Source organism: Rosa chinensis, chromosome 3 (assembly GCF_002994745.2).
Source record: "Rosa chinensis cultivar Old Blush chromosome 3, RchiOBHm-V2, whole genome shotgun sequence".
Classification (NCBI taxonomy): Eukaryota; Viridiplantae; Streptophyta; class Magnoliopsida; order Rosales; family Rosaceae; genus Rosa; species Rosa chinensis.
The window spans coordinates 39,013,810-39,136,660 of NC_037090.1; the positions used below are offsets into that span (position 1 = coordinate 39,013,810).

A 122,851-nucleotide genomic window follows, 5' to 3' on the forward strand; every position below is an offset into this window, starting at 1 on the left:
TTTACTATTACTATATACTGCTAGATAGCTTGCCCTGGCGGCCTGGCGTTGCCACGGGTCTTACGATTAGCATGATAGTCTGATCGCTTTTGCTAGATAGTATCAACGCTTTGGGTGCTTAATTTAACTGTTGTAGTGTATATTACTTTGGTTGCATTGATGAAGAAATAAAATGAATTGTAAAATTGCAAAAGTTAACAATCATCACAAAAGGCGTTCCAGGAACAACACATCTTGGAAAGCAGTACATAGGAGGTCATACCTACGTCCTTTTAGTACTGTACTTTTTCTATTAGATAATTTGCATTATCGTAACATACAATTCATATATGTCGGAAGGAAAGATGATAAACATTAGTCAAGTCCAAAAGTATAGTTCTCTCGGTTACAGAACATAACAATATGGAAGTCCATCCGATATGAATGCATAGAATATAGTGGTTATCTTCTACCTTTTGGATCTATAAATTATGACCAAATGCACCTTATTCCCCAGGACCAAACAAAATTTCTTTACAAAAGTGATCTCCTTGAGAAATACAAAGGTGGGTGTTATATTACTTGCATTTTGAAACACTCCCCACATGAGCCTCAAATCCTCTGAAACCCTTGAAAATCCATAAATATGGCTTCCAAAACATATAAAAAAAGGCAGACCAACACAATACACAAAGAGCAAAATTCTACTTGCTCTTATTTTAAAGCACCATTTTCGCACTTTGTTTTCCCAGCTCTCTGCTTGCTTGAACCTCCAAAAAACCCAGCTAAATAACAAAGCCTATAGTGGAGCAAGAATCAGCTCTGTGTTCCTCACGGGATTCCCTGCAATAACAATAATGAAGCAAAGTAAACATTATTGTGGGTTAAAGCTTTGGAATCTCTGAACAAATGGGATATTTTATGGGGCCATAAAATGGAGCACAAAACACCCAAGTTTCTTGTTCAAGTGATATTATCCTTTGTCGTTTGACAATCAAAGAGGGTCCCATTGTTTGATTTTGTTGATTCTTTAACTATTGTCCTTCCCAGTTTTTCCTTCCAATATCTTGGTGAAGTGGCCTATGTCTGTCATAGGATTTTGCAAGATGACCATAAAAGAAGAGGAAAGCGGACAACATTCTAAAGACTTAAACCATAATTTATAAACTTAACCACTCAATTTCATATTATTTGGTATTCGAAATCAGCAAAGGGCAATGTAGATTGAGAATAATACAGTTAGGAAAATCTTAGCACACTAACATTGGCAACATGTAAACTCCACTCCGGGATAAAATACGGCTACGACAAAAAAATCAATGTTTTTGCTCCGCACTTGTCGAAAAGGAAGTTTTAGTATTTGAAGAAGAGTAAACCGCTCGGTTCCCATGTTCCATCCGGCGACACGTCTTTCGGAAGTCGTCGTCGGACGGGTAGGTAGTATTTCCCAATCCACCGGTCAAGGAAACCCAGAATGGTGGAGTTCAGGCTTGGACGAGGACGAATGTTGGTGGAGGTATATCACTCTGCAACCGACGAATCGTTTGCTACAGCCGCCGTCAAGGAAACCCGGGGGAGACTGGGATGGTCAATCAAGGAGGCGCTCTTGCAGCATCACTCAATCGGAGGCGATCCGGCAACAATTGCTGACTGAATACTCCCTTGACATCATTGGTGATCCGATTCATTGGCACGGTGATTTGCTAATTACGGTGCTGTGGTTCTTGAGCACGTCAGCGACAGTGAGGATCGAGCATGGCGTGGTCCCGCCAGTGGTTCCGGCCGAGCTTCATCGTCCATCGTTGGTGGCCGTACTTCCATCCCGTAGGGGACATGAGTTGTGGACCTACTTTGGGTCGTGGGCCTGTCCAAAGTTGTGGGCTTGTCCAGGGCCGTGGGCCTTTCTTCATTCCTTGGGCCTCTGCTTGTGGTGGGCTTATAGTATGTATTATTTTGTTTTGTTATTTTGTTTCAAGTTTAGGTGTATTTATGTACAATAAATTCCTGCCAACTCTTGGTAAGGTCATGTGGGCTTTGTATTAGGCTACATACTCAGTATGCCTTGTTTGGCCTAGCGAGCCGGCATATCTTGGATTGGGTGCAATCTCCTAGTGGCAGGATGAAATGTTGGGTCGGCAGATTCATGTCTAGTCGTCAGCATATTAGGAAAGCTATTTTATTGGCTCTATGGCACTGCTTTAACTTTCCGATATGCCACCATTATTGTAAAGCAAATGGAGTAGTCTATGTAACACTCTTTGCTATTGGGTGCATGTTCGAATTCATGGTATTTGTGGAGACTCCTGTTATTATTCAGGAGATCTTCTTGAGGTGTATTGTAATATGGGGTTTAGGCATTACATCCCCCCTTTGTATTCATCTGTTTCATTAATGAAGGCTTGATGGCAGCCGCACCAGCACTTATTTCAAAAAAAAAAAAAAAACATTGGCAACATGTGAACATAAGTTACATAACAAATTTATGCAAATAATAGTGTCATCGTTCTTTTCTCGGAAGAATTTAGTGTAAGACACTTCTTTGTTTCGGGAAGAATAACCATAAATTAGAGATAGCCCAAGCTAATCAAGAATGAAACCATAACAAACCATTGTAGGTGCTACATCTGTCTTGTAAGAAAATCATACCTTAACTTCCCCTGTGCATGCTTCCAGATATTAGTAGGCACTCTTGCACTTTGTATCTTTCTTTATTAGGCAGCTACATGATTTTCATCATCACCATTGTCAGCAAGCCTCTCCTTAATTCTCATCTTGAATGTGTTTAATATAGAAGAAAAATGACAGATTCAAACAAAATGACTTTAAACATAACAATCGTGCTACTTTAAAAAAAGAAAAAAAGAAAAAAAAGATAGAATCATTAACAGCACCTTCTTATTTTGAAATCAATACTATCCAAGATAGAATCATCATTAACTAAGGCAGCACCTTGTTTTGAAATTAATACTATCCAAATTGGTGTGATTGATCTAAAATTTGACATATGGAGACCTTGATATCCAAAGATTTGAAAGTTGACTGGCAGCTTTCATTTTGTTCCTGGATTCCATGAGCAAAGCATAAGATATGTAAAACTCAGATTGTCTTTCTAATTTCATTTTATTAACCAAACACAATAAGTTAAAAAGAAAAAAGGGAAAGCACCAATTGGGGATCCAAGAGTGATAACAAAACATGAAATCCTCTAGATGCAGCGACGTAAACACTAAATTCAAGCATTAACCCAGTTAAAATATCCAATTGGGGTTTGTATATATGATACATATAAATTGTGAGATCACACATTTGCATAACAAAATTTCAGTGATTAAATTTCTTTCTACAACTATCAAACACAAATATTATCCCTTAGAAAGAAGCCGATTCTTTGGAAGTAGCTTTGATGCTTTCGGAGGAAGAGCCACATGTCTGTATAGCAAACATTTTAGGTTAATTCAAGCATTAAAGAAATAAAAATTAAATGAGGAATAAGAAGGAATGGAAAGGAATAAACTAAGATGGTTCAAAACCAGGACAGTCACAATTTGTCTTCTTCTCCTACCTTGAGTCGGTTAGAGTTGCTTCTTCCTCCATCAAAATTGAGACTGGCAATACTTACCAATGAAATGGAAATCAATCCGGAAATTTCTGTTTGTGTGTTGGGAAAACACTAAAATCCCAGAAGAGATATGATGAAACAGAAGCTCAAGATTTACCGTCGTTTTATCAGTGTGTCGGTCTTGATGACAAACTGTGTAAACAGATGCCTCCTGAAGAAACAAAGACCTGGCTATTTTGGTTATATACGCAGGTGATGGCAAGCTGTAAATTGGTGCAAGAGAAGGATAAAGTTGTAATCCCATAAACGTAAACCGGCCGACAATAAATTGAGTGCAAAGAAGTATACATATGTATTGACATCAAATTGCTTAGGAAAAGCTGAATTTAAGTGATGTCATCACTGAAAGTATTTGCAGAATAATGAAATCTTTGAATACAGTTGGTGAATTTGTTAGACGACGAAGTTCTTTTGAGTCAAAGCAATTGAAACTACGGTGGAGAGTGAAATACCTATGAATTGCAATATTTTTTTTTACTTTACTTTAATCAAGTTGTGCTGACCGTTAACATATATTAGAAGCAATAGAAAAATCTATTTGCGCTAGCTAACACATAATATTTAGAGAAAATTTCAGCCCATGTCTCAAAATTATGCTGTCAAGACCAATTTGATATCAAAATTCTCAAAAGTATCAATATATACTTCCGTCAAAAATATCTAATGGCGCTGTTTGTTTGCTGACGTGGCAAACATGTGGGCCTCCCAAAAAAGTGAAATGAACAATTTACCCTTTTTTTTTTGTTAATTCATTTTTTTCTTTTCATTTCTTTTTCTTCTTCTTATTCTTCTGGGATTTTCTGGCTTCTGCTTCTTTTTCAACCTCAATCCTCTTCTTCTTCTCTCTCCTCCTGCGCCCAAACCATCACCAACGCTGCCATCATCCTCTCCAATTCCTACTACAAATCCATGTTCTTCACACTCAACTGTTAACGAACAGACCCAAAACGAAAGTTGGGTGGGTATCAAATTGGCCTTACCAGTATAGTTTGGGAACTGACTGAATTTTTCTCTACTATTTACTATGCACTAAACATGAGTGCACTTTGATCATAAAAAAGGGTGTTTCTAAATGTATCCAGCAAAAATCTAAGTACACCCAGCAACTTCTTTTAAATTAAAAATATATAAATAAATTTGACTAATTTCCGATTATGCCCCATCGCTAAACATTTACCCATAATTTTTTTTTCCAACATCTTATACCTAGGAAAACGTCATGTCATAAACTGTTCTAGGTTGTTTTGCGTGGGGAGAGAAGTATGTCAGTTTTGTCACTGCCACAGTGAGGCAGCCGAGCACAGTGAAATGGGGTCAATGGTGTTCTTCTTTTCCACTTGTCCACAGCCACCAAGACGATCCCAAGTCCCAACAACCTCATTTCCAAGCATTGTGCTTAAAGCTCAAATTTGATCAACAAAAATGAAACCCAGAATCAAATCAATCAATACAATTCTGGGTAGTTAGTTTCTTCTTCTCTCTATGGGCTACTAATATTCATTGAATATTAGTTCTTGATTTTGGATAGGGACAACAAATCTATTCCATGAGATGAGGCTTATTAAATAGGAGTAAAACAAGTGTAGTGCAGAGTAAGTAACTGATTTCCACATTTCTTAACTCTTGAAAAAGTTCTTTTGCTTTAATTATAAATTAATTGAAAATCAGTTTAACCAAAAACAATTAGCATGTAGAATTGCTCCAGTCACCCATTCCTACCAGAATCATGTATCTCGAAACCCATAATTGGTATGGGTTCTAACTGATCAGAAGAGAAAGATGTTGCTGGGTGTGTTTTTGAGGACATTATTTTGAAAGGTGAGGGTATTTTGGGAAATTTTACTGGGTTAAACTAAATAATATTCAATACGGTACACTTAGAAATTTTATTAGGTACATTTAGAAAGATTCTAAAAAAAAAAATAATAATAAAAAATGTGAACTGTTCCCGACTGTTCATAAGGGAGAGAAAGGACGATTTTGTCCTCACTTTATCTTCTTTTACGCCTGCATATGCCATTGGTGTCTGAAGCTACGTCGGTTTATTTCTTCTGTTTGGTACCAGAAGCAATGTCGGTTTTCTTTGGGCAGTAGAAGACGGCATAGGATGGGTTTAGAAAAAAAGGGAGAAGAAGAGCGATTGGTGTTGGTTTGAAGAAAAGGGAGAATAAGAGCGAGCGATTAGTCTGCGTTGCGTATTCAGAGATCGATCGAAGGTTTGGAACTTTTTCTTGCTGAGTTCCTTGGTTTGATTAAAGCATGTGGGGAAATTTTCTTTCGGTTTCTGGTTAGATTAACCTTTGCCTTGCCCGTCCATAAATGATAGGGATGTAGGATGATTTGAATTTTAGGCATAAGTATTTGTGACTTCAGGCAACTAGGTGAGGGGTTTTTTTTTTATTGAGTTTTGTTTAAAATTCAGCTGGCCTTATGCTTATTGGTTATGTATCAAAATGGTGCTAATTGCTTAGTTTCCAGTACTGGGTTTTGAATTTTGATCAAGAATTGATATTCTAACTTGTCCTCAATTGATCTTGGATTCATCATCACTTTCTTTAGATTCATTTACCTTATCAATGACTGCTTTGCTTGCACCCTTTGATTCAGAAGATTCAGGACTGACTGCTGCTGCTGTTGGTGCTTTTGAATTAGATGTATCAGCGATAGTTGGGGGGATATTCTTAGGAACTTCCTACAGACCAACAATGAAAATAGAACTCTGTGTGTTAGCAATAGAATATTCATCTTGCAGTTGGCACTTGCTAGAAAAAACAGAGCAGTAATTGCAATAAAGGTGTAATCAAGTATGAAGAAGAGCTAGTACTACTATTTCTGCTTTGAAATTATTGAAGGTTGGTAAAGGGTATGAAACGGTTGGGTATAAAAATAGAAGGATTCAGTGGGAACCCACGGCTGCAAGTTGATAAGTTAGTTCATGGGGGAGTTAAGCATAGAGACAAAAGTTTACTGTGAGGGAATGGATGTGGAGCAAGAAATTGCCCAACTTTCGCTCTGTGATTTTATCCAAATTTCCTTTGGTTTTTCGGTTTGTGAGAACTGAAAACTAACTTCTAGATATAAGAGGAAACCTGCAGGTTAGGGTTTGATGAGTTGGGAAAGCAAGAGGTGAAACTAGAATTAGAGAGAGGCTGTTTGGTCGTTAACATGAGTTCTTACCACATTACGTTGGGTATGGTCGCAATCTGAACTGTTCAAAGGTGCAATCATCCATCTTTGGGGCCTCTATCTCAACCTGGTCGTCTTCCTTACGGTTGAGTAATTGGCTCTCATTTGTTTTGTTTTTTTTTTTAATTTATTTAGTTTGTTTGGGGATTCAATTCCAGGCTATGTTCTCCTTCCTTAATTTTGTTATCTTGCATACTGACTCCTTTTGAACATCTAAAGCGTTGCTCTTGATTGAATTGAGTTTCCTATTTTCTGTCCTGAGCTTTGCTTTTGTGTGTCTGTCTATATAATTTAGGATGTTGATCGATATGGGCTTCACTGTCAACATCATTGTTCATTATTGGATTGCTCTGTTTCTAAACAATCTCTACCAATGTGTAATCATTGCCTTTTCCCATTACATACTTCCAATTCATTGATAATAGCAAATCCCGCAGCAAAGCGCGGGCAAACTTTCTAGTAGGATTGAGATTGTAGTAATTGTAAAATAGTTGTTAATTTTGTTCAACATTCTGAAATTTGAGCTTACCAAGAAGTGGATAAAGGATTAGAAGCTTTGTAGATGATTTCATAGCATAGGTGTTGGATATTGAGTTTCCTAAACAAGATTCAATTAGCTTGCGTTTGTATTGCAATTAACAAGAGAAGAGTAAACTGAGTCGAAATACTTGCGCTGTCGACACCATTCGATTCATGTAACTGTGGCCATGGTTCAGTTAGTTGTTCTATAACACGAAGATGGGGCCATAATCAATAGGATTTCTATTTTTCACCCAATCCACCGTTATGGAATTTCAACGGAGTGTTGAAGTAGCAGTATAGTTAGTTGGTTCCAAGGATTCATGGTTCTGTTCTCTATTGGTTTATAGATCTCACTGGAACAAAACACTACGTGGACCCTTCCTTTGAATTAATATTTTGCAGCGGTTTCTTTTTTACCCAAATATTGTGTAGGATTTGAGTACTGATAAGTGATTGACCACAGAAAACTATGAAACCTATGCGCATTATCCCCTTTTCTCTTTTGCTAAGAAGGTTATCGCTTAGTGTTGGTTTGAGTTCCAGTTGCTTCCACTTTATCTGTGTTGTGTTTTTGGCTCATTGATACAATCTGAAAATTAGGATGCAGAATTCAAATCCAAGTCTAGAAAGGAAAGAGGTTTGCGCGCAGCTTTTCTATAAGTTCTAGGAAAGTTAGTCTTTCAAGTTCTATTAGGATTTGTATTAAAAGCTTAGTCTATTAGGATTATGAATCCTAATCCCATGTTGTATCAGCAGCCTCTATGCCCTATAAATAGGAGCTGCAGTCAGTTTTCTGGAATTAAGACAGAAAGTGCAGAAAACTGAGAGTCAAGGTGATAGAGAGATAAGAACTAGTCAGAGGGGTTTGAGGGATCTGCAATAAGTACTTGTAAACACCTAAATTCTTCATAGTGCTAGTGAATCTCTCAAGAGAGATCACGAAGTGGACGTAGGCTAAAGTTTTGGCTGAACCACTCTAAAATCTGCTGTGTTGTTTCTGTTTTCAGTTCATCTATTTTCTGATTTTGCTTTAGTAAAACACAAAGATCCTAAAGGGGCTTACACAATAATCTGTTGAGGTTAATGTATAAATCTTGCATGGATCTGTGGTGCTTGCTATATTTGTTTGAGCTTCGTTGGTTAGATTAGTAACTGAGTTTTTGTTTGTCAGCAGCAGCGACAGATCGGCAAAGGAGAATATCTCTAGAAACTCGGCTCCAAAGTGCTAAGTAGAGTTGGACCACCTCCTTGGGAAACCTAATACAGTAATTTGTTGGACTTGCTTTGTTTCTTGCGTCTATATGGCAGATTCCGGTGGAAATGCAGAACCTGGAGAAGGTATGTTTAACTCTTGTTTTCAATTTTGTTTATCTATCTCCCTTGAACACACTATTCATTGCCCTTTTTATTTCCAGTTTGCAACTTCTTCAGGAAGCCAACAACAAAGAGAAATTTCAGAAAGCGTACTTCTGAAGCTGAGGACGATGAGGAATCAAATTCTGGGAGTGCGGTATTACCAAGTCAAAGAAAAGCTGCAAAGCCTGATGGCAAGTTGTTTTTTTCTAGTGGACCCTCTAAGAGCTCTGCATCTGATGATGGGAAAGTAATTTTTGAGTTTAAGTCTTCAAAAGAAATCCAAGTTGAACACGATAGCAGAGCAACAGCGACACTGGAGACTGAGACTGAGTTCTCTAGAGACGCCCGGGCAGTTCGAGAGAGAGTTCTTAAGCAGTCAGAGGAGGCCTTGAAGGGAACCGGGAAAAGCACAGGCAATGAAAAACTATATAAAGGGCTCCATGGATATACTGATCATAAGGCTGGGTTTCGTAGAGAGCTAACAGTGGCCAGTGAAAAAGCGGGAGGTTCCCATGGGCCTCTCAGAGCTTCTGCTCACATCAGGGCTTCCACACGATTTGATTATCAGCCAGATATCTGTAAGGATTACAAAGAGACTGGTTACTGTGGGTATGGAGATTCCTGCAAGTTTATGCATGATCGTGGGGACTACAAGTCTGGCTGGCAGATGGAAAGGGAGTGGGATGAAGCAGAGAAAGTCAGGAAGAGAAATTTAGCTTTGCGTGAGGCTGGTGAGGAAGTTGATGATGACGATGACAACGACGACGACGACGACGATGACTTGTTACCCTTTGCATGTTTCATCTGCAGACAAACTTTTGTTGATCCTGTTGTAACCAAGTGCAACCACTACTTCTGCGAGCACTGTGCACTAAAGGTGATCCCTTTTTCTTAATGTTATCATCCTCTGTGTTTTCCAATTTGTGTTCTTTACATGCTTTTTCTAAGTCTGCTTTCTTTCACAGCATCATTCAAAGAACAAGAAGTGCTTTGTGTGCAACAAGCCGACTCTTGGCATTTTCAATACAGCTCATGAAATACGCAAAAGGATAGCTGCAGAGGGCAAATAACTGCTATGCATACTAGTTAGTTTTGCTTTGAATTATGGAAGCACAAATATTTTTTTTTTCATCTTCTATTTTGGATGCACTGGATGTTATATAGGTTGGCAGGCTCATAGCCTTGCAATTGTCAGTGTTAGCAGATTCATTGCTTCTAAGACTTGATATCATTGCTTAAACTTTTTCTGTTACTAGTATTGTGAAGTGACATCGAACTTGGTTCCACAAAATGTATTAGTGACAGTAGTTATTCTCTATCCTCGCGACTTATAATTCCCCGAGTTTTTTTGTTGTGTGTGTTTGGAGAATACGAGAATGGGTTTGAGAAGTGAGAATGATGGGTTATGATCGGTTTTCTTTTCAATTAAGCTTCAGACCAATATAAAGTTCCCATCCAGCAACATTTCTTTCCACCTCAAGCTTCTGGCCAAGGCATTCAGTTTAGCAAAAGGAGCAATACTCATCGGCCAAATGAAAAAGGGGATGCACATTACTTTTGCCTAACGAGTTTGTCTGCCGAAGCCTGTGTAGAGCCAAGCGCTTCATGGGGAAAGGTCCCTTTTATTTTACCTTTCGCGGGAGACTTTTTTGGTTCGTCACCCTACGTGACATTTCAACAAACACTTCGTTGGAAAAAGCCTCGCATAAAAAAATTACAAAATCAACGTAGATGAACAAACTCGATATGAGACGGTAATCTGTAGTCATTAGAATATAACTGCAACAAATTGGTAGTACTCATTTCCTTGGAACTTTGTGATTCCCATATGTCGGGCATAGATTGTTGATTTTTTTATTCACAGATACGCTGAGGCGCATATTAAATGAAACCAAACCTCAGCTATAGCTTAAATACTGTCCCGAACTTGGAAGAAAGGTCAAGGGAGAACAGAAAAGACACCAGCTCAAACATCTTGAAGAATTAATTACAAGTTACCTGCTGCCTAATTCAAATGGGAAAGAAATTCACAAATTCTACTAATACAAGGTGACAAAGGCAGAATTCGTTGGAGATGATCGCCCACATCATCATCTATAAGCAACACTTGTTAAAAATAACCATATACATGCTCACAATATATGCACACAATCATAAAAGGGATTAAGGCTTACCTTCAGCAATCACTGGCATGGATTCCATCTTATGCTACAAACACGAACACTGAATATGGCCTTCTGTTACTTACCAACTTGCTTCTCAATGGACAGAACAATATGCAAAACGTCGGTAGTAATCAGGGACCAATTCATCTGTATATATAGGAGACTTAACCCTCAAGAAGCTTCCCATTAAAGCTATCCATATCGGTTTAGGTTTCCTAGTTAGATTCTTAATGTAACACTTCATTGTAATCTTTCTTGCAGACTAAGAATAGGATTACTTACCTTAATGAATAGATACACTGCTTCATTAAGTTACAAGTATTGATTTACTGTTTGTATCCATGTTAAACTAGGATTGATATTAAGCTAATCATCAATTACTTTATGATGATATGTGTTATGTCCATATTTGATCTTACAATCTCCCCCTTGGACTCACACATATCATGCTCGATGATTTGCACCAGAGAACATCAAAACCTACTTAACTTACTGAAGTGCGCGCCAGATAACAAACTTAAATCGAAAATCCATTCCAACATGGTCAGATCACAGTTACTTATGCAGAGCAAGAAACAGTATACATTTTAACAAAAATGCAGAGTTTCAAAACCACAAACACAAGCTCCTGCAATCCACATATGTCAAACCAGAAGTGATACAATATATGTTAATGTGTATCAACAAGTAAACATATATTAGGTCCTACTTTATGTTTCTAAAACCAAAAACTCAAGCAAATTTACTGAACACTGATGGCTTAAAGATATTGCTTGAACCTTAACATCATGCTTCACATGATTTAAGCCATCTGATAGCAAGTATAACTTTAAACACAAAATCGATAATTTTCAGAACATTCAACAAAAACTGCAGTAATAACCAAAATCTGAAAATACCTCAAAATTTATTAATAATAAAATCTGTCATTACAAACAAGTTGTGATAAACAAAATAAAAGATCACGACTAAAACACAAGAACTCAAAAAACCTTAGAATTTTAAATGCTCCAACTGGACTAACTCTCTACTGAACCTAAGCATCTAAATTAGCTAAAATTCCAATGCTTGCTGTATGTTTCTGGAATGCTGCTACTGACAATGCCTTGGTGAAAGGATCTGCTAGCTGTGAATTTGTGTCAATACTCAAAACAGCTATTTCACCATGCTTTACTCTTTCTCTAACACTGTAATACTTTAGATCAATGTGTTTAGAATTATTTGATCTTTTACTGTTCTTGCTAAAGAAAACTGCAGCCTCATTGTCACAATAAATCACAAGTGTTCCAGCCACAATGTGACTCAATACTTTGGTCTGCATGAGAAAATTCCTAATCCAAAGTCCTTCACACACAGTTTCATATACTGCAATAAATTCAGCTTGCATAGTAGAAGTTGAAACAAGTGTTTGTTTCATGGTTTTCCAAGCAATAGCACCTCCTGCAAGCATGAACACATATCCACAAGTCGACTTCTTGGAGTTTGGATAATTCCCTGCAAAATCCGAGTCTGAGAATCCAATGAGTTTCAGATCCTCCACTTGCCTATAAACTAGCATGTGACTTTTAGTTCTCTGCAGGTATCTCAACACTTTCTCCCCACCTACCCAATGTTCATGGCCTGGATTGGATTGGAATCTTGACAAAATCCCTACTGCAAAAGACAAGTCTGGCCTAGTGCAAACTTGTGCATACATGAGACTTCCTACAAGTCTGGCATAAGGCTTTGACTCCATATTTTCCTTTTCAACATCACTATTGGGACTTTGCTTCTTAGTTAGCTTATCTCCTTTGGACATGGGAACTTCTCCAGCTGCACACTTCTCCATACCAAATCTCTTTAAAACTTTGGTAATATAATTCTGTTGAGACAAACCAAGTAGTCTCTGTGCCCTATCTCTTTTAATCTCATTACCTAGTACATAGGATGCTTCTCCTAAGTCTTTCATGTCAAAATTCCTTGACAGAAAACTCTTGGTATCTTTAAGCAATTTAATGTTACTGCTAGCCAAAAGTATATCATCCACATAGAGTACCAGAAAAATAAAATTGTTCCCAACTGTCTTCAAATAAACACACTCATCAACAAGATTTTCTGTAAATCCAAAAGTAGAAATCACATAATCAAATTTCTTGTACCACTGTCTAGAAGCTTGTTTAAGGCCATAAATTGATTTTCTTAATTTGCACACTAAGTTTTCACTTCCAGCTCGCACAAAACCTTCCGGTTGCCTCATATAAATCACTTCATCTAGTTCACCATTCAAGAAAGCTGTTTTAACATCCATCTGGTGTAGCTCCATATCAAAATGAGCCACTAAAGCCATGATTATTCTAAACGAGTCTTTTGTAGAAACTGGAGAAAAAGTCTCAGTAAAGTCAATGCCCTCCTTCTGTGTAAAACCCTTGGCAACTAATCTTGCTTTATGTCTCTCTACATCGCCATTTGCATCTCTTTTGGTTTTGAAAACCCATTTACAACCTATAGGCTTCTGTTTGGGGTCAGGTTCAACTAATTCCCAAACTGCATTTTGGCTCATGGAATCAATTTCTGCTTCCATTGCTAGCTGCCACTGATGTGATTCACTACTCCCAATGGCCTGATTAAATGTAGTTGGATCATTGTCCTCTGCACAGTCCATTTCAATTTCTGCTTCTTGTAGATAAACAATGTAGTCACTCTCTTCCCCCCCCCCCCCCCCCCCCCCCCATAAGTTGGTTTTCTTGCTCTCTGTGATCTTCTAGGTTGAGCCACTGGATGATTTTGAGGTTCAGTTACTTGACCAGTTACGTGGTCAGTTACTTGGTCAGTGACATGGGCAGTGACATGGGCAGTGACATGGTCAGTGACATGGGCAGTGACTTGACCAGGCACAGTTACTTGGTTAGTGACATGGGCAGTGACTTGACCAGGCACAGTTATTTGGTCAGTTACATGGTCAGTGACTTGGTCAGTTACTTGGCCAGTTACTCGACCAGGTATAGTGACTTGGTCAGTGACACGGTCAGTTACTTGATCAGGGACAGGTACTTGGTCAGTTACATGACCAGTGACATGATCAGTTACATCTTGTTCTAAAGGCAATGGTACACTTATATTCTCATCTGACACAATTTCCTCAAAATCTGAGGTTAAATCCTCAAGGTTTGTATTGTGAACTTTTTCACTTAGAAACTTTACTTGATGTGTTTCAAAAATTCTAGGTGAATGATGAGCAGAATATAATTTATAGCCTTTAGATTTATCTGGATAACCTATAAAATAGCAACTAACAGTTTTGGGGTCAAGTTTATTCAAGCTTGGATTATAAATCCTAGCTTCTGCATGACATCCCCAAACATGACAGTGATGAAGACTAGGTTTCCTGCCACACCAAAGCTCAAAAGCAGTATTTTCTATGGCTTTGCTAGGTGTCCTGTTGCAAATATAATTTGCAGTTTTTAAAGCCTCACCCCACAGAAATTTAGGCAAACCAGTTGTACACATCATACATCTAACCATGTTCAAAAGAGTCCTATTCTTTCTCTCTGCAACACCATTCTGTTGTGGATTATAGGGTGTTGTGTATTGAGCTTTAATTCCATTGTCTTGCAAAAACAAGGCAAATGGACCCTTTTGTTGGCCGGATTCAGTGTACTTTCCATAGAACTCTCCCCCTCTATCTGACCTCACTGTTTTGATTTTCTTTTCCAGTTGATTTTCTACCTCAGACTTAAAGATTTGAAAGGCTTTCAATGCTTGTGCCTTTTCTGAAAGTAGATAAATATAACTGTATCTAGAAAAGTCATCAATGAATGTGATAAAATACATATTCCCACAGATAGTTTGATGCCTAAATGGTCCACATATATCAGTGTGTATGAGTTCTAATAAATTTTGGCTTCTATATGCAGTTTTCTTTCTAGTATTAGTTATTTTTCCCTTAAAGCATTCAACACAGTCTGTTAGATCAGAAAAATCAAGTTCATTTAGGATGTTGTTTTTCACCAAAATTTTCAGTCTCTCTTTTGAAACATGGTCGAGTCTTCTATGCCATAAAAATGCAGACTTTTCATTTAGTTTGGTTCTTTTAACACCTGTTAAAGTGTTAGTACTGTTTGTGTTATTTTCAACAAGTAAAATTTCTTGTTGAGCCATTGAACAATTTAACTGTAAATAATCATTCATAATAACACCAGAACCAATTTGAACAGAATTTTTAGAAATAAGAATTCCATTACTATCCATAACAAGTCTACAACCAGATTTTACTAAAAGAGAAACTGAAACCAAATTCCTTCTCATGGAAGGTACATAAAAAACATTGTCCAAAACTAATAATTTTCCTAATCCTAAATCGAGCTTTAAGGTTCCAATAGCCTTGACTGCCACTCTCATGCCATTGCCTACACACAGGTTCACTTCATCACTTTTTGGGATTCTCCTCCTTATGAATCCCTGCAAAGAATTAGTAATATGAATAGGTGAGCCTGAATCTATCCACCAAGACTGTGGTTCAACATTTATAAGATTAATTTCTAAAGAAAAAACTGTATTAGAAAAATCTTACCCTTTTTGGCTAACCAATTTTTATAGCCAGTGCAGTCCTTTTTCATGTGTCCTACTCTTTTGCAAAAGTAGCACTTGAACCTAAATGGCCTATTTTCCTTGGCCACTGCAGCTGTTGAACTCTTAGTTATGGCTTTGATAGGCTTGAGCTTATTTTGGGGCTTTTTCCTTTTAGGCTTCTCAATGAGGTTAATGGTTGTAGCAGGTTCCTTTTCTTCCTTGATCCTAGATTCTTCATCCACACAGATGGATATAAGTTCATCTAGAGTCCAGTTTCCCTTTTGAGAGTTGTAACTGGTCCTAAGATGACTAAAACTGTTAGGCAAGGAATGTAGTGCATAATGCACTACCTGCTCATCCCTAACCCCCATCAAGAGCTCCCTGAGTCTGCCATTTATATTGATCATCTTCATAATATGCTCTCTAACTCCCCCTGAACCCATGTACTTCAAATCATGAAACTCCTTGGTTAGCCTAGCAGCTTCTGCCTTTTCACTTTCTTTAAACTTAGCACCTATGAGTTCCAAAAAATCTGATGCTAGCTCAGGTTCTTCTATACTTCCTCTGACAGTCTTGGACATAGAGGTACGAATGAGGTTCTTAGCCATTCTATTGGATCTATGCCACTTCTTGTAAAGATCAGTTTCCTTCTTAGTGCTCTTTTCAGTTAACTCTTCAGGTTTGTCCTCAGTGAAGCAATAGTCTATGTTCTCATGCATTCCCATATAGTTCTCTACAGAATCTAGCCAAGCTCTATAGTTGGTTCCAGTTAGCATCAAGACACTGTTCAAGTTCATGTAAGAGTTACCTAAGGAGCAAAACAAAAATTCGTGTGAGTTCTCAATTTGTAAAGAAAATAACTTTAAGTTTTCTGTGTTTTATTTAGCTTTAAGCAACCAAAACAAGAACATACAGAAAACCTAAACAATCCATAATTGCATTCATATCAGTCCATAACCAAAAATAATGTTAAGCAACACTTTTGAGCAGAAGCATAACATCCTGGAGTTCTTTATCAATATACCATGTTCAATGAAAACAAGTTATCCAAAGAAATTTATCCACATCTTTAGACAGAAGAAAAATTTCTAAGTATCCGTATTTATTTTCATCAAGCACGCATATTGCTGTTTTGTATTCTAAAACCATACTTGACCACTTCTTTGGAAGATAAAACTGAAGCATAGTTTTAAAACACAAAACACAATTTCAGTTTTGTTACTCGATCAGTTACATGGTCAGTGACCTGACCAGTTACGTGGTCAGTGACCTGACCAGTTACGTGGTCAGTGACCTGACCAGTTACGTTGACCAGTTACATGGTCAGTGACCTGATCATTGTTTTCTGCCAACATCAATGAAGAATGCTTTGTGCATCATAATCACTTATGCCAACAGAAAACCACAAAACTCATGAGCTTTTAACTTTATATTCTACCCAGATTCATCCTTGTAAGAAAATTAAGCTCTCGTATCTGTCAATTTTAATTGTGTAAACAAATTCTGGGAGATTTTTGTTCTTCATGCAATTTTACACAATCACAGATACAATACCATATCATCAATCAATTCATCATGCATATTCAAGCACAATCAAAATTGTTTCGATTCCAAGAAACCACAGAACAATCAAGAAATTGTAAATTTCATCCGGTCACCATCTACTCTAACCTAACACACACCGGGAATGCAACTAGTGTTCTTGAGCACAATCAAAAACTCAATTATCATGCTATGAATCGAAATCAATTTCACAGAAAAACCTGTTTTTGCTTTTTCCCCAATATGCTGCTAAAAATCACAGCGGAAGCATGAATTTGATATTTAACCAATGCAGCAATCAACTTAAGTAACTTACCTTGATCAGTTACATGACCAGTTACATGGTCAATGACTTGGTCAGTTACTTGACCCGTAAAACAAAAACCTTTTTTATTTATTTATTTATTTATTTTTAATTATATTTGTTTTGCAAAACCCTAAAACGATTTTGATATATGTGAGCCTATGCTCTGATACCAATTGTTAAAAATAACCATATACATGCTCACAATATATGCACACAATCATAAAAGGGATTAAGGCTTACCTTCAGCAATCACTGGCATGGATTCCATCTTATGCTACAAACACGAACACTGAATATGGCCTTCTGTTACTTACCAACTTGCTTCTCAATGGACAGAACAATATGCAAAACGTCGGTAGTAATCAGGGACCAATTCATCTGTATATATAGGAGACTTAACCCTCAAGAAGCTTCCCATTAAAGCTATCCATATCGGTTTAGGTTTCCTAGTTAGATTCTTAATGTAACACTTCATTGTAATCTTTCTTGCAGACTAAGAATAGGATTACTTACCTTAATGAATAGATACACTGCTTCATTAAGTTACAAGTATTGATTTACTGTTTGTATCCATGTTAAACTAGGATTGATATTAAGCTAATCATCAATTACTTTATGATGATATGTGTTATGTCCATATTTGATCTTACAACACTAACATTATGATCATTAAAAGTGTTTTGCATTTACAAATTGGAGAAAAAAATTGAACACACGAAAATGAGGGAACTAAAACATTGAAAGGATATTAACACACATTTACCTATATAACAGATTATTTTCCAGAGCCCCCAATTTATAAGCAGGAATTGCTTCCCACAAATGTGACCTTCAACACGGGAGGCTAATGAATATTATAGCATACACTTGGTAGACAGCACCCAACCGATACTTCCAGATCCATCAACAGCAAAGAAGTATAGGACGTATCACACAATGGTCCAGATGCACCAAGTAATCTTCAATAGCACCGATGGTAATCTTCAACAGCAGAATTGTGAATGAAGTTCCATCCGCTTGCACTGCCTTCCAATACGAAAGGAAGGCTTATCAAACCAATCAGAAAATAATTCTCATTTTCATCTACCTTAGAGAGTTGTCATCGGCATAGATGGACGCGCAAGCATCTGCAGCACCAGTAGCAAGCAGTACATACGGATGGAAGGCTAGGCAACTAACAGGACCAATTTTTTGGGCCATAAAGGAAGGGTAGTATCTAATGGTGCCTAATTGTTCGCCCTCCAAACTAAAGACAGTCATGAGCTGCTTGGCTGAGCCACCACTGGCAATGAGTGGGGCGTGTCTATGAACAGCTAAAGCTGTGAGTGAACCCCTATGAGCTTCGATTGTGAGGTAGGGATCTTTACTACTTCTGATATCAAGGAACTGAATGTCACCAGCCTGACATGTACTTACTATCTGTATGAAGGCAACGTACATGTCAGGTAAGCTACACTAGTAGATATAAAATAGCTGCTAGAGTCGGTGCATGATGTGGAATAACTTTATCATAGCCAATGACAGACAATCATCACTTCTTACCTTAGAAGGATCATAGCCAATCCCCACAACTCTTTCTACCTTCTGAGTGTTCCCAACAGCTCTTTCTATCTTCTGTGCGTTTCCTACAACTCTATCCACCTTTGGAGTGTGCGGCCGCATTTCACGGACAAGCCTACGGAGGCACAAGAAGCAAATCAACTGAATGCACTTGCTTATGCAAAACCAATATCAAACTAGAACAAGAATAAAGAGCTATGATCAAATCCAGAAACATATGTTCTTCAAATATGAAGGATCAAAAGGAACAGTGGTGATAGCAAACGAGAATAAATCATTAGAAAGTCATATAAGAATCTTTTACTATCAAAGGCAGTCCACTGCAAATATTTGCAACATGCAACAAGAAGATTTTGAGTGCTTACATGTCAGGAGTTCGAACATCTTAGAGCCTAACAGAACCGTCAATAAAACCAGCTGTGAGTTGACTTCCATGAACTTGAGATGCAGACTATGTACAAAGATAATGCAGGACAAATAGTTATAAGTTCATTTTTTCCATCAAGCACATGACATATCCTAACAAACTATAAGTTTAAAAAAGGTTCCAAATTTATTTAACAGAGCCAATTATAAGCAAGCCAACATAATATAAAGTGATATGGTATAACTCACCAATGCTGAAATGCTACAGTCTGATTGAGAATGAATAAGCCTTCCTAACCAAGAAGTTTATATCTCTGAGTGTAGAAGTTTACTTGAGGCAGCAAGAAGCAAGCTTTCATCAAGTTCATTCACAAAGCAAAGCTTGGAGATTCCCTTGTCTGGAAAATCATGGTTATCAAAGCTGTTCAGAAGAATAACCTCCTTAGTCTCTTGGTAATTCCATACCCTACAAATTAAGCAATAGACACAAAATAAGTCGGTCATCGATGGTATGAGGGTAATCACAACAACAGCCCTTAATTATATCATACATAACAAAAAGAAAGAAAAATGCATTTAGTGAGCATTCAATTGCGTTAGCAAGAGGCCAAGGAACAACCAACTGATACCAGTTAAGACACTTTATCAGAAGTCATAATAAGTTGCAACTATTTTCAGCACAGGTCTATCTCCATGCAATCACAAGAAGAATGATAGAACAAGGCTTACTATTTCAGAAACATGTCTACATGATGCTACCTCACAAAATCAAGCTATAAATCTCATGAACATATCAAAGATGCTGAAGCAAAAGATTGAATATAAATAAACCTACGAACCTGATTCGTTCACTCTCATCAGCCGCAATCACAATACGAGAGAATGGTTCCAGCAAAATGCTTTTCGTACCCGTTTCAAATTTTGTGTCCCAGCTTGCAGTTTTATTATTAAGCTTGCTAACAGCTGACCAATAATAACACGGAATATACATTAATTCCATTACCAAATACGTACTCACATGCATGTTATCAAAATGGGAATAATAGATGACAAATAAAGATTAAAGAGGAAAACCAACATGAGTGCCGCGCTATGTGCTCCATGGCAAAGTTTTCTCTCTCCTCTCTCTAGTAGGATACACATAACATAGTATACACTTATTTATAGATTATTATTTGTTATATATTGTGTAATAATATTATGTAATACATATTATATAGCAAAATGAAAAAGAGATAAAATGGGATAAATCACAAACCTCTTGAAGTGCTCTTTTGACATTGTGCCATCTACCAATAACGTCTCATGAGTGTCGAGTACCGTCTCATGAGAGTGATGAAGAGAAAACTCGGCCTGGACTTTCTGCAGTCCGAAGAGGAGAAAACTTTTTATGTTCACCCTGAAGCAGATATGCTGCTCTTGGCAAGCATGCCCAAATCATTCTCAACTTTCTGAGTGGGGAAAAGGCTGGGCTGTTCCCGATATTCAACATCAGCGGTTATGTGTTTTCGAAACAACATAAGCCCACAAAGCTCGTTTGGTAAAAGGGGAAAACAAAATCAGGATATCAACGAAAGAGGAATGAAGTGAAGTGGTCAGATTGTTAGAACTGTTTGAGGTAGAATAGAGGCTAAATATTATTTCGATAATTTCATTTTAAGTTGATGAATGTATAGCTGAGAACGATATTAATGCTTAAATCTATAACCCAAAACGATATAATTTGTGCTGACCATTTTTGGACCTAACTCTAGCAACAAGTTTAGTTAGGCTAACCATTTTTTGAATTAACTACACCTGATCAAATATCATTCCCCCAAGGTTAAGCCAATCATCTTGAACTATACTGTAATCAAAGATGTAAGAAAAGCTCTCTTTTCCAAAAACAATGTTCTGTAAAGATACTCATATGGTACAAATTAGTTAACAAGTAATCAATCCCGCGACAAGGCGGGGACAACCTTTCAAGTTATTAATAGTAGAAGAGTACAACCATATTGCCTAAACCCCTAGAAACATTACATCTATCCTCACAGAGAACATCCCGAATAATAGCAGGTGTCTCCTCTATCCAAAATTCATCTACTTCATTCCAACTAGTAAGGTGTGATAACCTATTGGCCACACTATTTGCTTCACGATAGATATGCCGGAATTGAAAGAAAGCAAAAGAACGTATATACCTTTTACAGTCCTCAATAATCCGGTCTACCTTAGAAAAGTCCTCCTCATCCCTATCCAGGGCATGTACGAGCACAGAGCAGTCAGACTCAACTTTCAGTTCATCCCAGCCTTGGTAAATTGTCGCCAAAAGCCCTGCACGAAGCGCTTCCGCCTCAACATGCAGTACATTCTGGACATAAGGCATATGTCGAGCCAGCGCCGCCATGCACTCACCATTATCATCTTGGACAACAACACCGATCCCACTTCCACCCGGAAACCACCGTCCACGTTCACTTTGAGTCTACCTCGTGGGGGGAACAACCACTTAGCAACTGGCCTCCTCTCCTTGTTTCTGCTACACACATGGTGCTTCTTAAAATCCTCCAAATAATTAACCGCCCAGTCATGCATACGCATTGGATTAAAAATGTCACCTTTCCAGACCACCTTATTGTGTTCATTCCAGATTGCCTACAGCAGCATCAAAAAAAGTTCAACCTGCTCACCTTGTAGACTTCGAAACATTGCACATATCCACTCCACCACCGACTGCATTGAATGTTCAGTAGGTTTTTAACTTGAGTTCTCCACAACACAATCACCACATCACACTCCTTAAACACATGCCTCCCATACACTGAGCAGAATGGACACATAACATCTGGGAACTGTACCATCTTTACTAGGGCAACTCTAGTAGGTAGGATCACCTTAACCAAACGCCATGTGTGTTGCTTCACTTTTGGAGGAACATTGATCTCCCAAAGCTTCTTGAATATGAACTCCCCTTCAACATGTGACTCAGACGTTGACTTCCTTTGACCCAACTGCTCCGTTAGTCGTGCCACATGATATCCATTTTTGACATTATGTTGACTCTTCTTGTCAAAGTGCCATATGAGACGATCCTCACCACCATTCAAACTAAGAGGAATTCTCACAATATGCATGACCTCATTGTCCATCAACAACTCATGGAGTAGCCACACATTCCATTCCCCCGCTTCTGAGTCTATTAGGTCACAAACCCTAAGCTCCTTAGTATCTTGCATCGGAAGCGAATACGGTCTGAAATGGTAAGGCTGTGGGATCCAAGGATCATCCCAGACCGAGATATTCTCCCCATTGCCAACCTAAAAATGAATGCCTTTTCGAAGCAACTTCCGGCCTTTGAGTATGCTCCGCCACGTATAGGAGCACCCCATCTTCAACTCCACCTGCATGAAGTTCTAATGAGAGAAGTAACGAGCCTTAAGAACCTGTGCCAACAGAGAATCAGGTTCTCTAAGCAACCTCCATCCTTGTTTTGCTAAGAGTTTAGTGTTGAACAGACTCATATCTCAAATCCCCAGTCCCCCCTCACTCTTGGGAATGCACAGCTTCTCCCACGCCAGCCAATGTATTTTCATCTCTTCCCCCTTATCACGGACCTCACCAAAAACGAGCCATTAGCCTATGCATTTCATTGCACAGTGTTTAGGGAGCTCAATGCATCTCATAACGTACATCAACTTTTATTACCACTTCCTTCCCAGATGCACTATGTAACGTCCCAAACCAGAATTTACTGATTTACTAATCATTAGGACGGTAAACGACATTTACTTTCACTTTTATTGTCATTTCAGCACTTTTAGTGGCTCTAAAATTTGACTTTTTGTTCGGGTCAAAATTTGAGAAAATGTTCTTCATGAAAGTTGTAGAGGACGTTAAACCGAGCGCGTGAATATGTGGTACGTAAAAATCGGAATTCATATGCCAAAGTTATGCCTTAAAATGTGGAAGTTACTGTTCACGGTAACTTTCTATATATAGAGAAAGTTACTATGGTAGATTTCCAAATTGACAGGACCCGCCCCGAATTTCACCCTGAAATCTGAGGTGGCCCTGTGGGGCCCACCTTAGGGATAACTCTACCAAAAATTCGGCAGAGTCACCTCTAAAATGGACTACCCAAAAACCTGTAAAACACACAAAAACACTTCAAGCAAACAAACCTTATACTCCTGGAGCCACCCTGCTCCCAATTACCAACAACTCTACTTTCACAAAACACAAAACTCAACAATACTAATCCCAAAGGTTATCAGAGCAATACTACTATACACAGGGATATAAAAAGAAGAGTAAATGATCAAGGGATCCTACACTGCGGAAGTAGTGACAACTATGCCTCAAATGTCATGTACGCCCGACCTCCACTAATTAGCCTGCAAACTGGGCATTAGGAACCGAAAGGCCCAGGGGAAAGTAGACGAAAAACGTTAGCGTGAGTGGACAAAAATAAACAATTTAAAAGAAAAAGGATTTCATACTTTCCCACATTTATTCCTTTAAAAACTCAATGCATGCACAAATGGTAAAACATATTTAGCTTTAAATCCAAGGATTCCAAAATGATAAATCGACTAGCCTCGCTAGTCACCACATTCGAAAACTATATCGTAAAACCAAAATCTCGTTTCTCAAGAAGATAAGACCAGCCCCGCTGGCTACAGTGAAAATCGGACTAGCCCCGCTAGTCAAGCAACGATAAAATATGGGGAAGAAGTTTCACCATACGAAAGAAGGGAGCCTCCCAGGCTCGGGTCGGAGCATCCCACACTTTGGAGCATCCCATGCTCTGCTCTTACTCACCCACGAACACATAGTAAGCAGGGAGAAGTACTAACAGGCTAGCTAGCAATACATATGACGACCCAGGTATGGTGGGTTAAAATCATACGAAAATCGAAAATCAGTAAGGCTTCCCCATAAGTCCCGCGAATAAAGAAAACACGGGTACGATTCCCAACCGTACCCGGAAATTCTCGTAAAAAGTCTCATAAATCAACAGCGTGTCCCACACGCTAAAAAAATAATTAGATCATCATCCAGACATTCTCAATGCCAAAACCGAAAGTCGAATAAATAAATAAGAAATAACTTCATCGAAATCCCATTTTGAAAATCTTTCCAAAAATCTCAAATCAATGAATAGAAAGATACTTAATTCCGGAAATCACCTCGGAAAATTACTTCAACGAAATTTAACATAAATCACAAATTCAAAATCGAGCATAACAACTTCAATTCGAAAATCCAATTGACATAGTAATAAAAATATTTAAATCCGTTTAATATGCTCGATAAATTAAAACAATAATTTAAGTCACTAATTCATTTCCAAAACAAATCAAGACAAATCAACAATAATTTCCCGAAAGCAAAATATAATAACATGGATTAAATAATTAAATAATTAATTCGGGAAAAACATTTGCATGCATCCATATTTAAAAGCAAAGGTCCACTCACAGTACTATTGGGCGACCACGCAAACGAGTTCCTTCATTTAACCATAGCTCGCGGCATTGCCCTGTACACAATTATATTTCCGTAAACGGCAATCCGATAAAATAATTACGAACCTAAACGAAACCTGAAAATCCCTATCTCCATTACTTCTCAAATTCAACCCAAATCTCTCCCACAACACCAATTCCTCAATTAACATATTCCACAATGAAAACGAGGGAAATCCGACGGCCGGATTTCCAACAATTCAATCACAAAACTTCAAACTTTGGAAATTCACAAATAATTCCAAACTCCTCCATAATTCACCAAACTTCACATACAAGCTCTACAACATATATACAATTTAATGGGCTAAAAACCGGAATTAAAACACTGCCCTATACGCCTCCACGCGCCACCAACAGTGGCAGCGCGTGGGCCCCACGCGCCACTGGCAACCACCTTCGATGTCCACCAAAATTTGGCAGCACCATCTACTCAACAAACCCAACCTCTTTCTCAACTACAACAAGTTCCAATTTTACCTGGAAGAGCTCCAATTTGGCCAGTGAAAAATTTCCAGAAAATTCAAGAACCCTAGGATTTGAAATTTCTTCGATTCGACCTCCACACTGCAAATCGTGGCTCAAGGCTAGGGGGGAAATGATCCTTGGCAAAAACCGCACCTTCGACGCCGGTTTGGTGGCCGGAGACGGCCGGAATCGGAAGATATCGCCGGAAATAACAAACTGCTACAGTAATCTTCTTGGTTTGAATTCGAGCTTCTCCGGCCAAATCACGACGTCCTACGACCACAGGCGTATGGGAGAGGAAGAGAGGAGTCGACCGTCACCCTGGGCTCGCCGATTGGTGGCCGGACGGCGGCAAAACGAAGGGGAGAAGGAGAGAGGCCGACGCTGGGGAAAGAGGGAGAGGAAGAGAAAGTCGGGGTAGGTTTCCAGAAATGGAAATCTACCACAGTAACTTTCTATATATGTAGAAAGTTACCGTGAACAGTAACTTCCACATTTTAAGGCATAACTTTCGCATATGAATTCCGATTTTTAAGTACCACATATCCACACGCTCGGTTTAATGTCCTCTACAACTTTCATGAAGAACATTTTCTCAAATTTTGACCCGAACAAAAAGTCAACTTTTAGGTCCACTAAAAGTGCTGAAATGACAATAAAAGTGAAAGTAAATGTCGTTTACCGTCCTAACGATTAGTAAATCAGTAAATTCCGGTTCGGGACGTTACAATCTCCCCTCCTTATAAAAATTTCGTCCTCGAAATTTCATACTGTCAAAGTAGAGGTAGCACACATACACTAATCTGCAATACAACATCCTCAACGAAGGTAGTACGCGAATCATAACAAAGTGGGGATGATATCACACGATCGATATGCAAGTCTGCTCGTAATATGTAGAAATTAGATTCAAAATTGATCCAAGAATTGGCCATGTAAAACTGAGAGATCAACACTTAGAAGGAACAATCCTAAAGGTGATATTTGGCCGGTCGCTGAAATCTGATCAGTTCTCATAGCGTCCCTAATGAATTCACCATCATACTTCCAAACATTACCAAAAGTCCTTATCAACTAAAGAAGAAAATCATCAAAGCATTAAGTTTGAAGCATCCCGCAAATTATTTGAATATGTGAGAAGAAACACATGGTAGAATTACACCCTGAATTACACCCTGTGGTCGTAGGTCGTCGTGATTTGGCCGGAGAAGCTCGAATTCAAGAACCCTAGGATTTGAAATTTCTTCTATTCGACCTCCACACTGCAAATCATGGCTCAAGGCTAGGGGGGAAATGATCCTTGGCAAAAACCGCACCTTCGACGCCGGTTTGGTGGCCGGAGATGGCCGGAATCGGAAGATATCGCCGGAAACAACAAACTGCTACAGTAATCTTCTTGGCTTGAATTCGAGCTTCTCCGGCCAAATCACGACGACCTACGACCACAAGCGTATGGGAGAGGAAGAGAGGAGTCGACCGTCACCCTGGGCTCGCCGATTGGTGGCCGGACGGCGGCAAAACGAAGGGGAGAAGGAGAGAGGCCGACGCTGGGGAAAGAGGGAGAGGAAGAGAGAGAAAGTCGGGGTAGGTTTCCAGAAATGGAAATCTACCACAGTAACTTTCTATATATATAGAAAGTTACCGTGAACAGTAACTTCCACATTTTAAGGCATAACTTTCGCATATGAATTCCGATTTTTACGTACCACATATCCACGCGCTCGGTTTAACGTCCTCTACAACTTTCATGAAGAACATTTTCTCAAATTTTGACCCGAACAAAAAGTCAACTTTTAGGGCTACTAAAAGTGCTGAAATGACAATAAAAGTGAAAGTAAATGTCGTTTACCGTCCTAATGATTAGTAAATCAGTAAATTCTGGTTCGGGACGTTACACACTAAGTGTCTTTTCCCTCCAACCCTACGTACGTTTTCTGATTCTCTCATTGAAACATAAAGGCCTCCTCCTTCGAGTAACTCAATTCCTTTGGCAAACCGAGGTATTTTTCATGTTTTTCAACCCTTTTAACCCCTAACATCATCTCTAATTCTTCTTGTTTCTATCTCGACACATTCCTACTGAAAGCAATCTCACTCTTTAAATAGTTCACATGCTGTCCAGATAGAGCTTCATACTTTTGAAAAATATCACCAAGCTTTTGACAATCAGCCTCCTCCGCCTTAAAGAAGATGAACGAGTCATCAGCAAAGAAAAGATGGCTGATGGCTGGGGCCCCAAAACAAACTCGTAATCCTTGAATCTTGTTCGAAAGCTCTGCTTGCAGCAATTGCCTAGACAAGAACCCTAACCTCCTCAACATTGCCTCAACAAAACTCCACTCCATCCTATCATACACTTTGCTCATGTCAAGCTTCAAAGTACCATAACCCACATGACCTCTTCTCCTCTTCTTTAGATAATGAGAGATTTCAAAAGCAAGTAACGAGTTGTCCGAAGTTAGTCTCCTGGGAATGAAAGCACTCTGATAAGGGGAGATAATTCCATCAAGTAGGGGCTTCAACCTGTTAGCCAACAACTTAGACCCAATTTTATAGATCACATTACACAAACTTATGGATCTCAGTTGGTGACTTGAATCATAAACTCTCGCAACCATACTAATCTTGTTAAGTAAGGGCAGTATTTAGACATTAGTTTATCATACCTCGGGGATTAGGTGTTGGACCTAACCAAGATAATTGGCACTAGGACAACTCAAATGCATACAATGAAAAATAAAAATAAAATAAAGTAAAATAATATTCACAAGGCACCAAGCCTCGGCAATGCTCGGCTTAGCTCATACTAAGCCTAATCAAAGCCACTAACTTGTAGTTCAAATGAGTTATGCACAATGGAAGGTAGAATTTTGTTCGGGAGTTTTGAATTGAGAATTAACTAAATTAAATGCAAACTAAAATAAAAGCAAACAACTAATTATCAAGCAAGAAATTAAATTCGGATTTCAAATTAATGGAAACATGGGAGTGTCGGGTGATTCACACTAACTATCTTGTAAACATCGATGCCAATTTCAAAAATGCCTGCATTTCCTATATGTGTCGAGTCCTGTATCTAATACCGGTTAAGGCTACTAAACCAATTATCTTTTTGGTGTATTAACTATGCCTATTAGGGCCACAATCAACTCTTTAACTTAGGCATTACGTCGGTCAAGGCCACAATATCTAAAATTAGAGGCCTAGAGAGCAAGATAATAGAGACCCAAGCAAGCTTAGCTACAATTAAGCTAGCTAATAGTTACCACACTTAAATCCTAGATGCAACAAGACTAATAAGTTATCAATTTATCAATCTATTCATCACAATTGCCCACAACATAATTTCATAGGTTGACAAAGCCTAGAAACATGCTTCTAAGGACCAATAAATTTGGATTTAAAGCATACACAAGGGAAATTGCATTTATTTCATGTAAAGCATCAATATTTACACAAGATGAGTTAGGGCTTCACAACCCTAACTCCCAAAATTGAACTACTCACTACCCATGCTCAAATACATCATTCAATATATAAGAAATTAAGAGAAAAGTTTATAGGAGAGAGGAAACACAAATTAGGCTCACAATTTGCTATATACAAACATAAACCCAACTTGATATTAAGCCCCACTCTACCAAAAGTAAAATATCTTTGTGTTGATGAGCAATTAATGGTGTGGGTAGTAAAAATCCCTTGATTTTCCTTGAAAAATGGTAGAGAGAGGTATTAGGAAGTGGAGATGGTGTGGGAGAGAGATGGAAATAGAGGGGAGGTGGTGTGCGGCACTGTTGGAGAAAAGAGAGGATAGGGAATAGGGTCTAGGGTCGGTCTATTTTGAAAAGAGAGGACTGAGGAGAGTGCTTTTTTTTTTTTTTTTTTTTTCGTAGGCTGCTGGGATCAGTCAAGAAAGAATGGAATATGTGTGGTTGTTGTTTTCGCGAGTAAGAAGAAAGGATGGGATGGGATGGGCTGCCACGTGGTAGCATGTAAGTGGACAAGTAGAGAAGAAAGAGAAAGACATTAAAGAAGAAGAGAAAAAATGAAAGAGCACGTGCTGCTCTAGCTCTGTGTTGTTAATTAAACATTTGTTTAATTAACAAATCTCCACTATTTTTTTTTCCTTTTTTTTTTCTTTTCTTCCATTTTCTTCTCTTCTTCTTTTGCTTTCCCCAAGCTCAACCCAATGATTTTCACATATTTGCTTGCATTAACCCGTTGACCATCATTGACTTTTCATCTTTTTGTCGATACTTCAATTAGCTCCAATTTCGCACAACTTCTTCCGAAATCCACAACTCTGCTTATTTACTACAAAATAAATAAAAATTGATTAATTACATAATAATTGACTTGAGGATTAACTTATTTCTAGTGTTTTAGATACAATTACATGCATAGAAATGCGTGTAATCAGTTAGTGAACAAACTTTGGTGTTTTCACCTTGGGAATGAATCACCCAAGTACAGTTTATCTCCCTCAGACACTCTTCTAAACGTAAAAAACACTTAACAGCCTCAACTACATCATCCCCCACCACATCCCAAAACTGTTGATAGAAAACCGACGAGAAACCATCCGGTCCAGGTTCTTTGGATGGGTGCATTTGTTTTAACGCACCCAAAACCTTCAACGCTAAGATATCTCTAGTCAGCTGCTTATTCACTTCATTAGAAATAACTCTTGGCACCCAATGCAAATCCTGCTCCACGACTGTCGGTGTAGCTAAAGTGAACAGGTTTGTGTAATAATCCAACACAATATGCTGCATGTCCTCCTTCTCATTACACCACTTACCAGCCTCATTAAACAACCCATGCAACGTGTTCTTCTTCTTCTTCTTCTTCTTCTTGTTACTCGCTTTTTGATGAAAATACTTCGTGTTCAAATCACCCTCTGCTAACCACAATACTCTCAAGCGCTATTGCCAGAATACCCGTTCCTTATGAAAGATCTCATTCAACTGCCTCTCTAATTCCACCCTAGCCTCTTCCTCATTCAAAACAGAGGTCAAACCATATAATCTTTCCAATTTGTCACTGGCCTTTTTTATCTCCTCCTGTAACTGTCCAAAAGGTGACCTACTCCAACACAATAACACCTCCCTTGTGTTTTGGATCTTGTTACATAATTTTCAAAACGGACAGGGACCGATTGCGCTATCCCACCCCGCCTCTACCACTTCTTTGCAATCAATCTCCTGGAGCCAGAACTCCTCAAACCAGAACCGTTTCCTTTGCTTTCTCCTTCGTTTCTTCTTTTTTGGACCTCTAGAATCACAGGCAGATGGTCCAGTTCATTAGGGTTTAAGTGAGAAACCCTACTAGCTGGGAATCTACCTATCCAATTCGACATGGCTAAGAAGCAGTCTAACTAGACTTTGATGGTTTCTCTATGTCGTATGCCTTTCCATGCCATGTGAATTTTGGGCCTACAAAACAAAAATCACCATTCCACAAGCTAACAGAGATTCCCTGAATGCCTCTATTTGCCTTTTCCCCCTTCAAAGGACCCCCTTCCTTTCCAAAAAGGATACTATCTCATTGAAATTTCCTCTCATGACCCAAGGTTGAGTGTTTCCTTAGCCCAATCTTTTGAGTAAAGATCAGGTCAAATGTCTGTTCTCTGCCTTAGGTTGCCTGTAAATGCCCGTAAACCTCCACTCTTGCTCATCATCCTTTACTTGTACCATAACATCAATGTGACTACTACTATACGTTTTCAAAGAAACCCTAATCTCCTCCGTCCAAAGCAGACTCAAGCCCCTTGATCTGTTCACCCTCTTACCATGCTTGTGTTTTATAAATTTATTCCCAATTGAAAAAGTATTTCTCCATTCCAGCTGTCTTCGTAGAGAATCCATTTCATCTACTGTACATCTAGTCTTAGAAAGAAAAATTAACTTGGGAAGATTTAGGGACACAAGCCCTTTCAGCCCTTTAACTGTCCAGGGGTTCCTAATCCCCTGGCAGTTCCAACAAAACACGATCATTTCTCGTGATGGGTCGAGTCCAGACCCATCATGGAAAGATGGTTTGCAGTACCACCCATGCTTGACTTCAATACCTTTATACTCATAGAACTATGCCTTCCTACTCTGAATCCCTTCTTAGGGCTTAGTTGGGCCCTATGTTTTCATTTAGTGCTTCTTTTCCTATCTGGGCCCTTCTCAGCCAACTTGGGTCCATTTGACTTTTCTCCAGACCCAACCCCTTGTGAGCCCAAAATAAGTTGAGGCCCAGTCTTCTCCTTTAAACCAGTCATTTGAACAACTAGATTCATGTTAGCCATTACGTCCCCGCCAACCTGTTTTGTACCCTGAATCAACCCATCCAAACACTTCTTCTTCTTGCCTTCCCTAGATTCCCTCGCAATCACCTCAATAGCTGTAATTCCTTCGTTTTTTTAGATGTCAGAATCTAGATCCACCAAATCAGCTCCACTATTAACATGATTAACTAAACCCGCCCTCAACTCCTTCCTTTCCGGTGACATACCATTACTCCCCGTAATAAATGCTGCCTGTAACTCTGGACTTTCCAAAACTTGTACATCACACAAAGTTAACTCTGTTCCCCTTGTCGGCTCTGCCATTGGCCATCATCGGTCCGCCATCGTGCTCCCAACACATCGTCTTTTCACAGCCCCTTCATGAGCCATGCTCTTTAACGTAGGCCGATCCACCTCCATTAGAACATTCTCAGAAAATTCTAGGGCGTGATCATCCATCTCCAATTCCTCCTTAGAGCGAACCAATCCAGCAGTCGGTAGGTCCGGCGCCACCATTCTCCACCCCATATTCACAACTCTGTTAAGACCCAACCTATAACCTGTCCCAGTATAACGCTAGTTCTGTGAGCTCCTCTCTGCTCCTTGCTTTATAAGCCACTATTCTTTTCTTTCAACATTCAGCAAAGTGTCATAAGTCGGCTTAGTCACCTCCCCTGACTGATGAAGTGGACAACCACCCCCAGTGTGTGATAATAGTCCGCAGAAGAAGCAGAAATTTGGTAATCTCTCATACTCCACAACATGTAGATTGGCTTCCTCCCCTTCAGGCTCAAATATAATCCACTTCTTCAAAGGAACTGTAATGTCAATACCTACCGTAATCTTCAGAAAACTACCCAGGCAACTGCCAAAGCAATCCTTCCCCATCTTGACATATTGACCAATCACACTTCCTATACTCTCACCTGTGTCTTTATCCATATACTTCGGCAATCCCCTGATTCTCACCCAGAAAAACTGTGTACTCAGATCAACCTTGAGCGAGTCATCCACCCCATTTGTCACCACAGTGGCAAACAATACCTTTTCATAGGACCATGGACTGCCTCTCACCGCCCACTTGAAATCCTTGACATGCTTAAACGTAAACAAGATTCGGTTGCTCCCCTCTAGTAGGACTGCCGTGATTCGAGACTTGTCCGGTGGACCATCTTTTGGAAGCCACAATCCTTTCATCATATTAATGAGCAGATCTTTCTGGTAGGGTTTCTCCGACCACCATTCCCCCACAATAAACCATCTTTTTGGTTTCTTCTCCATCTTCTCTTTCGGAATAACCACCATAGCGCTCTTGTCCCCCAGCGCCATCTTTCTTGAGAAAATAGTTGTCATCTCCTCCATCAATCTGAAGAACTTAAATACCAATCTCCAACCCATCGCCGTGACTACAGGTAAAAAGTGCATACGCCGTATGCAATAACCACTAGGGTTTTGTCTTACCCAAGGGTCTGGTGGGCTACCTCTCACTTCTTTCGCAAAGTGCTAGAGAGGAGAGAACCTCGACATTATATTCTAAGGGTTTCTAAAGCTAGAATAGTACGTAGTCCGTATGGTTTAAACTTTTGGGGTTTTGTCCATTTACACTAATTTTAGGGATTTTTTTTCCCCTTCAACATTCACTTATTTTTTTCCCCTTACCGATAATAACTATTACAAGTTATTCCCTAATACCCAATTTAATTTTTTTAAATTTCTATTTGAGACTATTTTGCCCTCTCCTTTGTCACATAGAGAGAGAGAGAGAGAGAGAGAAACCATAGGAGATTTCGGTCACCGATCTCTGGAATCCGGTGACCGGCTTCTATAAATCTCCTGAAACCTCGCCGGAGGTCCCCAAAGAGGTCGTCGGAGATCTTATAGGTTACCGGATACTTTTGTTGCCCCCTAATAAACTATTATCACCCCCAATAAACATTAAAGTTTTATTAGGGAGCAATAAATGTTTATTAAGGAGCATTAATAGTTTACTGGGGGTGCAATAAAAGTTTATTGGGGGGAAGAGGAACTAATTTCTCTAAAATTAGACAAATAAAGCTTTGATTGACGAAGAATATGATGAGATTGCATCAATTCAAAACCTTTTATTTGGAGGCAATAATAGAGAAATTTTATTAACACATCCCTAAATACTTAATACACATTCTAATACTTTTACATTTAAAATCAGATTATATGGGTAAATGAAATGACTGAAAAGACATTCATATTAGAAAAGGAACTATAATTGGAATATGTTTAATAGCTTTTAATATTGTTATAAATTCAAGTTGAAATCTTTGTCATGAGTTCATGACAAGCTTGATTATTATGCATTACAAAATTCTTATGATCGTTCATATTGTTTCTTGGTAATTAATAGAAAGAAAATAAAACCTAGTATGATATATATATATATATATATATATATATATATATATATACCCTAATTAGAATATTCTTCTACAAGCTTGACTACTAGCAATTTTGCATTACAAAATCCGTATGATTGTATATGTTGTTTCTTGATAACTAATGGACAGAAAATAATAACAATGCAGTTATAAACCTAGTTGGGATCCTCTTCATGTGTTCTTGATTATTTTTCAACAATTTTGACTACCAGCAATTTTGAATACAAAATTGTTAAGATTATACAGGACCTCGTCAGAATAATTGAAAGAAAATTAAAATTATTATGATGATTCTGATAATTAAATGCATTTAAATTCATTATGATATATATAGAATGTTGTGATTATGATAAAGTTTAGCATGATGATTTTAATATTGATTTATATATAGTGATTTTATATAGAATTTTGAGATTTGAGGATAATTTAGGTAGTTTGAGTGGTGTATTTAATAAAATGATAGAATAAGAAATCAAATGGGTGGTGTATTAAGTATGTGGTGTGTATTAAGTAATTAGGGATGTGCGAATAAAATTTCTCGCAATAATATAATTTTATTGAAGAAAAAAACTCTTTGACGCCCAATGATTATCTCCAAATGTCAAACAACAATTTAGTTACAATAGGATGGTCAAGTTTATACCACAAAGTAACCTCTTGAGTAAAAGCTGCTCTTAGAGAAGATATTTCAACATTGGATTAAAGCCCAATAGCGGAGCCCACCCTAATAACCCAAAACATACGTACATTCCTAATCCATTGTTGCTGACCTTCTCCTTCGAACCCCGAAACCCACTGTCTTACTCTGAATTTCTCAACTGACTCCTCTTCAATTCATTCGCTCCTCCAAACCCTTCATCTACTTCGTCCAATTTTCTCCCAGTACTTTCACACATTTATTTCAAAATTCCCCAATTTTTCTTATTTAGGGTTCAATCCACAAATTGGAAAAATTAGGGCTTACAAATACCCATACTTTGATTCTTGCGATTGCAGTATTAGATTTTCAAATTCGCCGAAACAAGTTTGGAATTTGAGACTTGCCTCAATTCAATCTCTTTACGATGCTTCAGATCCGACTAAAGAGCGTTGCACCAATGGAAAGCTCTCTTGGGGCAAAACATTTACCGGCGGAGACCGTCACCATCGCTTGCCCTCGCCTAGTCCTCGCCGACCTTCCGGTGGCCAAGGGCATTGGGTCGGCCACCGCGGCTTCTCACTAGCGCTCGTGGAGCCTCAACTTACTTTTCTCGCCGGTGATCGTATTTTCGAGGCTCAAACGTTGAGATATGAGCGCTGGAGTAGGGACGTAGCCAGGATGCAGGTTTGGGGTAGGCTAATCTAAGGCTTGCTTACAAGAATTTTTTTTCTATTTTGTCGATAATAATTCAATAGATTTTGAGACAAAATTTTAGAAGAAAGACTAAAAGAAAATATTGTAACTAAAGAAAAAAAAGGTGGAAAGAGTAAATAAAAACATACAAGATTTGCCTTTAAGAGAAGAAATTTTTAAGAAATACTAATACGAAAAACTAATAGAAAAGTTGTAATATTTTTAAGGGAAAATAAAATGGGGAAAGAAACAAAAAGAAAGAAGAACAAGAACAGAAGAAAAGAAAATGATGCAAAAAAAAGGGAAGAAGGATACAAAGAAAATGATTAGGGGACTCGAACCCAAGTCATAACTTGAGAAAGAGATAAAAAGCTTGTAACTTTGCCAACTGAACCAAAGTCAGAGACCAATTTAGTTGCACACTTATACAAGAGTTTTGGATTGGGCTCAGCCCTTCATGTAACTACGTCCCTGTGCTTGAGACTGGAGAGAGAGAGAGAGAGAGAGAGAGAGCATTTATGGTTTTATGAATGAGATGTAATTTTATAATTCTTTGAGAGTTAAAAGTGACATATCAAAATTAAATAGGTTAGTAGGAATAAAAATCTGTTACTGGGTGAGTGGGTAAATGTTGGATAATTTTGGTATTTTGGGTCAAAGTCGCTAAACTTTTACTGAATAATGTTTGACTGAAACTTGAAATAACTTGATACTAACACGATATGACACAATCTAGTTATGACTCAATGCCGGAGAAGGACCTCAAAATTTAATGATCTGTTTATGTTTACAAGTCCTTCCATCATTTCGATTTTGGTTCGTGCTTGCCTCGGAAATATTCATCTTCATGTTTTCCGACTTAACCATGGTCATTGTTGGTAAGTTACCACTTACTCTTATACTCTTTGTTCGGCTGAACACAACCAAAGTGTGACCTTTCATTTGATTTGATTTGCGTGGTGCAATTCAGTCTTATTTTACTGGAACCCACGTCAGTCTAATGTAAGTAACACTACTACCCAATACGAAAGTAATAAGACCGTTGAAACGGGTCATGTTTCTCATTTTCTCTTCTTAATTTGGTTATATCTTTATTTTTTTGGAACTACTAGCATAAGAACTAAGGAAATTTCGGGGTAAATGTGTTCTTTTCTCCGACTTCAAATATGAATCATGAATTATCTTAGTCTTGACTCTTGAGATCATACTTTATATGCTATGTCACTCTTGTATGATATGACTAATAAACAAGATTAGTTGATACGACTAATAAACAAGGGGTCTTCCTAAATGTACTCAGCAAATTTCTATGTAGACCCAGTAAGTTTTTTACACCCAACAAAATGATAGAATTTCTAATTACACCCTGCAATTTTTCCAATACTACCCTTATTATTAATTAAACCCAGCAAAATCCACACCCACCAAGACCCCAATTATCTCCCTTGGTTGAGTTACTTATGATGCGTTCCGTATCAACGCTAAGTTCGTTCCCTAACTGAGGAACTAGTCCGGAGCTTCATTAAAGAGGACCGACTCGATGTGAGTTTCAGATAAAAGGAACTGAAAATAGTAAAAGAATTCAACAAGTAGTAACATTCGGTGGTTGTCTGCCGAAATTCTACCAATATTCTGTGTTTATGGCCCGAACAGAGCAGTAAAATTTGGTGGTTGTCATCCGAATAGTATAGCAATTTTTGGTGGTTGACTGTCGAACGTACCTATTTCATTCAGTGGTAAACTACCGAATATTCTAATTATTTTCGGTGTTTATTGACCGATCGAAGTGCAATAACTGTAGTAAATTTTTTTTATTCCGGTTCTATGATAAACAAAATGAACAAACCTTATTTGACGCCTCCAAAATCATAATTGCAGTCACAACTTTGTTGATATCATGTGTATTAAACCCTTGAAGCAATTATAAAGGAAAGTAAAATTTGGGTTTAAGGTTTGCTGAAAGAAACAACATAACAACGTGAACACAGTGAACTGCAAGGTACAAATACAAAAAAGAGTTTCAGACTTTATGGTTTATTTTGTTATTATCTTTATTTACCCGCGGTGACCATTACTGTCATTTCATACGAGGATATAACTGTCTTTTCATGTAAAAATTGATATGCTGAGTTTACATAGAAATTTACTGGGTACATTTAGAAAACCCTAAACTAGACTAGCTAACAAGTTATATACACTGACATGATTTTATATAAAAAAATAAGAATTAAATTAAATTAAATTGACTTTCGACAAGTATTTGATAGAAACTTATAATAATATGATACAAATATGATTTGACAGAGCATAAGTGCGACTCCATACCCTGAGAGGACTTGGAATTTCCCGTGTAATTTTATGCACATACTTTTAATATTTAATCTCTGAAATCAAAATGTTTGTCATTATCATTAGAAGTTTTGCATTACTTGGAGGTGAGTCACTTATTATTGGAAGTCTATAGGGAAATTATTGCACCATATTTCTTCAGTGGAATAATGACTCATGAGAGTTGGTCAAATTTGTGTAGCTTGATATTTTTGCAAGCAAAGAAGTTTCCTGCATGACTTGGTTACCACACCAAGTACAGTGCTCCATTTGCCACTATATACAAGTTGAGCCAAAATGAATACCCCCAGCATTTTGAAAACCTAGCTATTGTTTGATCAAATCAAGACATCCATTAGAGAGACTTAGCTATCCAGCTTCTTATATAAGAAAGCTAATGCATATTAGACGAGCTATCATCATATGCTCCTCTATTCCCCTGATGGGTTGTGTATTGACTACTCTTGTTCATCTGTTTTCTTCTTCTCAGTCGGACAGTGAAGACGACGTGATGAGAGGCAGGGAAGACGAAGTTACTTCTTCAAGTAATGCAACAGCTCAAAAGCATTTCAGGCAACTTCAATGCATCAGAACCGCTTGATCGATGATGTCGTTGCCCATCTAACAGTACCAGTTTTGGGGCTTTTTTTAACGGCATCTATTTTCAGTCGTCGTAGCATTTGTTCTTTACATTCGATCTGAATATACACAATTTGGTACAAGCAAGATGTGGGATGTTGGATTAGATGAAACATCGACTCACTTGATGATCATGAACCAGGCCGGACGGAGGTTTCGATCTCATACTTGATCATTTCTTACTTGATTCGGAGGTTTCAGATTTTATTTTTATTTATTTGTTTGGGTATTTTGATGTTAATTAGACTTGGATCTAGTTAACATGTGTTATGTATTTTGATGTTTTGTTTAGATTTATGAGTTATTCTTGCATGTTTTACTGAAGCTATGCCATATAATTTTGTATAATTTAACCTAAGTAATAATTATGCAAAATAGATAAATATGTATGTATGTATCTAAAAAGTGAAGAGATGATGTCTTTTTTTTTTTTTTGTTATATTCTTATAAAAAATCCAACCGATTTACAATATAACTAAATCATGGGTATCACTCATCTTTCGAGTTCTTTCAAAAATCAGCCTAATTGAAAAGCACGAGGGTCGACCTAATGTGACAGAGTGATCGTGAGTTCTCATTGGGGAAGAGGCTATCTATGAACAGACAAAACTGGATTTTGAAATGAGCATTCAGTATCTTATTCCCTGCCTAGCTACTAACATTTGTTCACTGTGATAATAACAGCGGTCTAATTGCCTCAAAGCAATCAAGATAAGACCATGATTGGAAAGTAGCACTCCAGATGGTGCTTGTTTGCTTAGTCAAAACATGTGATTGGAATTAGTGAATTAGGGGAGCCGATGAGCTGAGACATGTTGGTAAGTTATAATTCTAACATTAAAAAGGTCATGAGTTCGATGAGAAAATGTAATGGAGGATATTCTGAGGCTGTTCTTTAGTGTTTCCTTACCCAGGATGAGGATTTTGATCTTGGTCTAAAACAAATATTTTTCTGTTTTGATAGTTATGGGTTGGGTGAATTTGTGAGTACCAGTTTGGTTGTGGCTTAAGGGTTAGTGTGTTTCACAGTGACAGAAAGTAGCGCTGCGACACGAGTTTAATTTTTGGTCTTGATTCATGGTTATAGGGCCTCTGTTTGTGTTAATAAAATTGAGGGTGATCATGTATTACATTATTTATTTAGAGAAACGACAGGAGCTAGGGTTTTCTTTGCCTCCTCTTCTTTTAGCATCAGTTTTCTAAGGTTTTACCATGGTTGATGAGGTTTCGGTTCGTCTGGCTGCAACTCTTGCGATCACGAAGGATGGGCGGACCTCCTTTGGTCCGGTGGGCGCCACAGCAGTGTCCGATCAGCGTAGGGTGAATCCAAGGGCTTTTATGGGGACTATTGCTTCTGTTTGGGGGTGGTAATAGGATGACAATCAGGGAACAACGTGGACGGTATGTGTTCCAGTTCACGTCGCCGGTGGACCGAGAAATGGTGTTGGATGGGGGTCCATGGTTTTTCAGGAAACACGTGCTGGCGGCGGTGATGTTCGGTGGATTTGGTGATGTTGAGGCTGCACTGATCAAGACGATTCCAGTGTGAGTCGAGATCTTTAGCCTGCCTCCAGCTCTATTCATGGAGGGGGGTTGTGGCGTTGATTGGGGCCACATTGGGTGAGGTGGTAGCGCTGGATAGCCTGGCGATACGTAAGGGCAAAGGAGCTGGATAGCCCCTGTGAAGCATATGTACCCTTCGACGACTTTCGAGTTTACTGCAGGAGCGGCGATAACGGTGTGTCTCAAGTGTGAAAGGCTAGTGGGTTGCTGGAGCATCCCTGCACAGGTTGGCTGGTGCACCGATGGTGGTGAAGCTGATTCGTGTTTGCCCCTAACCCTAACTCTATGGTTAGGGTTTCTGATCGCCCTGCGACACTGGGGGTTTCAAGTTCGGGATTGCAGCCTATTCCCAATCCCTTAGCTGTTGCTCCGAGGCCTTTACCCCTCTCTTTCGGGTACGTTGGCTACACAGTTTCCACGGCTCTAGTTGCGATCGGCGACTGTTTCTCTGGTTGTGGAGACCCCGGCTCCATCGGTTCCAACTAAGCCTACTACAGGCAAGAAGCGTGCTGCAGCACCTTTGACAGTGATTCAGTACCGTAATCGTGTGACATCTGCTGCGGCAGTTGTGGATGGAAAACTGGGTAGTGATTCGGTTCTTCTAGGGTGAGCCTTAATTGGCAATCAAGTGCGCCAACGATGTGATTCTTGTGTCTCCTGCTAAGAAATCCAAGTTGGATGAGCTCTGGGGAGGAAGAACAATCCGAAGGACGGAATGCTTAAGACACTAAAAATGAACGGGGACCCAAATCCGCCGAGAGATTAATTTCATTGCCGACCCAAGCTAGTGTAGCCAAACTCCAAGAGAGAATAGCGTTTCACGGAATATTATTGTTCCTCATCCTACCTACTCCATCATATTTTGTTAAGAAAGATGATTTGTAATATTGATGGTCACTCTATGCTGTATGCGTATTGTGACAATAAACAGCTCAGTCCATGTGTTGATGCAGCCAAGTAGTGACAAGATTTGCGGGTGAATTTGAGAGGGAAAAATATCATATTTGTTCTTGAAAGTTAAAAAGTAAAAACCATTCCTTAGGTGCATTACTCCAGGTTGCATGAATGCATGACATCTGGAGTTCCTTTCACCTGTCATCAATTTTTGCGTGTTTGGATTTAATGGCATGGTAATATAAGAGTCAAGTATTTCTTCCCTGATAGCTATAGTGATTCAAAAATGGTGAAAACGCTGACCCCGTGAGTTTATATTATAACTATATAGAATTCCGCTACCCCTCTAAATGAAGTTCCGGGACAAGAAGAAAGAAAAAATAACTACCTAGTTTCTTACAAGCCAAATTCTAGTTCGGCTCGCTTCAGAACAGATGTAACTCGAACAAAAAATTCTGGTTCCTCTTCTTTTATATCTTCAAGAGTCCTGGATTCATGTTCATCTGCCTGAAATGAAAAGCAGATCATTTTAGGAAACAAAAGAATAAATAAATAAACAATGTATTAAACCCATTACCATAAAATTGTACCCTATGTCAAATAGGTAGAAGGAAGGATTTTTGGCAAGAATTTTGTTTTATTTGATGATTTGGGTAAGAGAAAAATTCATAACCATCCTTCAGTGGACAAGCGGGGTTACTTGAATTGTCACGTAAGATTCCATCGACTCAACAAATGCATAATTGAGTTATAAGAAAAAAAGCAATAGCAATAATGGTTTTCTTTTCTTTTCTTTCTTTTTGAAGACAATTGCAGAACATACAGGTAAATGGGAATGATTCAGAACATATATCAGGAAAGTGTTTTAAATACAAGATTGCATGAAGTTTTATAAGACTAACTGTTATGAAGTTAATTCCCGAAAAAATAAAAATAAAAGATTACCAGAGGGGAAAACCAATTTTACTTATGTGCAAATAAAGAATTTACTTTGGCAGAGCTCCCCCAAGTTTAAAACATATATGACGATTAATTCTAGAACTCAACTTTTATTTTCAGAAAGGATAGAACTTGAACTATGAAATTCACATGATCAAAAAAAGGTCAATAAACAATAAAATTCATCAATAAAGAACTGGACCGAAGAGCCCTACCAATATGCTAAAGCTGATAACTGTCGCATACCTCTTTAAATTTCAAGAGAATTAAGTTGGACACAGATGCCGGCTTTTCCCGGTCCCACCTGGAAAGAAATGATAGAGAAGTTCAACATCAGTGATTGATTAATCCAATTTTACTATCTAGACAGCGATTATTTAGTCAATGCCATGACTTAATGCTTTATTTTGATGAGTATAATCAATACTAAATCTTAACAAGGTAGCACTGTTGGGATGTTTCCTTATAGTTAGTCAAGCTTTCTCTAAGTTTCTTGTACACTAATTGCCTGAGCTTGGCCCTAACGATTGAAGACAATTAACCAACTCAAATGGATATAGCTAATAATCTATTGGTCAGAACACAGTCCTGTTAACTGCGATGTATCCTGCCTGCACGGATGTGGAGTAACGTAACCTTATCCAGCCCATGTTCCTTTCTGTTTACACCCAGCTTTTCATGTACTGACCAAATCAGACCCTCCTATACAATTAAAGTTGCAACATAGTAGCTACTCATATCAGTCTGTTCAACAGGTTAAAACAAGATCAATTAAAACACACACACACAGACAGAGCTAGCTAACCGTTTGTGAGGCACATCCAAAGGAAGTCATGTAAATAAGTGGTGAGTACTGCACTTCCCCATGAGCCCTTCATTCAGTTCATCTCTTTGTTTTTTCTATTCTTTTTCATTATCATTGTTAATGAAATGGAGTTCTCTTATCGTCTCTAGTTTCCTTGAAAAGCTTGTAGACAGATAAGTAATATTAAAGATTTGTGCTTCAAAGAAAGAAAGTCTAACCAAGTTTATGTTTTCACAAAACGTATTGTTTTATGAGATTTTAACAACAATATATCACATGCTGACTGGTCAAGGGTAATACAAAAGCAAATCCATACCTCAAAAGCATTAATTCATTCACCGATCGCCACATGCTACGTCCTACATCTTTAGCAAATGGCTCTCTAGCACTTCTTCCATGCCACAACTCTTTTGCAACATACATCACTTCTTCAACATCTACCTATAAAAATGACAATACATAATATAGGACTTCAGGAGTTGAGAAGAAGAAGAAGAAGAAAAAAAAAACTGAACAATCAGACAACATGTAATTGTGGTTGACAAGCAAAACAGTTTTCTTGGTAATTTACAAATGCAGGGTTTCACTTCAAGAACAACCCTCACTGTATCACAGCTGTTTCTTAGGAATTATTCAATTATTGAGCGTAATATTCTTTAAGTCTCCTATCATGCTATTAAATCTGTATGTAGCTTGCAAATAGTAATTTATTGCCAAATTATTTGGAGAAGCTTTAGCTCGATCAGGTCCAGAACCCAAGTACCCATAAAGTTTTTTTTTTTTTTTATTTTAATTTTAAAAAAACTGAAAACAACCTTTTAAAGCACACACGAAGCAGTTTATAACAAAAATTTTACCATCCCGTCAAAATACAGTAGAAACATAACATGACTTAAAGAGCCATAGCCTCTCCCAAAGAACCAAAAAGACAAGTAATCTGAATAAGTCTTCGAAGAAGACCTTTACATACCTGGACATGCAAGGCAGTGCCATACAATGACTCCTCATGCTCAATAAGACGTTGGTGAAGCATCCGGTAATGGTCAACGTCCAAGTTTATCACAGGTTCCAATTGAACTTGCAATTCTGCAAGTTGTGTCAACACATAGGAGGCCATCACTTGGCCAAATATTGCAGGAATGGTACCAAGGACAGGTATTATGCGAACCCTAAACCCTGGTACTATCTGACATCATGGTAAGACAAGTGTGTCAAACCAAAAAAACTTAACAGGAAAAGAAAAGGGTGAGTAAAAATTAACTACTATGAAGCTCCATTTACTTATGTACTTCAGGTGCAGAAATTTTCTTAATGTCTAAACTTTTCTTAATATTAAAGATTTAAAGTGCACTGCTCATAGGTTTTTTAAAATGCACGAAAATCTGTATACTTATTAAATTTTCTTTTTTAAAGAAACTAATAATTATAAACTTCAGGAGAAAAGTATAAAGAGTGTATAAGGAGTCCACTGCCAAGCAAGAAAACAACAGCACTAAAACACTCATCTAACTTTAAACAAAGAATACCCATACCTGGTAATCTGAAGGATTTTCTTCTTCTCCACTTTGTCCTTTAAATGGAAGAAGCTTTGCCTTAGGTTTCTCCAATGAAAATACAACAGGAATGCCACCTTCAATGCCATACTCTCTCTTCAAACGGTGTCTCACCTAGGAATTAACAATTCAATAAGGAGATATAGAATAAACACAAAATAATCTAAACTACAATGTGAACAAAAAGGAGATTTTAGACAAATTATCTGCACAATCAAGCTTTGTTGATGCAAGTGAACAGCAATAAGAAATCTTCAAATACTTTCATATACCCTATTAGATGAGGATCAGGCTATAATCCCTCTATGCAAATATATAAAATATACATGCAGACATGCAAGGTAATGTCTTGTGAGGAAAGCTGGCAATGAAGACTATTAGGTGGAAGAGGAGCTATAATTGAATATGTGGTTCTGTAATGACTGGGAAGATCTATGGTATTTATAGCAAGGCCTAGAAATCCAAAAGTGACTTCAGCTATCACTTCTGGATAAATAGTAGGTTGTTACACTCTGATTGACAACTGGTTGTTACACTCTGATTGACAACCTCCTGTAACATGTTGGACTGTCTAGCAAGAGAATATTAATTTTTCTACATAAAATACAATACACATACATAATAACACAAAATATAGGCAAATGTTCTCCAGCAGATAACTAGTCTCAATGTTTGATGAGGTGGCTTCTTTTATTACATGTAAGGTACAAGTTGACAATCTGGCAACACAGCAGACTAGAATGGTTGACTAAAGAACATTATCTTATGAACATGGGTATTTTCTACAGGAAATGTGCATTTCTATTAGATAAAGTAACAGATGATTTACAAGTTGAAAGGGTTTATCAGAAATATTAGAGGAAAATATATAATATAAATGCATTTCATCTCAGGCCAACTCACCATTCCTTGACTATTCAAGGCTCTTGAAAAATACAGATAAATAGTAAGAACTTTATACTGCATGAAAATGATAAATTTAAAAGAAAAAAGAAAGTAATATCCATATATAAGGAAAAACCCATGATATAGCATAATACAGCAAGAGCAAACTGTCAAAGGAAAAGACCAAGATAATTACAGCTCGAGATAATGGGTCATTTGTCGATTGTCTTAAATCAGCAATGCGTATTCTTGTCGGGTCAGCTCTAGCACCAGCTCCTGTGGCTGATAGGACCTTTAAACCCCTACGTACACATGCCGCAAGAAGTGCCACCTGTACAATGTAACAAACAAATCCAAAATTTGAAAAATTTCAGTTCACAATAGTATGTATGAATAAACAAAAAACAGTACTTCTGGATCCCCTAAAACCGTGTCCGTTGTAAACCAAATATAGCACAGATTGCATTAGTTTTAGATGCAGCTCTCATATCCTAAAAAACAAACAGTCCCTCTCTCATAGAGACAGGTACAAGATGAAAAAAGAACAAATATTAAGGCCACAGAAAGCTATACATCAATTATCTGTCACCAGTTGGTTACATTAAGCAAATCTCTTTATTAATAATTTTGCACTTGCAGGTTTGTTGTTTGTATGTCAAGTCAAGCATGCATATCTAAATCTTACACATTTGTTTCGACTGTGACTAAGAATTTGTTTGTAATGTATAGCTAATTTCTGCATGTCACAGGTTACAAGAGATATAAGATAACTTCATGTATGAGCATGGCTGGAAAGTTGGGACTTGGGACCAAGGTATAGCACAGTTAGCAGTCACAATTTTAAATGAGGGCCGAAGTTCAAAGTGTTTCCAAAATATCACAATTGATGAATGAAGTAAACATGTTGTGGCATTAGACATTATGAGTCCTTATTGAAGTAATAAACTTATGTTAGACGCAATACCAATAGGCATGTGTGGATCGGCCCATAAATTATAATACTGTAAGCGACGCTTACATTACTGAATGTAAGATAAACTCGCAGTTCAGAACTTCCCCTAATGTGTGGCATAGTTGAGCCCAAAAAGATAGGCAACTCATATAGCGTGACGTGGAGCATTAATGACCAACACTCAACCTAAAACATGGAGCTACTATAAAACCATGAAGTTATAGCCCCCAACCCAAAACAAATTGGCAATGGTGGAGAGGCCAAGTACATTAAATATTGTAAAGCAGGGGGTTAGTTCCCAATATCAGACTTACTTTCAAGAAGTTACAAATAGAACATCAAACATATGAACTTAAGCAATAGGCATGGGTTCAGAGGCCAGAGATTGTATATCGTAAGCAAGGCTCCCACTACAAATGTAAGATATACTCGCAGAACCTCCTTTAATGTGTGGCATGAGTTGAGCCCAAACACATCTATAACTTATATAGGGTGACATGGGGAATAGACTAACACTGGAACTAAGACATGAACCTAATACGATAACATCAAGAAAGTTAGAGCACCCACTTCAAAACAATTTGGCACGGGTGAAGAGGCCCAAGACATTAAATCTTGTGACACAAGGCATTAATTCCCAATTTAGGATATACTACCAACAAATTGCATACAGAATATCAAACTAACCAATGGGCCTTCCAAATTGATCAATTGAACAGATGAAATTGTATAAAAAAAAATGAAAGACCAAACAGAAGATATGAGATATCTATCTGTTTTAGTGGAACTGGAATAAAAAACTGGCTAATCTCAAATGTTTCAGAAAGCGCACTTTTGGGCAGAGAGGTACCTTTGTATCAATGTTGTCAATGCAGTCCAAAACAAAATCAGGATGACCCGAAAGAATCTCTTCCTCAGACGATGCATTGTATAACAGGACCTTTGCTTCTATGTGACACTCTGGGAAGATAGACAAGAAATGATCTTTTAGACACTGGGCTTTTGGGATACCAACGTCAGCTCTTGTTGCAACAGCATGTCGATTAAGTGATGAAACTGATACCTAAACATGGAATCAATACATGACTGGAGATGTCAGTTGGACGTTGACTAAAAGTTACAAGATTTGAAGAGATGGAGAATAATAAAGGATACTGTACTGAAACCATGGATACCAACAACTCTAAAATATTTGTCTATGTTGTCTAAATCCCACTTACAAACATTAGTGGGCCTCACACAGTAAGGGAAATTCTACAATATATTAACGTATGACATGCATACAATTGCCTTAAAGTGGTAAAATGAGTCCTCAAATTAGTAATATTAGTCCTCAAAGTGGTAACATGAGTCCTTAATGTGGTAAATTTTCTTAGTTATCACATGAGTCCTCAAGTTGTAAAATGAGTCCTTAAAGTGGTAAAATGAGTCCTCAAAGTGGTAAAAATAGTTGATGTATGAGAAATATTAACATACCATAGCCTTACCCCACACAGTAATATTAAAAATAAAAATAAAAAAAGAAACAAAAATACTGCTTATGCTCCAAGTTGGATCATCCCAGGGATAGTGTATAATATCATTGATAACATCACAATTGGGTTGTCAACAACTACATAACAAGTTTCAACAGTGAAATCAATACAACAACGTTTCATAATAAGATGGGTGCGAACGTACTGCAAATTACTGACTTGAAAGTAAACAAATTATATTCCTGAATAGATCATCAAAAAATGCAGAAACAGTTGTTTATAACCCATTTATTTTGTTCATATACATGTCAAATTAGCAGCTTAGGTGTTAATGTTATCGTCTAACACATATCATTAGTTGGGAGTATAACAAGTTCATGGCTTTGCTCAGTAATGCATTTCCTGTAAAGAGAAACCTCAAAACTAAGAAAGTAGTTAAGACACAAATCCTTTGTATGGAATTGACATGCAACATGAATCTATATCTCGACCATGCCAGTACAATCAATTCCCTTGATGATAAGATTTATAAGGAACCAACAAAGGAGCAAAATATCATTCAAGCCTTGCGCTAAGTAGGGAAAGGGAGAACCCAAATAGTTTCAGAATTATATGGTTTGTACAAGTTAGGAATCCTATTACCATATACTAAGGAACTTGACAATGAATATTTTTTCTTATTAAAAGGATAAACAGAAGTCATAAACAGATACCTGATCAAAGTCCACTAGGAGAAGCCTGCCAACCCCTGACCGCAAAAGCATTGATGCAGCATGACTTCCAACTCCTCCAAGACCAATGACCACAACATAGGAAGCAGTCACTTTTTGTTGAGGTTCAAGTCCAAAGAATTGAATGTTTCTAAAGAAACCAGAAAGATAAAACATATGAATACGTCAACCAAATACCAAAGAAAAAAAAGTTTCTTACATTCCACCCTCAAACCCAGTCCATAAACCTACGTTACAGCATAAACCCCTACGATGAAGCTTCAGCAAAAGCTAGAGGTTCTAGTAGCTACTTCTAGTTCATTAAGATTAGACACTAACCAGAAAGATAAAACATATGAATACGTCAACCAAATACCAAAGAAAAAGAAAGTTTGTAACATTCCACCCTCAAACCCAGTCCATAAACCTATTTTACAGCATAAACCCCTACGATGAAGCTTCAGCAAAAGCTAGAGGTTCTAGTAGCTACTTCTAGTTCATTAAGAATGGATAGTATTTATAATGTCATGATGAATTTAGTCCATTTTAATTAGACAAAAAGTGTATATAGATAATCTTTTCATCTCAACCTTGAAAATCAAAGTAGGTTTTACTACTATTGACGCTAGACCCCAGAAAAAAAAAACTAAAAAGATGTGTCTCACACTCACTGTTATTTTGGCATACAAATCATATTTTCTGCTGAGATTTGTGTATCATATATTACTTTAATGAGAAAATAACAAACAATTGGCAAGTCCTTTCACAAATTTATAATTGACCACGTAACTCTCCTGCAAGATTTATCTGGAATGATAACGTTCCACCAAAGGTCAAGGATTTAGGCTCGGTTGTGTGGATGAAATGGTGAGTACTTGGGAAATGCTTCAGCAAAGAATGCCAAACTGTTGCTTTTCTCCTCACTGTGTCTTGTGTAAAGTGAATTGAGAGAATGTGAATCACATTTATCTGGAATAGTAAGGTTCTATCAAAGGTCAGGAACTCAGGACTGATTGGTAGCACATGGAGGATGGAGGGGTTGAACCATATCATCATTGTTAACGTGGGCACTACTTGAAGTTAGAACTAGTACTCCTTACCAAAGAAACAAAAAAGGGATTGGCCCTCAACTTCCTTACATAAAACTTACAGGAGAAAACCCCTGAAAACTCCAACTTCCAACACGTATCTGGTGTAGATCAAAACAAGATTGCACGTTTAAACAATGCAAGTGATGAAGAAAGCTCCCCACTTAAAGGATAAGAAGTTTTTGTGTACATAGCAATGAAACATTTGAATGGTTGAACATCTACACAAACTGGAAATGAACTGTGAAAATGTATATCTTAACCCAAATCTCCTCCCAGAACCTGACCTTTTCATTATTTCCCAGAACAAAATGACAACAGAAGATAACAGATAATTAACTTTAGAAGTATCTTTCCAAAGACCGCAACTGGATCCCTACCCACTCTCTGGGAATCCCCATTTCATGTCAGCAATAGTTGCTTCTAAGGTAAACATTAGACTCCTCACCAAATAATCTCTCTGCACAACCTCTCGAGTACTGCCTCATCCACTTCAATGAAAAAAGAAACAATTTCATAGACCTACAAAATACTTTAAAAAATTCTCGTTGCATGGAAATGCCATGCAGAATCTTCTGCATATTTAGTAGTACGTTATCTCGTAGAAGGAAAATTCACATTAAGTTCAGACTAAAAAAATATATATATATTCACATTAAGAAGAAAATCTGTAATATTGTTCAGAGTTCACTATTCCATCTTTCTAGTTTTGTGCCCCTATAATAAGCTTATTGGACAGGATACCTAGAAGGCCCAACTCTAGGTCTTTCTTCAGTATTTTATCAGCTTTTTCCTGTTTCTGGAGTGTAAATAAGGATCTATGGTTTATTTAAGGATTTCTGATTGCATTTATTGTAGTTTCCTTTTGATGTTCAAAGAATAATGCTATGGACACCATCAAAAGTCCCTCAGCTTTTGACAATTACATTGAACAATATATTGATAAAAGCGCTGTAGACTCTACTGGGTTAAAATAAATCTCCGGTCAGGTGTAGATCATAACAATAGAACAAGGAATTTGATATAACAATTTGATATCTTTGAAGCCAAAAGACAGGTGAAAGGTATTTACTGAGTCTGAGATTATGAAAAGTCAAATTTTTACCATGTAGTACAACTATGGAAGGAGAATGTGTAAAAGTGTAAAACAAATGCTTTGCAGGCACAAACTCAGGACAAACAAACTAATAATGCATGTACATATATTCCCTGCTCTACACTAAGTAGTTCTGCCTCAACAGAAATAACCAACTTATGTCATTAATGGTTATATACCTTGTTAGTTGTTCACAGACTATCTCATCATTTAGAAGGTCTACACCAGCTAACTTGCTATTTCCGCTCCCAGTAACTGCACTGCAATTTGTAGGTGTCTCAGATGCCAACCCTTTACCATTAATATCTATAACAAAACAAAATAAAAAACAAACATCAATACAAAAATCTTAAGGGGAGATGGGGATGATCACAAATACAATCCAATTGTCCGTGATTGTGGCAACTCAGCTGCAATTTTAATAGACTAAAATATATCTAGCTCTGAATGTATATGCTTAGACTGGCTTCTGAGGAAGGGGACTACGGTTCATACTCAAAGAGGCAACTTGCAGATCTAATTTTGTTTTAAGTGAGGTCCATATAGCAAGGTTAAGCTCCTCAATCTCTGTTTTTGAGCTGTAGTTTGTTAACTATAACGGATTCCTATCCACTACTTCATGCTTTTGTCTCTTAGTTAATTAAGTTTGCTATTAACTCAAGCTTTATATTTTAAGTGAGGTTAACCTCAGTTGAGAAGGCCTATAAAGACAGTTTTATTCGTATTCAAAAGATCTCCCCTGCTTCAGATATGCAGCTACTTAAAGTAATGGTTCACTAAGTTCATGTTTTGACTATACAGATGTTCCTGCATCACAAGGTCTTGTATACTATTAATCATGGCAGCATGTTAAAACATGGTGCAAGTTGAGGTACATGTTGAAAAGCATCCAAGCATTACGAAACGAGAGTTAGATTGAAGTGGCACATTTTCAGGCAAAGTGTAATTGTATAGTCACTACGAAACGATCGATAAGCAAACCTTACCATTCATTTGGAGTGCCTTTTTATCACAGTGGTTTGCAATCCTTCTGCAGAAGGAAGAACACAACAACATTTACCAGAGAAACCAACAATTCACTAGAGAAGAGAAGAAGCATAGTTTTAAGTTTCATTCTATGAATACAAAAATTGAGCCTAAACCCTAAACCCTAAAAAAAAAAATAAGGGAGAAAAGTAAAGTGACTGGCCTTGGTAGAAGCTTGAGCAGAAGAAAGGTGGAGACGGAGCCCAGCAGAGCTCCGACGCCGAGAAATGTGAAGCATCTTGCTCTCTCCTCCATCTCCGTTGAGTTTCCAGTAACACGCCGGAGAGGGTTTCAGGGTTTTACTTTTACACATTGCACTCGGTTCGCTTCACCCGACCCAGCAGAGTTTACCCGACCCCTACTTGGGACTTGGGAGATTCGACCAATTTGCTAAATATAAAAATATTTTTGTTTTTTGAACTAATTTTTGAGGTTTGGATTCAACATCATGTTAGTCAGTTCATGTGGGTTTCAGTTTAATCAATAATACCCCTAAATTTTCTAATTTAATCATCCATGTGTCTAAATTGAAGGTTAACCCTGATGGGTACCACTTTACAGGTTAAAATAGTCATTTCAATACCCAAAAAAAAAAACCTACGACATAAGACTCATCTTCTTCTTCTTTCTTTGGTCCTCCTCTCCCCAAAAATCTCCTCCAAACTTAATATCCCAAATCACAATTTTGATCTTTCCAAACTTCTATTTCTGCTCCACAATCTAAGAAAAAGCTTCAATCTTTCAGCAATTTGATCAGTTTAATCAACCAGGTCACCTTCAATTTTTTCTGAGCATGTGAGAAAAAAAACTAAAAAATTCAAAATCTTAAAATGCATGCATGTATCAACTCGTCGCTATGTTATAGCCTTTTCGCTTTACATGGATACCGTGTATACAAAATCCAAGTTCAAAAGCAGCATGGTCCTCATTTCTCTTTCAGACCCGCCCCTTTTCAGATAGCTCATCTTGGAAGCAGACACTGTTGTGGCACATTTGTTGGCCCAAGATTTAGCATTGCAAGCTAATCAAGTTGATACACTGCTTCTTTGCATGAGATTCACCAACACAGTAGAGTCAGATTCCACTTCCAACTTCGTAATTCTTAGGCTCAAGTCCAATTGAAGGCCATGGAAAAGGCTCCAAGCCTAAGCTTGAAGAACATCACCAAAACTAATGATAATAATGAAACCACCACACCAGCAACCAAATCATCCCTTATATGACCCCTAGCTTCAAAGCACCATTACTTGCTCTTGAACCATCAACATTGAATTTATGAGAGCCAACAACAGGATTAATCCAAGAAAGCATTTCAACAAACTTGTTATGCACCCTCTTAGGCTTAGCAGTAGTTCATTCCTCAGCATAGTTAAACACAATTCTAGGCTTAGCTAGCCCTAACCCTAGTAACTGCATGCACTTTGCACTTGACGAGTGTAACCCCGTTGGATTCAAACTCGGACTCATCCAAGGAAAAAGACTGAGACTTGCTGCAGATTCCAGCTTTTTTACTTGGGACTTCTTCTCAGGAGGGGATTGGTTAGGTAGTTCGGAAGCTTCGAACTCCTCAAATTCGGAGTCCTTAATCAACTCATGATTAGGGACGTAGCTACAGCCAAGGCTACTTGGGCTATAGCCCAAGGGAGATTTGAGCTAAAAAATTGCCTAGTATAGGTATCAACCTAAATAAAAAAAAAAAAAAAAAAAAAAAAAAAAAAAAAAAACCAAGTCTATCAGTGATCAGTCCCGCAGTTCCGCCGCTGCAACAGTCCAGTTGTTGGGTTGTTCACTGCCATTGCCAGCAACTAGAATCTCAGCTTGTTTCAATTCTAATACTCTAGCCGAATCCACAACTAGAATCTCAAGTACAATCAACTTCAGAAGTTCAGATTATGTAGATGTTCTTGTTTTCTTTTTCTTGTGTATATCAAATCACAAGTGCTCTGTTTAGTTTTCATAACTCATAAGGAATCAAGGATAAGATCATGATCTCTTTACATTAGTCAAGGAAGAAACCACTGAGTTGTGCCATCAAGATCTTCTTAATTTGATTGTTTTCTGTTTTCGTTTCGAGTTATAGGTTCATATTTTGTTTCGAGTTTGTGGGTTTATCATTTGGTCAACCTTCGTATGATCTTCTCGTTTCGCTCTTCGATCCTCTTTTCGGCTTCCCATTTAATTTAAGGTTTGTGGGTTTGCCCTGTACCTTAGGCTTAGAGGAATCAAATACATTAATTGAACTATTGAATATCTTCATCAATTCCTCCCGTTTCTACGACCTCATTCCTCTAAGCCTGATTAGCCCTTGAAAGCTGTATTGGCTTTACATGAAAATAAGAAAAGGAACTACTTCAATCTGTTGATGATTTTTGTTGTTGACTCTTGCCCACAATGTTATCAATCTGTTTTAATAGTTCTAAAACATGCTGAAAACTATTGTTAATGAGGTCGTAAGGTTGGCTAATCAAATACCTTGCTTTTGTTGTGCAGATAGTGGTAGTGTTGGAAACTGGCAAGTTTTTATATAGCTTAAACTAGCCCAACCCATTTTTGATTCCTGGCTACATCCCTGCTCATGATCATCATTTACCTTTAAGCATAATGATCTCATCTTATAAATTACAGAAAATCAATCACTTACTTAAGCCACCATCACATAGTTATTGTTGTGCATTGTTATTTATTTATCTATTTATTTATTTATTTATTTTTGTGTTCTCCGGATGACCAATGTGTGTGAATAAGAATAGTGGTCAACCTCAATATGGTCAACTGTACTTTGATATCTTACATGTAAGACTCCAAATCCTAACATCTGGTTATCATTTCTCTCACACTATTATTAAGCTACCCCAACCTACCATTGCATGATTCAACACCATTGCATGAACTCTAAACACTACACCAATTTCAGAATCAGACAACACATATCAGACTACAACAAACATTTTAACTGTAGTCTGAAATAATCAGACGACAGCAAGAAATATTCTGTCGTCTAAGTTTTCGAATCCAACAACAGTTTTTTCTTGGCTCTTGTGCAATAGCATTTCAGACAATGGTTGAATTTTTTGATGTTGACTGGATGAATTAATTCAGACAACAGTTATTATGTGATGTTGTCCAAGGTTCATTTATACAATGGTTGATTTTTGCTGTTGTCTGATTATTTTCAATCACACAAATGTTATTAGGTGTCTATTGTCCGATATCTTTTAAGTCAATGCCTGCTGAAAGATGTTGTCTGATTGTTTTGATTCACACAACAGTTTTTAGTTTTCTGTTGTGCCACTCTCTTTCAGACAATGCACTTGAGTTTATGTTGTGTGAGTTTTAGGGTTCAATATATATGTTGGTGCCCAAGAATTGGCTTTTAACACTTTATTAAATTTTCAAATTTCACTTTCCTCCTTTTGACCAAATTTTGGTGAAATGTTAGAGTAGTATATAAGGGAAAGGAAAACCTAGCCTTTCCTCCTTTGCTCCTTCCTCGCTCGGGCCGCAGACCTCTCTCTCTCTTTCTCTCTCTTCCCTTTCCTCTCATCTTCTCTCTGTCACACCGGAAAGCTCGACTTCTGTATGTCGTCTTTTGACACCGCCACCACCAAAAGATAGCCTAGGCAGCAGAGAACAAAACCCAGCTACCCCTCAATCGATCTAGGTGACCAGACCACAGCAGGCAACCCCTAAAACTATGGTGTCGCTGTTCCTTAACCGGTACCTCTTCGATCTCTGGCCATCTTTTCAACACACCACCACCACTAACGTGCAGACCGATCTTCTTTCCAGGTTCGTAGCCCTTCCAGCCTATCACCGTGGCCTTCGACCTCAGCCTGTGCGCCGACGCCTTTGACTTGCTGGACACCTATCCCAGGGTGGTCCACCGCGTTAAGGGATTCGAGCCCGAGTAGATTTCCGTCACTCTCTCCGCCAGTTACAATTTCTAAGGATCTTCTGGATTACAGGTAATCGATTTTTGCTTTCAAGTTTAAAGGGGGCAGAGCTGCAGGAGTTTAAAGGAGGAGGAGGAGAGACGAACCACGAACTGGAGAATCGATTGTAAGGGCGTAGCCACGTAGTCGAACTGTTGAAGTGGGTTTAGGAATTAGGAATGGGCTTCAGCTGGACAATACCCAATTAAAAAAAAAAGTATACGTCTAATTTTTTTTTTTAGGCCCAAAAATCTCTGACGGGCTTGAGCTAGCCCTAGTTATAGTGTAGATCCGCCCCTGGAATCAACTTAAGCTGGATTGGTGCTGGAAGAGTTATTCGAGATAGTAATGGTGCTTGGTTTTATGACAGGTATGAGATATGGTGAGGTTCTTCAAGCTGAAGCTTGAAGGCTATTCACCGGACTACAATTGGGTGTTAAACTCCTAACCAGAACTATTGTGGGAGAATCTGATTTTGCTATGCTCATTCACCTTATTCATAATAATGATGTGGAGTATCGTCTTTTAAGTACATTCTTGGCGAATTATAAGGCTCTTATGCATGCTTTTGATTACTCCTATGATTTGTCACATACATCTGAAGCATAACATGGTGACTTCATTGCACAAGTTGTGCTTGATGATGTTATGGGCTTTATGAAGCGAAGAGCTGTAGCCAGTAGCCACTGCAGCGGGTTTTTTTTTTTTTCCTTTTTTCTTTCTTTTTGGGCATTGTGCCCCATTGTATCAAAAAAAAAAAAAAAACCCATTTTCAGCGGTCCCCATGGAAAACGTAAATGACAAAAATGCCCCTATTTGTTAACAAACCCGGCAGCCATAACCTGGTGGTCTGCATGTAATTATGGGTTTAAACCGGGGTAATTAGCATAAATTGGTTAAACTACAATTCTAGCGCGCAATTGGCCTTCCAATTGGATCCTGTTAGTGTAACTAACCAGGGCTTCTGCAACAAACTCACTCCAAAGTTGTTAAACCCTTCTCTCTCTCTCTCTCTCTCTCTCTCTCCCTAAAACCCTTCTTCTTCTTCTTCTTCTTCTTCAAGAAACAGAGTCTTGGTCAAAGAAAGATCGAATCTTGAAAGGCAAAGAATCATGTCGATGATGATTCCAAGCCTTGAAGCCTGCAAGAAGAGGAAGCGAAGGCCAAAGGTTTATGGGTTCCATTCATTTGGGGAACCCGGCTACCCGATTCTTCCACTGGGTCCATTCCGTGATAACATTCGTCTCTTTCTTCAACAATGTGCAGAGCTGGAGAGTTACAGTGTTCAGGGCATGCCCGTTTGGTGCACTCTTCTTGTTCATGACAACCGAAGCCTTGTTCTTCCTCTCTACACCATTGAAGAGAACGTCAAGACCTCCGACACCCCCTTCTGCGATTACTGCCGATGCACTGGTAACACCTCCATCTTGGTTCTTGCTTCCGTTCCTGAATTGGGTTTTTGCTCTTTTTTTGTTTAGGGTTTAGGAATTGGTCATTGGGTTTCGATTCCTGAAGTGGGTTTCTGCTGATTATGGTGTGAGGTTTGGGAATTGAAAATTGGGGGTTTTGCAAAGTCTGTGCCTTTATTCGTTGCTGTAATGCACTTCATTTGATTTGTGAGTTGGGTAATCAAGAAAAGTTTGTTGCTTTGCCTTTTAGGGAGGAAGCCTAAGTTAGAGAGCCTTGAAGCCTTAAATACAATTTATACAACTAGAAGTTGTCAATAATTATAGCAATTACATTACAATAGCACTCTATGGAGTATACAGTTGTTTTCTTTATGAGCACTCTTCTCTGTTCTGCCACTTTGTCTATTTCTTATGTGTTGTTTTGTAATGTACTTCAATCGATGTTAATGTACTTACGAACGGGAATGCATCGAGACAGTCCTGTGTTTCAGACTGCATAATGAGAATAGCTCTTGTTTGACACAGTAGTTGGGTTCTGAAGAATACACAATGAAGAAAACATCCAAGTTGCTGTTCTTAATTCTTTCATTTTTTTTCCATGCTCTGAATGAGTTACATTTTCCATTTTTCCTAAACGAGTGCCATCCCCTATGCAATGGATCATCCATGAATTGGAGGAATAATAGCCCTAGTCGTTTCAGTGTCTTTCTTTTTGGTGAGTAGTCACCAATGGTTGGTTATTCCATCTGTACTATAGTTGCTGTTCTATTTAATGAAAGTTCGTTTCCTGTAAATAAACAAATGGTTGGTTATCCAGTCATCAAGCTTTAGTCGAGTATATTTAAGTTGAAAATCAATAGAACTCTGTTAGTTGAGTGATAAGTCATTATTCTATTGTTTCTACTATATCATTTGTCATTGCAGCTTCTCTGTTCTGCCATCTTCAGCTTACTTCTCAGCTTCCTGGTTTGGACATGGCATGTTGTTATTGTTGTTTAGGTTGGAGTAACCATTTTGTATCGAAGAGAAAGTACCACATGATAATTCCAATGGATGATGACTGGAATAAGCCTTTGGATGATGGTATCTTGGATGTTTCAACCCATCTCTTACATGGGTTAATTCACTGTAATGGGTTTGCTCATTTGCTATGCATCAATGGACTTGAAGGTGGTTCTAAGCATCTTTGTGGCAGAGAGCTCATGGATCTTTGGGATCGGATCTGCATTAATCTTCGAACCAGGTAATAGAAAACCCTTATCTCATCTCCTGCTATTATATTAGTGAAAATTGAGGAATTGGTTTTGATGCTGTCATATCTTCTGCAGGAAAATCACAGTCGAAGATGTCTCAAAGAAACGGTCCATGGAACTTCGCCTGCTCCATGGAGTTGCTTATGGGCATCCTTGGTTTGGTAGATGGGGTTACAAATTTTGCCATGGAAGCTTTGGCGTCAAAGAGCACATTTATGAAAGAGCACTTGAGATACTCAGCTCATTAAAACTTGAAAAGATCATCCAAGATTTTAGTGACTTGGACCAGTATGAAGAGCTGAAGAAAATTGTTCGTTACTACAGATATTTGAGTGAAACACAGTTAGTTACTATCAAAGATCTTCTCAGATTTATGCTTACTATCAAGGCTTGCTTTCCTGCACAGAGAAACTCGCTACTTCCTACTGCAAAACCTGCAGATGTGATTGAGAAAGCAAAACCTGCAACCAGAGAATCCGTTAAGATCAAGCCTCTGATAAAGCAAAAGTCTTCAAAGTATAGGAAGTTTGCTACTGTTGTTTCTCACATGGATAGCAGATGGCCTGCCAGAAGACTAGAGTTTGCAGCAGATGTGATTGTGAATGCGCTGAAAGAAAAGAAAGAGAAGGACTTTAGAAATGGTGGGATGGCCCGGCAAGATGTGCGAGATGCAGCTAGGTTGCATATTGGAGATACAGGTTTGTTGGATTATGTGCTGAAATCACTGAACAATGTGGTTGTTGGGAATCAGGTTGTCTGTCGTTCAGTGAATCCAACCACTCGGATTTTGGAATATACGGTTCATGATCTTAATGATGGGGATAAAGTGTCTGAACCTGAGAAAGAGATGCTTCCCCTACCCCCTCCACCAGCTGCTCCAGTTCCTGGAATTGATGTTTACAGTGATGTTCTTTATTTGTATGAGCATGTACTGTTGGGATATCCAGAATCTGGATTGCTAGAGTTGGCTACACAAGCAGTATTGGACACTAAGCACTTTGTAAAGGAATGTCCATTTAGGGATGAGAAAGAGCAGTTACTGACATTGTTTTGCCAAATCTTGCCAAGTTTGACTGATAAGGAAATTGAATTCAAGAGGGAGTTGCCTCCAGGTGAGATAGTGGTAATGCCACTGGATGCAACTGTTGGAGAGCTAAAGCAGGAAGCTGAGAGTGCAATGAGGGATACATATTGTATCACAGAACAGTTTGTGGTGATGGAAATCAAAGGCTTGGAGGAATCAGATGATATGGAAGTGCTTTCTGGAGCAGTTCAATCGGGTACAGAGGTTGGAGTGAGAGGGAGTGGGATAGATTTAGACACACCGTTGAGGTACCAAGGGGGATCGGACACATGGATGGTGAGATGTGAATGTGGGGCTACAGATGATGATGGTGAAAGGATGGTGGCCTGTGATATATGCGAAGTGTGGCAGCATACACGCTGCTGTGGAATGGAGGATGCTGATGAAGTCCCACGTCTGTTCATTTGCTCAACATGTTACGTTTCACTTGTTCCGCCTAAAACTGAACCTGCAGCTAAATTTGACTGTTCCACTGCGTTTCTGGAGTGGAGACAATGAATATGGACCAGGCTTTGGGTACTAATATGCGTCTTAGAATTCTACTGCAGACTTTTTGCACACCGACGGATATGTTTTGTGCTGATAAAGACTGTCAAACTGTCAATGCATAAAGATGGTGCATTTTTGTTTCTCCAATGGTGTAGATAAGTAAATGTCATGTTGAATAGCTCATTCTTTTGAACAGATCAACAATCATCAATAGTTCAATACAGAATTCTTTTACCTCTCTCTCTCTCTCTCTCTCTGTGCCCCCCCCAAATTCAGATTGTCATTCTAGGGAAGAAAGGAAAAGATAAGAAAATTGATCAAAGTGCTTTTCTGTTCAGATTACATAAACAGTTTATGCAAAAGATAATCTGATAGATACATCAAACCTGTTTCTCAAGCAGCTTTCTTTATTTTTATCCTTTGTATTCTCCTATAGTGTACTGTTTAATATAACACATTTATATCTCCATTTAAGAGTTTTCTTTCTTAAAGATATATGTTTATTGTTTTATTACTGAATGCAACTGTTGGCTTGATAGTCATAAATCATAATTAAACAGTTTTTCTTTTTTGGCCAGAAACAACTTAACAAAAACCAGAAATCAACAAGAGTAGCTAACCAACAGGAACAAGCTTCAGGGGAACAACAACTCAGAAAAGGAGGAAGGTGGATTGGAATCTGTCCGTATACCTACATTGTTTAAGATATGTTTATATACTTGTATGTTTTCAGTGGGAACATGTTTACTGAATGCAGCTGAATGTAAGTATACAACTATTGGCTTTGTTCCTTTTAAGCAAGACACTTCAAAGATTAACCCTGCTGGCCGGAATCTAGCTCATATAGCTGTGTAAAATATCCTGAATATGTACTCTGGCATTCGTCAATATTTGCTTGCAGAAAGACAAAGCTTTCATCAGCAATAAAAGATGGAGTATAGGAGCTCCACACCACATAAACAGACCCCCGAAATGTCCTTGCCAACCGCTTAAGAGATGGAGGCCGCTAAACCTTCGGCACATATAGTGAGAAGAAGTATGGGGTGAAATACCTATCATCAGCTTGAAGATACCTATCATCCACTAAACCTATAACAATTCAGATTAAACATGTACATATACACAATAACTAGTTTCCGAACCAAATCAATGCTTGTTTTTGCTTCAGAAAAAGGGAGCTCTGAAAGGTTTTCCCTTTCGTCTGTGAAGTGAGCTCTGGGGTTTGGCGGCAACCCTCCTTTTCTTTTGCTTGTTGGGACTAGTCTGGTCACGAAGCAATGAAGCAGCTGATGAGGAAACGCTTGACATGCTCGATAAGGCCACCACCTACAAGTTTAATACGTAATTAACATATAACAATCAAGTTCAATCCAAGTATGTGTGCATCTAAAATGAAAACACATCTGTAGGCTGCAGTTTAAGTCACTGGACGAAACAAATGCTAGTTTAGCACATCTCCCAGGGATCGATTGGATTCATCATGAGATAATCAGATAGAGATTATTACGTACCTTGCAATGGAGGCAACAGTATGAGTACGGGTACGTCACCCGTCGTGTACATGTTTTGCAGGAATACTTGCTTGCTCCACCCAAATGCGGCAGAGGCTTCAGTGCTATAACCAGCGATTGGTTGGACTTGTAAGGCTGGAAACATCACGACAGTTACAGTACTATCAATTAGTAAACCTGGAACTAAAGAGAGGAACTAGCTAAAAGACTTGATATTAATTGGCATGTACCAAAATTTGTGCACAGTCCAAATATTCATCCATTTCAGAGAGTAAGACAGCGTCCTGATAAACGTGTCTGTAAATTTTTAATATGTCATGGTGGCGGTGCTGCCGGCCTGATGCCATACAGTACTGGCAACCTGAGAGATTGCAGGTGGTGCAGTACCGGTTCAACTGGTTCCCGTGAATAGGATGAGCTGAACAGCTCCCAAAGAAACTACTTTCTAAAAATCTCTCCATCCATTCTGGCTTTTCATTCATTCTGGTTTGCTGGACGACTGCTTCTTCAACCTGCAATTTACATTGATCCATCCACGTACATACGTATATTATTATTATGAACGACGAACATATATACTATCTAGCAGTGGTACAAGACCATATATTAATGGAGATACTAGGAACCCTAATCAGAGGAAATAATTCATTACTTATAGACATCTCCAACAAGCTTTATCTATTTTTTTCTTTCAAGGACATTTCGAGAGGTTGTTACAGTTGCAATAGAGAGAAATTTCCAGAGGCTTTTGGATTTGTTCTTAATTATTATTTATCTACGGTTTGTCCATTTATTTTTATTATTATTATGATTATTATTATTTTTAAATAGGGAGGCGGGATAGGCTAGGGTTTATCAGGATAATGGCATGGGTTGACATTTTGCACTCAACATTGACTATCATTGATTCCGCCTAATAAGTCCTATATCCAATGTTCTAAAATCTACCACCCAAATGTCAGCAGTGAAGAGGGTAGTATGGTTGATTGAAAAAATATATGGAAAAACGCTTAGCATATAATGAGTATTTAATTATAAATAAAATGCCATTTTAAGTATATGACTCATTGGTGATTAATTCAAATGGAATCAGTGTTGTTCAGCCAAAAACAAAAAAATGGAATCAGTGTTGAAGGAAGGAATTGTCCCTTAAAAGTACCCCCGAACTCTACCCAACTACTATCCTTCAAAACCCCTTCTTATTTCTTTCCCTGGTGATAGAATTATCACATGTACTTTATACAATTAAGCTCAAACATATTTCCTGTCGACCCCATAGAGGTGTTTCGTTTTTATACTGCTTGCTGAACTTAATGAAAGGGCTGACCTATTTCAATAAAAAAAAAAAAAAAATATATATATATATATATATATATATATATTCCCTTATTGTTAAAACTCATCTGGTAATTTATACCTCAACCATATCCATTTTTTTGTTACATACCATTCTCAACAAAAAAAAAAAAAAAATTATAAATCATAGACGTACAAAACATATGTAGCCTACAATTGAAAAAACACTTTCATGAAGAACATAATCAAGGATTTGATAATCAATGGATATAAATTAATTGATTAACTTACTCACAAGAAATACAATAGTATTTTAGTCCCATACCTGTTCCATTGACGTATTAGAAGACGGAGAATATGAACTCATCGATGCGTCACTAGTAGTAGTACTCATACTTAAAAGTTGTTCGATTCAATTTGAGAACTCAAACAAGCTAGTAAGTTAGATTCAGAATGGGAAGACCCAGAAGAACAAGAACAGGGGTAAAATACTGCAGATATTATAGCATAGGCTCATCAGAATTTGTGTGTACTTATTCATAAAAGGACATGGAGTTCACACCATGTAATTATAAAGCTGTATTAATCATTTTTTTGGTGAAGTTGACTGGTCGATGCAAACGAGGGACTCATACACAGCAAAGATGCTTTAATTTGCTTTTGGGTTAATTTCTGGATTGGCAAACATTGTTGCAAGACATGTGTTTATTCATTATGGGGGATACAGGTTTTCTAGAGAGAGAGAAACCAAAACCAATAAAACGTCATTAATTTTAGCTCTATCCTTTCTATTATCTTTCTATTAAGGAATCCTGATTTTTTTTTTTTTAAGGAATCTTGACTAGGGCTGTCAATGGTTCGTGTCGGGTCAAGGTATTTGTCATGTCGCAAGATATAAACCCAAACTCAACCCATTTACTAATCGTGTTAAAAATTTAAACTCAAACCCAACCTATTTATTAAACGGGTTATCCATTTTCAACCCGCTTAACCCATTTAATAAATAAGTCGTGTCTTGTCACTACTAGCAAAACAAAAATTACCCACAGATTGGGTAATTGAAATCTATGGGTAATAAGACTTTCTCAGACGGATTTTAGTGTGTGATGACTTTTACCCATAGTTCACGCACAGATTGAGTTACCGTGTGATTTTGGAGAGGGGGTAATACTCATCTCACACGGATTATCTTGTCCGTGTGAATATTAGACGTGAGCCCCCACTATCTTTCCATTAATATAAATTACCGTAATGGAACGAAATCCGTGTGAACAACTTTATTTCACACAGATTTCTGTGCTAAATGTGTAAACTGTATTTCACACGGATTTCTGTGTGAAATGCAATTCATACTGATTTCTGTGTCAAAATCTATAACCTTATTGACACGAATTTCCATGTGAAATTCCTATACTCTAATTCGCACTGATTTCAGTGTGTAAGAGTAACAACATTTAAAAAAAAAAAATATTTACTAATTAATTTGCAACCTAAACATAATAATACTTTTATTTCTCTACAAAAAATATATTTCAAATATTTACAATAAAATGAACAAATCCACAACTCAATCGAAAATATTAAACTTTACATAGCAAGATGTTCTTTACATTTCTAACAAAATACATTTCGTATCAAAGTAAATTCTTGGATTATAAAAAACAAGGCTGTGTATGGTTGAAGGTGGGATACCAATAAGATTTTCCCCCTTTAACAACATAATCCCAGCAGTAGAAATGGTTCAGAAAACAGAAGGCACGACCATATGTCATGATCCTATCCAGCAGTAATACTAGACAGTATCAGATATCTGTCAAATGCAAACGCACCTCAAGTCCTCAAGTGATGTGGACCCTCCACAGGGGAATACTAATGCACCCTTTCGAAAAGAGATGTCATCTGCATGGTTGCCCTGAATATTGCTATGGCTGCGAGCTTTGGTTGTGATAATTTTAAGCTCAACATAATTTTAATTTAGCTGAACCATCAAATATGGAAGGAAGCCGGTGAATAAATAGTTTGGATCCTGCATAATAAGCAAGTCGGTTAGTTAAATGATTTATAATTGAAGCAACAGTAAACTGGAAATATTGATTGGACTTAGATAGATCAACTAAACTATGGAGCACAACAGCGACTGTCCAATGTAAATGTACTACAGGACAGTGGTATATGTGAATAAGACATGTCAACATTTAATTGGCCGTCTGGTGAGGCAGCCTTAGAAGAATGCTAGTGAATAAGGTATTCATGCGGTAGATTTGTACTTTGGAAAAGAAAGATTAGATGGGAATCTTCATGTATAATATCTAAAACTTTTGCACCCATAAGTTTCATATAAGCATTAATGCCACAAAAGCAATTATTAATACCTTAATTTGATCATCAATATCCAGTATTTCACCGGCTATCACAGGTCCAGCATCCAACGCTAAGGAAAGCAATCTAGCTTACTTGTGCAACCGACTCTTCAAACTCAGTCGGCTCGGCATCCTTATCCTTATGAATCTTCTTCCTTGAGGTAAACATCTTGACAAACCTGACTACAGAAAACAAAAAAAAATGTAGTTAACATTGTGCAAGGTGTTGATTATCTCTAGGCCAGGCTCTAGAGAGATTAAGACTATCAATCCCAAACAAAAAGCAGAGCTTGAAACTCTCAATCACAAACACACAATGAAATCTAAGATGCAAATATAAACTCAAATAACTTTATCACCAATCTAAAGCTTCTTCCTAGACGAACCTAAGACATAACCAACCCAGCACATATTTCAGTCGTGGAATAAAGCACTTGCACTAAATGCATGACCACATAAAATAATATCCTCCTTTGCTTTATCAGGTCATTCAAAAAAATATTATAGAGTTAACAAAAGAGGCTTGGACGTTGCAATGAACAGCATCCCCAATAATTTAATATAACCCAGAAGGTAGAGTTAACAAAAGAGAAGTCATTAAATTAGTAAGTATGTTGCTCATTTTGATTACAACTAGCATTTTATAATAATTCAACTAAAGTATATACTATCTTAAAATGCAAGCTTGGAATTGTGCCTATAAACTTGAGGCAGAGTACAATTCTATGTCAATGGCAGCTGAAGAAACTAAAAAACCAGAGGTTGCTGCCACTTTTGGGTTAACTGGGTTAGTTTTCGTACTTGCCAGAAGGCTGATATCAAAACTCAAAATGGAAGTTACAATAAATACCAATTAGTCACAATTAAAGGTCAGTCCCTTATTCCCTTCTATAATGCAATGTATATCATTCAAATGTTTTCGACACAAGTTAACAAGTATAATCCAATAACAAACGTAAAGTAGAATCCATGTTATTTCAAATTTTCCAAGATAAAGCACAGCAAAGTACCAACAATAACGACAACTATGAGAACCTCCCCAATCCTTTTGATCGCCAACACACCCTTCTTATGCGACTTGAATCGTCTCAGAGACGGGTCTGCTGCCAAGAGCTGCACAGTTAAACGTCTCATCAGTGCCACACAATGCAAGCAGATAAGCAAGCCAACTACATTCCAAAAACCCCAATACACAGAGATGATGGGTAACAAAAACACACATTTAAGTGAAAGCAACACAAAATTTAAAAGACAAGATTGGAGAGACAATTTAAAATCCCAATATTTGTAAATTTAAGTGTTTGGCCGTGTTCAGCATGACAAGATTATGAAATCTCTACTTTCACTATTGGGTCCGCCAATCTTGGTCCAAAGTTTCACTGTCGAAACAAAGAGAAAAGCTCCTAACCCAAATCCCCAGCTTTCCTCTTACTCAATGCTCCCACATTGACCGCAAATCCGCTATCTCCAAATCAAATTGCACATCCACTAAATCAAACTGAGCTTCCTCTATATCTCAGAATTTTCTCCCTCATATATTTCTGATACAAGTATCTTGTCAGTTGCCACAAACACAAGCTTCACCTCACACCAATTGATAATCTACAATTTCACCCCAGTAAATTAACCCACCAATTAAGTACAAAGAGGATCTGGGTTCTAGGAATTTAGGACAAAGAATGGTGCATGCTGAATTCAAATCAAGCATAGCAAGATAATCTATTCTTCCAAATCAAAAACAAAATAAGAATATTACAGGTGTGGTCGCTGAGTATAGACTTACTGGGTGGGAGAAAGCTTCGAGATAGTAGCGACGATGAATTTAAGCCGCTATTTCCTCTGGAAGTCAAACAAAAACCTAAATTCGAAGATCTGAAAGGAAGCAGATGTGTATAACGCATAAGAGAAAGGGAGAGACAAAGAAAAAGAGAAAGGAATTACCCATTCTCTGTAGAATTCATACTGCCCTGAACAACCAGAGAACTTGAGAGAGAGAGAGAGAGAGAGAGTTTAGTCGGCTAAGGATAAGAAAAACTGAAAAAGGCCACAGAGAGAGAGACACCCTGTGTGGGAGACAGAAAGTCTAAAACTCCTAGAGGGGAGGGAAATTCAATTTGTTGCAAAAAAGTGAGCGGGAAAAACATTTCCGTGTGAAATACATTTACATTCACTACAGATATCCGTGTGTATTTATCTCGATAAATCAATAGCTGTCATGTTAATTGTCATTCGATTATTTACACGGAAATTTGTCTCTAGTCTCATTTTTCACACGAAATTTTGTAGCTAATTTTTCTCTTCACACGGATATCCATGTTAACATTTCACACAGATATTCGTGAGTTACTCATTTCACACAGAAATTTGTACCAAAAACTAATCGTAACGGAAATCCGTCCCTCCATAATTCACATAACATAAAAAATTAATGATTTCTAAATAAACTAATTTATAATAAGTACAGAAATTAATGTGAATTGATATTCACACAAATAACCGTGTGAAAATGTTTTAGTTTTCACACAAACATCTGTTATTGTTGTTTATTCACATGGATTTCCTTGTTAACATTTCACACAAATGTTTGTGTGTTACTCATTTCACACAGAAATCCGTATCAAATACTTATTGTAACGAAAATCCGTCCCTCCATAATTCACATAACATAAAAAATTAATGATTTCGAAATAAACTAATTTATAATACATACATAAATCAGTGTGAATTGATTTTCACATATATATCCGTGTGAAAATGTTTTAGTTTTTACACAGATATCTGTTACTGTTGTTTATGCACACGGATTTCTGTTGATATTGTTATTGTATAAATTATTGTGGGCTCAATTATGCTCATTTCACACGGATTTCTGTTAGTATTTATATTTTGCACGGATGTCTGTGGCTTTTAACTACAGTAAATCCGTGTGTGTTGTTATTTTGCTAGTAGTGTGTTAGACAAAATGACTCATTTAAGCGTTAACAATGGGACCCATTTAACTAAAAAAAGTCATATATTGATTAAATTCACTAAAAACTCCACCAGATGAAGAATATAAATAATTATATATAATTCATAAATAATTAAATCCAATAATTAAAAAGTAAAATATTTCAAATTGTCTAATCCTATGATGTCTAAAATTTCAAAAAGAAACATAACACAGTCGGGTTATACGGATTCACTTCGTGTTGGCGGGTTGACCCGTGGCCGACCCATTTATTAAATGGGTCATGGCGGGTTGACCCACCGCCGACTCGCTTTTTAATCGTGTGGGTTCAACCCGCTTTATTTCGTACGGGTTTCGAGTCGTGTTATCGGGTTGTGTCGGAATTGATAGCCCTAATCTTGATCTGTAGCTAGCGTATTCAAACCTATAGAAATGAGACTCTTTTCCATGCATGAATTTCAGACCTATAGCTAGCCCTTAGTTCCATGTCAATGTCGTACACATAATTCAACTTTGGAAATAGCGATCCATGTACATATTTATTCTATACTCGTATTTGTTATTAGAAATTTAGAATTAACGTTGTGAATATGTTCCATTTAAGTTGATTGATTTGTTAAACTAGCATCTATTAGTAACTAAAAATCTAAATTCAAAGTTAGTTTTACATCAGAAGTTCGATTCTTCTAATATAGTCAAATATATATTTTTTAAATAGTAAGTTTTACTCGAGTAATTGTTTCATAATGTGGAAAATGGTTCTTGAATAAAAAATAGGATGCTGCTATTCACACACCCCCCTCTATTTTTCTATTAATTTAATTTAATTTTTTTTTAAAAATTGCCCTAACTACCCTCCTTTGTAATTATGTTTCTTTTTCTTTTTTCTATTTGGCAAGTCAGTCATGAATCAAACATCATTATACAATAAATCAACTTTTTTCACCTATATAATTGAAGAAAAAATAATACGTTCATTAAGTAGAATGACCTATAAGAGAAGAAATATGTTTCCTAGGTAATTAAGTTCATCAACAGAATCAAAATTGCAAAGTTTGTCCTCAAAATTAGACAAGGAATTTAGATTTATTTATTTTTTAATTCTGGACAACAGTTTTTTCCCCATCCCACCCATGATGTTAGTGAGATTTAAACTCATGATCTCCACAGTGGTCATGGCTCACTGGCATTTACAATTTAGATTCAGTTGGATGAACGTAATTACCTAGGAAACATATTGCTTGTCTAATACATGTCATTCCACTTAATGAACATTATTTTTCCTTCATTTATATAGGTGAAAAAAATTGATTTATTGTATAATGATGTTTGATTCATGATTGACTTGCCAAATAGAAAAAAATAAAAAATAAAAAGAAACATAATTATAAGGGAGGGTAGTTAGAGTAATTTATATATAAAAAATTGAATTAAAGTAATAGAAAAATAGAAGGGGTGTGTAAATAGAGAAAATGAGTGTGAATAGCACCATCCTTAATATATTGTCATATTCCCATAAAAAAAAGATCCATAATATATAATTGAAAAGAACTATCTTTCTTTATAAATTAGGAGTGAAGTCTACACATGAATGCATATGCACCGAAGAAATAGTCCCTCTCACAATGTCTCGACCTAGCAGAGCTCTGCTAGGGTTGGGAGAGCGCCGCCCTCGGGCTTGGCCTCTCTGCACCTCTCTCCGTCCTGTATGGAGTGAATCTACGGCATCTTCTTTGGGGGCTCCTAAATCAAGATCGGCTACCACCGTGTCTTCTCTGTCGCAGATTCCTTCTGTGCCATTGTGGCTGGTAGGTGTGATGCCCTGTGTCCTACCAAAATTTCTACCTCTTGATGGTGGTGGCTCGCTTAGGCCGAGACGCGCAAGGCTCAAAGGTCCAGGCACGTTGCTCGAGGCGGAGGCAGTTCCGTTTCAATCATGGCAGAGGGGATCAGATTTTGTGATCGGGTCAGGTCAATCTCTTTTCGGGTCTTCTCTCCATGGATGGCAGTACCACCATCGAGGACGTTTTCTAGATGCTCAGCGTCCGTTGGTTGTCTGGCTACAAATGGATCTGCTGTTTGGGTGGTCCGACTTTCGAGTCGTCGACGCTGGCTTGGATGGATTGATTGATTCACACCCTCGTTGCCAGCAAGTTGAAGGCACGGTGGATGCCGGCGTCCTTTTTCTACGTGGGTTATCTGGTGGTAAGGGGGTCAGGAGATCTCTGGTTCCGTGGTGCAGGGAGACCGGAGGCGTGGTGGCAGTTTGGTGCGGCGGCTGCAGGATCACAACTTTGGCTGGCAGGGCAAACCCTAATTGGGTTGGGGCTTTGGCCTATTTTTCTGACTTGGACTTGGGCCCTAATGGGTTGACTAAGGCTGTAGCTTGTGGGCTTATTTTGTTTTGGATCCGGATTTGGGATCCTGGTGGATTTCTTATAAAAATTTGGGATCCAAGTCGATTTTTGTCTATATGCCTAATTTTTTTATTTTTATTGGGATCAATACTCGCGAGGAACTGCAGGGATTATTAGTTTGAGGTTGTCAGCGAGTCTACTGATAGATGCTATGGAAAATTTTATTGTCAGTATATTATTAGTTTACTCCCCCCTGAGCTTCACTCAATAGGTGGAGTGGTATTGCGTTTAGCGGTGTCTCTTTCTGACGGCCCCACAGGGGCGGGTCACTGTGTAATATTGTTTTTTCTTATTGAATAAAATGGCTGACCTCCTTCTACTCAAAAAATGAATGCATATGCACCTAAATAGTAGATTGGTTCCATTCAACAATAAACCCACTTCCTACAGTTGTAGATAACTCTAGATAAGGCTAATTAAACTAGCGTAGTACCAGATGAAGCTAATTTATCATTATATTAAACTTGTATATTTAATAAACCGATACATACACGAGTAACAATAATATTTATTAAGAAATGCTAGCAACCTTCTCTCATCTACCTTCCCTTTCAACCTTCCCCACTTGTTATCTGCCAAGTGTCTTCTAACTTCACTCAATCCTATAAATTAAATGCTGTGAAAATCAATTTTTGTTTCTTCCAAATTTACCCATAATTAATGCAATATTTCTTTTATAATTAATGAAAAGATCTTAAAATTTACATTATTCTTTTTCATTCATTTCTCTTCTTCTCACCCTTTCTCTGAACGTTTGTGCTCGTTCTCTCCCTCTTGTCATTTTTTTTTCTGGCTCAAACCTTTAAATAACGAAGCATAGGTATAATCTCTCCTAATATTTGAGCTAAATTCTTCACATTGTTTTTCTGGAATGGAAAAAGGTCTCTAGGTTCCTCTTCTAATACTCTTTATTTGTTGAAACCCAAATTTTTCAGAAATCTTATGGATCAAATCATTGCTATATAAATATTAAAATTATTGACCAAACTCAATTCATGTCCTCCTATGCATTTCAATTGAAGTGATTGCTAGTCTGCCTTCATAGATTCCAAAACCCATAAACCAAAATTGAATATATATATATATATATATATATATATATATAGAGAGAGAGAGAGAGAGAGAGAGAGAGAGAGAGAGAGAGAGAGAGAGAGAGAGAGAGAGAGAGAGAGAGAGAGAGAGAGAGAGAGAGAGAATTAGATTTTGGGTTTCTATCAACGTAGATATATAGTTATCAAGTTTTGAAAACTCTTTCTAGGTTTGTATTGAACAAAAAGGAATGGGAAAAAAATAAAATGAAAAAAAAAATAGAAAGAGACAAAGAAGTGGAGGTGTGGAACAGAGATAGAGAGAAAAAAAAAATAAGGAACTCTTTCTAGGTTTGTATCGAACAAAAAGGAATGAGAAAAAAATAAAATGAAAAAAATAATAGAAAGAGACAAAGAAGTGGAGGTGTGGAACAGAGATAGAGAGAAAAAAAATAATAAGGAACTCTTTCTAGGTTTGTATTGAACAAAAAGGAATGGGAAAAAAATAAAATGAAAAAAATAATCGAAAGAGACAAAGAAGTGGAGGTGTCTTTTCATTTTGAGTTACCATCAAAGTGATCAAACTTTGCAGACCTAGCGCTCTGCTAGGGGAGAGAGCGGCCGCCCACGCGGTTTGCTTCTGAATCTTCCTCCATGAATATGGAGGATTTGGGTGACTCTGGTGGTGTGGTAGGGATCTGGCATAGAGGCGAGGGTTGCTTGGCTCGTTTCTCTTCCATGTGCCAGAGTTACTATTGTGATTCTCGAGGCTATTGGAGGATCGGATGGTGGAATCGCTTTCCAATTCTAGTGGTGGACGAGCGTCATACGGTGCAGGCGAGTCTTGGTCGCATACGGCGGATCTGGATTCGCGTCTGGAAGGTTGATATGGGCGACGTTGGGCGGTGTGAGACGGGCGACAGAGCGCTGGATGCTGAGCCGATAGGTTGTAGCTCTCCCAGGCTGCAGATGCTGAGTGACGGCGTGGTGCAGATTGGTCTGAAGATCCGGGTCGGATCTGGGGCTAGGCCTGGATCTGGGTCAGGGGCCGGGTCTGGATTTGGGCTTGGCACTGGGCCTGGATCTGGATTTTGAGGTTGATTGTTTTTTGGTTTTCATCTTTTTAGTTCATAGGTCACTTGGGTGGAAGATTGATCTCTGTTTGGCGTATTGTTTACGTGAAAGATGTTTGGATGGTCACATCACCAGTTACATTGTTAGAAGATTTCCCTTTCGTGGACGGTCACACTATCAGTAACATAGGTGGAAGATTGTTCTCTTTTTGACGTAAGATGTACGAGGAATCTGCTTGGTCGGTCATACCACTGGTTACTTTGATAGAAGATTAATTACCCTGTTATGGTTGGTCATACTATTAGTAACTTTTCACATAGCACGGTTTACATCCGATGCGTCCTCAGATGTATTTTTGCATCCAATCGTATCTTTGCTAGGTTTTATGTTCATTGCTTTATTTTCGTATCTTTCATTTATGATGTAGTTTCTACATCTGTCTTTTGTAATCTTTCTTATTATTAATGGAGTTGACATTTATTCTAAAAAAAAAAAGGAGGTGGAATTGTGGAACTGTGATGCCCCGGAAATTCGTAATTATTTTCTGAGGATTTTCCGGAATTAATTTTGTGTTTATTTGACGGTTTCGTGGCTCGTGGATGGAGAGGAAGTGTTTCGGACGAATTTCTATTCGGAAAGTGTGACTTTAGGGGTGGCGCAAAGGTTGACTTTTTATTTGTTGGGATTCTCCGAAAACTTTCTTCACGAAAGTTGTAGGGCGCGTCGATACGAGTTCGTGGATATGTGGAACGCGAGAATCAGAGTTCGTATGAGCAAGTTATGGCCATTGGAAGGAATTTCCATTTTGGTATAAATAGAAGTTTCCCAAGTTGGAAACTTACTATTTTCATTTGGTTTCCTTTTCCGGAAACTATTCCTTTCTCCCTCTTCTCTCTCGTTCGCACTTTAAGAATCGAAATTATCCGGCTGACCCGACCCGAACCCGGACGATTCGACCCGACTTTTCCGGCGAATTGCGGTGGTCTCTGGCCACGAAACTTTCCAGATTAGTTCGTCTCCTCCGTCTGGTCGTCCCTGTGGTGTCCTCTAGCACCGATTCTCGGTGGTGGCGGCGGTAGAAGGCGGTGCAGGTTGGCGTTTTCGGACCCGGTCGGAAATCCTTGTTCCGACGTCGGCGAGGCTTCAAGTCTTCTTGGTTGAGCTCAGAGCAGCCTCTTTGATCGATCCTTGGTGGTTGTTTGGATCGATTCACGTGAAACTTCGATAAACTCGGATTGGATAACTCTTCACGGCTTGTGAGGTAGTTTTCGATCCCTTAAGCTTGTTTTCTGACTTCGAGCTAGTTATGAGAATTCACAAGCATGCTTAGATGAAGAACTTTGATGTTGGGAGTTTTGTGAAATATTGAGTTTTGGCCGGCGGCGGTGAGCCACTGTTTTTGGCAGCGTTCCGGCCATGTATGGGACTATTTCTGGTATTATATGTCTTATACTCATCGATACGAGCGTTTCGATATATAATATGCAAATTTTGGAGTTCATTTGGAATTGTTATGATTTTTGCTGTTTCATACCTATCGATTTATTCTATCCGTGAGAATTTGAGCGTCCGATCGACTTGTGGTTTGGTCACATCGATTGTGGACGTATTCCGGAGACTTTGGGAGGTCTCGGATGTGGTTTCGCCTCGATTGGCGCCACTTTGGGGATTTAGTTCAAAAACAGGGATTTCGGACTTAATTCGTTTGTGAATCGTTACTGATTTGAAGTCATTCGTGATTAGGTGCTTCTAAAGGTGAATTGGACGAGTTGTTGGTGATAGTTTTGGTTCGGTTCTGTATTGAAGACGCAGCAGGAGTTCGAGGTGAGTAATCTCACGAAGTTCATTCACAAACGGGTTGACCTTATTGTTTTGAGAGTTATTTAGTTAACTGCAAACTATAGTTGGTATTAGTGGCCAGCCTGAGTGAATGACCACTTATATATATATTTACGTGGAATATGTATATTCTTGTGGGTTGATGAGTGAATTGAAGCAATAGGTATTGATGGGTTTCATTCTATTGTTTTGGGGCTTGACTTTTCGGAAAACATTGTGTGGGAATTGGGAATTTCTATTGTTTTGAAAAGTGTCAAGATTTGGTGTGAGTTGCTTTGATGTGATTTGAATGTTTTGATCTAACGACTGGGGGTCGGAAGATCTGAGAGTCACAGGTTGTGATTTCTCCTTTTGGTTTGATTTAATGTTTTGATCTGATGACCGGGGAGGTCTGATGATTGGAGGTCACGGGGTGACATCTCCTTTTGTGTGAGTTGAGTAACTTTTGGGTCCTGAGTGACCATTTTGAAAGGTTTTGATCTGACGACCTGGTAGGTCTGAGGATTTGGGGTTGCTGGGAGTAACCTCAGGCATATATATCTGGACTTCACACCTTTGGCCGAGTTTGTGGATACGATCAGTTAGAGCTCTAGTCTGTTGCCATAGTACATCATGGGGGGTAGCGGGGAGCTATCTGATGCTCATGAGTACGTATTTTTAAAAGGGAGTTTCGGGGATTCTTTCTTTTAAATGTCCTGGGAGGACTTGTTTATCATATTTAATTGTCAGAGTTTCAATTATTATGATTTTGTCACGGGGTGACTTGTGTTGATTTGAGAATGTGTTTTTAAAAGGGAGTTTCGGGGATTCTTTCTTTTAAATGTCCTGGGAGGACTTGTTTATCATATTTAATTGTCAGAGTTTCAATTATTATGATTTTGTCACGGGGTGACTTGTGTTGATTTGAGAATGTGTTTTTAAAAGGGAGTTTCGGGGATTCTTTCTTTTAAATGTCCTGGGAGGACTTGTTTATCATATTTAATTGTCAGAGTTTCAATTATTATGATTTTGTCACGGGGTGACTTGTGTTGATTTGAGAATGTGTTTTAAAAGGGAGTTTCGGGGATTCTTTCTTTTAAATGTCCTGGGAGGACTTGTTTATCATATTTAATTGTCAGAGTTTCAATTTATATGATTTGGTCACGGTGTGACCTTTATTGTGATTTTTGGGGAATGCATATTGAATTGTCAGGGTTTTCAATTAATATGACTTATCACGGGGTGACTTATATTCTTTTCTTTTGGGGGAAAGAATGTGCTGTTTTGGGAAAACAGAGTGTGTGATTCTTTTTACGAGTTGATGGGTTTCCTTGTTAGGCGAGTTGTGCATGTGTGGTTTTGAGTTACTCATACGGGCTTGCAAAAGCTTACCGGGTTTGTTGTGTGGCAACCCGGTGCACCATTCAAATGGTGTAGGGGTTAATCCTGCAGGTTAGGATATTCGAGATTGAGGCAGCGAGCTAGCAGCTTTATAGTAGGAAGCCACCTTTGTGACTTTACTTTTGATAAGGACTTCTGTTGTATAATTACTCTGAGCAGCCTTTACGTTTTATTTTGTTGTTGACAATTTAATTTGTAAGCTTGTGTAATATATAACTCTTTGGATGCAAGTGTATATTAACTTTGAGGGTTCAGGACATCAATATGTGTGTAAGTTTAAGGGAAAAAGATTTCAGGTATTTTGTATTGATGACTGGACGTTCACGCATATATAATTATGAGGTTATATATATCGATTTTCATATGTGTAAAATCAGGGGCGTGACAGGAACAGAGATAGAGAGAAAAAAAAATAAGGAAAAGCAAGTTATTGCATTAATTATGGGCAAATTTGGAAGAAACAAAAATTGATATTCAGAACATTTAATTTATAGGATTGAGTGAAGTTAGAAAACACCTGCCAGATAACAAGTAGGGAAGGTTAAAAGAGAAGGTAGATGGAGAACGTTACTGACATTTCTCTAATTTATTTCTGCATTACATACACAAGTCCCCTAATATGTTAATATATTATTAGCAACAGTCCAATATTACACGGCTATGCTGGCTATTTCATAGAATAAATTATAAAGCAAATTGGTTAACCAAAAAAAAAAATATGATTAATTTCAGTTTACCCCCCTGAGGTTTGGGGGTGTCATCATTTCACCCCCTCTACTTTCAATTTTGAATTTTTACCCCCTAAACTTTTCAATTTCAATCAGTCTTGTCCAATTTTTACTGTTCCGTCCAAATTGGACGTTATGTTTGACTTTTGAGGACTAAAATGGTCATTTCAACATAAAAAATTAAAAAATAATTTTTTTTCTGTTTTTTTTTTTTTTGTCTTCAACTTATACACCACAAATTATAATAGGTTTATAAAAACAAAAAAAATATTCTAGGTGGTTGAAAGTTGCTAACTGGTCTACGATATTTTTAATATATCTTCGATAAAGTGAAGAATTTTAGGATATATCCCCAATAAAGTGAAGAAATATCTGTGTAAAATCATTTTTGGTCTGCGATATTTGTGATATATATCCAATATTTATCTGTAAATAAATATCTGTAAAAAATGATTTTACACAGATATTTCTTCACTTTATTGGGGATATACATATATTTACAGATAAAGTGTAAAATCATTTTTTTTACAGATATTTCTTCACTTTATTGGGGATATATCCTAAAATTCTTCAATTTATTGGATATATATCACAAATATCGTAGACCAAAAATGATTTTACACAGATATTTCTTCACTTTATTGGGGATATACAGATATTTATTTACAGATAAAGTGCAAAATTATTTTTTACAAATATTTCTTCACTTTATTTGGGATATATCCTAAATTCTTCACTTTATTGGAGATATGTCACAAATATCGTAGACCAGCGAGTGACTTTCAACTACCTATAGTATTTTTTTGTTTTTATAAACCTATTATAACTTATGGTGTATAGGTTGGAGACAAAATAAAAAAAAAAAATAAAAGAAACAGAAAAAAAGAAACTAAAAAGCAGAAAAAAAAAAAAAATTTTAAATTTTTTTTTTTAATGTTGAAATGACAATTTTAACCCTCAAAAGTCAAACTTAACATCCAATTTGGACGGAACAGTAACAATTGGACACGGCTGATTGAAATTGAAAAGTTTAGGGGGTAAAAATTCAAAATTGAAAGTAGAGGGGGTGAAATCACTCACCCCCAAACCTCAGGGAGGTAAACTAAAATTAATCCAAAAAATTATAGAGCAAAATTGAGCAGCGTATCTCCTCTTTTTTTTTTTTTTGTGGTCGGTAAAACACATTCATTAAAGCCAACAGGCAAAGTGGGAAAACCCAACAGATACAAGGCAGTTGCCTATAAAATGCAGAGACAAAGGACAGGAAAAGATAAGGAGAGCCAGGGAGCCTATCATTCCTGAGCACAGTACTAAAAAGAGAGGTTGGGAGTTGATTCACCCATTCTTCCGAGCTCAACCTCTGTTTTGCAAGCTTGGCTGTAGCATCAGCTGAACTTCTCCTCATCTTGAACAAGCCAGATTAAGTAGTGTGTGTCCAGATTTGGTATTGGAAAACGCCTCTTCAAGTTTTAGCAGCTCAAGGTCAAAGCCAAATGCCGCTTCTGATGTACGTTAAGCGACGTTCAGCTACTTGATTATGCTCCAACCATAGTTCTATGGTAATTACAATTTACAATTAAGATCAATTAATGATACAACAACCCAATATATATACAAGTATATGTTTCTTATTCCAGATATTAGTTAATTTCCAGTAATATAAACCAATAGTGACTGAATGCCATGGTACTTACCGTTTGTCCCCTTTCTTCAATTTGCTGTAGGAAGTTAATTGACATCAAACTTGAGCAACATATCCAAGAACTGACAGAAGAAGTGAAAAGGATGCTAATGGCTCCAGTTATAACAAGCTTCAGAAAGATTTGACATGATTGAAAACAATCAGCGTTTACTCATTTAGGCATGTCCTACCATTTGAAAATGAGATCAACGAAATATTGAAACAAGTCGATCTACAACAGTTCTTACGGTAGTGAAGTTCTGGAAAATGATAATTATCTTTACACTACAGCTCCCCGTTTTCGATTGCTCAGACAAAAAGGCTACGACGTTTCCTGCGGTAAATTTGTCATTCTTTCTTTCATTAATTTCTAATAGCACTATATAAAATAGCTTTTATCTGTTTACTATGTACGTATATGCGCATGTACTAACTGAATATATCACATTGCGCTGTCTAATGCATTATTGGTTGGTAGTATATATATATACGTAGACATGTTCAACAAGTTCAAGGAAAGTAATGGGACGTTTAAGGAATTTCTTATGAGCAATGTAGTAGGACTATCAAGTTTGTCTCTGAAGCCACTCATCTTAGGGTTCATGGAGAAGACGTAGTTGATATATGAGGCACTAACCTTCACCATGACTCTTCTTGAGTCTGCAGCACACCGTTTGAGCTCCCCGTTATTGAAACAAGTAACTCATGACTTATATCAGCCACTTTGGAAGAGCTTTTCAAGGATGGAAGCGACGTATTTCCTACTACATCGGTCGATCATTAGAAATTCCATAAATGTACGTCCCATTACTTTCCTTGAGCTTGTTGAATATATCTACATGTATATTACCAACCAATAATGCTTTAGACAGCAATATGATATAACCAGTTAACATGCGAACGTACGTACATAGCAATCTGTCTAGTAAACAGTTAAACTTTTAACATATAGTGCTATTAGAAATTAATGAAAGAAATAGAATGACAAATTTACCGCTCAGGAAAAGTTGTGGCTAGCCTTGTTGTCTTTTTTGAACAATTGTAGCCTTGTTGTCTAAGCAATCGAAAACGGGGATCAGTAAAAGGTCACCATCACACAATGATGATTCACACAATGAAATTCTGCTGACTCGTGCAAAGTTGGATCTCCACCATGTGCAAAAAATCCATCAGAATGAACTTGCAAGTGATATTAATTACAAGGTTAACTTACTATTTTGATCAGTTACCTTTTAGTTCTTACAATATGTTACTCCTTCTTTATATAAATATTTGTAATTATTTTCAGGTGTTGGAAAGACTTGGACGTTGTAAACAAGCTACTTTTCGTAAGAGACAGGAGAATTGTTTTGCCCTTCTTTGGGAGTCTATTTTGAACTTGAATATTCGTTTGCTAGGATGATAGTATGCAAATATGCATGTTTGCCTAGCGACAACCGCCGGCGGTTTGGTACTCTCATTCGCAATTCAAATTTCAAGTTAAGGCTTACTTCCATGAAGCCAAATCGTTGAAGGCAAAACACATGCACTCCAACAATAGAAGAATATATCTCAGTAGAAGGCGATGCATCCTTCTTTACTTCCATCAAACCAAATGGTCGAAGGCAAAACACATGCCCAAATTTTGTCTGAGCTGTCTGGATTATAGCTTAGACAAAATTTGGGCCCAAAAAGTCCCAACTATAGGTATATTTGCCATAAGCCTATAGTAGCCCAAAGGAAAAAAAAATTTATCTAGTTGCCAGCCACTTGGTTGTAATTTGAAGAATCTATTCGAGCCCTCGAGTCCAGTTCTTCTTCCTACAGTTCCTTTCATTGCAGTCGTCTTTTACGGCTTTCTCCATCCAATCTTACAGGCTTTGTTTTATGATTTGCTTATGGTGAGGTATTTCTTTTCTTTTTTGATCAATTCTCTCTTGATTGGTTTAATGAGTTTGTTGATTATGCATTTTTACCTTTGGATAGTGGTGATTGAACCCAATATTTTCTGTTTTCCTTTAGATAATGTTCGAAGAGCTTAGATAATGATTGAACCTAATATTTTATGTTTTCCTGTAGGTCTACAAAAAAGTCTAATCAACCTTAAAGAACCTAGATTTATATATATTTGTTGGTGGGAATCAATCATGAAGCAACCTAACATTAGCTATTAGGTTTAGATAATTTTGAAACAGGGTATTCTAATTGAATAGTTTATCAGAGTAGCTGACAGTTTTCTGTATCGTCTTTGATGTTGATAACTTGATATTAGTTGTTCTTGACTTCTGGTTAGTATAACTTGGGCTCCTGTTTGATTAAGAAAATTAAACCGAATTAAGAAAAAGATTAAGGATTTGATATGCTTGTTATTTGATTCTTGCCTATTCTATGTAAAATTGAGTTTTTGGGAATACTCTTGTATTTTGCTATGCATATCGACCTGTTCTATTGCTTTTGTTTGCAATCTTGATTTGAGGTTTTGTCCTCAAGATTTTATATCATATGATATGTTTGCTCTAGATATGGAGTGTGGGTATTTTCTAATGGATATCTAGAGGGATCCAAGATTTTTTCAAGACAAGTTCTGTGACTGATTTGTGTTGGCAGTTAGTTGAATCAAGAAAGTCAGCATTTTTTTCTATGATATATAGACTGATTTGTCTTGTGCTAACTCTACCAGTATCTGCAGTAACAACAGAGAGAGCATTTTCATCTATTAACATCATAAAAACAAACTTCGAAATAAGATGGAAGATGAGTTTTTTGATGATTTGATGGTTCTCTACATTGAAAAAAAAATTGCCAATAATATTGATAATGATTATGTGATTGTTGAGTTTGAAGTAAGTGGGTCTCGGAGGATACGATTTAGATAGTTTATTGTTGTTTTACAACAAATTTATTCTTGTATTTTTTAATTTACGGGGTTTGGTTTTATATCTCCACCATTGTATGTTTTGATTGAAAATAAAAAGGCGTGAGAATGCGCCTCCTACTGAGTTCCAAACCTCAAAAAAAAAAAAAAAAAAAAATCTAAAATTTTTGTGCACTTATAATTAGCCTGACCCATTTTTGGATTTTGGATCCGCCACTGACCACAGCCTTTATCGGAATGGGAGCTCTAGTTACAAAAGACTCCATGGATTGGGTGTTCAATGACCCCAAGATTCCAATGGCTACATCTGTAATTTTCAGAATCCTGAAGGACATAATTGGCCACAAGGTACTTTTAATTTATGCTGTGCCTAAAACTAGAATAAGTTCTATATATATGCATATGAATCTATCTTATAACCTTATAACTGCATCTACGTAGTTTGAGCAAAAGAGAGAACACCATGCCTCATTAGTGGAATATTGCTACATGAATCAATATAACGTCACAGAAGAAGAAGCGAAAATCGAGCTAACCAATTAAGCAAGTCAATGATTCCTGGAAAGACTTGAACCAAAAGTGGCTCAACCGCCACTCCAATACTAGTATACTACCATTCACATGCCTCTATTGCTAGTAATTCTGAATCATGCACGTTTGAATAAACTTCTATACAAGAATGAAGATGTGTTCACTCATCCTAAAACATTGCTCAAGGGTTTTGTAGTTTCTCTCTTTATGGAACCCATGCTTGTATAATTAAACCTAAAGACCACATTTATACTAGTATATGATACTAGTATATGACATTATGACAAGTGACTTTGGTAATGTAGTAAAAGGGATTTGTAGCATATATAGGAGGCCACATAGGTTTCTTAACCGAGAGTATTTGTAAAATAATATTTCTAGAAAAATAGAAGAAAAGAAAATCCAAGTGGGACGACTAACATCTCATTAATTGTTGTTGATGAGGTTCTTTAAAGTCGTTTGATGGTACACACTGGTTGCATTGTTATGTAAATATAAATTCGTGCTTATGTTCTGCAATATGTGTTATTTAAAGTCACAGCATGGTATATCCAGGGTTTAGACTAGAAAAGTAGAGACTAGCTCGAAATATTATCAGTATTGAGCACTGAAATATTGAACTGTTGAAGAATATTGACATTTAGTGTGCCTTGTCAAATTAGGATTAGTTTTATAGTTGTAATATGAGAGATTTCCTACTCCAAGTAGAATAGGAATCCTTGTACTCCAAGATCATGTACTTTGTAATCTCTATATATAGGGCTCCTATTATCAATAAATACACACAACTATTCTGCCAATTCTCTCTTTGCTTTCAATATCCTAAAACAAGTTATTAGCACGAGCCCTAACCCTGAATCAGAAGCCAAAACTCTTTTCTTCTCTCTTCTTGCTGTGAAACCCTAGATACCTACCCTAGGATCACCTCATGTGTGCCACTATCTCTGGGCATGATTTTCGGAAGAAAATCACAAGACTTTAAGGAAAAGAAGAACAAGAAAATCAAGCATCATGAAAGCACCAATTAAGTTTTAAATTAAAGTTTCTGCTTTCTGTACTTTAATTTTATCTTCTTTTTCTTTAGGGACTTGCAACCTCCCTTCTTCTACATCCCACCTTTCTGTAATGTGGGTTCAATTCTATAAAAGCGGAATCGTGGGGATTCACGTTATACGAACTAAGAGCATTTGTAGACTTCAGACTAAGAGCGTCCGTAAGCATCGATTTATACGAACTAAGAGCGTTCGTAGACTTCAGACTAAGAGTGTCCGTAAGAATCGATTTTGACCATACAAACATCATTGTTTCGGTCAATCCAAATTTCTTGGAAATTGATTTCTTGGTAGCATTAAGGCTCGGAAATCTTAATATTAGTTTTCGTGGAAGCATTGACTCTGAAACTAATCCATTCTTGTTTCTCCTTTTTAGGATGTCAAACTTAAATGAGTTTGATTTTACTCCATTGGATTCTACGGGCACGGGATATTTTATGTGGGCTCATAATGTTGAGCTCCACTTAATTACCCTTGATTTATTGCCTACAATCCAAGAGCCCTGTTATGAAGGAACCACTCAAGACTCTCAAACTGAGATAGATAATTTCAGGGCACTTACCCTGATGAAGCCCCACATAGAGATGGCAGCTCGGACATTGGTGATGCGCACCAATATTTCTGCTTGGGGTTATGCAATATCGCATGTAGCTATGCTAATTCGTCTATGACTCATAGCCACTCAACTTTTATTTGCGTTACAGCTAGTGACTGGGTGTGAGTCTAATATCTTGTACTTATGCATATTTGAGTCTACGGTTATGTGCCAATTGCGCCGCCACAACGCATCAAAATTGGTCATTGCAACCAATGCATATATATATATATATATATATATATATTTGTGTTGGATATAAATCTCCAACTATAAGTCCGCTATGTAGAACCCTTGACAGGTAATCTCTTTTCCGCTAGATTTGCGGATTGTCACTTTGATGAGACAGACTTCCCGTCATTACGGGGAGATTAGAACGTCAACGTTCAACATGAATGACAGGAATTGTCATGGTCTGTCCCCACCATGTCTCATCTCGATCCCCTAAAAATGACGGGATCACATATACCTACTGCAAAAGTGCTTGCAAGGATTGATGTCCCCATAAGAGGACATGGCACCACCCAGAAGAGATGGGCACGGCACCACCACCATGGATGATGTTATAATGACGCCACAAGGTGGCATAATGGTGTCATAGGCCATGGGTTCCGCTAGAGAGTGTAGGAGACCCATATGTTCGATGGCACAACTTGATCCATTGATCATTGATACTCAAAATCCGTCTCAAGAGAATATTCTGGATTGTGGTTATGCCCAAGAGACATCGTTGGGGACGCCTCAATATTAGAACCAATTCTTGTGAATATAGAGATCTCTACAAACTACACTAGTGTACATGGGGACGTGAGATTATTGAGAACAATGACATCGAACCTTGCTCCGTTGAAGAATGCCAACGTAGACAAAATTGGCCTAAATGGAAAGATGTGATCCATGTTGAATCGGATTCACTAACGAAGATGAAGGATTTAAGGCCTGAGATGCCAACATGTTGACATTAATAGGTTTTCGTTAGATAGCGTGATGAGAAAAAGAGATGGTAATCTTGCCTTATGGCGCAAGGTTTCTCACAAAACACCCTGGAATCGACTACGAGAAGACATATTCTCTCGTAATGGATGTCATTGCACTCCACTACCTTGTCAGTTTGGTAGTTTCCGAATAACTAAACATGCAGCTTACGAATGTGGTCATTACATATCTTTATGGGGATCTAGATAAGGAATATAATGAAGGTTCTTGTGAACTTTATTTACCCAAGTCAAGTGGCTCTAGACCACGGAGAGCGTTTGCAATGAGGTTGAGATGCTCATTAAAGTGACTACTTGATTGGGAAGGGATATGATGAACTATACCTGTGCGTTTCCATGACAAGTTCTGGATTTGCAATTGTCGCGTTTATGTTGATAAACATAATTGGAACCCTTAAGAGTTAAGGGAAACCGCTGAACACCTCCGAGTTTGAGATGAAAGACCTTGGGAAAACACGGTTTTGTCTAGATTTAGAACTTGTATACAGTGTCAATGAATGCTTTGGCATTTTGATAAAGTCAAGATGCACTCCCATGGCCGTTTGTAGTCTTAACCCTAAGAGGGATATGTTTCGTCCCAAGGATGATGACGAAGACGTGTTCATTAGCAGAAGTAAGTGCCTTACCTAAGTGCAATAGATGCATTATTGTACTTAACACAATACAAGACCGGACACCTCATTGTTATGAACTTGTTGGCCAGATGTAGCCTGCGCCAATGCGATGTCATTGAATTGGTGTAAAGACAATCTTTTGATACTTAAAGGGTACGATAGATATGGGCTTCTTTTATCCCTACAAAGAGAAGAGGAATGATGGAATTATGGGATCGGACCCCATACGGCAAAGCTCCGCCGTTTACACTACCGTGGCAGGCCATGTCGCCGCCACCCAGGGTGGCCAGCTTCATCCACCTCCCTTACATCAAAACGATGGTGATATTTTGATGGGTTTTGTTGATGTAGGGTATCTCTTTAACCCTTGCATAGGTCGCTCCCAAACTGGTTATGTCTTTACTATGGGAAGCACCACGATATCTTGGAGGTCTACAAAATAGACCCTTGTTGCTACTTCCTCGAATCATGCTAAGATTATTACTCTACATGAAGCTGAGCGTGAATGCATATGGCTAAGGTTTGTAACTAAACATATTCGAGGAACTTGTGGTTTGAATTCTACCACGGATGAATCTACGTGCATTTATGAGGATAATGCAGCTTGTATTGAACAAATGAAGTTAGGTTTCATCAAGGGTGACAACACCAAACATATATCACCTTAGTTCTTTTATAATCAGCAACAACAATCACTTCTAAAGATTGAAGTGAACCAAATTCGATCAGAGGAAAATGTAGCGGACTTATTCACTAAGTCGTTACCTAAATCCACATTCGAGAAACATGTGAAGAGCATCGGATTGAGAAAGTTATCCGAACTCCCATGATTGTAGTAATCAGGGAGAGATGTCTACATGTTCGATCTCGAAAAGTGAAGGACATGTTGTACTCTTTTTCTCCTCCTCGAGGTTGTTTTTGTCCCACAAAGTTTTTATTACTCGAGCAAGGTTTTTAACGAGGCAACGATCAAAGCGTCATCATCAAGTTTGAGCGGCACAAGGGGGAGTGTTGAAGAATGTTGACATTTAGTGTGCCTTGTCAAACTAGGATTAGTTCTATAGTTGTAATATGAGACATTTCCTACTCTGAGTTAGAATATGAATCCTTATACTCCAAGATTATGTACTTTGTAATTCCTATATATAGGGCTCCTATTATCAATGAATACACACAACTATTCAGCCAATTCTCTCTTTACTTTTTTTTTTTTTGGAAGAGGGGATCAATTAAGCTGGCCTAAGCTAGCCCAATGGGCATTAAAAAAGAAAACACATAACCAGTCTGATGGACAGGCCCATACAGACAAAAACTAAAAAGGAAAATTAATTTTCTCCTGGGCTTTAATAGAGCCAGTATCTAAAAATTAATCCTTAAAACAATAAAAGCTAAAACATAGGCCCGATGAGAAGCCCAGCCCACTACCGAAACCCTAGTTGCTGCCGCCTAGTTTGCGCTGCGAGCCACACACGTACAATAGCCGAGGTGCCGCCGGACATAGAACACCTAGAAATTTCGTCGTGATAAACCGATGCCAAACCAATTCCAAAATACAGATCAAAGGAGAACCAACAACCAAAGGAATGAGATTCCTCACAAAAGCATCCTTTTCTCCACCAAAGAGACCAAGTAGTAACCATGGCTATCGACAAGGATCAGAGATCCAGGACATAGAACCAGAACAAGAACAGTAACAGTAACAATGGAGAATTTGGGGGGGGGGGGGGGGGTGAAAAACCCATGCGTGAGCACCCATACTCGCCTAGGTAAGTGACATGCACTTTGTAGTCGCAACCATAAGGACCTTCTTGGTGGTTCTGGGTAGAGATACGAGCTGTGTTGTGGGATTGATTAAATTTTGACCTGGAAACGTATGGAATATATTGCTTTACAGTGAGAGGAAAAGAAGAGAAAAAACGAGGAACAGAGTCCTCCCATGCTGGACATAGCCAGAACTACACCACAGAGGGTAACAAAATCACCACAAGGGTGAGAAATAAGGAGCTGGAATAGCTTGATGAAAGAGAAGATCAGTAGGGATGGAGAGAAATTGGATACAAGTCAAAGTTGGTATGGCCTCCCCCAACTCTCTTCCACCATCAATCTAGATCTGGAAGGATCAAGATTTGGATGAGAGAGTGGGGGAGGAGGCGGGTTTGAATTTGAGATCTGGTTTCTCTCTCTGGTTTTTAGAGAGAGAGGCTCTGTCTTGGAAGTACTTAGCCGATGGTATGATACGACCTCTCTTTACTTTCAATATCCTAAAACATGAACTTATTTATTGATGTTTCATACTGTGAACTAGGGTAGCAATGAATCCCTAAAGAAAAGACCGCAGAGCATGATTAATCTCACAATCCCCGTCGCGCAAAATCAGTGCACCAGTTGCAAGCAGAGTGTGCTTGAGGGAGAAAGAAGGCTTCAGTCAATCCAAATGAACATGATATTGTTACCACAAAGGTTGTAACCGATCAACTTCTAAAACCGACAGCAATTTTCAACTTCTAAGAAACCCAAGACAAGATCACTAGTGTAGAAATCCAAGTTTCACTTTGTTTAAACTTGTGGAAAGCTGCCAAATACCCCCAGAATGCTTGAATTGTACACTTGATTCAGTCACATATATTTCTTCTTAATTGCTCAGGTTTTCCATCTCAATTTGTCCCTCTAATGTGTAAGACAGAAAGGAAATTCACGCTACCATAAAAATCATGAATGCAACATAAGTCGTCCAACCAGATAATTAAAGACTACGTACGGGTACGTGTATGTATAAAAATCAATCGCGTTGAACTAGACCAATTGATCATAAGTTGGGTTTGATATTCTTATAGTTTCCTCATCGATCAAACATATAGGAAAAACAAAAAATGGTCAAAAGAAAGACAAAAGCGAACCAAATTAGTTATTAATTTAGTGTATATATGATGGATCACCACGAGTTCTTCAATGGCTTCTCCAACAAAGCCGAAAGGTACATCTCCCTAAGCTCAGGGCCTCGATCAAGCTTCCTCCCAACAACCCACTTCAACTTGTTGAATCCAATGCTCTTGATCAATGGTCCATAAATCTCCTCCAACTGCTCACCCACACAGAAAAAATGGTCGAGCCAGAACAACCCCCCAGGCCTAAGCACTCTGTAGACATCAAAGAAGGCAAAATGAAGCAATGTCGTCGGAATCCAGTTACTGAGAACGTGCATGGAGTGTACGATGTCCAAAGTGTTGTCGTAGAACGGCAGCCTCTGTGAAATGCTTATGTAGAGAGGAACCACACCTCTCGACGCTATGAAGTTGTTGAAAGGGCCGTTCAAGTTCATCGACGTCGTTACGATCGTTATGTTCCTCTCTCTCATTCTCACGGCGAACGTGGCCACCCCGCCGCCGACGTCTAGGCCGATTCGTATGCTGCCGCGTGGCTTGGTGGCCAAGACTTCGTCTATGCTGAAATCGAGGCCTCCTCCTTTAGACCTTGCCCAGCGAGACTTCTCGTTTGCTTGGAGGTCGAAGCAGTCTTTGCAGTCGGAGAAGCCTTTCTCGTTTCGTTTTCTGTTGACGAGGCAGTTGTAGTTCTTGCATGTGTACGCTGTCCACACGACTGAAGAGTCGGACGGCGTGGTCCATAGGCTGATGGGGAGAGGGTAGGGTTCAGTGTACTCCGGTTGAGAGGCGGGGCGGCACCGGCGCCGAGGTAAGGGCTCGCAGCCCTTGAGGAGGAGCTTTTGGGCTAGGAGCTCGTCGTCAGGACACGAACCGTTGACTTTGTATGACATGTAGCGACGGAGTTCGTCGGGGAAGAGTGTGCATGCTTTGCCTGCTGGAGGGTAAATGGTGTCGGAATCGAAGTTGGTGTTGAATCCGAAAGGGAGAGCTTGTCCGGATGTGAAGGCAAGGAATTCGGGCGGGAGGTCGGATGCTATGGTGGCGGTTTCCTCGACGGTGGTGGAGAGGGACTTGTAGGAACAGGAGAAAAGGGATGAGGAAATGAACAAGGTGATGAGATTTGTTAAGAGGAGAAGGAGAAGGAAGAAGAGGTTATTCGAGGAAGAAGACTTGAATTTATCATGAGGGGAATCTGTGGATTTTTGCTTCATTATTGTGGAGGTCACTTAGAGATGAAGGTATACTAGAGATTGAGTAAGAACAAAGAAATCGGTGTAGGATATATATGCTTCGAGATTTACACAAGTAATCAACTAGTGTATATGTAATATTCAATCCACGCAGGCCAGATCTAGTGCATGTGCATCTGAGATTCTGCAGCTTCCCTTTTTCATTCATGATGAGATAATAATAACAAAGGTGTTAGGGTAGAGATCCGCATAAGAAGGTAAGACCTGTGAGAGCTCAAAAGTCAAAACAGATATACATATATATATATATATATATATATATATATATATATATATATATATATATATATAGGACCTTGAATCAGGTGCAAAGTAATTAAGCATTATATCATATATAGAAGAATTTATTACGATGAACATGCATCTTCAATAAGCATGTGGAAATCCTTAGATTTTGCGTCAATTCAGCTCTTGCGCGGTTCAAAGAACTGTGTCTTGCAATTTGTATAGGTAAATTAATGAATGATGAAAAAAAAAAAAATTCGAGGGTATACTTGATCAACTCTCTCTAGTCCGCAAAGTGCTTTTGCAGTTTCACAATTTGCCAATTTGGTAAAGGAAACAAGTTAAGAGAAATGCAGGCAGCGCTGGCATTTCACAAGAATTGAGTATGACAATGCAAGTTCGAAACTGAAATGATAGACTCCATGCGAATTTGAAACTAATTAAATGGTTTAAGTTCCATCTACAATTAAGAATGAGCATGCCAAATTTGTCTCCTTGCCTTCAAGCACAATCACGATAATCGTGATTCAAGTAGCCCGCCTTTGATAGAGTTCGTGAGCTTAAGAAGCTTCTTCATCTACATCTTGACACCAATGAACAGGGCCTAAACCATCAAAATCAATTGACCCCTGCAAATGAAACATACTTATAGCGACCCGTTTAAAAATAGACGAGTAAATAAATATCATGTAATACTGTCCACATGGTTGACAAGCTTCACTTTCACAAAGATAAACACACAGCACAAACTACCATTTTTAAATTATGACCACCCAGTTACCCAGTTCAATTGGCAAATTAAAGATGGATTCAAACTTCACATAATGTAATCTACTTAAGAGGAGGTTTCCACTTGAACATTTATGTTAGGCCTAATAATGAAGAATTCTAGAACTGTGACAATATTTGAATCATTTAGCGTATGCAATCAATATTAAATTATCAAAATCGGATGGACATTTCATAACCCCATCTAATCTTGACATATGTAACAATAAAATACAAAAATCCATTACCCATAGTGCTGCAAGACACTGATGTTAACCGGTTACAGCAGAACAGACATAAAATGTAAAACTTGATTCTAGCAAATCAAATATCAACGACATCACCAAATCATAGATCCTTTACAATAACATCTGAGGAGTACTTGAGTTGCAATATAATTTACTTGGCATTAGACGTCTATCGAACAATATTATTCAGACAGAACTTCCTAAGCTGCTGTGTTCGGAAAGAAGCTTAATTTTCCTGAATTTCTAAGTCATAGACTTTAAATCACAAAATCACATCTTTTCAAATTTTATGAATTGCAGATTCCATTCTTTGAATCATAAACTCCTTCAAGACTACAAGCAAGAAAATTTAATTAAAAAAAAAAAACCAAGATATCCAATATAGATTAGCAGAGGATGAATCATACGCTAGGGATCTAAACAATGTGCTTAATCACTAGACCAGTAAACAAATGATGAATCATATGAACAACCAACCATTACATTATATATGAAACAAACCAAACTACACCAGGAAAACTTCTTAATAGACAATTTCTGTCTAAGAACTTGCAATGATTAATTAGCACTCAAGCATTACGGAGGAACAATTAATCAAAGTTTATTAAAACTGAGCAAGTGTATGGCAAGCACACCAAAGAAATTCCAGAGGCAGAACAAAGAATTTATTGCACCACATGTCATTACCAAAACCCATGCCAGCTCTTTCACAAGCCAAGTCCTAATCATAAATTCATATGTAAATGAATAAGCTAATAGATAAATAAACGTAAGTCAATGATGTAGGACGAGATTTTAGCCAATTTCAACAAAGAATCCGGAAAAGAAAGAAGCGTCTTCACATTAAGAAGAATAATTTGAATATTGGAAATTGGTATTCAAATAGGCTTCTTAATGATGGAATTAATCATAAATTACTATTTTGGATATATCGGGATTCTCGAACAAAATCTTGGTTGGGATTCCAATTATATATTTGCGTAATATTCTTTAGTATCTAGGATTCTATTTTTGATTTTTATTTAATGAGGTTTAATTAGGTTTTCTAGTTTTAGTCTATAATAAATTATTCTTTTTGTTTTCTAGTTGAATTAGATTTATGTTATGTGCCCTATATATAAGGCACCTCTTAGATTGTAATTTTCATTCAAGTTATCAATAAAAAACCAAATCTTAGAGAAGTTTCTCTATTTTTCTTACGGCTGTGCCCGTAATTGCTAGTGGATTCTAGCTCATCTCATACGGCTTTCGACGCTTGACGGAACCTCTTACTATCGTGTTCACGCTTCCCGCATCATTTGGTATCAGAGCGGGTATCGCCCGCTCCTTAGCAGACGACTGTAACGTCCCGAACCTGAATCCACCGGTTTACTAGTCATTTGGACGGTAAACGACAACTACTTTCACTTTTACTTTCGTTTCCGTACTTTTAGTGGCCCTAAAAGTTGACTTTTCGTTTGGATCAAAATTTGAGGAAACTTCCTTCACGAAAATTGTAGAGGACGTTAAACCGAGCGCGTGCATATGTGGTGTGTAAAAATTGGAGTTCGTATGTGAAAGTTATAAGCGAAAGATTAAAGTTACTGTTCATGGTAAGAAAATTATATATATAAGGAAAATTACTGTGGTAGGTTTCCAAAACCGGAAACCCACCTTTCTCTCTCCTCTCCCCCGATTTTCCCCTCTTTCTTCTTCGGGAAATCCTTCTTCCCTTCGATTGGCCGCCGTCCGGCCATCACCCGGCGGAAAGCCGGCCACCACAGGGTCGCCTCCTCCCCCTGGTCACACTGGTGCCCTTAGTTTTCGACGATTTGGCCGGAAAAGCTCGGATCGAAGCAAGGTTTGCTCCGGTTGCAGTTTTGGGGTTTCGCCGATTTCCGGCCATTCCGGCCACCTCCGGCCACCAGGTTAGCATCGAAGGTTCGGTTTTTGATGGTGATCATTTCCCCTAAGGTAGTTCAATTCAATTTGCAGTGTAGATATCGAATTGACAATTTTCCATTTTAGGGTTCTTGAAGTTTCGAGCTTTTCTTCACCAGCTTGATTCGACCACTTCGAGGTAAAATTGGATGATGTTGTAGTTGGGAAGTTGGTTGGGCTTGTTGTGTAGATGCTAGTGCCGGAGTTTGGTGGCCATCGGAGGTGGTGGCCGCCGGCGCGTGGGGCCCACGCGCTGCCACTGTTGGTGGCGCGTGGAGGCTTATATGGCAGTGTTTTAATTTCAGTTTTTAGCCCATTAAATTGTATATTGTTGTAGAGCTTGTATGTGAAGTTTGGTGAATTTTGGAGGAGTTTGGAATTGTTTGTGAATTTCTGAAGTTTGGAGTTTTGTGATGGAATTGTGGGAAATCCGGCCGTCGGATTTCCCTCGTTTTCATTGTGGAATATGTAAATTGAGGAAGTAGTGTTGTGGAAGAGATTTGGGTGGAATTTGAGAAGTAATGGAGATAGGGATTTTCGAGTTTCGTTTAGGTTCGTATTTATTTTATCGGATTGCCGTTTACGGAAACATAATTGTGTACAGGACGACGTACCGAGCTATTGCTCGATGAAGGAACTCGTTTGCGTGGTCGCCCAATAGTACTGTGAGTGGACTTTTGTTTTTTTAAATAAGTGATGCATGCATTTATTTACTAAAGTACGTTCTATTTAATTAACCTATCACTTTCCGAGCATATGAATTGATTTTGGAATTTAATTATGATTTATTTCGGTATGACTTTCGGAATTGGTTTTGGAATATATGATTATTATTTGGAAATATGATTTACGAGATTTTTCGACGACTTATTTTACCGAGATGATTTTTGGATTAAATATTATATTAGTAGTCAAGTTTGAGATATTCTGGAATATTATTGGAAATGAGATTTTTTCCGAAGGAATTTGGGCTCCTACTAATTTCCGGGTTTGGTTCTGAATTTGAGAGTATTTGGCGTGCGGGGTCACGTCATTGGAATATATTTATTTGTTTTCTAGTGAGATATTGGGAAAGCCTTTCGGATTTTATGGATTTTGAATGATTTCCTCACCATACTCGGGTCATTCGATTAGGTCTCCTCCTCACTTACTTTGCGTTTGTGAGTGGCAGTTGAGGTAGCTTATTCTCCTCCTCACTTACTTTGTGTTTGTGAGTGGCAGTCGAGGTGATTTATTCTCCTCCTCACGTGGGTGGCAGTCAAGGTTATTAGTTCTCCTCTTCACACAATCTATGTGTGAGTGGTAGTCGAGGGTAGGTTGAGCCTAAGGGGCTCCTTTACCCGTATGGTGACGTCCCTTCCCCATATTCTACTATTTGTTACTTGACTAGCGGGGCTAGTCCGATTCTTTTAGCCAGCGGGGACTGGTATGTTTTCACGAGACTTCGAGTTTTAAAGACATACGTTTTATAAATGTTGCATGCATCGGGAATTTTTTTTTAAGAAATAAATGTGGGAAAGTATGAAATCTTTTTCTTTTTAATTTGTTTATTTTTGTCCACTCACGCTAACGTTTTTCATCTACTTTCCCCTGGGCCTTTCGGTTTCTAATGCCCAGTTTGCAGGCGTTATTAGTTGAGGTCGTGCGTACGTGGTTCGAGGCATAGTTGACTAATAGCTTCCGCACTTCTTTGTTTGGCTCTGATCTATTGTGGGTTACTGTTTTGGGTAGTCCACTTTAAGGGTGACTCGACCAGTTCTTGGTAGAGTTATCACTAAGGTGGGCCCCGCAGGGCCACTCCGGATTTCGGGGTGAAATCCGGGGCGGGTCCTGTCAATGACGGTCCAAGGGAGAAGTTCACTACCGCCAACCTCAACGACGCTGGTCGTAGAGTATCTATCAAAGAAAATTTTATTGAAGAGGAACATGCCAAGGGATTCGCCCTAAGACAACCTCATCAATCTAAAAGAAAAAAGAAAAAAAAAGAAGAAGAAGAAACATGGAACGTTGGATATTCACAACGCCGGATTACGACGACTTTCGAACTACATGTATCATCAACAACAAGGTATGCTCTGTAATAATTGACAGTGGTCTACGAGAGAACTTTGTAGCAAACAAAGTTGTGGATTATTTTGAATTACCAACAGTGAAGCTGAGTGATCCATACTGGATTCCATTTGGAGAGGATGAATATGCACAAGTAACAAAGGTTTGTAAAGTTCCTGTCTCTATGGGAAAATTTTATAAAGAAGAGATTGCTTGTCATGTGATTGACATGGACGACACTAATGTGCTTTTTGGAAGACCATGGCATGAAAGCGTCAAAGGTGGTTATTGCAAAGACAACACATATTTATTTAGGTAAGAGTCGCACAAAATTAAAATCAAGCCTAGAAGGAAGAACATCAAGAATGATCATCCTGAGGTGTGTGAAAAGGAACATGAAGAAGCAACTTTGAAGATTGAAGAGAAACTCATTAAGGACAAGGAAGTTAATTCATTCATCACATCGATATCCATGTCATGCATGCCTAATTGTGTTCAAGATCAACCCAAGGAGAAGTCATTGCCCATTCCTTTTCAAGTGGAGGAGTTCAAGTTTCAAGATGCTTATTCTAAACTTGTCTACGGTATTGGATTCATGGTGATACCTTTTAATTTCAAGAATATTGAAGTTGATGGCTTAGCATGTTTTATTCCTACTAATGATCGAGCTGCATACAAGAGGAACTCGAGGTCGAGTTCTTTTCAAGTGGAGGAGACTGATGTAGGACGAGATTTTAGCCAATTTCAACAAAGAATCCGGAAAAGAAAGAAGCGTCTTCACATTAAGAAGAATAATTTGAATATTGGAAATTGGTATTCAAATAGGCTTCTTAATGATGGAATTAATCATAAATTACTATTTTGGATATATCGGGATTCTCGAACAAAATCTTGGTTGGGATTCCAATTATATATTTGCGTAATATTCTTTAGTATCTAGGAGTCTATTTCTGATTTTTATTTAATGAGGTTTAATTAGGTTTTCTAGTTTTAGTCTATAATAAATTATTCTTTTTGTTTTCTAGTTGAATTAGATTTATGTTATGTGCCCTATATATAAGGCACCTCTTAGATTATAATTTTCATTCAAGTTATCAATAAAAAACCAAATCTTAGAGAAGTTTCTCTATTTTTCTTACGGCTGTGCCCGTAATTGCTAGTGGATTCTAGCTCATCTCATACGCCTTTGGACGCTTGACGGAGCCTCTTACTATCGTTTTCACGCTTCCCGCATCAGTCAATAAGCTAAAGCCTATGGAGGTAACAAAAGTACCTCTATTGTTCACTCCAGGACCTTTAAAAATAGTAAAATCTAAGATATAAAAAATTAAAGCTAATAAAATTTAACGTTTCTAGCAAAAACACAGAGGTGAGAGGAAAAAACACAGACAATGATTTCATTCTTTCATCTGATCAAAAGAAAAGAAAAAATTTAATCTACAAGAAATGGAGCAATCCAAATGCTGATGGTGACGAAGGTTACCGACTTTCGGTGGACGCGGAGCCAACAAGTCCCAGAAATAGGTGTCTTTAGTAAAATAAAGAGCATAAAACAATTGCAGCCCATCTCATGAAAAATCCAATAGGAGGGTATGGCAGTATGTGGCAAGAGACTCAATTATTAGAGAAGACTTCAGTCAACAAAAAGTGATCCCTATTACTTTTGTAGTAATTATCTCTCCCACAAATGGATGAAACATAATCAGTGTGAACACCACCTGCGAATATACTAGAACATGATTATCAATGTGTTCCATAAATTATGATTCTTGTAAACAAAGTATATCTTTTTTTTTCCGTTTCAGAAAACAACAAGTAATCAATTGGCTGTCCTCAATACTTTTAAAGCAATTAAAATGAGTTAAGGAGGTCTGAATTAAAAGAAAAAAATAAAAAAAATAAAAAAAAGATTGACCATAACAGCAAACAGCTGCCTCAGATTACAAGGAAGATGTCAGAATCAACCAAAATGGCTAAATGTGATATCAACGAAAATTGCAAATAGCACTTTATGGACCCAAAAGAAAAGGCAAGGTATACCATAATAGAGTTGGATGGCCGTCATTTGGTAAGACAAAGTAATCTTTAATGGATTGGATATCATAGACAAAAATTGATGGGGAAATGGTATCGAACACAGGCCTCCAATAATCACTCAACAGACACCAGAAATAAGGAGTAGCAAACTCGTAGAGTATGGCAAATCCATGCCGCAAATAAACTGATATTATTCATAAACTATAAGCTATCCGACAACGATTACAATACCCATATTTATAGGGTTCGCAATTCTTGGATAATAAGTAGATTTAAACTAAATTCGAAAGAGAATTAAAAGTAAATCCCAAGTTAGATGCAAAAAAAGATGCCCTAAAATTGTCTAGACAATAATTATCGACGATTACAGATCCATAATTAAATATCAAATGATGCATTTGATATTGCCACATATGCTCCTGCATCAGACTCCCCTGGTTGGCAAGGATTCGCCCTCAAATTCGAGTCATTCATTGAAGTAATCCTGACACAGTCTTCCATTGCTTCAGATCTTTTGTTGAACCTTTAACTTGCAATTGAATCTTTCCTTTCCAAACAAATAGATATTTGGAATAAATGATTAACCTTGACCCCATAAATTTTCTCTCCAACATTAACTTCGCAATCCCAAAATTTTTCTCACCATCTTTTATCTGAGTGACAAGATTAACTATTTTTGTGGGAATATGCATAATGAATGCATTAACTCCAACAAAATCAACAAATTTATGCTCAATATCTTTCCACAATATTGACTTGATTGCGGCTTTATTGTCGTCTTCATCATCACAATTTCTAGGAACAAAATCATTTTTCCTTTGGTCCTCCACACCACCATCACAAACTTCAGAATCTTCATAACAATCATACTTTGGTAATCGGCGGTATATCAAAACTCACGAAATTATTTTTTTCTTTTTCTAAAAATACTTCCTCTACAAATGGAAAATTAAAGATAGTGGACTTACAACCGGAATAGTTGAAAGTACTATGTCCCTCTTCATTTGACTCACACAGCGGAGCACAATTATGAATTAAGCCAACGCATATCTCCCCATCGAAATTGTCACCATGTTGGTAGAAAGTTTCGATGCGATCAACACATTGATGATAGGTGGTAACGTCTCTCTCCGCGTCGGAACTCTTACGACACCGTCGTCGAACTTCGATGCGATCAATACGTACCGCAAGTTGCTGAAGCATCCTTTTGATATCAGCCATGTCGTTGTTGATGTCACAATCTGTAACGTCTCGAACCTAAATTTACCAGTTTACGAGTCTTTTGATCGGTAAACGACATTTACATTTACTTTTTGGCTCCGTTTTGACATTTTAGGGAATTAGGGGGCCCTAAAAGTTGACTTTTTGTTTGGGTCAAAATTTAAGAAAATTTCCTACATGAAAATTGTAGAGGACGTTAAACGAGCGCGTGCATATATGGTACGTAAAAATCAGAGTTCGTATGCGAAAGTTATGGCCAAAATACTAAAGTTACTGTTCATGATAATTTTCTATAAATAGCCGAGTTACTGTGGTAAGTTTCCATTTTCGGAAACTTACCGAGCTCTCTCTCTTATCTCTCCCTGATTCTCTCTTCCTCTCCGACCTCTTCACCTTCTTCCGGCCATAACTCCTTCATCTGATGACGGATTTTGACGTATAAGACGTCGTTGGAAAGCTCTCTTCCTTCTCTTCATTTCTGGGTTCGTTTGGTAGCTTAATATGAACTGTGGAAGGGGCAGAAATGATAAGAAGAGGACGGTCACTGTAGCAGATTGAGGTCCACGCCTGTTTCTTCCGATTCCGGCCACCCCAGACGATCAAGTTAGGTTCTTTGGAAACGCCTTGGGACGTAGATGATGCTCCCAAGTATTTTACAGCGATTTGACACGAGAAGGAAAAATCGAAGATTTGAAATTCTGGCTTACTATTCACAATTCGGGTTCAAACTTCTCCTTAATTGTTGAGATACTTCTAGTCGTTTTCTAGATTTGTTGTAGTTGAGAAAGACGCTTAGAATGTTGAGTTGATGATGCTGGTAAAATTTGGTAGCCAGATATGGTGGTTGAAAGGCGGCGCGTGGGGCCAAGGCACAGCCGCCAGTGGCGGCGTGTGAGGGCGCGTCCGACCGTTTCTGGTGAGTTGTTTTGGTCTCTTCAATAGTAATTGTTATTACGAATTTATAGATAGGTGTTTGGATATTAATTGAAATTTTCAAAATTTTGGAAGGTTCGGATTTTGATTTGGGAAGATCCGACCATGGGATCGATCCTATTTTTCGATATGTTGATGTAGTTATTGATTGGATATAATATATGAATTTTGGGCTCGTTCCGTGTTGATTTCGAGCATCCAATGATTTATTGATTTTAGGGTATAGAATTTATTATCGTAAATTAAGTCTCGGTTCTTGAGAAACAATTATTTATTATATTGATTGTTCAGGACGACAGATATGTGAGTTGAGGATGGGAAAGTTGGACGGCCGTTGTAGCCGCAAACCGTGAGTGGACATTTATTTTAAATTAATTGTGCATGCAGTATATTATTATTTTTCTAATTGAGGTTTAATTTATCATTTGAATTATTGAGTTTTATGATTTTATAAACTTTGGTTTATTGAGATTTATTTATGAATTACGAGGGTTAGTATTGAAATTCCTTCCCGAGGGCTTTTAGTAGATTTTTCGAGACAGTTAGTTATGAGTTATTGAGTTGGGAAATGATTTCGGGAAGTGATCGATTAAGAAAATATTATGAGAATTATATTGATTTTGAATATCGATTTATATGATAATATACGAGTACGAATGATTTATCAAATATTAGAGCACGATGGAATTATCGAGATTTCTTGAGATGGAATTAGTGAGATTTCTTGAGTTTTGAGTTTCGCACTTATCAGCATTGAAGTTATATTGAGAATTCTTTCTGAAAGCATTTATTGATTTATCGAGTAAGGGATTTATGCTTTCGAGGATTTATTGAGATATTGAGGTTTGAGTTATCGAGATATTCCTGAGTTATGCTTTCGATGAATTATTGAGGATTTAGTGAATTAATATCGGGTTCTTTCCGGAAGCAATTGCCTTAAAGAGATTAAATCCAGTTTATTGAGGAGGTAAATAAGTGAGCGCATGCATGCTTTACCTGATCGGCAGTCCCCTCCAGGTAATAGTCTGGGTGGCAGTCCCCTCCAGACAATATTCTGGTCGGCAGTCCTTTCCAGAATATTCCGATCGGCAGTCCCCTACGATGCGTCATTTAGTCGGCAGTCCCCTCTAGATGACATGAGGTAGTTAGTCGGCAGTCCCCTCTAACTACCTATGGTTAGTCGGCAGTCCCCTCTAACCATCACCTCCTCGTCTAGTCGGTAGTCCCCTCTGATGCGTCACTGGTCGGCAGTTCCCTGCAGGTGGCATGAGATGACTAATCGGCAGTCCCCTTTAGTCATTGTCCATTTTGAGATATGATTTGAGACGAGTAATTTAACAGGATGTTTGAAATGTGATTACATATAGGAGGGATTGGAGATTTTAAGAGATTGCGAGATATTCTATTTTACGGGATTAAGATTGCAGCAAAGATGGTGATTAAGAGTGTTTTCAAGATTGTTACTGCATGCGAGGTTTTAGAGAATAACTTGGGAAAGAATTAAGTTTCACTTGTTCATTTGAAATTATTTATTTTTCGTCCACTCACTCTAACGATTTTCAATGCTTTTCACCCTTCGGTTTCAAATGCCTAGTTTGCAGGCCAAGTTTAGCTTGAGGTCGAGCATACATGAGGTTGAGGCATAGCTGTTATCGCTTCCGTATTACAAAAGTATCGGTCATTTATCTTATATTCTATTCTTTTTGTACGCCTATACATTAGATTGCTTTGATAACCTATGAAATTAATATTTTAAGTTCAGAATTGGTTTGTGAAATGGGAGATGTTGTGATTTAGGGAGCATGGTGGCTCCAGAAGTTAAAGGGTGGATTATTTTAGAAGTGTAAACGTCTTTCTACATGTTTTTGGGTAGTCCACTTTTAGAGGGAGTTCCGCCAAATTTTTGGTAGAATTTCTTCTAGGGTGAGCCCTGCATGGCCACTTTGGATTTCAAGGTGAAATCTAGGGCGGGTCCTGTCACGATCCTCCATTCGAAAACTTCCCATTCTTTGCCCGACCTGAGACATGGAATCCACCAAGCTCTTGCCAAAGCTCTGATACCAATTGATAGAGAAATGGTATCAAACACAGGCCTCCAATAATCACTCAACAGACACCAGAAATAAGGAGTAGCAAACTCGTGAAGTATGGCAAATCCATGCTGCAAATAAACTGATATTATTCATAAACTATAAGCTATCCGACAACGATTACAATACCCATATTTATAGGGTTCACAATTCTTGGATAATAAGTAGATTTAAACTAAATTGGAAAGAGAATTAAAAGTAAATCTCAAATTAGATGCAAAAAAAGATGCCCTAAAATTGTCTAGACAATAATTATCGATGATTATAGATCCATAATTAAATATCAAATGATGCATTTGATATTGCCACATATGCTCCTGCATCAAAAATGCAAAGTCCCAAATTCGAAATAACCTACAAAGAAAGAACTATGAATGCGAAATACAGGGCAAACTCAAACTCCAATTTGAGAATATATACTGCGAACCTTATCTAAGAAAAGCTTCTCAAGCTCTCCCTTAACTACATCTTGTAGACGAAGGCTGAGCAGACAAGGAGACAAACGCAATGAGTGTTCAATTCGGGCATTCGGCTAAGGTAAAATATTGGGTCTTCTTCATGATTTATATCCCAAAAACATGTAATTGAAAGTTGTTAGTTTGATTTTGTGTAATAGGGAAGAGAGTATTTAGCTTCACAGTGTTTAGATTAAAGTCAATTAATGCGTACAACAAGTCCCTAGAAAAACAAAGCCATGCGGCCTTACATGTAAAAAATCTCATAGAGTATATAAAAAATAGAAAACTAAGTGGCAGGGCATTTGTATACAAATGTTTCATCTTTATCTCGTTGTAAGCTGATTCACACACGATTTATGTGTTTCTAGCCCGAATTACCTTGAAATTAGCGAATACTCAAGCATTATTTGTTGTATTACTTTGTTTTCTTCATTTGTAGGAAATAATGGTCAAGAGACGGAAAAGATGAAACAAAGAGCTATCTCGAGTGAAAAGTCAACTTTTGACTAAAGAACAAAAAGTCAACTAGTTGACCATCGGGTCAACCGAGTCAACTTGGCCCGATAGCAAGAAGTCCATGGCTCAAGACCAAAGAAGCACACAAGTGAAGACCCAAGCCCATTTGTATTACATCTTTGCATTCAAATTTCAAATTCAAAATTGATGTAATAACAATAATAATTAGGGGACCACACACATCACACATGTGGATGAAGATATTTATTTGTGTTCACATTAGGCACACACTCGATCACTTACACTTTTGCTCTCCTATTTTGTTTATATTTTCCAAAATATTTTCTAAACTTCTAGTTCTCTACATTTTTATTAGGTTATTTTAGTCCTTTCATTTTACCATTTTTCTACTTGTTTTTTAGCCCTTGGATCTAGAGTACAAGTCCAATCTTGATCCTTGAACCCAAGGGGGTATTTAAGCACCTTTGCACACACATTTCACAAGCTTAAGACCCATTTTTCTTCACCCTAGGCCTTTTGGCCGAATTTGGGACTTCTCTCCCTTCTCACCTCTTCATCTCTTCGTCATCCCCCATTCTTCACCGGTAGGCTTGCACAAGGAGGAGGCACACACATTTCCGGTATCTAGGCCGCACCTCTACACCAAGGCTTCATAAGGGTAGCAAGAGAAGCCATGAAGTTATGGCAATAGCTAGTGACAAGCTTTGCCTTAATTTTCATGGATTTCACCTCTCTTTCCCTCTTCTTTCCCTCTCTTATTTCTTGCTTATGGTGTTGTTTGATGTGTATTGATATATACTTGTGTGTGACCTCTCATGGTTTTAGGGTTTTGAAACCCAAGTTTAGTTTTGTATGGTTTTGTTGAGGAATTAATAAAATTGATGTTTATTCATATGATTTGTGTACTCTTACTTTAATTTCTTCACTCTAAATGTATGGTTTAGGTTTTCCCCTCCTTAATCTATGTTTGGTGTGTTGGAATTGGAATATTAAATTGGGAAATTTATATTTCAATTTAGATTATGGCATGAGTATGATGGAATTGCCCATTGCATATCTCTATTTCCATTTGGATTTCTTAGATTGTGGTTTTCCAATCACCCAATTTTGAGTATTATTACCCTTGATTGTTGGAATAGTATTCAGAATTGTTGGGTAGGGTAATTGTTATCACAAGTACTCTTTTCGACCTTATTATTTGTGGTGATGGTTGCTAGAGTGTGTTACAATCGATTGTCGAAACATAAAGCATTTAGTTTTCAGCACTTATGGCCCTAACAAGGCATAAGGTTTTAGACTAGTATAGGGTAGCCAAAAACTAAGTACTCTTTCTTCTTCTTGTTTTTGCTTAGGGTGTAACTACTATTTTATGACAATCAATTTAGCTTTTTTTTCGACCTCTTAATGCTAAAAGGAAATCCGACAAAACATTTGAGGCATCATTTGAATTAATCATCATCATTCCATATGATTTTAGATTTGTGTGGAGAACTTTGAATCCCAGCCATGGTGACCCTTGATGCAATACATCCCATCCTTCTATCTATCTTATTTTTATGTCATAGTTAGTTAGTTTATTTATCATTTATGAAAATAAAATAAAAAACATTGTGACTTTCCCACTACCATTCATTTGTAAATCCAAGTAGGCGTGAGCATTACAAGCGCTTTTGTTTGTTTCATGGCCCTATCTAGACCTTGCTTGGTGCAAGGCCGTCTATGTGACTTTGTGTGATGTAAAGTCATACTTGAATGAGGCTTGGTGCCTTGTTTAGCATTTTTTTTCTATTTTTATTTGTTTGTGCAAGTGATTTTTAGTGACCTAGAACCATAGGATTCTTAGCTAGCTCGTAATCCCCGAGGTACGATAAACCGGGACGTAAATACTTCCCATCTTTGATGACCTTGTTGATTGTTACGCGATAGGTGAATGAAAAAACGCTCCAATCATAAGCAAACTCATGGCGTTATACAACAGACAACAGAAGCTAATAACATTAAGGGTTTGATAGCGTCAACAACAGAAAACAGAAGCTAACAACATTAAGCATTGAACCTTAAGGGGGAAAATGTACATAGAAAGGTCGTGCTGCACATAGTACCACAAACCATTATTTGGCTTCCGGAACTTAGAAAGTGTCATTTCTTTCCAATATTCATCCAAATCTGAATCTACTTCTGACATACTATCTCAAATTCTCAACTAATGTCTAAAAGTCTGGCAATCTTTCTAGCTCCACAATTCAACTTAATTCTTTTGTAAAGTAATTAATTTAACAGCTATAACACTAATCAGTGTCCTATTTTACTGGTGGACCCAGGTTCCTTAACGTCATGCGAAGATACACCTAGTCATGTTGATGGAAATTACTCATTGTACAGGGGATGGGCAGAGCAATATCTATCCTCCTAGTAGGGAAAGAAACTCTTGTATAAGATGTGGCCTTGGCTATGCCTACATGCACAATGTCCTGCTTTGAACTCCCCAAAGGGACTTTTTGTGGTGAAATAACTAGTATATTGGTGGAACTTTTGGTGGAGTGATAGCCTGGATAACAAGGGAATGCATTAGAGAGCATGGTCTCATCTTACAAAACCATCTTACAAAACCAAGATAGGAATCAAACCAATTACACTATACAGGACCAGAACCAACCACCCCAATTACCCATGGAACCAACAAAGAATAGTTCAACAAGATACTTACAATTTTGCAACATTGAAAGCGGGCAAGATGAGACGACAACAAGGAGCTCTATGGCAATTTGATTTCGACAAGTGCTATATTCGAAACCTACTTCTCTTCTCAAACCCTGTGAATGCCGGGAAAGGGCAAAAGGTCTGCGCGAATATTTTTTTGTTTTTGTTTTTCTATTATTGGGAACTCTCAAATTATTCTTCTAAACAAAAAGATATTAATAAAAAGGTAAGGAAGATCTTTTAATGAGAACAACTAAAATGAGAACTAGTTGAGGATTTTCTAATCAATGACTTAGGGGGATGTATTCATTTAGGAAAATGCTTTGGATCCCAAAATTCCATACAAAAAAACCATCCCAAATGACATGGCATTGACCACATCAGCCCTAATGAACCTCAAAATATTCAAGCTGTCATTTTTTTTTAATATATTTAGAATATGTATTTAAATTAGTTTATTTATCTCTAAGATATTAAAAAACGGAAGAAGAAAATGCGGTGAATTTAATCAATCCAACAAGCGCGCAAACTCATGTCTTGATAAACCCTAAAAAATGCAAAACTCATCCTCCATATATCGCAGCCATCTATCCACAACCAGTAAATTCTTTGTTCTATTGTAAAAAAAAAAAAAAAAAAAAAGAAAAAAAAAAAAAGGAAGAAGAAGAAGAATAAGTAAATTTGTTGTTCTCTCTTTTAATTTCTTGAACCAATCTAGTGGATTCAAATTTCAAAACAAGTTGGCTAAATTAACTTTTGTATTGATTTGTCTCTTTCTTAATCTTTTATTAACAGCTAACTCACAGTTTTTCATCATAATCCATTGTGATTATGATTTACAAAGCCAATTTATGCCTTGTGGTTGCTATATTCATAATCATCTTCTTTATTTTGGATTTTCATACACCAAGACCTTTTATTTATTCAAATCCTAGATGATTTTTTGTCCCTTGAGTTCCAAATTTTGGTGCAGCATGAGATGAGGAGGATGATGACAGGTGGTATATGAGAATATCCATGGTATTTGAAGATCAATTTTTTAGGGATGGCAGGGAAACATTATTTTTCTCATTTAATATAATATTAAGTAATTGCATATATAATGGAAACTATATAAATGAAAATTAATTGACATAATTACATGTTGGAAATAACTATGAATGAGGTGGCAATGCCACATCACTTGGGATTGAAATTTGGTATAATATTTTGGAGTCTCTAGCACCACTCATTTATTTAAGAGTCTACAAGATTTTTTTGTATTTTGAAAGTCTATGGGTATTCAATTGAGATTTTAAACAATCTTTTAAAATCTTGATGTATTTAATTAAGATTTAAAATTATCCATTCAAATCTGCCGATATTCAAAAGTATACGGATTTTTATGGATTTCATTAAATGCTAGATTTTGGAAGATTTTATAGTGCTTTTTATACATATAAAAACTAAAAAGTAAAAAAAACAATCCAACTACTTCCCAAGAGATTTTGATGGATTCTTTCTCACTAAAAAAATGAAGAAGTTCTTCACCAAAAAAAAAAAGAAAAAAAGAAGAAGAAGAAGCAGCAGCTCTCAATAGGTGACACTTATCTATTTTGTCTTAGACCTATCTTTCCACTATCCTCCTCTGCCTCTACCTCTGCTCTCATCTATAATTTTTTTTTTTTTTTATCACTATAGCTCTGGAAGCCTTAATCCTTATAGCTAATTAAGCTCACTTTCAATGGTATTGTTAAGATGATACATACACACATGTTTTTTTTTTTTTAATCAACCCGAAGCCGGATCCCGATATATATACATATATTCATCTAAAGTCAGAATAGGCCGTTACATACGCACATGTTTCTTTTGTAAATTATATATGAAATAAATTATGTCATTAGTTTACTACTTTATTTTTATGTAACATTGTGGTTGATTAGTTTTCTCTTATTATTCATTTATCATTATACACAACATAAAGAATGGTAGATTGCCATATATATATATATATACACACACACTTTTTTGTCACTGATATAACATTATAGTTAATTGGATCCATACATCCATTGCTTTTAAAGAAGAAGAAAAAAAAATTAACCTACAAAAAACATCATAAGGACTTGTAAAATCTAAACAAATATTAGTAAATCAATCCATTAGAATCAATCAGAGTCCATATAGAATTTAAACAATCCGTGGATTAAGTAAATTCATAAATTATAAAAACTCAAACAAAATATTTTAAAATCTGAATTGAATACGCCCCCTTACTTTTCGATTACATTACAGCAAATCAACTGTTTATGTATACATGAGTAGATCATTTCTTAAAATTTTCTTCCAAATTGCTAATTGTTAAAGTACCGAACTAGATTAAATCAATGGATGAAACAAATCTATCAAACAAGAATCGTTCATTTATAAATCACGATTTTATGAATGCCATAATGATTTTCAATTTGGTTGAAAAATTCCATAAATGATCTACACATAAATATCTAAACATCTAATAGTTGATTTGCATAAATGTTATTGAAAAGTAGGTCTCACAAACAAATCCTCAACTAGTCCTTTTTTTAATGGTCCTCATTTGAAGGGCCCTTAAAAAGATAATATACATGGATGATGGATCATAAAACATACTGTCATACCATATGATATATTTGAAACCACAAAATAGAGGCATATTTGTATGTGATTACATAAAGACTCAAGTCTATGCTTACAAAACTCATCTAGCCATTTTGTTAGGGTTTATACGTAGATTTCTAATCTACGATAAAAATTTTCAAACCTAATGGCCGAGGCCATCGCTAGCCTTATGACAGCTTTTAAATTGTCTGACTCCTCCATGATGGATCTCGGGCAGGCTGGAGTTGTTGTTATTCAAGATGACCATTTCTATTTCGTTGGCCGTCTTTTTGCCCCAAAAGTCAACCTGTCAAACTTCAAAGGCACTGTTTGATCCCAAAAGTAATTTTTACTGGATCCTTAAGAGTGTTCAGTTCACTCAATGTAGACCCCGTGAAATTCCGAACATCACTTTTTGACGGAATAATTTTTCGTGACCTTTGTTTGGTCAAAGACTTTTGGAAATAGTTTGGGCTTGGGTCTTGGGTCCAAGAATAGCATAAGGTTAGAGTCCAAAATTTACTGTGAACACCTAACAGACGGATATGCTAGTGAACCTATCCTAATAAGTTAGTTGACCTTTGACCCGAACATTTCTCTTGATCTAATAAGGTTCTTGTAGCTCATAATAACATCTTCGCATAATTTTGAAATATACTTGTGCGTACATTTACGATTTCTCGATTTACTTTATTTCTTAACCATTAGTTGAATTCCTACCCGTCTTACCCGACACTTGCTCATCAACCATCCCTCCGACTTTATAAAAATACTATTTATTTACTCCCTATGTTTTTCAAACTCGAGCGAAACTCCGACAAAATCTACTATGCCATTTTTCTACCCAAATACAAGCTTGGTGAGGCCCAATCCTTATTTGGTCTTGCCAACACCTTAATTTGAGTTTACTTGCATTTAGTTATTTTACTTTTATTTTTCCCCATCACTTTGGTTTTTACAACTTCTTGTTTTTACCCAAATTTATCTGCCCAAGCTGAGCCTTCTCTTTCACACGCAAAGAGCTTTTCCTCTTTCCTTGTTCACGTCAAAATTGGGCTGAGAGAAAGGAACCTCGTTCAGCTCCTCCCTTCCACGTTGCCAGCATGCATATGGAAACTCCTCCAAAAACATCATCTCAGACCTTCAAAAGGGAGAACCCAGCCCAGAAAACGTCATTCACTCTCCTCTTCTCGCCCTTTCTCTCTTTGCTGGGCACATCAGTCTGTTTGCGAGCCCCTAAACGCCTAGTTAGAGACTTCAGATCAAAAAACTTTCTTCACCAAAGTTGTTCGTCTATGTCTCCTATATCTAGTCTCAAAATTTCAGCTCCATTGGAGTCGATTTGAGTCCTGTACACCCCTCGAAGAGGAAGCTGTTCTGAAACGAGCCTGTTCCGGATTTCCGCTTGAATTCCCTCTCTTGCTCCACCCGAATCCCTCACATCCTACTTGAGACTGATACAAACACTTGGTAAGATTCTGGAACCATCAAATTCCCTTTTCTTTCTTCAATTTTTAGGCTCCATACGTTCAAAACAACTATTCCACATATTGAGAAGTTTCTGTTGCACTTTGCATGTTCGAGATTGAACGAACTTCTTGGCCTGCGGCTGGACTCGATCCAATCAGCTCCCTCAGCTCTCTTTCCTGTTGAAATCCTCAAGAGAAACTCACCTTTTTTATTAATCTTTGGTGAGTATCATCTTTTCCATAAAACTCTATATATTTTTGGTTGTTATTACGAATCCTTGAAGATTATGAACTTGTCACTGCTGTTGTTGGTATCTTGCTGCCTTAATTTTGATTTGTCATCCATTCTAATGTCTTGGGATTCTGCTAGGTCATGGCTACACCTTGAGTATTAGAATCGTATTTGGTTCAAAGGTTATTTGTTGTTTGTAGCTGTCCAAATATCATGTTTCACTGCATTATGTCATCGAGCTACAACACCTGCCCATATAGTATTAGAAGGTAACATGAGCTATAGATCATTAGGAGCATTAGACATGCCTCTTAAGTGTGTTGGATTTGTGCTAGAACATGGTTATTTAGAACATTGAAATCATGCTTGATCATAGAGTTTATTTGTGTTATTGTTGTCCAAACACCATGTCTTCAAAACATCATGTTAGTGAGCTACAAGACCTTCCCCTTATAGTATTGAAGGGTGAATGAGACTTTAAGCCTTTAGAAGCTTTAGATACTTTCTATAGGTGTCTTAGAGTCTACTTAACCAGCCATTTTGGGTACCAAACGAGCTTTACACAAAAGAACCAATTTCTGCAGTTTTCAGTTTCCAGTATACTCTGACCCAGCTGCATTCCTTTCAAAAATGGGGCTGAACCGTTGATAATTTGGGATCAGTTCCTTCTGGAGAAAGATAGTAAATACATATATGAACATTCCAGAATTTGAATCACCCCAAAATAATTTTTCTAGAATTAGTTATACAATTTTGAAATAGGTGGACAGAAGCTGTTATTTCTGGAGAAAACCTGCACATTGTTTTACTTTAGCTTCTGAAACCTTTACTCTTCACATGGCTTCACTCAAAATTCTATAACCATTTCATTCTTACTGAGTTGGTTGTCAAACCATCTTCTTTCCAAAATTTTCCAAGAATCACCTCAAGTATTTTGGACACTCTTCCTTGACCCTTAACAGTTCCTACGTAAACTCTGTTTCCAGCTTCTGACAACTTGTCTTCTAAAGGTGTTTTTGCCACTTTCTCCTGAAAAACCAACTCTCCCTTAGAGCCCTAATGGTCTGGTTATTAGTTAGTAATTAGGTTAAAGGAAAGGTTTTCTTCGGAGAGTATTGAGAGTGAATAGCTAGCCTAGTTTATCGTTATTAACATCGCTTATTGATCTAGGCACGATACTGTGGTGGAATCTTGTGAAGTTGGTGGTTGCTACAAGGTTGCATTGAGGCCAAGTGCTGCAAGAGAAAGCTCGAGTTACCGGTCATCAAAATGATTTTTCAAAACTCAATAGGGGCATGGTGACCATACTCCTTTCAAGGAGGAACTGACCTCTCCTTACATCCCCATCAATTGCCAACACATCAATCCAATCCACGCAAACCATTTCAAGTTGTAAAAACAGATAATTTCCAAAACATGCAAGAGGCTCATATAAAACATAGTATATGCAAGAAAAGCATAGATAGAGTTAAAGGCATCCCCTACCTGGAACTCGAGCTTTTTCTTGCAGCACTTGGTCTCAATGCAACCTTGTAGCAACCACCAACTTCACAAGATTCCACCACAGTATCGTGCTTAGATCAATAAGCGACGTTAATAACGATAAACTAGGCTAGCTATTCACTCTCAATACTCTCCGAAGAAAACCTTTCCTTTAACCTAATTACTAACTAATAACCAGACCATTAGGGCTCTAAGGGAGAGTTAGTTTTTCAGGAAAAAGGGGCAAAAACACCTTTAGAAGACAAGTTGTCAAAAGCTGGAAACAGAGTTTAAGTAGGAACTGTTAAGGGTCAAGGAAGAGTGTCCAAAATACTTGAGGTGATTCTTGGAAAATTTTGGAAAGAAGATGGTTTAACAACCAACTCAGTAAGAATGAAATGGTTATAGAATTTTGAGTGAAGCCATGTGAAGAGTAAAGGTTTCAAAAGCTGAAGTAAAACAATGCGCAGCTCTTCTCCAGAAATAACAGCTTCTGTCCACCTATTTCAAAATTGCATAACTAATTCTAGAAAATTTTTTTTGGGGTGATTCAAATTCTAGAATGTTCATATATGTGTTTACTATCTTTCTCCAAAAGGAATGGATCCCAAATTCTCAACGTTTCAGCTCCAGTTTTGAAAGGAATGCAGCTGGGTCATTGTATACGGGAAACTGAAAACTGCAGAAATTGGTTCTTTTGTGTAAAGCTCGTTTGGTACCCAAAATGGCTGGTTAAGTGGACTCTAAGACACCTATAGAAAGTATCTAAAGCTTCTAAAGGCTTAAAGTCTCATTCACCCTTCAATACTATAAGGGGAAGGTCTTGTAGCTCACTAACATGATGTTTTGAAGACATGGTGTTTGGACAACAATAACACAAATAAACTCTATGATCAAGCATGATTTCAATGTTCTAAATAACCATGTTCTAGCACAAATCCAACACACTTAAGAGGCATGTCTAATGCTCCTAATGATCTATAGCTCAGGTTACCTTCTAATACTATATGGGCAGGTGTTGTACCTCGATGACATAATGCATTGAAACATGATATTTGGACAGCAACAAACAACAAATAACCTTTGAACCAAATACGATTCTAATACTCAAGGTGTAGCCATGACCTAGCAGAATTCCTAGACATTAGAATGGATGACAAATCAAAATTAAGGCAGCAAGATACCAACAACAGCAGTGACAAGTTCATAATCTTCAAGGATTCGTAATAACAACCAAAAATATATAGAGTTTTATGGAAAAGATGATACTCACCAAAGACTAATAAAAAAGGTGAGTTTCTCTTGAGTATTTCAACAGGAAAGAGAGCTGAGGGAGCTGATTGGATCGAGTCCAGCCGCAGGCCAAGAAGTTCGCTCAATCTCGAACATGCAAAGTGCAACAGAAACTTCTCAATATGTGGAATAGTTGTTTTGAACGTATGGAGCCTAAAAATTGAAGAAAGAAAGGGGAACTTGATTGTTCCAGAATCTTACCAAGTGTTTTATCTGTCTCAAGTAAGATGTGAGGGATTCGGGTGGAGCAAGAGAGGGAATTCAAGCAGAAATCCGGAACAGGCTCATTTCAGAACAGCTTCTACTTTGAGGGGTGTACAGGACTCAAATAGACTCTAATGGAGCTGAAATTTTGAGACTAGATAGAGGAGACATAGACGAACAACTTTGGTGAAGAAAGTTTTTTGATCGGAGGTCTCTAACTAGGCGTTTACGGGCTCGAAAACGGACTGATGTGCCCAGCAAAGAGAGAAAGGGCGAGAAGAGGAGAGTGAATGACGTGTTCGGGGCTGGGTTCTCCCTTTTGAAGGTCTGCGATGATGTTCTTGGAGGAGTTGCCATATGCATGCTGGCAATGTGGAAGGGAGGAGCTGAACGAGGTTCCTTTCTCTCAGCCCAATTCTGACGTGAACAAGGAAAGAGGAAAAGCTCTTTGCGTGTGAAAGAGAAGGCTCAGCTTGGGCAGATAAATTTGGGTAAAAACAAGAAGTTGTAAAAACCAAAGTGATGGGGAAAAATAAAAGTAAAATAACTAAATGCAAGTAAACTCAAATTAAGGTGTTGGCAAGACCAAATAAGGATTGGGCCTCACCAAGCTTGTATTTGGGTAGAAAAATGGCATAGTAGATTTTGTCGGAGTTTCGCTCGAGTTTGAAAAACATAGGGAGTAAATAAATAGTATTTTTATAAAGTCGGAGGGATGGTTGATGAGCAAGTGTCGGGTAAGACGGGTAGGAATTCAACTAATGGTTAAGAAATAAAGTAAATCGAGAAATCGTAAATGTACGCACAAGTATATTTCAAAATTATGCGAAGATGTTATTATGAGCTACAAGAACCTTATTAGATCAAGAGAAATGTTCGGGTCAAAGGTCAACTAACTTATTAGGATAGGTTCACTAGCATATCCGTCTGTTAGGTGTTCACAGTAAATTTTGGACTCTAACCTTATGCTATTCTTGGACCCAAGACCCAAGCCCAAACTATTTCCAAAAGTCTTTGACCAAACAAAGGTCACGAAAAATTATTCCGTCAAAAAGTGATGTTTGAAATTTCATAGGGTCTACATTCTACCCCCCTTAAAAGAATTTCGCCCTTGAAATTCAAATTATCATGGCTAGAAAGTGTCATATCATCGTAACTCTAAAGTGGTCTTGTGGTGGTGCTACAAGTCTCTCCACCAGTCCATCACTTCTAGCCTTGTGATTATTGAATTTCGAAAAGTGATTGGCTAGATGGACGATTGTGATGGAAGTGTGAAAGATGATCAATTGTCGTGGGATTGTAGTTACGTGGTGACGATCACGTGGAATCGCAAACCGGTTTTTATCTACTTCTTTTATTCAAAACGATAACTCTTATTTTTTTAAACTTAGATATGGGGGCGGGCATGGGCAATGACTGGATGTAGGAGCCTAACCCCTGCTTTAGTTTGTTTTGCAGGCTGTCGTTGTCGAAGCTTGGGTACGAAGGATAATCCTTGGAGGCCAAAATTTGTTTTGTTTAAAGTTTATTTTATTTGGCTTGTTTGATTTCATTAAATTTTTGCAACGTTATGTATGGTTGATGATGTGTGTGATTGCTTACCACAAAAGTGGAACCCTAGGGTTAGAACCTCCATTTGAGTTTAGGTCCTAGTGGGCTAGACCTAGAAGGCTCACGTAACTTACCATTCAATGAACTTAATGCAAACTTGGGCTAAGAACTAAAATTGAAATAGGTTCTAAAACTCAACACAACACCACCTTCCTTTCCACTTCCTCGCCTAGTTCGTAATCTTCTGATTACGAGCCAAGCCCACAATACAAGCCCAAAAATTTCGGGCTTATAGATTTCTTGTTTTCCAACCTAAAGGCCTTGTCTCTTTGATGAATTTTAGGCCCAAAACACTTACTCCAAGTGTCGCGGGTGTAGGGTTCCTTGGAGAGGCGGCACTGTGGTAATCCGATCTCCGGGTTGCCACACTCAAGGACATCCGAGACGATCGCACCCCCCGATGTTAGCACGCCACGCACTACAGCAAAATAGACTGTTTGCTAGCCTTCTTAGTCGAGCCAAACAGGCACGATCCTGACATTTTGGAGAATTCGATCAAGGCTGAGTATCGGTGATGTTGGGGATAGATTCATGTTCCAGTTTGATTGGGAGACTGAGCGCAGTCGAATCTAGCATGGAGGACTGTGGTTTTATCAGAATACAATGGTGATCTTAGGGGAGTATGATGGTATTGCTGTGGTGGAGACTATTCCATTGGGTCATCTGGAAATGTGGGTGTCGGTGGAGGGACTATTGTCGACCCTCCACAATCTAGTCAATCTGTCCTTGGTTGGTTCTTCAATGGGTTGGGTGATTGGGTTTGATCAAGCGGTGCTACACAATTAAGAGAAAGAGCAACGTACTAGACTAGAGTTGGATACGCCCTGGAGGATTAGGGTTTGGAAGCATTTTTCATTCTCCCACCCTTTGTTGAACCAAAGTTGAAATTCCTTTTTAAATGAGTCAAGGGTTTTTCTCGAGACTGTTGATTACTTGATTATTTGAGCATAAGGCTTCTTGTTGTTATAAGTTACTGATGAAGGAGATAGAAGAATTAAGGAAACAGCCGTCGTCAATTGCCATGGCTGGATTATAGATTTTTTTGCTGTTTAGGTCTAGGGTTTCTAGAGGGGGAGCCAACAAGTGCAGGAAGGCCATGCGTCATAGGCTTCCTAGCACCCCATTTTGTCAGACCAATTTTAGTATGGGCTCGAGCTGCTGGGCTATTCAAGGCATGGGCAGCTTCGTCTTCTCCTAAGCCAATTTCTAGTAACCTTATCACGGTAGGAGGGATATCGATGGATAAACTACAGTTTCCAATTTGTGTAGAGGCAACTGCTTCTATGGTGGAAGAACCAGTTGTTGAGGATATTGTGACTCTGAGTGGTAAAAAAAGACTTGGATTTGATCCGTCCCTTTGCCAGCTTCATCATTAAACATGAATAAGGATCTGTCCTTGATAATGAAGCAGAAGTAGGGGAGGCTTACCATTTCCCCTTAGAAGAAAAAAACTAGGCAAGCGCAAGGATATCAAAAATAAAGCCAATCTGACTCGTACTCTTGATACAGAGACAAAAGAGAAGCTTCCCAAACTCAAATGGAATTGTTTTCCTAAGAAGATGGAAGATGAGTCCAAAATGGGGCCGTGACTACTTACCCAATTTCAGCCTAAAAATTAGCCACTTACTCCATTAAGAGTTTTTGCTCCCATTTACCCAATCTAACATTTATTGACAGTTTGCCCTCATTTTAATTAACAAACTACACTCCTCTCAGACTCTCTCTCTCTCTCTCTCTCTCTCTCTCTCTCTCTCTCTCTCTCTCTCTCTCTCTCTCTCTCTCTCTCTCTCTCTCCAGCCGAACGGCCAGATGCAGAGCGACGACGCCTTCAACACCTTCTTCTCTGAGACCGGCGCTGACAAGCCATGATCTCCAGCGTTCCTCATCAAACCATGACCTCCAGCGGGACCTAGACTGCGACAAGCCAAACCTGCATCTCGTCGCAGATCTATACAGACTACCGGCCACTAGACGCGCCAATCGCCGGTGTCTTCGTCCTTGGTCGATCCGATCTGGTGCCCAGAGCACCTTTTTTTTTTTTTTTTTTGGTAAACTGCTTCGAGAATGGGGAAGGAAAAAAAAAAGTGAACGTGTACAATTGAACATATAAATTAATCAATTATGTCTGTAGTGTATTCATTTTGGTTTTGGGAGTTTATGCAATTCACTTGAGGGCAATAATATGATTTATTGGAGGGTAATAAAATGATTATTAGGGGCAATAATATGGTTATTAGGAGGCAATAATATGGTTACTGAGTATTATTAGGGGGCAATAAATTAAGACGCTAGAATCCGGTCACCAATCCGGTAGCCGGATTCGGGATTCCGGTGACCGGTCGCCGGAGTCTGTCACCGAAGTCCGTGGCGGGACACTGGTCACCGGAGTCCGGCAAGGTCTCCGATGACTTCTCTCTCTAAGTGACAAAGAAGGAGATGGCAAAATTGTCCCAAGAATAAATAAAAAAGAATAAAAAATACTTAATTGGAGTGTTTGGATAAGTGGACAAATCTCTTAGAGTGTTTGGGTAAGTGGGGTTAATTAACCCCAAAATTAGGTAAATGATTATTTTCCCAGTCTAAAATGGAGGACACTAGTCCGGGCAACTCAAACATGGGCTGCTGGTCTTATTTTGAGACCCAAATAGCCCACGGGCTTTTCAACAAGGTTTTTAGGGCTAGTTGGTCCTAGAAATTTAAGACAAAGTGATAGTCTTCCTTTTTTTTTTTTTTTTGGTTACAACAGAAACATACAAGGGAAGAAAACATGGAAAAAGAAAGAAAAAACTGAAAGTAAAGAAACAGAAAAAAAAAACAAAGCTCCGAGAAGACTCAAGCGGGTGGTCTACTTGCATTGAAGAGTAAGATGCGCATTAGGGAGGGAGGGAGATTGGTTACCTAGTCCGCCGGGCGCACCCTGCTCGATGCCATCCCTGCCACAAAATCTGCAGTAGCGTTGGCATGTCACTGGTCCAAAGCCAGTTAACTCGATCGAATCGACTAGCCGATGCTCGTATATCCGCAACAACATGCGTGGCAGTCCAATCAATCGACAAAAGGGGGTTTAAAAAAGTTGAAATCAAGACCAAGGAGTCAGATTCCGGCTGAAAAGAAGAAAGGGATAAAGAAGATGCAAGAGAAAGTCCCAGTCTGATAGCCATGGCTTCAGCTGCAATAGTTGAGGAGGCATGAGTTGACTTGGAAGATCCTCCGAGAATGTTTCCATTGGAATCCCGTAGCAAGGTTCCCTGCCCACAAGCCAAAGAGATGGGATCCCAAGCAGCATCAGTATTTATTTTCAATGTGCCTGGGGCAGGAGCTTTCCAAGTTGTAGGTTGTGCAAGATCAAGAGTTGACCTCAAGAAGTTGGGGGAGAGAATCCTTTGAGGGATCATGAGAAATTCCGTTGAGGCAGAAAAGGCTCTTGAGGCAACAGAGATAGAGGTCGGAGCTTCACGATTAAAGATACAATGGCATCTGTGTTTCCAAATGAACCAAAGTAAGAATAGAGCATGGGTTTGGAAGGCTGTGTCAGCAAGGGAAGAAATCCCATCCAGATTGAACACAAAAAAGATCCACCGATCAAGGGATGTGATGGATTGGGGATCAATCCTATACAAAAGAGGGTGACAAAACCATGTCTTCATTGCCCAAGGGCATAGGAACAGGACATGTTCAATAGATTCAAGGTGAGACTCATAGAGCGTGCAGATTGGAGACAAAGCCAGGTGTCTTTGATGTCTATTGTTGTTAGTTGCCAAAGCATTTGAGAGAGCTCGCCAGATGAAATGCTTGATGCGTGGAGTTATCTTCACCTTCCAGGCCACTTCCAAATATTTTTGTGAATGGTATGTGATTGGTGCGGGTGAGCTGCAAGATGGGGGGCTGAGGCATTCAACCTGGTGTCATATCCCGATTTTACAGAGTACATGCCTGAAGTGGTTGCCGACCAAATTAGTGAATCCATTCCATCTAGGCCACCAAAAGGGGTAGCTCTTATAGCATTTATAGCCTCGGAAGGGAGGTGAGGGATGATTGAGTCCAAATTCCATTCATGAGTATTGAAATCAATGAAGTCAATGACTGGCACATCCGGTGCATTATGGGGCATAAAGGCTTGGAGGTTGAGGGAAGGTAATCTGGGGATGCAATTATCTCGCCAAAAGTTAATGGAGGATCCAGAGCCAACCTACCAAATGCACCCAGAAGTAAGAATAGACCGGCCTTCCAGCAGGCTAGACCAAGCCCAGGAGGGGGAAGACCCTCGTGTTGCTTCAAAGAAAGAGCAGTAGGGAAAATAACGGTGCTTCAGGACACGGACCCATAGTGCATTGGGATTAGACAGGATTCTCCAACCCTGTTTTCCTAGAAGGGCCAAATTGAAAGTCTCAATGCTTCTAAAACCTAAACCACCATCCCATTTTGGGAGACCAAGGGAGGACTAATTTTTCCAGTGTATGCCTGAAGAAGTGTCGTTACCCCACCAAAAGTTTGCAAGTGTAGAATTGATTTGGTTGCAAAGAGTAGTAGGGAATTTGAAAACTGACATTGGGTAGGCAGGGATTGCCATGGCCACTGATTTGATCATGATTTCTTTTGCGGCTTAGGAGATAGTTGAAGCATTCCATCCAGAAATCATCTTTTCAATGTTCTCCTTAACATAGGCAAGAGCTGACACCTTTGAGCGGCCCCAAATTGTAGGCAGCCCAAGGTATAAACCCGGATTAAGAACGGGTTTCATACCCAAAACCATACTAATGAGATTAACAATTTCAGGGGGAGTGTTGGGGCTGAAAAAGAGAGAGGATTTCTGTGTATTGATGGATTGCCCTGAGGCTGAACAGTATTGATGCAAAGTATCTGATAGAACCTCACAATTATACAATGTGGCCTTGAGGAAAAAGATCGAATCATTTGCAAAGAATAGGTGACTGACCATCGGTCCATCAGAATTCAGTTTTACCGCATCCAGGAGGTTAGCCTCACAAATCTTCCTTATCATAGTGGACAACACATCATTAATAAATAAGAACAGGAACAGGGACAAAGGGTCTCCCTGTCTTAGTCCACGAGATGGTTTGAATTTCTGACCCGGAGCACCATTAACAAGGATTGCCATTGAAACAGATGTAACACAGGACATAACTAACCTGACCCATTTTGAGGAGAACCGCTTCCAGAAATTGCCAGTCCACACGATCATAAGCCTTGTTCATGTCAAGTTTGATTGCAAATTCCCCCTGATCCCGACATAAGCAACTTGAGATGATGAAAAAGTTCATGAGCCACCATGATGTTATCTTGGATTTGGCTGCTTGAAATGAATGTGGACTGATTTTCCGAAATGAGTAGTGGCATAAAAGGTTTCAATATGTTGGACATGATCTTTGTCAAGATTTTGTAGGCAAAGTTACACAGAGCTATGGGTCGGAATTGTACGTGAAGCTGATTGGGGTACTTCCACCTTAGGAATCAATACAATAAAAGTAGAGTTAAATTGCTCCAAGATTGAGGAAGAGGCACATATTGAGCAGTTGCATCATGGACCACGTTTTGGACAATGTCCCAATAAGATTGGTAGAAGGTTCCGGAGAAACCGTCGGGACCCGCGGCCTTTAAAGCACCCAAATCAAAGACAGCTTCTTTGACCTCCTCAATGGAAATATCAGCCAAAAGTGCCGCATTCATTTCCACAGTGACCACTGGATCAACAAAATCAAGGACAGTTTGCATGTGATCAGTAGGAGAAGCGACATATATCTCCCTGAAGAAGAGATTTAAATGATTAACAATGTCACTTTGTTTTGTTAACCAAATACCGGAATCATTCTTGAGTCTTAGAATCTTGTTTATTCGACGATGCATGATAGTTGCTTGGTGGAAGTAATGAGTGTTGAGATCACCATGTGCAAGCCATGAGACTCTTGAACACTATTTCCAGTATAATTCCTCTAGAGACCAGTGAGAGTTAATATCCGCTGCCGCAGAAGTAATCCGTTGATGAGCATCGGGAAGATCTGATTCTAGTAGGGGCTGAATTCTCTTTTGGTAGCCGGAAACTTGTTGAGCAAAATTTGGGAATGTGTTCTTTGCACAGAGCGAGAAAGCAGATTTGCAACTATCAAGATTTGTTGCCCAAATCTGAGCAGTGGGCTTTGCAATCGATAAGGTGGTTTGCCAACAAGAGCGAACTAAGTCGAAACTTGCTGGATGAGTGGTCCACAGGTGCTCGAAGCGGAAGATTGGGGGAGGCTTCAACTCATATGGGTTAGTATCGAGCATGATTGGCCTATGATTCGATCCGAGTAGAGGTAAATGAAATACCTGAGATCGGGGTTGGCTTGTGATCCATTCATTATTTGCCAGAGCTCTGTCTAACCGTTCTTTGATTACAATCTTGCCATGATGAAAGCAGAACCAGGTATAATCCGGACCATGAAAAAGAAGATCCGATAGTTGTGAGTGGTTGAGGAAAACTTTGAACAAATTGATCCTCCAACGGGGTTGCGGAAGACCTCCCCACTTTTCATGCAACCACAAAATTTCATTGAAATCCCCCAAACGCAACCAGGGTAGGGCATGGGCAGAGAAAGTTGAGTAGAGAGAACGCCAAAATGCTACTTTTTGATTAACATGTGGGTTCCCATACATCCAAGAAACATTACAATGGAAAGCATCAGAAGTAAAACACATAGTAGTATTTATATAGTTAACCGAGGCCGTTATAGTAGAGACATGAAGTGAGTTGTTCCAAAAGAGAGCAAGACCACCACCACCACTGCGAGATGGGTTGACCACAAACAAGTGATCAAACATTAGTTGTTTTTTCCAAAAACTGAGCACCGGCTCTTACTGTCGAGTCTCCATAATAAAAAGCAACGAGGGGTTGTGATATGTGACCAAACGTCGTAGGGTTTTCCCCGTCAGGTCCGCCCCAAGGCCCTGACAGTTCCATGAAAGCAGCCTCATGGAGGCCCCGTGGCTACATCAGGCCAGCCATCGGTGCCTTGATTAGTAAGAGGATCCTGATCCGATCCCATGCCATAACCTCCCAAAGTAGAAGTGTATGCAGCTTCAAGAGCCAAAAGAGTAGGAGGAGTTATAGCCGAAGCTAAAAGGTTGCTTGTGAGTAACTGAGTTGGTCCCTGATTGGGTTAATTGGAAGAGCATCCAAGACTGAGATTGGAGGGAGTGAATTGTAAGTGATGAAGTGAGAACTTGGTGGGTTTGGGTCCAAAGAAGCTTGAGAGTTTTCAGCTAAGATGAGTTGGACTGCACATAAACCTTCAGTGGTGGCCAGAATTTCCCTCAGAAGAGCATCTCTCTAAATATCAGGTGCTTGAGTTGCATTGAGATGTGTCCGGTGGCCACGACCTCTTCCCCTAGTACCACGGCCCCTACCCCTTCCTCGGATTCTAGTGTAAGTAATGGCAGGTGGGTTGGTGCAAGGAGGGCCGTTAGCAAAGGAAAGGGGGCCAGTAGGAAAGGAACACGTGAGCTCAAGGTTGCCAGATAGGGCCAGAGACAGGCCTAGGTCAGTAAAAGAGGATGAACCAAATTTCTTTTTCTTTCCTTTCCGTTCAGAATCAGGTGGAGTGTCATCGGCTAATCGCTTGAGGCGAAGTTGATCGAGGAAATTTGCGATGCCAGAGATGGTGTTGTCAGATGATGGAGTGGTAGAAGTGGTGTTGTCAGATGATGGAGCTGTGTGAGAATATGTGTTGGATTGGATAGTGGGGTGGAGATATGGACTTGATGGTAGGAGATCCTGTAGAGATCCAGTGGGTTGAGTATGGAATCTTGAAGGTGGTGTTAGGTGGATCGGTCCAGATTGGGTCTGAGTTGGATTATGGATTTGATTGAGATGAAAAGGGTGAACATGTGGGGGGACTAGAACAAAAACATTAATAGAATGATCAAAGATGAATTGGGTGAGCCCCAGGTTGAGTTCACCAGATAGGCCCAAAGTGGGGTAGAGATTCAGACCCGGTCCATTAGCTAAACTTAAATTGGCATCAGGGATGGCATCCACAATAGGTTCAAGTTAAAAAAATATGTTCGCTTTTCCTTTGTCTAGGGATCTGGTTGAGGGAGAGGCATCACCAGTTGTGGGATGAGATTGGGGAGGGTGGATCTCCCTTTCAGGTGATGGTGTTTTGTCGGAAATTACAAGAGTTGACCGGCCATGATTCCTGCAGAAATGGTTATTCGGATTCGGAGCTTGAAGAAGAGGCTGAGGCATGAGCTGAGTGCCAGGATATTGCCGACAATTCTGTCTAGTGTTGAAACATTGTCCCTGGAAACGGTCCCACCCATGAACATCATTAGTTTAGGGGCTTGGTGGTAGGCATTTGGCAGCCGGAGTGATCATCCAAACTCCTAGACGATCGGCACAGGTTGATCGGACTTAATTACAGAACCGTTCACTGTGACTGAGTCTTCCACAGTTATAGCAGAGGAGAGAAATCCTTAGGGGTGGGCACGGTGCGGTTCGGCCCGGTTTGAGGCCCAAACCGCATCCGCACCGTATTTTGCGGTTTGCCTTTTTTTGGAACCGCAACCGAATTTCTTTTGGCTGGGCCGCATTTTTCGGTTACACCGAAATGCGGTTCGGTGCGGGCCGGTTACCGAATATTTGAACAATCCAAAGTTCTTCTAAAAAAACATTCATGAAAGTTCCAAAATCCAAAGTTCCAAACTGCAAATGAAACTGCAGTTGAACAATCAACAGTTCAACACTTCATGAAAACATCAATTCTGTAATGTGCAGTTCAACACGATACACACCATCAAACATTCAAACTTCATAGTTCATAGTTTCATACATAAAACCAAACAAGAAATAACAAACTGAAAGTCTAAAACATTACATGCCGGAAAATTGCTTCGGCCTCCATTCTTCAATCTTCATAATCAGAATTCCCTTCGGCTGGATCTATCCAAGTATTCAAGTATTCAACAATCCCAACAGAAAGCAACAAAATAGTCAATTACATCGAAAGTTAGAATTCGAAGCAACGTTAACAAAATGCAAGAAATCTGAAAGTTTTTCCAGTTTTTGAACTTACCAAGTTCAAGTTTTTCCAACACAGCATACAGCTCCATCTCATCTTTGGTGGGCTCCTTGTACGCATCAAAGCCTCCTCCCTTTAGCCAGTCACTCATGCAGACCAAAGCCTCAACCATCTTAGGGGTGAGTGATGCTCAGAAAGGATCCACAAATCTTTTTCCAAGGCTGAAGGCAGACTCCGAAGCCACGGTTGAAGCCGGTACAGCAAAGACATCCTTGGCTATTTTGGACAGAATAGGATATCTTGGAGCATTCTCCTTCCACCAGTCCAAAATATGGAATTTTGAATTAGAAGGGTCTTCTGAAGCCTCCAACAGATACTTGTCCAACTCATTCTTAATAACCACGACATCTTTCTTCTGCCTAAGAAGCTTGAACTGGTACAGGTTTGCTGCATGACTATCCTCTTGCTCTTGCACAGATGTAGACTCCATCCTTGGCATTGTGACACCCCTTGAAGCTGCTGCTGCCACTGGATCAGATTCTACAAATAAAAAAACAGTTGCGATTAGTGTATCATTTTTAAAATAGCAAGGTTATAGAGCAAAAAGATACAAGTAAATAAATAATATTCTCTACACATTTTTACCTTCATATTCTCTATATAGGTTATACAATGCATCCCTCACTTCATCGATCATCAGCATTTGTAAAGTTTGATCTGCTTGCAGCTTCGGGAAGAAGAACTCAAGATACAATAGCTTGTATCTTGGATCTAAAACCACGGCAATGATCAGAATCTTTTTTAAATCCTCAAGATGCAGCCAATACTTGTCAAACTTCTTTTTCATCGAGTTTGCAATATTAACTAATAAAGGATCATCACTGCTCATGCACTTCTCCATCTCACCCACGATTGTGCACATCCACAGCAAAGGCTCATTTGCAGTTACAAACTTTGTGGCACTAAATTTAAGGGTGGCTTCATAGAAAATTTTTAGGAACTTGACGAGCCTTGCTGCCTTATCCCAATTAGCAGCTTTAGGGGGTCCTTCTCTCTTATTTCCACCCACTCTCTCTTGGAAATAGTTCTCAAACTGCTGGTCTTCATCCTCAAGCCTCTGAAAGGCCTTCTTATACTTCACAGCGATATCCAACATAAAGTCTGTTGAATTCCATCGAGTGCAGACATCTAAAGGAACAATTCCTCCCTTATGCTCAGTCTTTTCTTGAGCTGCACACTTCCTAAACTTATCTAGCCTTGCCGGTGAAGATCTAATGTACTTTACCGAATTTCGAATGCCATCAATGGAGGAGTCTAGCTCCTCCATTCCATCCCTCACAATGAGGTTTAGAATATGGCAACAACATCTCAAATGCAGAAAAGAACCTCCCAACACCAACTTGTCCCAATTTCCTATCTTCTCCTTCATGTAATCTAAAGCAACCTGATTTGGACTTGCATTGTCCACAACTATCGTAAAAACCCTCTCAATCCCCCA

At 38.3% G+C, this 122,851-nt stretch overlaps 4 protein-coding genes and 3 long non-coding RNA genes across 12 annotated transcripts; 4 read left to right on the forward strand and 3 right to left on the reverse strand.

Moving 5' to 3' along the window:
• The first annotated feature begins 5,626 nt into the window (after positions 1 to 5,626).
• LOC112193000 (zinc finger CCCH domain-containing protein 1) lies at positions 5,627 to 9,980 on the forward strand. Of its 3 annotated transcripts, none has more exons than XM_024332988.2 (4): positions 5,627 to 5,814; positions 8,478 to 8,644; positions 8,722 to 9,539; positions 9,628 to 9,980. In XM_024332988.2, the coding sequence occupies exons 2-4, from the start codon at positions 8,608 to 8,610 to the stop codon at positions 9,730 to 9,732; spliced, it is 960 nt and encodes a 319-aa protein (XP_024188756.1). In that variant the 5' UTR covers positions 5,627 to 5,814; positions 8,478 to 8,607; the 3' UTR covers positions 9,733 to 9,980. The 3 variants fall into 3 exon arrangements, with proteins under 3 accessions (XP_024188756.1, XP_024188755.1, XP_024188757.1); XM_024332987.2 differs by having other exon boundaries at positions 8,481 to 8,644; XM_024332989.2 differs by lacking the exon at positions 5,627 to 5,814 and adding an exon at positions 6,017 to 6,869 and having other exon boundaries at positions 8,481 to 8,644.
• Positions 9,981 to 37,752: 27,772 nt separating this feature from the next.
• On the forward strand, positions 37,753 to 40,677 carry LOC121052340. The gene is made up of 2 exons (XR_005808747.1): positions 37,753 to 38,931; positions 39,338 to 40,677. It is a non-coding gene; the product is annotated as an uncharacterized LOC121052340 (long non-coding RNA).
• Positions 40,678 to 40,812: 135 nt separating this feature from the next.
• LOC112193547 (tRNA threonylcarbamoyladenosine dehydratase) lies at positions 40,813 to 51,502 on the reverse strand. The gene is made up of 11 exons (XM_024333732.2): positions 51,263 to 51,502; positions 51,060 to 51,103; positions 50,253 to 50,379; positions 47,893 to 48,040; positions 46,555 to 46,767; positions 44,949 to 45,083; positions 43,847 to 43,981; positions 43,285 to 43,500; positions 42,631 to 42,755; positions 41,756 to 41,813; positions 40,813 to 41,077 (listed from the first exon to the last, which is right to left on the reverse strand). The coding sequence occupies exons 1-11, from the start codon at positions 51,352 to 51,354 to the stop codon at positions 40,967 to 40,969; spliced, it is 1,404 nt and encodes a 467-aa protein (XP_024189500.1). The 5' UTR covers positions 51,355 to 51,502; the 3' UTR covers positions 40,813 to 40,966.
• Positions 51,503 to 56,076: 4,574 nt separating this feature from the next.
• On the forward strand, positions 56,077 to 59,951 carry LOC112191867 (PHD finger protein MALE MEIOCYTE DEATH 1). 3 transcript variants are annotated; one of them, XM_040517111.1, is made up of 4 exons: positions 56,077 to 56,444; positions 57,365 to 57,683; positions 57,769 to 59,293; positions 59,845 to 59,951. In XM_040517111.1, the coding sequence occupies exons 1-3, from the start codon at positions 56,144 to 56,146 to the stop codon at positions 59,273 to 59,275; spliced, it is 2,127 nt and encodes a 708-aa protein (XP_040373045.1). In that variant the 5' UTR covers positions 56,077 to 56,143; the 3' UTR covers positions 59,276 to 59,293; positions 59,845 to 59,951. The 3 variants fall into 3 exon arrangements, with proteins under 3 accessions (XP_040373045.1, XP_040373044.1, XP_024187106.1); XM_040517110.1 differs by lacking the exon at positions 59,845 to 59,951 and having other exon boundaries at positions 57,769 to 59,646; XM_024331338.2 differs by lacking the exon at positions 59,845 to 59,951 and having other exon boundaries at positions 57,440 to 57,683; positions 57,769 to 59,646.
• A 3,640-nt stretch (positions 59,952 to 63,591) lies between these two features.
• On the reverse strand, positions 63,592 to 66,491 carry LOC112195194. Its single transcript, XR_002934407.2, has 4 exons — positions 66,217 to 66,491; positions 65,444 to 65,546; positions 64,446 to 64,616; positions 63,592 to 64,099 (listed from the first exon to the last, which is right to left on the reverse strand). It is a non-coding gene; the product is annotated as an uncharacterized LOC112195194 (long non-coding RNA).
• Positions 66,492 to 77,084: 10,593 nt separating this feature from the next.
• On the forward strand, positions 77,085 to 81,501 carry LOC112191856. Of its 2 annotated transcripts, XR_005807880.1 has the most exons (4): positions 77,085 to 77,408; positions 77,574 to 78,733; positions 78,819 to 79,410; positions 80,611 to 81,501. It is a non-coding gene; the product is annotated as an uncharacterized LOC112191856 (long non-coding RNA). The 2 variants fall into 2 exon arrangements; XR_002933165.2 differs by lacking the exon at positions 80,611 to 81,501 and having other exon boundaries at positions 78,819 to 79,530.
• A 5,484-nt stretch (positions 81,502 to 86,985) lies between these two features.
• Positions 86,986 to 88,290, reverse strand: LOC112195360 (probable methyltransferase At1g29790). Its single transcript, XM_024335773.2, has one exon. It carries the CDS (start codon positions 88,262 to 88,264, stop codon positions 87,104 to 87,106), a length of 1,161 nt encoding a protein of 386 aa, XP_024191541.1. The 5' UTR covers positions 88,265 to 88,290; the 3' UTR covers positions 86,986 to 87,103.
• Positions 88,291 to 122,851: the final 34,561 nt, after the last annotated feature.

Bases quoted from the DNA above. Each gene is read 5' to 3' on its own strand.
- LOC112193000 (XM_024332988.2), top strand. From the start codon at position 8,608: ATGGCAGATTCCGGTGGAAATGCAGAACCTGGAGAAG. The intron at 8,645-8,721 runs GTATGTTTAACT...TTTTATTTCCAG, and splicing joins AAATGCAGAACCTGGAGAAG to TTTGCAACTTCTTCAGGAAG. The intron at 9,540-9,627 runs GTGATCCCTTTT...TTTCTTTCACAG, and splicing joins GCGAGCACTGTGCACTAAAG to CATCATTCAAAGAACAAGAA.
- LOC112193547 (XM_024333732.2), bottom strand. From the start codon at position 51,354: ATGGAGGAGAGAGCAAGATGCTTCACATTTCTCGGCGTCGGAGCTCTG. The intron at 46,768-47,892 runs GTATCTGTTTAT...TTCCATGTTTAG, and splicing joins TCCTAGTGGACTTTGATCAG to GTATCAGTTTCATCACTTAA. The intron at 43,982-44,948 runs GTAATTATCTTG...GTTAATTCCTAG, and splicing joins ATGACCCATTATCTCGAGCT to GTGAGACACCGTTTGAAGAG.
- LOC112191867 (XM_040517111.1), top strand. From the start codon at position 56,144: ATGTCGATGATGATTCCAAGCCTTGAAGCCTGCAAGAAGAGGAAGCGA. The intron at 56,445-57,364 runs GTAACACCTCCA...TTGTCATTGCAG, and splicing joins CGATTACTGCCGATGCACTG to CTTCTCTGTTCTGCCATCTT. The intron at 57,684-57,768 runs GTAATAGAAAAC...TATCTTCTGCAG, and splicing joins TGCATTAATCTTCGAACCAG to GAAAATCACAGTCGAAGATG.
- LOC112195360 (XM_024335773.2), bottom strand. From the start codon at position 88,264: ATGAAGCAAAAATCCACAGATTCCCCTCATGATAAATTCAAGTCTTCT.